Source organism: Lagopus muta, chromosome 1 (assembly GCF_023343835.1).
Source record: "Lagopus muta isolate bLagMut1 chromosome 1, bLagMut1 primary, whole genome shotgun sequence".
Taxonomy (NCBI): domain Eukaryota; kingdom Metazoa; phylum Chordata; class Aves; order Galliformes; family Phasianidae; genus Lagopus; species Lagopus muta.
The window spans coordinates 191,827,864-191,972,042 of NC_064433.1; the positions used below are offsets into that span (position 1 = coordinate 191,827,864).

The 144,179-nt window shown below is 42.1% G+C and overlaps 2 protein-coding genes and 1 long non-coding RNA gene across 11 annotated transcripts; 1 reads left to right on the forward strand and 2 right to left on the reverse strand.

Moving 5' to 3' along the window:
• Nucleotides 1-13,772: 13,772 nt before the first annotated feature.
• EMSY (EMSY transcriptional repressor, BRCA2 interacting) lies at nt 13,773-52,906 on the reverse strand. 8 transcript variants are annotated; one of them, XM_048951426.1, is made up of 19 exons: nt 52,785-52,906; nt 51,819-51,921; nt 48,313-48,412; nt 47,651-47,725; nt 45,179-45,354; nt 40,458-40,717; nt 35,610-35,886; nt 33,054-33,368; nt 30,802-30,951; nt 29,085-29,258; nt 27,288-27,424; nt 25,623-25,796; nt 24,509-24,707; nt 23,432-23,596; nt 23,030-23,185; nt 21,261-21,320; nt 20,063-20,217; nt 18,242-18,805; nt 13,773-15,405 (listed from the first exon to the last, which is right to left on the reverse strand). In XM_048951426.1, the coding sequence occupies exons 2-19, from the start codon at nt 51,886-51,888 to the stop codon at nt 15,211-15,213; spliced, it is 3,402 nt and encodes a 1,133-aa protein (XP_048807383.1). In that variant the 5' UTR covers nt 51,889-51,921; nt 52,785-52,906; the 3' UTR covers nt 13,773-15,210. The 8 variants fall into 8 exon arrangements, with proteins under 8 accessions (XP_048807383.1, XP_048807374.1, XP_048807405.1 ...); XM_048951417.1 differs by having other exon boundaries at nt 23,030-23,188; XM_048951464.1 differs by lacking the exon at nt 13,773-15,405 and adding an exon at nt 17,009-17,940 and having other exon boundaries at nt 23,030-23,188.
• Nucleotides 52,907-60,376: 7,470 nt separating this feature from the next.
• Nucleotides 60,377-68,259, reverse strand: LOC125696383 (uncharacterized). Its single transcript, XR_007378335.1, has 2 exons — nt 62,693-68,259; nt 60,377-61,810 (listed from the first exon to the last, which is right to left on the reverse strand). It is a non-coding gene; the product is annotated as an uncharacterized LOC125696383 (long non-coding RNA).
• On the forward strand, nt 62,584-74,102 carry THAP12 (THAP domain containing 12). 2 transcript variants are annotated; one of them, XM_048951476.1, is made up of 5 exons: nt 62,584-62,727; nt 68,290-68,410; nt 69,873-69,980; nt 70,944-70,980; nt 71,257-74,102. In XM_048951476.1, the coding sequence occupies exons 1-5, from the start codon at nt 62,639-62,641 to the stop codon at nt 73,203-73,205; spliced, it is 2,304 nt and encodes a 767-aa protein (XP_048807433.1). In that variant the 5' UTR covers nt 62,584-62,638; the 3' UTR covers nt 73,206-74,102. The 2 variants fall into 2 exon arrangements, with proteins under 2 accessions (XP_048807433.1, XP_048807443.1); XM_048951486.1 differs by lacking the exons at nt 62,584-62,727; nt 68,290-68,410; nt 69,873-69,980 and adding an exon at nt 70,406-70,807.
• The last annotated feature ends 70,077 nt before the right edge of the window (nt 74,103-144,179 follow it).

Consider the following 144,179-nt stretch of genomic DNA (forward strand, 5'->3'; position numbering starts at 1 on the left):
CTATCAATTTTTTTCTAAAAGTACTGCATACCTAGTTTCTGGCAAATGGGCTTGAAGAGTCCAGGTCATCCTATAGAGCATACAAATGCACAATAAAATCTGAGGGTGGCACAAGTAATTTCCTCTTTATTTGAAATATGAATCTCAACATGTAATTGATTGGAACTGAGGTTCGTGAGCAGATCTGTGAGCTATGAGAGTAGCTCTACTACTCTCTGGTGAGCTGATTGATGAGCCCTCTGTTTGAACCTAGCCAAGTACCCTTCACCAAGCCCTGCAAACCACTTTAACTCATTTTGGAACCACAAAAAACCAAACCAGCCTTGAACATCACTACATATTTATATTTGTACAGAATCATAGAATGGTTTGGGTTGGATCTGGTTCCATGGGCAGAGTTGCCACGTGCTAGATCAGGTTGCCACAACTGTAGCTGCAACTTCTAAGGATGTATAAGGCACGGGTTCTTTCTGAGAGAAACAAAACTTTCACTGAACAAGCTGTGCAGTTCTCAAAAGATAACATTTACAGTATGCGGAGCTGCCTTCACTTCTGAAAGCAGCTGTAAAGATGCTGAGTTGAACAGTACAGTCCAGAATTTGCCCACATACTTTAGGCAGTTAATTTTGGCAGTGCCGCTGATGGAGGGTGTGTAAATTTCTGCAGTCTAACTCATTATCTTGGCATGGAATTAGGTAGTAAAGATCTATGGACATAATAGGTAATAAATATGACATACCTATAATAGACTGAAAGGACTGAAAAAAATAAGTCAGAAAATGTGCGCTGCTGTTCCTTGGTGGCACAGGCTTCCTCTGGGGAGAAGATAATGCAGGGAGGACTGTGGATGAGGAAAGCAGGTGTGTTTTGTTGGTCAAACAACACCTGAGGATGTTACAAGGTAGGGAGGAAGCATGCTGGGTGAAGGTAATTTGTCAATTAAAAGTTGCCAGTTAAGAAAAGAATTTGCAGGAACCTGAGGGAAGTGAGGATACCAGATGAGAAGCAAGATTAGCAGATCAGGATGGCAAACTGGCCCCGAGGAAAGACACAGCAGTTGGTTAATTACATGAGGAGAGGTGGGGACCGGAGGGAAGACTCTAGAAGATGCATTTTTCTCTTTCTTTCTTTTCTTATTTTGCCCTAAGTCCACACGGTATCCAAGCAACCCAGAATCACAAATGGATTTTATCCTCACGCTACCCTGCAAAGTGAGGAGATGGCCAAATGCTTGGGAGCTGAGGCGAAGAGCAGAGCGAGTGATGTATTTGCCTGGGGTCATAGGGACTGTCTAACTCCAGTCTGGCATTTTTACCACAAAGGCATGCTCCCCTTGAAGGGGGGAAGCTGGTCAGCAACTTGCTGGTGTTTATTTGAGAAGAGAGGCCTGAGGGTAAGAAAAGCATTAACCGAGAAGGGACAGAGATTTCTCTCTCACATACACAGATCACCTTGTTGTTATAGAAATTGAGTTACAGAAGTTGAGTTACAGAAGTTTTCCACTGGAAAAAGAATACGTAAGCACTTTTCCCACCTGCGCCCACACACTGGAGCAAAGCTCACCATGCATATTTCTGTTGGGTCAGCTTGTGAAAGAGGGTAGTGAGATGGGGGAATCTTGGTGAAGGGTGATAGAGGTCCTCTAAGGACAACGTCATACTTTTTCCAAAAGTTGCATGAAGACAATTCTTGTATCTTTTCTGACACGGAGGCTTCATGTTTCCTTTTCTACCAGCTGGACAACCTGGTGATGGTATCAGTATGTATGTATCAGATAGTATATGGACTCATGGGATCCTTTGAGTTGGAAGAGACTTTTAAAGGCCATCTGGTCCAACTCTCCTGCACTGAACAGGGAAACCTACAGCTCCATCAGGTGCTCAGAGCCCCCCAAGCCTTACCTGGGTGTCTCCAAGAATGGGAACACGCACCACATCTCTTGACAATCCATGCCAGTGCTTCACTACCCCTATTGTAAATAACTTTTCCATATATCTAATCTAAATCTCCCCAAGATTCTCCAGTTTTGCCCTCTCCAGGAGTCTTCTCCCACCTGTCCCTAGAGACCATTACAGCACAACAGAAAATATCAGGAAGCATTATCTTTGCTTAGTTCCATTTCTCAAAGAAATGCTTGCAGCATTCTCCAGGAGAGTTGCCATCCTAAGCAAAGGTGACTTGCATGAAGGCTGTGAAAAGGCAAAACTTAATTACAATTTCAGAGAGTAAATTACCACTCACGTTCTCTCTGACCCTCATTTGTTGCTCTTACACTTGTTTTCCACACTGCCAGTGGTTAACATAAGCACTTTATTCCATTACAGAAAACAACTATCCATCCTCTTTCTCATAAAGACAAATAACAGAGGACTTCCCACAAATATTTTAACCCATCGCAGTTTCTTCAGTTGTGGGCTTCTGAGAACATTGTGTTCAAGACATTTTCAAATAATGGCTTTTCTATTCCTATGTCACCTATAAAATGTTTCCCCTTTAGAATTGCAGAAAACATATAAAGAACTAAACAGGCCTGCATCTTTTCTTTTTTACTTTTGGGTGTCACTTTGAATGTCAAGGAACGAAGAGCAGAAGAAGAAACTAAATACAAGTTGTTGAATGGCATCATTTCTCTCTTCCAGTTGAGTCTGGAAAAGAAATGAAGAATTCGTGTTTGTAATGTCATGGTACATGGTGTGACGAGATTAAAGGATTTGGGGTTTTTCTGGTAGTAATTTGTTGTGGATTGTTGAGCTATTTTCTTTGTGAAGTGATCACGAAGGAGACCAGCCTGCTACCAAACTCAAACTGCATCATAAAACAGTGATTAAGGATTATTGTTCTTCACAGGAAACAACACATCTCACTGTAAACAGTTTGTGATGTTCTGGTTTGAGTTCCCCATGAAACATCTGCATAGGGTTGTTTATGCTCCTGCAAAACAAGAGGGAGTTTGCACCATGGCTGGAGAAATGTGGCTTCAGTCCTACAGGGATTCATGCAGGTGGTACCTGAAAAGACACCTGAGGCTTTGATTTATCCTTTATGTCAATAAGCGTATCTTATTGGGACAAAAAAAATAAATCATACATTTAAGACAAAACTCATCTGCCAGCTCAGCCCTCCAGCATCCAAACGTGAGGCCATAAAAGAAGAAAAACCAAACACGCAATGTTACGTGCTTGTGTTTGAGAACTGAAGCACCCAATTAAATACATCAATTTTTTTCCCAAGCAGCAATATTTCTCTTTTTCCATTGTAATCAGGATCTGTTATTTTGCTAAAACCTTTGTTTGGTGATACAAACTGCCAGAAGCTGATTCTAAAATCAAACAGAATTGAAGCACAGAAAACCATGTAAATTCAAATGACGATGGTCTTTGGTTCCTCAGCTTGACCCACTCACGCTACACATGAGCTCCTCACTGTCACAGGCATCAGAAATCTCACAGATTTCTTGCTTTTGTATTACCATGGGCCAGCAGTATCCCACACACTTCAGAAGAGAATGGAAGAATAAAACGGTATGATAATATAATGCAATAGGGAGGAAGTGACAGGAGCAAGTCTCAGACCTTTCTTACCGTATTTCATCATTTATGTTGGATATTAGAAAAAATTTCTTCTCGTGAGGAGTGATTGGGCACTAGAACAAGTTGCCCAGGGAAGTGTTGGGGTCACCAGGCCTGGAGGTGTTCAAGAACTGTGGAGATGTGCACTGAGGGACATAGTGGGCATGGTGGGGGGTGGGTTAGGGTTGGACATGGGGATCTTAGAGGTCTTTTCGAGCCTAAGTGATTCTATATTCTATGATTCTATGATTCTACTTCACCCTTCCACACTGTTTCATTAAGATATGGATGAAAAGAAACTGGAGTACTCTTCAATAAACCTTCAGAAGATGCTGATGCTTCATGTTTTTATGAGCCCCCAAGCAATGAGGCCAACATTCCAAGCACTGTGCTTCCCAAAAACAAACTCTTCTTCCAGAAATATCTTTCAGACATCATCTGAGACCTTTGAAATCTGCTCAGCACGAGTTCTCCCCCAAAATTCCTCATCAAGGCGGTGCTCGCTGCAGCTAATTACACAAAGATGTTTTTTCCCTGCAACACAGCCTCTGGCCACTTCTTCAGTCACCTTCTTTGACTCTTTGTCAAACTCTGGACGGTTGCCTGGACCAGCTCCATGTCATTCCCTCAGGTCCTGTCACACAGATCAGAGATCAGTGCTCCCCTTCCGCTTCCTGTAAGGAGCTGCCGGCCATGATGAGCTCCAGGCCACCATGAGGAAGCTGCAGGCTGCCATGAGGCCTCCCCTCAGCCTCCTCTTCTCTGGGCCGAAACAACCCAAAGGACTTCAGCTGCTCTTCACACACCTCTTCCCCTCCAGACCGTTCTCCATTTCTATAGGCCTCCTTTGGACACTCCCTAAGAGCGTTATGACCTCTCTGATTAGGAGGAGATGGATCAGAACCAGGCATGCAGAGATAATTTTCAGAGACTTTTCCAAAATTGATAGTTTGTGGGAGAGCAGGTAGAATTTGTACACACCGTGACAGCAAAGCTCACTGTCACAGTCTCAGAGCAGTAAGGCTGTAGCCAAGCCACTATGCTCAGCACAGATCGTGTTGTGTCAGCACACAGTGAGGCTGGGTTCCTGCCAAGCCAACCAGAAGGTATCCACGCTAAGTCCTCTTGGGTTGGATTATTTACGTTTTGGTGTTAAAATCTGACAAGTAAACCTAGCAATATTTGTGGCAAGGCTCCAACAGCAGCAATAGCAAATGTTATGTTAACACAAGTTACTGCTTGCTGCACTGCGATAACACAACATGTCTGGTCAAGGGAAGCAGAGAAGGCCAACCAGACAGCACAAACTGCAGGAACAGGAATACCTGTATCATTTGGCTTTTTTTTTTTGCCATATTTTGGTGACAATGAGCGAAAAATGCTGAATGTCAAGTATAGGTAAGGAGGTATGAGTACCGAAGAATCATAGAATCCTTAAGGTTGGAAAATACCACTAAGATCACCCAGTCCAACCATCTGCCTATCACCAAGATTAATTAGCAACATGCTAAGTACCACAACTACACATTTCTTGAACATCTTCAGGGACGGTGACTCAACCACTTCGTTGGGCAGCCTGTTCCAGTTCCTAACCACTTTTTCAGAGAAGAATTTTTTCCTGATATCCAATCTGAACTTCCCCTAGCACAACTTGAGGCCATTCCTTCTCATCCTATCCCTGTTACACAGAGAGTAGACCATCTCCCACCATGCCACAACCTCCTTTCAGGTTATTGTAGAGAGCCATAATGTCTCTCCTGAGCCTCCTCTTCTCCAGACCGAACAATCCCTGTAAAGCCACTCCCCATAAAACTGGTGCTCCAGACTCCTCAAAGCTTTGCTACCCTTCTCTGGACACAATCCAGAGCCTCAGTGTCCTCCCCGTAGTGTTGGGTCCAAAGCTGAACACCAGTGCCAAGAGGGACAATCATCTCCTGCTGACTGCACGGTTTCTGGTACAAACCAGGATGCCATCAGTATTCTTTGCCACCTGGAGTGCCAAACAACACCCCCAGATCCTTTTCCTTCAGCTTTCCAGCCACTCTGCCCCAGGCCTGTAGCATTACCTGGGGTTGTTGTGACCAAAGTGATCTGACACTCGGTCTTGCTGAAATTCATCCCATTGGCCTCAACACATTGATCCGTCCTGTCCAGATCCCTCTACAGGGCCTTCCTACACTCAGGAATAATGCTTCCCTCTGATTTGGTGTTATTTGCAAACTTACTGAGGGTACGCTCAATTCCCTCATTCAAATCAAAGAAATTATAAGTATCCAGGAGAAACTATCATCATGTTTTGCAAAAATAAAACCCAGGCTGTTCAGATGCATCCCTACATTCCAATTGCTTATCATCTTCTAGGGCTCACAAGTGATCTCAAAAAACAGTGAAGGAGCTGCCATGACTTTAATGAATATTAACATAGAGCACTGTAACAAAAGAGCAGTGAATGTTTTTGCAAGATGGACTCATTCGTTTGCAGGGAACAGTATAGTGTAATCAAAAAGCCACAAAAATGTGAAACAAAACGCATTGCAATCCTTGCAGGAGACTCCATAAGATCCTGGGGAATTGTATAATATCTATTGTCACTATTGTACCATGAATCATAGAATGGCTTAAGTTGGAGGAGACCTTAAAGCCCATCAAGTTCCAAGCCCCCTGCCATGGATGATTGCCACCCATCAGATTAGGCTGCCCAAGATCCCATCCAATCTGGTCCTGAATGCCTCCAGACATGGGACAACCTCAGCTTCTCTGAGCAGCAGTGTCAGGGCCTCACCTCCCCCGAGTAAGAAATTTCTTCCTAACATCTAGTCTGAATCTCTCCTCTTCTAGTTTAAAGCCATTCCCCCTTGTTCTATCTTTATCTATCCATGTAAAATGTCAGTCTCCCTCCTGCTTATAAGCTCCCTTCAAGTACTGGAAAGTAATAATGAGATATCCCCAGAGCCTTCTCTTCTCCAGGCTGAACAAAACCAACTTTCTCAGCCTTTCCTGATACGAGAGGTGATCCAGCCTCCTGAGCATCTCCACAGCCTCCTCTGAACCTGCTCCAAGAGCTCCACATCCCTGCTGTACTGGGGACCCCAGACTTGAACACAGTACTCCAGATGGGGCATAAATCTCATCACTTCCGGGAGTCTTCACTCATCCCATTTGACAGGAATCATAATTTCATGGTTGAAGTCACACAGCTTTTGATGGCATGATTGACAAGCTGCAATTTTCACATTGTATTTCTTGGTTCATATCTGACCTGTAGAGCTAACCAGTCCTGGGCTGAAAATGAGGTCCTTAGATGGCTTGTCTTTCTCCCTTTCTATTTCACACCAGCCCCATGGGCTCCATCTGCCTGTGGGGCAGTATCTCAAAGACAACAGGGCATCTCTGATATCTGAAGTATGAGAATCCAGATCTTCTACACTTAGTCACAAAGTGGCTTCATGCTTTTCTGCAGTCATCCTAATCATCTGGGAAACTTCATGATTTCCATGGGGAATCTACTCAGATTGGAGCTAATCTCTGTGCTGTAGACATCATTGCAACATGACCATGAAGAGAAGGACAGAGAAAGGAAAAGGTAACCATGAAGCCCCTTAGCAAGCACACAAAGGACATCCTTTCTGCCAGAACCAAGAATGAGGGTGTGATTCATGATGAAAACAAACCTCACCCTCTTAAGAAAGTTGTTGGACAGGAAAAGTGATTTTCAGTGACGCTAAGAACTTTAGAAAAATTATTTTCTAGGGGTGGAAGGTGAGGAGGAATGAGGTAATGGGTCCACCTTGCTCAGGAATTCGATATCTTTGTTTTACTTTGAGAGCCATTGTAAGCTTTGCAAACAAGAGTGCCACCACCAAATCAACCATCTGGGTACAAAATGGGCTAGCCATGTCTCACTGTAATAGGATCTGCAGCTCTTGGGGGGGGAGGGCGGGATTTTGGCCTATTTTATTTCAAGAACAACTGCAAATACTCTTCTATAAAGTGTTCTAACACTTCTGGTAACAGAAGAAACTGAGCATACAGAGCACCAGGGAATTGCTCTATGAATCCATACACTACCATAAGTCTAATCTGATAATTATTTGTAATAATGCCCTGTTCTGAGCTCTTTGTAATCAGACAACTCTGGTTTGCAGTTTCTTTGTCCTGAAAAGTTTCTGCAGATCTTTGGTGTTGTTTTGGTCCATTCAGCCCCATCTAATGCAGGAGAACTTGTTCATCCCTGAGGGCAAGTGCAATCTTAGCCACAAAATGAGTTTGTATGTCCTCAAGGCACGTAGATCAAAATCACAGCTTTACAGGGAAATCAGCCTAAAAACGTCCAATATTTAGTACTATTTTGGACTAGCAAAAGCCTTAAATCAGAATTAAAACCATGCTGTGGTCACCTATGGATCTGTACATGGAAGATGCATGGTGTTCACTAACAACTCCAATTGTAGATGAACGCAATTAAGAAAACATTTCTGAGCATCCCAATCCTTCTCCAGACACTATTTTCAATATTAAGAAATACTAGAAAGTGAGAGATCACCACAATGCTTTCTTAGTTCCCAGTGTCACCGTAGTCCAAATGTAGGGATTATATACAAGTAGAGTCCGGAAAGGAAAACAAATATCCCTATTTCTGGGAACCCTGGAGCTACAAAACTTTGTTCTCACTAAACTCATGCTACTTCCTACTTCTTGTGGTTTGTTCTCATGCTGTTTTTAACCTCTTCTCAATCCAATACAGTATTTCCATTTCATGTCCAAAACAAACCAAGGAAAAAACAGAAGACACAGTGCATATGAAAAACAATTGAACAGAAACCTTTTCATTCCCAGAAGGATTTTAGCCACAATTTAGGTCAGTTCTACTTTTCCTTCTCTTCTCTCCTAATGAGTTCACATGTTACTATTTTAGCTCATTACAAAAGCAGCACTGAAGTGTCTCTAAATGAAACATAGGCTCTGTTTTCCCACTGAATAACAAAAGGTGTAGGTTTGGGAAAAAAAAATAAAAAAATCCAGCTAGACCATTTGGTTTAAAGGTGATTTTTCCTATCTTATTGCTACATCCTCTTATTAAGAAAAATAACTGGGTGGAATGAGAAGGAAATATCTTGGAACCACAGAATTGTTTGAGTTGGAAAGGACTCTTCAAGGTCACCTGGTTCAACTCCCCTACAGGGAATAGGGACATCTACAGCTAGATATACTCTACATGCTTTGAGAACTTGGGAAACCAAGGCATGCAGAAACCAAAGTCTTCTTTAAGAGTTATTGAAGAGCCTTTTCTTGACTTTGAGCACAATCAACCCCAATTAGAACACTGAGCACTCGTATCATCCACAGTCAGATCACCATCCATGCTCCGAAAACCCTGTAGTGTTCAGTCCTTTCTAAGTTGGGATGCCCTTTCATGATCTCTCATTTTTGAAAGCACACTGCTTGCAGGAGGCAAAAGGGTTGGGTAAATAGCAGAGTAGGGATAGCAATGCAGGGTGTTACATCCTATCGTGGTGGCAACTGCTGGGCATTTCCACCCAAAAGCAACACAATGAACTGAGCATCAATCAGTCATATTCCCAGCTGCAAGAGTAAGACATGTCCATGTCTTTGCTGGGATGGTAGAGGGAAAAAAAATGGCTTTGATTTTTCATTTCTCAGCAGATACGGACACAAGAAAGGCTTACAATTGATAAAAGGGGAGGAGGTCCCAAATGTGGAACTGCAGAAGGAAGAACGCTTCTTCATTCACCTGCCAGGACAAATTGAAGTGCAATTACAAGAGAAAAGCTTCAATTTTGGCTCAGGATTAGTGCTACTTTACGCAGTCCCGCTGTCCCAAAAGGCACTCGCTCCCTCACAGTACCCCAAAGGAGCTGTTTATAATAAGGGCTCTGCTTTTATTTCTTATTTCAAAACAAACCTTTGCCATTTCCTGACCAGAAAAGCTGTGCTTTTAATTCTGTGCTAGAGACTTTGAAAGTTGAGAGACTGCTGCTTTCCACTATAAATAGCCTGGGCTCGCTATGACATCTCACTGTGACATTTAGTTCAAACAAAGAAAGAAACCTTGACAGGAAACAAACAAACAAAAAGATAGAAGGGAAAAAAAAAAAAAAAAAAAAAAAAAAAAAAAAAAAAAAAAAAAAAAGCAAACCAAAAACAAAACACACACAAGAAAAGAAAAGGAGTTCTTCCATCTCTGGAAGAAATTTGTTTCTGGATAATGTCATAACCTTGAACAAAGTCCTTGTTTCCAATCCTTGAGACACATCCCCACCCTATAGAAGATGCTTGATCCTCGTTCTGGAGGAGGCAAATCTTCTCCACATGACACACAGTAGGAAAATTCTCTTCCAGCATCTCTCAAAATAGTCTCAAAGAATTTGCTGGTACCATTTTCACACTCCAGAAAGTCCATGGTCACCATAGCTTCAAATTACTGCCTTTATTTCCCAGAGCCCTGAAAGCAGTGGCTGTTGCATCACATGTGTTTGAAACCCTCCCATCAACACGCACATCAACAAGCAAGAAGACATAAGTCCCAAGATGTGCACCTTGCCATAGGCCAGGTAATTGAAAACTTGAAACAGAAGTGATTTCTCCAAGTATTTTACATTGCTAGTTTGGCTTCCATTTAGGTTTCTTGGAGTACAGATGGAAGGTGATATTCTCCATGTGTATAAATACCCAATGTGTGTGTGGAGTGGTTGTAGGATCCCCACCTTGGAGATCTCCAAAAGCTGCTTGGAGGTGATGCTGGGCATTCTGCTCTTAGTGTCCCAGCTGAGGCAGAGGTACCCATGTAGAGGTCACAAACTCAAGACCAGAAAATTCCATATGAGGTTGGTTGAACACTAGAACAGATTGTCAAACTTTCACCCTTGTGTATTTTCAAAACTCATCTGGACATTGTCCAAAGCATCCCCATTTTCCACCTGGAAAGTGGGTTAAGTTTATCTTCTTGTAAAGCAGATAGATCAGATAACAGGTCTGAAATAAACTGATGGGGAAAGCTGATATCCAGGAACAAAGAGAACTGGGAGAACGGAGACCTGAAGAGGTATTGAGCAAAATCTATCTTGCTTGCCTTTCTTTTCAAAAGGGCTGCTGCATCAAACAGCACTTCAACATTTAAGGATTAGTTCATCTGCTGGAAAAGCCCAGCCTGATCCAACATCCATTTCAAAGCGTTTACACTTATGGAGACAGTGGCCAGAACGATGAGAACAGTGGGGCAAGGACTCTCATAACTCACTGTTACAGAGACAACCAGTCTGTTATGTTCTGCATAGGCATTTGAAACAAACAATAAAAAACATTCTTAGCAGCAATCAAAGACTTTGCAAAGAAGCCTTCAGAGCCTTTAGTTGATTTCTGGTAGAGAATGATGTGAAAGAAGTCCCAAAGTCCTGGAGTCCTACAAGCCTCCAGGACAGTTCTGGCCAGCAGCTACGGAAAGCAGTTTGTTAAAATAAATGACATGGAATTGGCTGTAACGAGCAATAAATTAGACATGTTCTCACACTAAGAGTTGTCATAATTTTAGCAAAACCTCCATCAGAGAGGATGCTATATGTATTTTGGGCACTTGACTGACAAGACCTCTTTGGATTCTCATACATCGTTCATGAGAGACATTCCTGCTCCCTCTACGGGTTCCCTGATAACCCAAGAGGCTCAAGTTCTTCAATCCCACCCAAGTTGGGCAACATGAGGTTAAAGAGCCACTGATGTCACATTCCTTCTTGCTTCGGAATCCACAAACACATTTAAAAACAATTTTTTCCTCACTTTCTCTTTGTTAAACTCATCATGGTGACCTCTAAACTTACCCTAAGCTACATTTTACATTGCTGCAGGAGATCAGATTCACAAATTGCAGAATGGCTTCAGGACAGACTTTGGATGGGGGAAAAATTCTTCAGTCCCATAGCACTGAAGGAAACTTCACACGAGTTGTTCGTTACCATTCTTAATGGCTTAAGGGAGTAAGTCCTGAGCCCAGTGTAGCCATAAAGGCACTGAATGGGCTGTATGGCCAACAGAGGAGAGCCTCTAAGCAGTGTGATTTTTCTTGCTCAGTATCTTAATTACGATCAGCCCTTTCTGGATTGAACTTTTGCAGGGTGCCCATGGGGGTTTCATAACCACCTTTGTCTGCAAAACACTTCTTAGTTCTCAGGAAATGTTGATATACCAGGGGAAAAAGCACGCATAGAGTCTCACATTTCCCTGACTTTGATTTTTCGGAGGTCTTAGACTTTCTCTTTTAATCCTATTTAGGCATGTGATCTGTTCAAAGGGTTCTCCCCATGTAAGATGACATTTGTAACTCCAAGCAGTTTCATGCTTTGTATTTTGTCCTCGATTTTCAAAAGCCCATTTTGTCACAGGTAGAAAGACAGAGACTAAGAATGAATTTCTCCTAAGGGTTAAACCTCTCCAGGAAACGTGCTGCCCTCTGAGACTGCAAGCATCCTTAAAAGTATTCCTGACTTCTCCTTTATTTCAGTACTTTCTCCTGACTTTGTATCAGATTTTGAAAATCCATATACACACCAGATGCACCACCAGAGCACATTTACTGAAATGTTGAATTCAAAGCAACTCAAGTCCTTTTTTACTTGCTCTCCAATTCCTCCACATCTTCTCGCTACGTTACAACCCAATTAGCTGCCAACTCCTAAGAGCGTAGATTATCATCATCGTAGCTCACCTTTACTCTGTTCCAAGGGGAATCATCACATTAATTTCAGGAAGGACGATGCAGCTTATGAGTGATAAGGGATATGCAAATGTTAATGTACACGCTGATGGTTTATTTTTAGGAGCTGAGTGATATTTATAAGGCTGCAAGGAATGGGTGCAGGGCTACAGCAGGATTCTCTTCTGTAGGGAAGAAAAGGGAGAGAGGGCCGAGTGGGTTATCTCATCTTGCACATTTCTTATTGCTAAAGGTATTTATGAGGTTTAAGTGCTAGAACAATTAATTAAGTAAGGGAATCTGAAGCAGCTCATTTGGGAAAGAATGGGAAGAGGAGGAGCTTCAAGTTGACCTGACCACATTGATTTCAGCAGTCCTTTTTATCTAAATGTCTTACGTGACCCCAGGTAGCTCCCCATGCGGTCCCATTTGCCAGCCTATAAAACAGCTGCTTCTTAGAGTAGCTCTAAAAGCTTTCATGTTTCTCAAGACACGGCTATCTTCAAGTGACTGTCAAATATGTCACTGCAGATCCGCTCATACCTTTGCTGCAAAGTCATCACTAATGGTGCAGACAAAGTTCTTATATAAAACATCAGATCTAACCAGGACTTAACAACATATGTAATACGTTAGCAGCAGTGAATTCACCTTATGCAGTTTCTTAGTATTCCCTTTTTGATCACAAAAAGCATAGGATCATAGAATCCAATGCTAGGATCCTAATCATAGGATCATTAAGGCTGGAGAAGACCAGTGAGATCCCCAAGTTCAACCCCAACTCACCCTCCTATGCCAATGCCAGTGTCTCTCAATGCCACATCTTCACGGTTCTTGAACACCTCCAGGGATGGTGACTCCACCACCCCACTGGGTGAACCTAAATGTGAAACTAGAATTTATGGCAACATTTTTGCACAAATGTGCTGAAGAAAAACCTCGCTCTGCTTTTTCTTTTTATGGCCTTTCAGATCTTGATATGGCAGGAATGCTGCGAACACAACAAGATTCCAGGAGACAGCAAAAACGTGATCCAAGCCAGAGGAAAATTTGAGGCCTGAGATCATAACTCAAGACACTCTTGTTGGTCAGAACTATTCCTCAAGAGTGACAGCTCCCAGACAACCGGTCAACCTGAACAGCTTAGAATGGCACGCTGGTAAGGTTTTTCTTTTAACTTGACAAACACTATGTTTCACCTCATATAAATTCTTATCCATCCTGAATATTAAGCAGAACAGAAATCTATTCCAACATAAATGTAACGCAAAAAAGAAATGAAATTAAGCTTTTGCATGTTGATAAATTCATCTCTCGACCATAATAAGAATGTGATTCAGAATCAATGGCAATGGAAGAGAACAGAGAAGAAAACGCCTTATGAAAATCATAAGGACTTCCTTTAAAATATAACTGAGGTTAGATGAAGAAGCAACAGCACCATCTAGGGGATTCTGCACGTTCTGACATACATGGATATTCAGGACAAGGAAAAGCAACGTTTTAGGTTTTGTATTTTCCGTTTGAGTCACTCTAGTTTGAATTTAATCGTAACTACAATATCAACAGTAAAATCACAGCTTAAAAAAAAGACTGACGCAAAAAACTGTATTAGACTTTGGATGAAATCTACTTACAGTAGTACTCCAGCACCAAAAAAGTGGGCAGTTAGGCTGATAGATGTATATACAATTAAATGATATGTCAAAGTCTTAAAATGCTTAGTTATTTATAATGAAATCTATACAAAACAGTTAAAAACGTGTTTTTTTTATATACATTTCAAAACAAAAAAGTATTGTCTTCATTAGCAGAACGTATTAAAACTGGTTCTCATATCCCATCCGAACCCACACCCCCCTCTCTGTGGCTTGTAACTATCACAGAAACCCAATGTATTGCTTCAACAAGCCAAGTCATAAGGCTGATTTCAGAGACCCACCACTGTTTACTGATCTCAGCATCGAAACTCCCCAAGTGGTCGCTTTAAAAACAGCATGTCAGAGTAAAATACAGATTTTTTAAAAGCCTTCGCTCACTTCTAAGCTCCGAGGTTCAGCTTTTAAAGACGTGGAACCACTTATCCCCCAGTTTTGAAAAATGGATATATAGCAAAATACATCCCCCACAACCCTTTTGTACTAGAATTTACACACCTGCCTGTTTAACAGGAACTTTTTAAACAACTTGGACTCACTTTAAGTTTTAAATAAATAATCAGAGATCAACTAGAGCCGATGAGCATTTCATGTGCTTATGGCACGAAGAAACAGCTCGTACACCGTTACCCTAATTCCTGTAAAGCATGAAAACAAAAACCCACGAGCAAATCCACACTGCTACCAGTTAGTGATTTTGCTTATTTCCAAACATTCAACAACAAGAATTTTAAAAAAATAAACTATATTTTTCGGCTTATGAAAAAATCTTAACTCTAAGTGAGCACAAGTGCAAGAAAGCTAACCAATTCCAAAACTCCTGGGGCTTTTCCAGCACTGTCAGAGACAGTTTCTCTCACATGCTATTTAAAAATACAAATATTTATTACACATTCTCTTCTTTGATGGTGTTTTGCTCAGCAGCTAACAAAAAGACGCAGCAAATTAAAGATCCCTTTTCAATGAAAGCTCTTTCAGTATCTGGGCAAGGGCTTCAATAGCACGGGCTGTAGAATTCGCTGCAGATTTGCTTGTTATCAGGAGTACATTCCACTGTCACGGGATTACTATATCTCAGTAACTATACCTCTTTTTCTTTTGGAAACAATTCCTAAGATGCAGCTTTTGCAATACTGTCTTGTTAAAACACACTGATGCTTCAAGGGTCCAATGAACAACTCTAATAGGCAAAGTGCTCTAAGACATCACAAAACAAGGGCATCTGGGATACTCAAATCCCCAGATAGGTTAAAGTGCACTCCAGCGTCCCCATTCCTTAGGATTGTTCAGCAGAACTCTGAGAGGGGCTGGGCTCAGTGCCATCCTCGGCGCTACTGTCCACGTCTTGCTCCACTGCAGTCTCCTCATCATCGAGACGCTGACTGGTGAAGTTGTTGAGCTCCAGGAGCCCGCTGGGTTCCACTACCACGTTGGAGCTGGAGTGACAAGGGATGGAATATCGAGGGATAGTCTGAAAAAAAGGAGAAAGATTTAAGTTCTAACATGCACAGCTTTGGCAGGCAAAGGCATCTCAGCAGGCGCAGGAACTCATGGAAAAGGGCTATTCAGTTTTCCAAGAGTAATTTTGCCTAGCTAATGCCTGTTGCAAACATTTGTCAGAGCTTCAAAGGACCCTTTCACAAGATGAGGTTGTGAAAGATGACGTTTGAGTGCTTCGTTAGGGCACTGATTGTGGGCTTGGACCTTCACTAAAGGTCTGTGACAGAATTGCAGCAAAACCACTGATTGCCACCACTCATCACTCTCCAAATGCAAAGCAAGAGAGAATACTCTTCAACATCTTATATTTTTCTCAGCTGAGCATTCAGATCTATGGAATAGCTCTATTTCTTGTATGTGATACAAGCTCTGACCCTGTTCAGTGCTGCAGTAGCACTGCACTAAGGAAACAAAACAGATCCAGGCCGTTCTACTTTTTCTGGTCCTGGAAATTCAGTCTACATCTTTACACAATTCAAGACCTGGGCACTGTTCTGACTTTGAAAAAGTCTGTAGCATGCCATGAAGATAATCAACATCTCAAGGTATAGAAAATAGAAATTTCCTTTGGTCTATTTAAGGAAGTAAGGACTAGGGATTGCACAAAAGCCAAGTTAGCTGCAATGAAGAGTTTACAAAGTGACAAGAAAAATTTGAATGCTCTGTACACAGTTTTCCCCATCAAAAGTATTTCACTGTAACACAATACACAAAACCAATTCAATCCACACTTCATTTCTGTAAACAGATACACTGCCAACTTGTCTGCAACAATTCATATATAACACTAGGAGACCTCAGATGACTGCAATACCTCACCAGTTGACTCTCTGACCACATGCTACATCACAAAACATCATATTTAAGATAGCAAAATCAATTAAAATATCAATCATCAAATAGGCAACGATCCCAAGCATTTAAAGGTTTAAAGTAATTTTATCTTAAAAGTGAAAAGACTATTTATACACAGTTTACAAACTTCCTTGTAAATCCAGACCTCATTTACTGAACTTTCCCATCCAGTCAGCAGAACCCCTCTACTTCATTTTCTGCCCAAATTCATTTTATACTCATTAAATGGCATAAAAAAATCTAGATCATGGATCCATTGTAGGCAGTGATGGTCATGTTTGAAACATTTCAAAGTAAAGCACTTTGGAATAGATGAACTTGCTTTGTTTTCTTAACAGAAAAGCAAAGGAAGACACTGAGAACACCATGAATGACAGTGCTGAAGAAACCTGAGCTCATTTTAACAAGAGCTACATATTTGGAGCAGTAATCCATTGCAAGCCTAAGAGTAGAAAAAGCAAAAACTGAAGAAAAAACAAAAAGTACTTGAACATTGTTCAGCTGCTATCACGACATTAGACAAAGCAAGTTTGCTCTGCTAAATCTTTGCCTTATTTGCTCTGGTCTTCTCTTACCTGGATAACAATTTCTGATGAACTCTCTTCAGCTTTCTTTTGTGATACATTCTGAATGTGTATAAACTGGTTTGTTGTAGGCATTCCTTGTGCATCGAGTTTCCTCTCTGTTATAGTAGGACCAACAGCAGGAGGACTTGAACTGGATTCTTTACATGTCTGTTGCTGGGGGATGGAAGTTGCCGTCATCCCTACTGCAGCCACCCTCGGCACCTGGGTACAAGGTGACGACTCTGCTTCGCTAGCAGGTTTACTACTGGACATGGCCTTGATTTTGCGGATCCACTATCACAGTTTCTACATTTGTATCAATCTGAGCTTCCACCACCATAGACATTCTCAAAATGTCTGCTACTGCTCTCTTCATGGATGCCTGCATGGGAAACTGTAACTGGCAATGCCAGTTTGGGCACACAACTGCCACCTGCTACCTCTGAAACAGGAGGTTGATGCCCCTCAAAAGTTATCTTTGTAACAGTGGATCCTTGAGTTATAATTGGATGCTTGCTGCACCTGAAAATCAAATTTTTGTTGTTCATATTACAGCTAGATTTTTTTTTAATTATTGAAAATCTAATCAATATTTCCAAGGACAGTATTGGCACAAACAACATACTTGCTATTAAGAAGACAGTTGAAACTCAGTGTTTTAACAAAGGAATTAGCAAGGAGATGGCAACAGGTAATTGAAGCCTGGGGAAACGCAGCTCTTTGGGCTGCTAGATAAGGATTGTAGCAGTGTAATACCACAGCAGCCTCGTTTTCCTTTGGGATTTACATCCCCAAGTGACGTTTGTTAACTCTCTTGTTTTCACATGTACTCCTGAAAGGGACAAAGAATTTGTACTTTTCTGGAGTTAAATTATATATGTTTTTCCATGTTCCTTAGTTGTTTCATTTTCCCCTCCCAAGGAAAATGAATTTACTCTTGTACATGAAAGCCACTGAACTTCAGGAAGATGTAAACTACAAAGGAAGATGTACAATGGAGAGCCTTAGGAGACTGCAGTGTATTCATCTTTATTTCCACAGAAATAAAAAGTGCTACGGGAACGGAAATTAATAATGTGTCATATCTAAAAAAAAAAAAAAAAAAAAAAGGAAGAAAATAATTAGGGACAAATTCCATGCACCGGTGGTGGCAGAAATTCATAAAAACTGTCCAACAAAACACGTTTGTGAGCTCTACGGATTTTTCCCCTATAACACATGTGCTTCTCTTTCCTAGTGTCAACCTTCTGATGGGGTAATTAAGATCAGCGGAATGAGGAGTTCTCTCTTGCCAGGACAAAACACTGCTACAGCGACAGGGTTGGTGTTTAGATTTTTTTCCTTGAACAGCGACGTGTATTTTGCATGCTATCAATATTCCGTTACCTGGCTTGCTGGCTGTTTCTCTGAAGAGGCAGGTAGCTGCATTTGACTCTGGGGGGGTTGGGGTTGCATGTAGATTTTTTGTGCCGTTGGTGCCTGTTGCAGTTTGGGCAGCTGCTGCGTGGTTTTTACTGCAAGCACCTGTACTACAGTTTGCTGTGGCTGCGCCACTAAGGTAGGAAGCTGCCTTTCTTTGGCCATCATGTGGTGGGGGGGATGCTGTGCATCTGGTTTGGTCTGTGCTTGCTCTTGCTGCAGGGGGGTTAGCTTTTGATGCCTTATAGAAAGCTGGGGCATTTGTGGGAGTTTGTGCTGGATTTGGTCGGCCTGCAGGTGGATTGTCTGCTTCTGCTTAGTCTGGAAACATTGCAGAGTTTTCACTTGCAGTTGAGTCTGTTCCAGCTGCGGCTGACTCAGTTTTTGTTGTTTTTGTGCCTGTGATTGTGTCAGGGCAGATCTGTAGAATAGGCCAGTCTGAGGATCTAAGGTGTCCATCTCTTCTACTTCTCCCTCCTCGGTTCCAAGCTGTTCACTCTGTTTGGTGAACGCAGTGTGACTGCTTAAGGCCTTAGGAAGAAGAAGTTGGAGCAAGTTAGTAAGGAGCAATCTAATATATTATGCTTTATAAGAAAGCATAATCTAAACATAATTTTTGATGCTTCAATCTTTCTACAGCTGATTTTACTACTGCTGACTCCCATCTCACATATACACTTACACAAAATTCATGATACCTATGTAATTAATATTACTGTTTCCATGTTGAAAGGTAGCAAGCCCCCACACGAGAACATTAACTGCATTAGCTGCTCTTCAGTGGAAAATACACAGCCCTGGCTCACATCACACTAGGGTTCAAACCCATTAAATCAGCATGGCAGATAGATATGAGAGAGTAGCGACAAAGAGGTGGTTCAATCACTAACTTCTCATTAAAACCAGAGCCTATCTACACAACTTCTTACTGTGCCTCTTGAAAATCTAGTCATCCCTTCCATCTTTTCTGCTGCAGCTCCCAAAGATGCCCAGAGAGGTGGTGGTACCCTGTCCCCTGGTGATGCTCAAGGTCAGGCTGGATGAGGCTCTGAACACCTGACGGAGCTGTTAGGTGTCCCTGTTCAGCGCAGGGGATTTGGACTAGATGGCCTTTAATGATCCCTTCCAACTCAAGCAATTCCAAGATTTCTATAATTCTCTATACCTACTACCCATCCCATTTCAGCACAGATTCTCTTTTCCTTCTCCTCAAAATTTTACTACAGCTTTTCTCATGCGTTTCATGGAAGTTGATTGGATTTTTTTGAGGGAGCAAGAGACCTATGTTACTATACTTTCTGTACCATTGCATAAGCATACTATTAAGTGACTTCAGCAGGATGAAGCAGCCTACTCAAACACCAGTGAAAATCTGTTCTTTGAAGAGGATTTATAACCCTAACACAACACTGCCCTGTTCCACAGCTGAGGTTGCTGATTTTTCTACTCTAATGCCGATATAATCTGGAATGCTGACCCCTACAACACAACAATATGGAAAAAAGCACCTGGTTGCTCTCAAGAAGATGACATAGACGGCAAAAACTAATCTGGGAAAGACTTCTCCACAGTGACTGTGAATATCTCTTTTAACACTCTCAAGTCTTCCTTTTTAACCCACCATCCTCCCCCATCAAAGCAGGCAACGCTGAACTCAGTTACTCGTTTGCCCTCACACTTAGCATTTCCAATGACAGCAACACACTCATTCAGAAGAAACCCTGCTCCTGCATCATTCACATAACCTACTGCTGTTTTACAGACTGTTTGCAAAAGAAAGGGTACAACCTGCTGCATGATATGGGTAATTGCGCCTGTGGAGGATGCGGGGATAGATTTCACCACAACAGAAGTCTGCGTTGCTGTCTGTGACTGAGCCACGTGCTGCAGCAGAGTCCTCTGGGGCTGGGATGACTGCTGGTGGGGTTGGGACCGATGACTAACTGAAAGTAAAGAGGTCAGTGGCACTTCTCCAGAACTAACTGCAGTAACTTCAACTATTTGCTTTGTATTTATCCTTCAGCTGAAAGCATGAGTGAAAAAGAGCCGAGTACAAAATATATTTGATTGTATGACAGCTTCAACTTTTAAGTGCAGATCTATTCCGAGAAGCCTCTTAAAATAGCATCTCAGGGACTTTGCTTTTGACTCTGTTTCCTAAGTCATCACAGTTGGTCCAAATCTCCTCTGGACTCATTTTCCCAACACACCAACTTTGCAAACAGAATTTGTACTGTTTTCAGCTGGGTTCTTCTTATATAACCCACACTACACAACACCACAGAGCACAAATTATTCTGTCACCTTTACAGGTGCCAAAAGCACCTGCACAACTGACTGCAAGTAAGAACAGCAACCCCTGCTCACTGAATTTCTATCACGGTTAAATCACAACAAATACTCTCTCAAGTACAAGCTAAATTTGCAAGATTAGCCATTAGAAAATGCTCAGGTATTATTAAGAAAACAAGCAAGTCTGATCAGAAATCACAGACTAAAATTAGAGACCTTGTCAAGGGTCTGTTAAAACAGACACAACCATAAGTTACAGAGCAATGGTTATAGCTCCATAATTAAAGAGTGGATTGACAGAGAAATGATTCCCTTGGCAATTCAAAAAAATAAAACATCAATCATTCCATATTGCAGTCACTGATAAGACGTAAACCCAAATTCCATGCCTATCCATATCAACACGTAAATACTTGCTTTCATTAATGTTTTGGTCATGCAATACTGAATAACTGGAGGAGAAAAAGCAAAGTTTATATTCAGTTATACTATAACTGAAAATGAAAAGACACCAGCGACCTTGCTGAAAGTTAGAAGTCAAATTTTGAATTATTATGACAATTTTACTTTCCCATTCCAGGAAAGGAGTTGGATGATATCGATACCAGCTTGCATGCTGCGCTAGATCCATTATGGATATCCCCCAACAGTTCCTGCCCAATTCAAAGCTTCATTTAAAAGTAAAGTTTCTAACCTATGTGGTTGTGTAGATATTCTTCCGAATGTGAACCAAGACAGTGTTGTCTTCCTGAGTCTGCAGACAGACAGAAAACGGTGACACTAAGATGCATGAACTGCTCCCTTGTCCTCACCAGGAAGTACACTTTGAATCCCAGCTCCCATACAGATAAAGTGCATCTAAATCCTTTGGTCAAAGCGCATGCAGGAGATTCCACAGTCAATTACACCTTGCAGACTATCTTACTACTGAATTTTCTAGCAGAAAATACAACTGTATGGATTATGGTGAATCCTGAGAAGCAGAAATTAAAACAGAAGGAAACTCTGAATTACCTGCATTCCCTGTTTGTGTGCAGTTAAACTGGGTGAAGGGAAAGGGACAAAAATGTAAGAGCAAAGTATCTGGTTTTGTGCCATAGCAGAGACTGCTGACAGTCAGCCCATAGTGGCCTGCATTTCCCTGGCAGATTCCTGTAAATCATCTCAAGCTTTACCAAAAAACACTACTTTAAGCATTAATTGTTCAGGGAAGCTTTCAGCTTTTGTACTCCATATCATGAAGTCTCTACAGAGATACTGACTTTCTCTCCTCCCAGCCCCCAAAGGGTCCTAGTTTACATCAGCTCTTGGAGTAAGACCCAGTAACAAACAGAACTTTGAATACAAACACAATGCATGGCATCTATGTCAGTGAGCATGACTGACTTGGTGACTGGAGAGCAGCTGAACATTATTTATTGTACTTCAGAGCTCGATTGAAAACGGATCCAAGGGAGAATGAGTCAAACATTCAAAACCAAAGCCAGACACATCAAGTATTATTTTAGAGTAACAATAAGCCCCTCCATCCTCAGTTTCACATAACTTAAATTTAGAATACAGAAGGGACGGAAGCAAGGAATGTCGGACAGGAAAATGAAAAATGAAAAGAAATCAGATTGGACATTTAACAGTACAGAAGTTACAGACACATACTTATTTCACTCCCTCAATGCATATTTTCACGTTTTCATTTTCCAAATACAGTAAGTAGACCAACAATGTGGACTTAAGAAATTCAATCAAGTAATTTGATCCTCATGTGTGAAGCTGGCTCATAAGGAGGATTCCTAAGGTAGCAGAGAGCATCCAGAGAAACATGGCATAATTAGAGTTGTCCAATGGAAGGGAGTCATGGGCTAAGACAAAAATGACATCCAGATAGGAGGATTCAAGTGTTAAAAAAATAAAATACAGAAGGTAAGAGTTGTCTCCCAAATATAATTTCAGTTTAAACCATTTCTGTAAGAAGTGCAAATTTAGCAGTTCAAATCATTCCGGCAAATGAAGAAGCTGGGAACTGCATTAGGAAGCCAAAAGCACACCTGGCCAAAACAACATACTTTGTGCTTGTAAGCAAGTAGAATTTTGCCAGTATGGATGAAGTAAAAAATAAGTGTAGTTCCTGTAACTTCATTTTCTACTTCTTTCTTACTAGACGTTTTCCCTAAAGACAAGAAGGGCAGTGTTTCCTCACCATCTAATCAGAGGACAGAATGTCTCGTTAATTATAATGCCTTGAAGCAAGAATCAATTGTTTCAACTAAAAGCATGTTCCAGAAAAGCAGATGCATTTTCTGCCCCTCTCTGCATAGAGTCTTAGTAGTGGAAGATAACACTCGTTTCTTCACTGGAGGATTACAGTAAAATACAAGTGGAAGAAAACTCCACTGTAAGAAAACTCCACAATAAAGTCCCAAGACTTCAATTACAAAATCACAATCAACTGTCTGAGTCACTTACCAGTTGTGATATATTCAGCAACTAATTCTGATTCTACTACAGCAATTGAAGGGCTTTCTGGAGAGTGTCTCTTTTCTTGGGTCATCTGTATTGGGACAGCCATTTGGCTCAAGTCAATCGTAGGCTGCCTTGGCTTTGATTCTAACTTCTCCTTCACTGCTTTCAAAGAAAAGCAAAGCAGGATGCATTAAAATGGATCTCCAGTATAAAAGCAATAGTTTTAATACATTATGCATGTTACATAATTGTTTCAAAAGAGCTTTTATAGTGTAGAAATGAAACAAAACTAGTTGATTTAAGGTAGGTACTTTTCAATTACAAAATTTATAACAAACTGCTGCTTAAACAAATAGCAGCTCAGTGCTCTGAAGTAATCCTAACCAACCACATGCATTTCCACACCTGTTGTCTGCTGAAGTTCTAGCAAAGCTTTTATCGTGGAAGTAGCCGACTGAGATTCACTGGATACATCCTGGTAAATTATTGTAGGGCTGGTGTCCACAGCTATTTCATGTTCTGACCAATCTTGACTTCTGGAAGCAATCACATGGACTACAGGCTGAGAATCTGTTGACAAAAAAAACCCATAAGACACATCATGGAACCAAGTGAGTTGGAGGTCTCTTGTCCAACATCTTGCTTGAAAGAACAGTTGGGCTCAAAATTAAACTACATTAACCATTATTCTTTCGTTCTGAACTTTTAATAGGATGCAAAGTCTCATACTGCAATGCTTTTGTTTAGTTTTAATTACAAGTGACCCAAAGTAAAACACAATTGATGTTATCAAGTTACTAAGATCTTAGTTCTTAGTTCTTCACCAAAGCTTTGATAAATCAAAGTTCAGCATCTCTCTTTGCATGCTGAATTCACCTTGAAGGTTTTCATAGTTCAGTTTATCAACATGCATTCAGCATTTTGAATTTGCACTGCCTGTCTTTTAAGTTTCAGTCTTTTTTTTTAAAAAAACTTTATTGAAAATGACAGTATAAACCAAAAGTTACAGTACTATACACAAAAAGTTACTGATTGATAAATAAGTGTGTTTTACTGAAAGATATTTCCTTTTATTCAGTGTACACTCTACTCATTTCCTTTTATTTAGTTATACATTCTACTGTCACTTCAGACAAAAGGTTGAGTGTTAGTTAATTTATAAATACATTTATTATTTATCCTATTCTTTCACATGAGAAGCTGCACCTGTATCAGAGCTTGAAGGAGGGTGGCTACACTGTCTTCACAACCAAGTATAAGAGCCCAGCAAGTAAATATTATTTCTATTTTTCACAAAGGATAATGATGTATCTATTAAATAGCTCATACAAGAGGAATATATCCATAAGGGAAGTGACAACGACACTCAGCGACAGCAGACTAGATGAAGAACTTTGCTGAAGAGATGCACAGAGTTATGTGAAACTAATCAGCATGCTTGGGAGAAACTCCACTCCTATTTTAGGAAACACTGATGCATACCTTGGGAGCTCTGCGAGGACTCTGTAGAAGAAGAGCTGCTATCAGTGTAGCTTTGTGGTTCTTCTTTCACTTCTGGAAGAGATGAATTTCCTGTCTCCGCTACCCTTGACGCCTGCTGTAATGTTTCAGTTACCAACTGCCTAGTTTGTTCACTCACAACTGTTGCTTGAAATGTCACTGGCTTTGGTTTTATGAGAACCTGGTTAGAAAGACAGATTGCATACAGTAAGAGCACTCATGAAAACAGATCTGAGCAATTAGAGAACAGTGTGCCACTAAAAGAGATCTACGTACAAGACTTAGACAATATTGATAGCTTGCTAAAAGCAGTCTACCTGCAAATTCAGCAACTCTGATTGTTAAACCATGAAGTCCCAGTAAATGGCACTGCACAAGAATGTACTTCTCAGTAATTTTGAGCACTTAATAAAGCACTAAGCAGTCATTCTTCGCAGCTGGACACAGTGATGTGGACAAGAGAAAGCTAGGTAAGTGAGCTGGAACATGCACTGCATCGGTAAGGACAAACACCTCTCTTCCTTAGCCCATGATAGCCTAGAATGCTCAAGACACACAAAATATTACACCTGCTTTTAGCACTTTCATATACAAAAAGCAACCAGAGAAAAAAGTTGAAACTGGGAGCATCCAGACAAAAGCCAGATTCTCTGTCTACAGCCCTGCCAACAATACAAGACTGTAGGGGAAATGTGAAAATACATCAATGATAGAACAGCTTCAATAAAATTCTCTCATTTGACACATGACCTATGTTCAGTCTCCACATCTTTACTTTTAATGATCTAGTCATTAGCTTTAAGACTTAAAAGAGGCCTCCAGAGCCATGACCAGACATCTTAAATTTCAGCTATGTAACAGGCTTAATAATTCTTTTCAACTTATTCTATGCCTCCAAGAATAGCTAACAAATGCCAACACTGTGCTCAAGAAGCCAGAATCAAGGCCACCTCATAACTTTCTTAAGTCTCATTCCCCATAGACACATTCCGCATATATTAATCTCGCAATAGTTGTGGCAACACAGTGAAAAATGATCTATTTCCCATTAAAATTTAGGGGTACATTTCAAAACAGAAATGGGTCCTCACTGTACCTGCGTTTTCCCTTGCTGACCATAAACAATTTTAGTTGGGATGATTTTGGTGGCTGGCTGGACCGTGGACCCTATTCCTTTTGGCTGTGTAACAATCATTTTTGTGATGGGTCTCGTGGCAGTGATGATAGCAGGTTTTGCTCCTGCTGGCACTGCCTGAACAGTTTTCTCCCCCTGTAGAGAAGTCAAAGTTTACAGGTTAACTGAGTGAAGTTCTTCAGAGAGACCCGCTTCTCTAAAAAAATACACAGTTATTGGTGAGTGTGTATACCACAGAATCAACCTACTGCTGTTAGAACTAGATGTATTTAATACAAAGTACATCCAAGACTTAAAAAACCCTACGGTTTTGAATGGAAAAAATACCAAAATCCTCTTTTCCATTACTTTATCTTTAGAACTGCTCTGAAGGGTTGAGCAAAGAGTAACTAAATGACACTGACAAATTTCTTGAAGTTGCTCCAAAGAATTCACCTAAGCTGGAACTTTCCTCAGATCATTTGCAAATGTTTATTTAAAGCCTCTTATTTCTACCAACACTAATTTTGGCACAACATCTATGAAGTCCGAATTGGAAAACTATAAATAAATGACATAAATATAAATCTGCGTTATCCTCCTGCCCAAGATATTAATTATATCTGGGTGGGTTTTTTTTTTTTGGTTTGTTTTTAAACTAAAAGTTCCTTTATTTTAAAGATGCATTTTCACAGCTGTTCCATGGGAAACATTTGATTTTGAAATATTGCTGACGTGTAACTAAACTCCTGATAGCTTAAGAACAGCAAGGAAATTGAACATGCTTTTTTAGTTCTGCACAGTAAGAAACTACATGAGGAACCATGTTAGTTGCCAGTTCTCTCAGTACTTCACATTCCCACCAAGTAGATGGAAACTCCAACAACCATACTTTTTGGTTTTTTTTCTGAAATACCAAAGTCTGGTGTCTCCTATTGTGTAACATCATGAGATTCCTATTTGCATGAAAACATAGCTTTGTTCTTGTTTAAGAACATAGGTTTTGTTCTTGTTTAAGCCAGAAAAGTTGAAATTTTCAAAAAATAGGTCCTGAAAAGTTTCAAAAAGATTCCTGCTCAGCTAGCCAAGTAAACTTTAAAAGATAATGCGATTAAAGCATTCAATCTCACAGTTCTAGCTATGAATGAAAAGCAGGTTCATAATATGTGAAGGAAAATCCAGCTGCATCTGGAAACTTGATTCTGTTTTTACTACACATCATGTTATTCAAGAACTAATAGTACTCAGGAACAGGAAATCAAATGTGGTACCTTTACTGTAAAAGGAACAGCTTATTTCTGCCCAAAAGAGACACAGAAATGAAAGCTTGTAACACGTCTAAGGCTCTCATTAGAGCATTAACAGATTGAGAGTCTACTTCTGCTTAATTCTTCAGGGTTACAAAACAAGTGGAAAAAAGGGTGAATCATTACTTAACTTTGGGAACAAGCCCAGCTTGTTTCAAATATCTTTAATAACCTGCAAAACATATTTTTTTCTTCTAACATCCTTGAAATTAAGGCATGCTGTATCTGCTACGAAGCTCATGCAAATTGGCTTTTAATTGGGACTTTAGCAGAAAGAGCACAGCAGCTAGCACAATCTGTCATTTGGCCATAGATCTTTTAACTCTAAAGTCTTACTTACCCCAGCATTCAGCAATGTTGTGACAACATTTTTGCCAGGAAGCCCTTGAATTGTGGTTCCTTTTCCAGTAGTCTTTTGCACAACAATCACATTGGGTTTGGATGTCATTGGAATTGTAGTGATTTTGGTTGTAGTTCCTAAATTTTAATGAGAAAAGAAGGAATGTGAAGTTTATCCCACATATATTTCCTTTCACTTTAGAAGTTGGCTGCATAGAAATAACTGTATTTAAACCTTACAGCACAACAAAGAAAGCATCTGGAATGGGAATTTATGCCTCCCAATTCCACATATAAAGATCAACTGCTTGCTCTATGAATCTTTCGTCTATAGGCAAAACAGGCATGTGCTGAACAAGAGCAGTTCATTCTGTATTAGAACAGACAGCTTCTTCTCACGAATTACAGAAAAGACTAATGCAAGTTTCCCAGGATAATACATCTAACTTCTCAAAAGCTAGAGTTAGGGGAGATAAGGGCAATACTGATACTCAAGTCAAGGTCCTACATGCACAGATAAGAGTTGACTTAGATGACTTCAGAACTCAAACAGATAACTTAGGCAGAAGAACCTGTGTGTTTCAATAATAGCCATCTCTTTCTAGAACTGAGCTGCTGCAATGTAAGTGACTAATAGTAGATTGAAGGAAAAATGAAAATTAAGAAAAGTATGCTATTGTTTTAAAATTGGTTCTTGAAAGTTGAGTTCCTAACCATTTTTATTTTTATTTATTTCCAAGAGCTGTGTTGGTTATTTCTCTCCCTCTCCCTGTATGTACTAAGATCCATTCCCTACATCAACCTGCACAGCAGGCAATGCTGGACCACCCTCCACAATCTACAATGGTACACACACTGATACTTATGTCATTAATGTTATCAGACTGCCATTTCAAGATCTACTCAGACAGCCTTTTTTTGTTTTTAAACACCCCTACCATTTCCCCTCTGCAGAAAATACTGCTCAGTCATCACAGCTGCAATCCCAAGAATTCCTCTCATTACCTTCTACCCACTCGTCATGCCTGCAGATGCCTCACTATATAGTTCAGATCAATAATTGTACTAATTCGGAGATAGGGAAGATTTGCTGAGACACAACCATTATTTTCTTAGCTTAGGAAGCCTCTAGCTGGCTGCTCCATTAGCAGAAAAGGAAAAGAACATGAAATAAAGTATATATAAAAAGGCAGATATCATTTTTAAACTTGTGTAATATCAGGACAAACTGGTATAATCCTCACCAAGATCAAGTAAGGGCTTCCCTGCATAGTCTGCTGCTCTGGAGAACAATAATACTCTCTTTTGTTTATGAACTCGTTAGTCTATCTAGAAATCTCCTTAAGATGAAATCTCCTTATGATGCATCTCCTGTGCATCATACCTGCAACAGGATAAAGAAGTTACCGTATTAGCCCTAAATAAGATTTTGCAGAAATTAGGATTAAAAAAAATTGAGGCATGTCTACCAGACTACACTCCTGCATGGCTTTACCCCAGCCTCTGCTGTGCCTTTCAGTGCCAGGATCTGGCTGGTGGTACTTTGGGTTTCTGCTAAGAACCAGCAGCATGAGCTGTTGAGTAACCTAGGTACAAAAGAATCCATACCTTCTACCTGCTATTTATATCTTCACTTCCAGCTACTTTTCTTCTGAGTTAACCCCTCCAATAAAAGCCCTATACATTATTTAAGCATGCAATCCACAGAAAAGCCCTGAACAATCTGAGCAAGTATGGACTTGCTTGTGAATTCAGTCCTAATATATTAAAAACAAACAAAACCAACTCATATGCCTACCAGAAACAATATTACTGCTGATAATCTTGCCTCCCAGAGTAGCCAGTGATTTTGGTACTACTGTAATGATGCTACCACTCGTGGTTTTCACATAAGTTGCAGCCCCTGGAGTTCCAGCCATCCGAGCCCCTATAGAGGGGCTGACCGTCGGCCGTGTGTATGTTGCTTGAGTTCCTGTGTTAAAGAACAAAAGACAAAAACAGCAGAAGTTCTCTGTTAAAACATAATTCCCTATTATTTGTAAGGTGGGGGAAAAAAAATATATATATTAGAAGAAAACCACTAGATTGTATTCAGAGAGACCCTGGACTGCAATTTATTGCAACTCCTTGTGAACCTATAGGTAGTTTCTAAACATGCAAAGCGATATATTGGCAACATACATGCCATCTTTAAATCAGCATAAAGAGTTTTGTGAAATACTGCACCACATGCTCTATGACTGACACATTTTGACTCGTGTCCTTGTTCCCAAAATTTTTCTTTTCAATACGTGCACAGGTTCTACCTGAATTTTGCCATTTACTCTGCTAGGCCCCCAAGAATTAGTTCTTTGATAAAACCATGAGAACTGATTCCTGTTCCTCCTGAAGGAGGCCTGAACTCCCATTATGTCCAAGAGACAAATCATTTAAGAACATGAGTAGTTACTTCCCTCAGAGATATATTTAGACCCAAGTGTAATTTACAGTGATAATACAATTGCATAGATTTAGTGTTTAGCTAAATCCTGTTTTCCTCTACCTACTCAGAACAGAATGAGGTGAGAGTGCACAGAAGAACATGCTCAAAATAATAACAGGAGTCAATAGCTAGACTATGAACACAACTCCGTTCTGCTTGTGCTGCTGCCAATAATTTGCTACAGACATTAATTGCTAAACATCATAGAGAAAACCAACTTGCTTTACCAAGAAAGCCATATGTTCAAATCTAAGAGAGCAGAACAAGGTTATACAAATTAAAAGAACTGCAAAACTGTTAATTCTTTTTTATATGCTTGGAAATGTTTGTGTGAAGCAGGAGTTACAGGTTTTTGTTTCTTCTTGAGGTATCATTAACTATCAGCATAAGCTAATAATCCCAGCTCATGCTAAAAATTCAGAAAACTGGGATAGAGCTCCTTTGCACGTTTTCCTCATACAAGAATATAACTTGCACCATCTGCATTATTGTTGATCTTCCATGAATAAGAAAACACAAATACAATTAGATCTCCAGAAAAAAAAAATAAATGGGATTTTAAAATTCAGTTTTTTGGCAAGACTATGAGCAAGATATGTCTTTTAAACGCCATGTGTCTAAAACAGAAATGATGATGACCTACCTACTTGAGACACCTAAAAAAAAAAGAAACACACTAATATAAATTGTCTAATGTAAGGTGCTACAGAAGTGCAAAGTATCAGCATATTGCAAAAAAAAAAAAAAACCAAAACCAAAACAACATATATATACATATAGAAATATATATATATGTATTTAAATCAACTCAATGAGGATGGAATTTTCATTGTTTTCTGCATTAATGCAAAGAGATCACAAGAGGAATGAAAGAGCTAAAATCCTTATCTAGCATAATGATCCAGGTCTGTGAATGTGATGTCGTGCTCACTGTTTACAAGAGAGAAGTGACCTTTTTCCCCCTAGCAAGCCATGTTTTGCTGCCTGCATGCCTGGGTTTACCCTCCCTTCCCTTCTCAGAATCATAACTTACCAGAGGGAGTAGTGACCAGTTTAGTTGTCATGACAGTCCCATTACTGCTAACCACCATAATAGGTGAATTGCTACTGCTGGGCAATGCCGCTGTAACTGGTTTGGGAAGGATTTTACTGAGCTGCACCTGTTGAGTGATTATTTTAACACCTAGGAAAGGAGAAAGGTTACTGTTAAAATACAGGCACGAAAAGTTACTTCCTAAAAATGCTTTCTCAGACTGAGCCCTAGTGGGCAGGTAGCCTCACAAGGCTTCTATTCTGAGCCCATTTATTCTTGATTGTGAAAATACTTTTCTTTTTTTGTTGGGCTGTTTTCTTTAATTGTTTGCTTATTGTTTTGTGATTTTTTTTTTTTGTTGGGTTTGGTTGTTATTATTATTATTATTTTTTAGATTTCTTTGCAAATAAGGTATTCATCATCTTTGCTTTCATGTGCCTGTTTCAATTCCTAGCGACTCCCATTGAGTCACAGGATTACATTCTATCACTGATTTTTTTCATTGATTTTTAATCTTTTCAAGTTCATGACTCAAAAACTAGAACACATTTCCCAGGCCAACAGGTTACAACCAATACCAAATTGTACCGTGAAGCATCTAAATAGGAAGTAGTAATCCATAAATTTCATCTGTTAAGTTTTAATGTCTTAAACAGCCTAGCTGAATTCCACCCTTGTGAACACATAAAAGCTTCCTGCACAATCAGTTCAGCTGGGTGTAAGGAACTAATGTAACATTGGCTATAGAAGGTTGCTTTAAGTAAAGTATCATCTCTCCAGTTATTGGTTATCTTGACATTAAGAGGAACTGGGCTGAAACAAACTTTGAGTAGAAGTAGCAAGGATGGGGACACCTCATTATGGCAATGATTTTGCTCACTTTCACTCAGTTATCAAAGAGGAATGGGAGATGTGTGAGATTCACTTCTCAGTTGCAAACCAAAAGGTCCCTGCTGTCTGCTCAGAAGTTATCCAGGCTGCACGTTTCTCAGGTGGTCAAGTTCTGTGTTGAGATTCCACTGTGTTGGTTAAGCGCTACAAAACACCCAGCCTAAATTAATCCCACCCAAATGTAGGCATTTGTATTTGTACACAAAGGTTTGTAGGTGAGCAATTTTCAGGCCATGAAACATCCTCCAGAGATGTTTGCTTCTTCTGCATTGACTATAAGCACAGTACAGAGTATGTAAGCTCCAAATCAGGAAGGAAAAACTGAAGCCTTTGAATCATCCAGACACAACACTGGATAAAAAGCCAAGCCCTCACGAAAATCAGCTCACATCTGCCAGAGAAAATAGGTTGAGAATCAAGTGGCATTTCCAAAGAAATTTAAACTAAAAAGCACTCTGAGCCCAAAACCACAGTAAAAGGCACAGAGTGAAGCTCTTATTGATGAAGCGCTGTTTAGTAATTGGAGAATGGAGGTGTCGCATTTGTCTTCATTACAGGGCATTTTTTCCTAGGCAGAGGTGGTGTAATCCAAGAAGTTTATTAAAGGACAGGGGTAGGTTTGTTTGTTTCTTCATTCCGTAGCCTGTTTTAATTTTTTTTTTTTTTTTAACTAAACAGTACAAACAAAATAATAATTTTACCAATCACATTATTAATATAAAACATGGATTTAAAAATACTTTGCACTTTTATAGCACTTTTTGTTTTAGAATTTGGTAACTTTGCAAGCATTACTTCTTATTTTACAGTAAGGTGAAGCCAAGGAAGAAAGATTATGCAACTTGCCAAAGTCAACTGAACGAGTCAACATTACAAAAAGAATTAAGATCAATTCCCAGACTCAGATCTAATTGTATTTTTGCTGTGACAAGTACCTCAAAAATAGATCTCAATTTCTGGACCACAAAAAAGAATTGAAACAAGGATTAATTTTTTTTTCCTTCAGTTGATACAGCTGAACAGCTCCTGGATCTTCAGAAAATCGGTGTCTTCGTGTTTCAACTAAGTTACTTTTCAAGATATTTACAGACCTTTCAATGTCTAATGATAAAATACTTACTCCTAAAGTATGGTCTGCAATACCTGAACCAAACAAGAATGGCAGAACCAAATTCTTCAATTATTGTTAGCTGACAACATAATATCATTCTTCTCTATTATTTAATTTTGAAACACTGTCCTTAAGCAGCTACGCCTTCACAGCTCCCTCTCTATGTTTGCGATAGAATCCGGCCCCTACTTTCTTGAGGTTTGGGGGTAGATCACAGTTGGCAATATAACTCAAGATTAACTCCAACTACCTGATTCCTGTTTGATCTGAATGGTGGGCTTGATGCCAGGTGGAAACTGAGATTGCTGGGGCTGCTGTTGAGCTACAGAAGACTGTGCCACCTGTTGTTGCTGTGGCTGCTGCTGTTGTTGCTGCTGTGGCTGCTGCTGCTGTTGCTGCTGCTGTGGCTGCTGCTGCTGGGCCTGTTGCATTTGGTGCAGTTGCTGCTTGGGGGACTGCTGATGCTGCTTGGGGAACTGTGCTAAGATCTGCGTTGGATTCCCAACCAAACCTTTTGGGGATGGAAGTCTGGTAGAGGCTACTTTGATCGCCGATGTGGATACACCTGCAAAAGAGCAAATGGTTTGGGATTTAACAGGGCAATGTGAAAGAAAAGTATGATTTCTTTATACATATACTCTTTCATTTAAACTGCCTTTACTACTGAAGAATGCCAATAAATACAGAATGGTTAAAAAAAAAAATAGTACTTGTGCCAGAAATGCCCTGTTCAGTGTCAAGGGAGCTTTATACAGGCTTTCAATGTGACAGTAGGATATCTTCAGGCAACTAACACGAAGACCACAATTCTAGCCTATTTCCTGCACCTTCTGTAGTACAAATAACTTCATGAATCTTTTCAAAGCCAGATCTTCAATCTTCAATAAAGCAAAATGTTTACAGTGAATAAAAATCAAGACTGCAACAAGCTAGAACGCAGGAATGACAAATGTCAAATCCATCATTATAAGGAAGTATCCATTAGTGAACAAAAAATTGTCTTACAAAAATGAATCAAGTAATGGTATGAGATTTAGAAAAGTATGGAACATACTTTTTTTCTGATGAAAGGTTAAACAATCTTACAAGTAATAAAGTGGTGCAGTCAGATGAAAAAAATCTCCTGAATGCATAAGCATTTAGGTTATTTCCTTGCACAGCTGGCAGAGCTGTCAGAACATTTCCAGCAAATTTGGGCTTTACCTCAAATTCTGCACTGTACATCCGCAAGCCCCAAAAAAGAATCACAGAATGGCCAGGGTTGGAAAGGACCTCAAGGATCATGAAATCTCCAACTTCCCCACCACAGGCAGGGCCACCAACCTCCACATTTCATACCAGACCAGGCTGCCCAGGGCCCCATCCAACCTGGCCTTGAACACCTCCAGGGATGGACGGGGCATCCACAACCCCAGCACCTCACCACTCTATAATCCAACATCCAACCTCTGACATCCAACCTAAGTCTTCCCTCCTTCAACTTCAAACCATTTCCCCTTGTCCTGCTGTTATCCACCCTTCAAAAAGAGTTGAGAAAGACAAAGTTCATGTCTTACGTTGGCACTTTTCAATCAAGTCCGTGCTAAAGCAGAAGGCTTTAATCTCCTCTCTTACTTTTCCACTACAGTTATAGACAGCTATAATACTAACAGAGCAACCTAGAATTCTGACAATCTAAATAAACAACCCTTTTCTCACTGCATGACCTATCAGCCTCTCCCTTTCTCGGTCAGTCGATCTTGTTTACTGATTTCATTTCTCCATGGTGGGAGCCATTATCAGTTTGTCACAACGTTTCATCAACGTTTTATCTTTCGTAATTACATTGAATCTTTAACCTGCATCAGTCACTTCTGAATTGTAGCTGCCACTTCCAAGATCAAATCCAATTAAAAATTCATGGTTCAATACGAAATGCTGCTGTAAGCTCTTGTGTGCTGTATATTACTGACACACCTTAAGGATTTGATTAACGCATGCAATATGGACTGCAGAATACCTCCTGAGCCTTGATTTGGCTCAGCAACTTTTTGTGGACTGAAAAATGGAATGGAAAATATAGACCAAGAGAAACGCTAGGCAACAATTGTCACTGTCAGGAACAGCAAGTGGTGGTCACTGAGGTCCTCTCAGTCACTCACACCTCCCCACCCAAAGAGACAGCCAACAGGCACAGAGTTGAATCAATCATGCTAGCAGGCATAGATGGAAAGAGAAACCAGCAACTCAGGTGTTTTAAATTCAGGCTCACTCAGATCTTACAATTAAGGACCTGAAAGTCAATAAAATATGAAGATAAAATGTATAAGCCTTTTTTAGAATATTTTTATCCTAAAATACTTCATGAGTATTACAATACTGAGTATGTCAAGCATAAGCTTAATTTACTCGGTGTGAACTTTACATGTTTCTGTGAAGGCATTAAGAGAAGCAATCAACACGGTATTCAAATGATACTGGAAATACCCATTCTTTGTGAATCAGACAGAGCTCTCTGAAAACACTCATTCTGGGGCAATGTTTTAATGCCCAAAGAAATTTTTTTTACCTCAGAACTAAAAGCTTTGCCACACTGCCTCATCAGATTCTCCTTAATAACTGAATTTACACATCAGTGGTTGAAGAAGGAAAAGAGCTGTGTCCAGCAAGAACTCCTCTGTAGTACCTTGGATTAATTTCATCAGTGGAGTGTTTGTTTTTTAACAACTCCTCTTTTGAACTCAGCATATGTAAACATAAACCTCATCTCCATGCTGTTCTCAAAGCAATCAGCAAAAAAGCTCTTAAACATACGTTTTCATCATACCTTGTGCTACCGTTGACATGACCACAGATGGCGTTGATGATACCACAGCAGTCACAGCAATTGTACTTGCAGTACAGGAAGGAGTGGAACAGCTACTGCTGCTGGTGCTACTGCTGACCAGAGAGGACTGAGAAGCAGTGATAACCACCGGTTGTTTCTGAGTAGTTGAGGCGATGACTGATGTTGGAACAAGTTTTGTAACTGCTGCATAGTTGTGAGACTTGGAAAGGATGTTGGGTACAAAAGTTGAGCTTGGAGATGTGGTTACTATAATCACCTGAAAGGAGGGGAAAAAAAAAAAAAAGAAAGAAGAAATTCATGTGTTCTTTGCACTTACAAAAAGCACAAAACTTCAGTAACATATTGGTGTATGAGCATTTAGTTCTGGGATACACGTTTATCAAGACCATTTAAAAGTGTGAATCATGTTTGCTGGCAATTAAAAGTTTCCCTTAGTTTGAAAAGACGGTTATAAACATTTCCTTAGAAGGTTTTTGTTTTGTTTTGTTTTTTTAGAGATAATTCTATTTTAATTAGATAGCAATTGCTTGTTTGAAGGCAAACAGACAGGAGGAATTAAGAACTCAGTTCTGTTAACCAAGCCAGGAAGCCTGAAGCCCATTTTGAACAAAACAGCAGGGAGTTCAAGTAAGTTTTAAACACCATTTTCTCTAATCTAGCACAAATATCAAGAAATGGCAATAAAGAGAATAAAGAAATGTCTTTTTCTCTTCAACAACTAACAGCTGCTGAGTCAGTAATGGGAAATTACTGGGAACAAATAGGAAAGTATTTTTGATCCACAAGGATGTAAGCAATCAATATTTCATCAGTGAAAAATCTGTTGTAGGTTCAGAAACAATTTGTTTTAATTAGAGTCCTCAGTAACAATAAATTTGTTCATATCTGCCTGAAAACCATTTGTCTGAAGACAATAAGCATTACTCCTAGTATGATCTTCACTTACAAGGCCATGCTCTGGTTTGACATTGACATACACAGAAAGAGGTCTGTCCTTATGCAACTGACCTAGAAAACTGCCCATCTCTTACGTTTTTAAGATGGGAACTACTTATGTAAGGAGGTTTGTGTTATTCTGTTTACTCCTACCTCCTTGCATTTACAAACACACCGTTGAAATAGAAACACACAGGACAGAAATACAATGCAGTTTGCCATGCAGGAACTTCAAGAAACGGTTTCAATAATCCAATCACCCCCACATCATTTATTACAAATCTATAAGTTTAAAACTTAGTCATGATTTCACAGAACAAAATCAAATAGAAAAGAGGTACATAAGGAGGAAATGAAATCTTGGCCAGAATAATTTGAAGGTCTTATACTACTTCCCAACGCTACTGATATCTTGCTCTGAATTGATGGAATGGATGGAATCAAGACAGCAAATTTCACTACTGTGGTTGCCTCTGCCTCTCCTTTCTCCCCACTACTTTTATGATCCCTGCTACTTAACTGAGTTTTTAAACATTTTGACATGAGGAAAAACAAAACTTTACTACCTCCACCAACGACAGCACATTTACCACACCTCACCATCACCCAAAGCATAAATTTTCCATACCCACTACTTCGCCTCCTCATTTCTTACTCCAGGAAGAATGTTTTTGCTGTGCCACCCTTATTTTCGCCTTCTGTCTAACCACAATTTAATCAAAATACTCTTCTGAAACTGCTCCTGGGCTGTGGCCAAATACACATGCTGAATGCTGCATAAGCTCAATTTTGGTACTAATCTTGCATGTGGAAAAGACCCTAAGGTGTGATCAGAATTTAATTTTGTTTCTTCAATAGTCAGATGGCACTAGAAATAATAGTTTTTGAATATTAGGGCCAGCTCCATCCCATATAGGATAACTAATTTAGGAGCACCACGACAAGTTGCAGGTTATGAAGGAAGATTATTCATATTAATCTTCCTAAGTAATTCCTAGTGCAACAGGGCATTAAACATCTCAGCTAAGTACAAACATGCAGGATGCATCTGGATATAATCACAACTCCTGAACAGTGTTGTTCTTCAATCAAAGCAAGAGATAAAACCATCAGTTAGAGGTTATTACATAATATGATTTTGTTTAATCACGCAAGGGGAAAAGTCTTGTCACGTATTACAGCTCAAAATCAACTGCTGTCCTGTGACTAAGCAGATTTGGATCTCTATGTTCTGCTGTGTTAATTCTGGGAGAAGAAATGCAATGATGATTAGTGACCTTCCCGCATTAAATATAACAAGCAGAATCTTCTGATCTAAAAAAAAAAAAAATTTCAAAGTTTTGAAACTTAAATCACAACGATTATGTCTTTGAAATATTATATTTTAACATGTCCAAACATTCAATGGCATGGAGATGTGCCAGGGAAGGATCAGGCTGAGTGTGGGGAAAAAGTTCTGCACCAGAGGGTGGTAGGCATGGGACAGGCTGCCCAGGACAGTGGCCATGGCCTCGAGCTGCCAGAGCTCAGGGACACAGGGTTTGGGTTTTGGGTGGAGCCAGGAGCTGGACTCAGTGATCCTCAGTCTCTTCTAACTCAGGATATCCTGTGATTACATGTTAACTTGTCACCAGAACTGCATATCTTTCCACAGCAGAAAGACTGACTAGTGACCAAGAGCAAGTTGCTTTTTTTTTTTTTGCTTTTGTTATAGTAAGATATAAATTCATTACATTTACTGTATTTAGTCCTATCAGCCCTATTTTGAGAAACATCAAAACCCAGCTCCTGAAGAAATAAATGAACCAAACCACCAGAAGCTGAGCTAGATTCCTTCTGTGTCCTACACAGAGGATTTTATTTACAGGAAGAGAAGCCAGAAATCGGAGCTGTGACATTATTAGTTGTTACGGCAAGTCTTTCTCCAACCCACTGAGATGTCAAAACAATTCTGAAAACTGGCGTGTAGAAACTAAAAATTTCATTCATACCCAACAACTTCACTCATAACCAGCTGCACTTGTTTAAAATGGTGCAGTTCCAATTTGAGTCTAACAAGTCTGTCATTTAATTTAAAACTGCACAGTGGGATTTCTCCCACCAAATTTATCCAGTGATGTATCTTAGTATACCTAAATCCAACGAAAGAGGGCAGTGTGACAAGCTCAGACACAAACACTACTATGGCTCTCTGATGAAACAAATGATTTTCCCATAGCTGCAGACTAGCAAGAGTCACAATGTGCAAACTAAGACCTAAAATTTCCAAATCTGAATGAAGCCAAAGCACATCTGCAGAAAAGATTCTGCTGACAGTCCTTTCTCTTCCTTCTGCAGGTTTAGTACACTCCAGTTTTAACTACCAAGCATATGTAACACCATAGGTAGTTAGGGCGAAGAAAAATCTTCCTGCACAAAAGGTGAGCTTAGAAAGAGCAGCAGGCTAGGTAGGTTAATCAGGCTCTAAACAAGTTGTGTGTTTGCTGCAGTGAATGCAGGATGTTCTGTTTAATGATGTATGCTCACAGATTTCTATGCATGTCTTTCCGAGGTGAAGACTGATTAAGAACACTGTCAAAGAACAGTAAATCAAATGAAAATAAAGACCTTGGAAATGGAAAAAGGCCAGAAAGCAAGTTCTTTATTGCATGTTACTTCAGTTATATTGTCCTTGTTATTAAAGTTTCCAAACCCAGGACATGGGAACTCTGCTAACCCAGAGTAATAAAACAATTAACAAGACTATCCCATGTGAAGGTTTGAGTTCAAGTGTCAAACTCTCATAGTCGGGAAAAAAACAAATGCTTGTCAGTAGCCAGCCTACAACCAGCCTGTCAGTATCAAGGCCAAATTCTTTTTTCTTTTTGCCTCTCTCACAAGTCTGCCTTAATTAATAACTGCGCCAAGAGTTAACTTGGTCTGAAGCATTAATCTTTTTTCAACCTTAAGGACAAAAAAGCAGACAGATCTGAAATGCACTGTTAAGCATGGGAAAGTAGTCATGCAGTAGAACAGCCACATAAAATCTGAGTCCAATAAAAAGTTTCAAAATGGGTAAGCCTCCACATGCTGCATTCTCACAGAACCCGGGCATACTCAGCTGAGATGATGAAACTGATCTGATCACCACAATGCTGTTCATGTAGAATGAGAAACTGCACGCTAGAACTAAAAGGAAAACAAAGCCCTCCCCAGTCTTCCATCAGCTCCAGTGGCAAGCCTTATAGACCCCCGGAATGTAGTCTCTAGACAAAAGGCATGCCAAGGGAAAGTCCATGCCACCTCTCCTGGAAATCTACTACTGCAAAGAATAATTATAAGTAAGGAAAATAGAAATAAGAAAGATTACCTTTGACCAATAGTTGTTACCATCTGAAGGCTGTTCAGTGGCCTATGTGATCCAGTTCTCAGTGGATCAGTGTCCATATCACAAAACCCAACACCACAAATGGTACTAACTGGCAACCTTGTTGGCAGTCTCACCAGAGAGGCCAAGAATTGAATGAGCATGGAGACTGAATCCCCTCTCATCCCTAGAAGTGGTCCCTTCAGGTCAGGGTTGAGGCACATTGGTGGGGCAGTCTGGGGGAAGCTTGCACTCCCGCTGCCTGTGCTGTACCTGTTCTGTGGATAAAAAGAGGGCTTCAGTCTCCACAGCCGTCAATCCAGGTCCTTTCACACACAGCTGAACTAAATTCATACACGAGTTTGGTTTTCTCTTTGTTTTAAAGAGGGATTACCTTATCCCAAGCATAATCCTTTAAAAAAAAAAAAACAAAAAAAAAAACAACCAAACAGCTAGACAGTTCACAGAAAGGAAGAGTCAAACATCACATCTTATTCACTGATAAAACCAAAATAAAGTAACATTTGGCAGCTTCCCCCACATACCTTCTGTGTTGTTGTGTTTGTTGTCTGTGTTGAGGGCTTAGTGAAGGTTATTTTCACTGGCGACATGTGTGGCGGTAAGGAGTTGGCAATGCTCTGCATTATATTACTCATCTTGGGGCTGCCACTTACAGGCACTGTGATAGTTTTAGTGACAGGAGTCACTGCCTTCGGGACTTCTTTCAGGAGAACAGGGGAAGAACTGGAAGAATTAGTTCGCCGTCTTTTGCGGGGCTTTTCATCATCATCCGAGCAGCTGACACCTGGAAGAGAAGTGCTTTTCTAAATTTATGTTTTCCCCTACTTGTGGCTCTCAGTGCTTTCCAGAACACTTCAAACTTACTGAGTCTTGCACACATTTCCAAATAAAAGAAAAAGAAACAGAGAATAAATTATATCTTATGGTCACAACCAACCCACAACACATCATAGATGTGTTATGTCCTTAATGAAGACCCCACTTACAGTGCCAGAAAACAAAGAAACATAACCCCCAAAACCTTGCTTGGCTGCTTCACTCCATTTAAAAGACAGAAAGAATGCAGAGCCAGTGCTGGAGTTTCATTCTATCTCTAGAAGTTTGTCCAATGTGACTGCACATACACGGGAGTTAGGATAGCATCAGCCTAAAACTTCATACTACACTGCTGTTGTTGGTTGTTTACTGGAAAGCTGAAGTTTATCCTCCTGTAGTCCTTCCTGATTTCAACCTCTGCACATTCTTTTTGTTACAACATGCTTTTTGTTACAGTACCTTTCTCCTTTTCACATCAATATAGCATCTCATGTTCCACTTTCATTCATAACATACTTAAACCTCACTTTGCAAGTTTAGTCTGGTGCATTTTGTGCAATAGCAAGGCATCACCTTGCATGCAATTACAGAAAACAAGTCTAGCCTCAAAGAATTTCATTCATCCCCACAACTGCCGACTGCACAAGTAGAAACAAATTACTGCAACATTCAACTGAGCAAGAAATATTTCATTCTACAGCATGATCAAGGGACCATAAATACATATGAAACTTTCCTAAGTAGGCAAAAGGTGCATAAACTGATATGCATTGCAGAAAGACACAGTTTAACTACCTCGTAAATTCTTAGTTACTAGGTAACGTGCATGTTTACCAAAATAGCCAGGGATAAACAAATTCAGTAAAAATATACACAGGAAGGACTTGATGCTCCTCTACAGAATAAGATTGAAGATCTTGTATTATATGCCTGTGGCTTACAGACAGCAAACAGAGCCATAGCAAAAAGCATTCTTGCTGGTAACACAAAGAAACATGGTTGGCAGACAATATCTAATTAGGGTCAGGATCTAACTACACTCAATCTAACAACTAAACATTCAGGCATTCAAAAAGTAAAGATGCAGGAATGAACATGGACAAGTGGCATAGCAAATGGTGTCCAAAAGATGGCATTCTGTATTAGCCCATAACCAATTCATTGGCAGGTACACATCAGAGTCATGCAGAAGGCTGATGGCTGCCCCCACACACAGATGGGAAACTGACCAAGAGAAAAGCTTGCAGCTTCAAAGATTAGTCTTAGCACACTGAAACACCATGATTAAGCATGGATCTGCAAGTCAAGGCTCAAAACAATTTCCTTTATGGACCAGAACAAGCCTAAAGGTGAACCCCATCCCTAGAATACTATGAATATCTTTTAGCAACAGGCTTTAAGTACTACACAAAGTACACTTCGTAAACTTGCAATGAATGCAAAGTCATCGATCACACTGAAAGTGGGCAGGAGTTTCAGAAGGAGATGAGAGAAGTATTCATCTCAATTAAAAAACAAAACACACGCAGCCTGCACGTTAGGACACAGTTGTTACCTTTGTGCATTACAAAGAAATACTGAAGATAAAAATGTATTTTTATCCACCCTCTTCCACAAAACAATAACAAAAGACTAAACAGATTGAACCAGCTGAATATTATCTCCTCTTCTTATGTACAGCTCATTTCATTTCTCATTTTCACTGCTGGAGTTTTGTAAGAACGTTATTCCTGTAATTTCATGCTAGAAGCTGTACTTCTGCCAAGTGCTCCAGAAGCACTTAACTCAGAAGTAATGCAATTCGACTGTAACTCACACATGACAAGCAAGGCAGCAGAGAACAGAGGAGTTAATGGCTCAATCAGGCTGTGACTTGGGTGAGGTCACAACAGATCGGCGACAAAGGCAGGACTATAACTCAGCCCGTCCAAGTTTACTCTTATTCAGGTTTGTTAAAACTGCTGTGACTGATGCAACACGTTCTGAAAGATGGACAATTCTTTTAAAAGACAGAAGAAAATAAAGCAAGTGGCAAGGGAGGAAAAAAAAAAACAACTAAGAATGGCTGGAATAAAAATGAGAACCTATCATCTCTCTATTGTGTGTCTAGACTGGTTTTATACTCATTATCATGTAATAATTCAGTAAGTCTAAACTACATTTTTAAGAGGTTAAAAACATTTTCCCCTTCAATCATTAAACTAAAACTGAGTGATGAGCACAATGAATCAGAAAAATTGAAAAAAAAACCTTAATGGGTTTTGTAGGTTGATACAATCAATACAGATGATTGTTTGCAGGTAACATTGCAGTCATGTACAGTTTGTTGCTTTTGGCTAGCAGATGTTACACAAACACGTACACACTGCATTAAGATCAATTTTCAAAATGTTAGTTATCCATAACAACAATACAAATAGCAAACAGCACTTCTGAACTACTTCTTTATTAATCTCGATTTGTCATCACCCTTTTGATAGGCATCAAAATTCAAATAAAATCAGAATAAAGCACTTTTAATTTCACATAGAAACCAGCTCAGATGATTTGGACGTATTTATGAGGACTTACTCTGCTTTTGGAACTAGCTCATTTATTAAACAAAAACAAAATAACACACCAAAACAACATGAAGAATGACTGCTTCTATTCATCATGTGCTGCATTTCCAACCTAAACACATCAAGATGGATATTTGTTGAGGTCTCATATCCAATCGGATTTCCAAAGTTGCTTAGGTACTTCACAAAAAATTTGCTACCAAATGAACCACAGAATTACTAGATGTAGTAAACACTGTAATTTGTTCAACCATTGAGTTACACCTTAGAAATCTTTGCATTCTCTCAAGCTGCTACTATTTGAACATAGTATGCCAAAAGCCAAATTCTTAAGCAATGCAAGGCTAGTTTAGAGCAAGTGGGGACAAGCACAACAGCTCTCTAACTGAAACCATAGAATCACAGAATGGTTTGGGTTGGAAAAGACCTTTAAGATCATCTAGCTCCAACCCCCGAGCAGGGACACCTCTCACTAGATCAGGTTGCTCACAGCCCTGTCCAGCCTGGTTTTGAAATAAGGGCACAAAAATATTTCCAAAATAATGCATAGATCAGCTGTGGAAGTGGGAAGGAGAGATCTTCCTAACTCAAATAAGAGACTATTTGCAATGCTTAAGCAGGACAAGGAAGAGGGAAGTCCTCTGCTGAAGCAACCTGCAGGGCCACCTTAAAGATAACTGCTGAATAAGCTGGATTAGAAATCCACTGATATAAAGCAATGCCTATACTTCACTTTGAAAATATTTTACAGTCTTGTTGTTACTGCTCCCTGCAGTAATTACCTTGGAAAAGGGAAGCAATACGCTCATTCTTTAGACTAAACTAAGGCATAAAGGCATTAAATGACTTGCCCAAGGCTAGAGTGTCTATTTCAGTCCACACTTCAGCCACAAGATAGGCCTTTTTTTTGCCTTTTGTTAATCAGTTACTATCATCACTTACTTTTGACATAAACAGTACTTCCACTAGGCAAGAATATACTGGAGACTGATCAGGTGGGTCTAAGGGACTTCACTGTTGCTACATTGCAACTTGGAACAAGGGTAGATGTTGAGGTTGAAGAGGTACTTGTGCAGGAATAGCAAACCACCACTGAAGAAGAGAAAAGACACCTTCCATACAAGTGAAGCACAGAAAATCTATTATTCTACCACTATCTCAGCAATTGAAATGCAAGCTAAAGACTTATTGTGGGGCATATACTTGCTTCTGCAATCCTGTTATTGTTGAATACTCCCAAGTTTGATTTCAGCATGGCCATGGAATGAACTGCCTTCAGAGGAGAAATCTAACCTCCCCTCCCCTCCTCCCATACCCAGAAACTTGTGCTGCCATTTCTAGGGTTTGTCTTTTCATCCTCCTTTACAATACTCAGATGTTTTACATTACAGTTCATTCATTTATCTTTAATTTTAGTGTTCGTTCAGTATAATGATCTCTTTCATTTCTGTAAATTTTTATCTAGATAGGTAAGTGACAGAAGACAGTTTCTGCCTCCCCTCAAATGTACATCACTTGAAGAAATCAAAACATTCCTTGAGTAATGAGCAAATATTTTTGGTAATGGCTATTTTCAACTTTACTTTCAAGTCACAAAACAATGCTCCAACAGTTCTTAGAAAACCAGAAAAAAAAAAAAGCCTCTTTGAAGAAGTGCTACACATCCTGTAGTTGTATGAAGCATAACTGAAGGTCATCCAGCGAAGTTACACATAATATGTGATAGCACTGTTTAAAAGAAAAGTAGAAATCAATCTTGTAACTTGGTACATTTTCAAAAAAGAAAGATTTGGATTTTTAAGGCATCTAGCACTAAGAAAACAATTTAAACCATGAATAGCTTGTGTAGAACCTCAGCATTCTCTCACCTTCCTTGTTTCCAGTTTCTGCAGGGACTGGAAGAGACGCGTTGTGCTGAACAGCTGCGTTGGCAACTGCATTAGCTGTAACAGTGAAAGCTGTTTGTGGAACAAGCCGTGGCATCAGCGGCACCAGCCGACGACCTTCTATAGACCATTCCGAAGAGCTGTTTGGCCCAGACATACTAAACAGAAAGGAAAACCTTTTAACTTCTCTGCTGACTTTCCTACACACTCAGCATTCTTACTTAAGTTCCTCTTTTCAACAGTGAAAATTTAAGTCTGTTTCTAAAGACACACTAGAGAAATATCTCCAGTCTTCTTCCTTTCATGACAGCCCTTACATTTTTCCCAACTGATGCAGAAATCCTCCCATATCTAAGAGTTGCTGCTTCTTTTAACGTGATGTTTTACAAAGCCCTTACAGGGCTGGGGATGTCATGTTCAACTCCCCCATATTAGATTATCTACTATTCAGGTAGAGTTAGTTTACCCTCCATTTCTGGATGACAAAAATACCTAGAGATCACATAGATTTCATGAAAGATTACCAAAACTTATTATCTTGCAAGAGAAAAATCTCAGCTTCTAATGCAACTCTTGTTTTACCTCAGCAGAAATTTCTCAGACTGATTGAAGTAGTCCCAAACAAAGTAATAGCACGTGAAAAGATTCAAGCACATCTTTCTCTACAGAATCCAGCCTGCTCCTCCCTGATCTGCTGTAGGGAGCCTGCTTTGCAGGGGGCTTGGACTCAATGATCTCTAAAGGTCCCTTTCAACCCCTACAATCCTGTGATTCCTCTCATTTTCTCTCAACCATAGTACTTACACACAAACCAGAATGCTTCAAAAAATGCTTGCCTAGATAGAAAGCTGTTCCTGCTTATAACTGTTTTACAGCACTCATTTGAGAAATCAGTAAAATCAGAATGACAGATTATTTTTCAATGCTGTTATGTTGCTCTTAAACAAACCAACCCATTTAATGTATTAATATATTCCGAAAAACAACTTCCCACATGAACTACTGCAAGCAAGTTGCAGCAAAAGCTACAACAAATTAGTTCATAAAATGCAGAGGATCTGCTCTGCTGTTAAATCTTGATATGCTTCAGCATTCTTCATACATATTCACATAGTACAAGCAGAGCTGCACCAGCTGAGGTAAAAACACATTTTTAAAATCAAATACAAGACTACAAATGTTGCGCCAAGCAAAGCTAGCAAAGTCTGCTTTCCTAACGAGTTAGATTATTTAAGTCAAATACTACATTACCAACCATCACTTACAAAGAATTTACCAGAGGGAAAAAAACAAAGAGATGCAGCACTTTACAGTTGCACCTTGCCTGGATTATAATATCTCGTCCGTTTGAAGTTCGCTACTTCGGGACAAACTGTACTCTTGCTCTGGAAAATGCTAAAAACAGAACTACTGCTTAAAAAGGATACTTTATTCAAGGAAATAAGCCAGACTTGACAATACAATGCTTATTTTTCTTTTATTATCTGTTCTCTTTCTCTAAAGAAGTGCGAAGAAGTTCGTGGGTTTTTGTTTGGTAAACAGCACATTTCTAATTCTTTAAACATGAGCATTAAACCACTAAAATGTTAAATATCCTGCAGCACTAGCACAGTATGCTAATCTTGGCAAGTCCACGTTCAGACAATTGCTAACTCCAAGAAGCTTGTTAGTTGCATGATTTCCATTCTTTTTTCCTCATTATAACACCTAGGTTACATGAGGCAAACTAAAAATCAGTGGTTATAACACAAAAGAAAATAGGGAATCATCACAGTCCACCCCTCTTTTCAGCACACTTCTTAAGACTATTAACTATCAGAGACACGTAAGCGCTTGTCCTCTTGCTCCTCTCTACCTCTCAAAGTCACATGGAGCCTGGGAAAGCAAATGCAAGGAGAAACCAGCCCAACTGATGCCAGCACAGCAGCTGCATCAAGCAGGGAACAGTGGACACTGATGTCATCAGACAGCTTGCTGCAGTTCTTTTTTTTTCCACCTCACTGCTGATGCATTGTTTTCCACTAGTGTCTCTCATCTCTTTCCTTCCTTTTGTATTTCTAGTTGGACAAGTATCTCTTAATATGACCTTCACAAATGCATTTAAACACAATTCAACTCAGAAACAATTATAAAACAAAGATGAAAAACTGTGCAAGCTGCTCATCAAGTTTACATTTTATCTCTTTTCTCTATTTTGTTTCTTCTGGTCTATTTTACAGAAAGCTCCTCTTGACTCTTCCCTATGCTGTGCCATACTGTGAACAGGATGCCCTGAGATCCAAAAGGTTAAAACCGTTCTGGCACTCTGACTTAAATCTGATACGGTAATTCTTTCAGTCAAACACTGCTCTTTAAATCACCATCAATCTTGAAAGTTCTATCGTTCAGTTAAGGCATAATGGATTTTCCAAAAGGCACCTTTGGAAATCGTGGAGGAAATGACCTATAACTTACTTGTGTGCAATAGTCGTTAGCCGTTCATCATTTACTGCTCTTCGAACTTCAGCACGATGTCTCTCTGTTGAAATACTATTAAAAAAATACCAATATATTTTAGTCAAAGGGAGACATGAACATTTATCTACAATTTTCAGCTAAAACGAAACCTATGAATAATCCACTCAGGAGACAAAGGGGGACAGGTATTTAGGTTTCAGAGATTGTCACTTAATTTTTGCTATCACAGTGAGAAAGTATGAACATATCATTGCACAACAAGTGCTACTGAAGAATGAGGAGAACATTACTGTTCGCTGGGTACCACTGCAAAACAGCTGATTTTCAAATCAAAGATGGAAATATCAAAGTAGAAAAACTTATACAGAACATACAGCGTTCTTCTTTGCTGTACCGTGGTCCCTAAGACCTCAAAATCCTACCCTGACAGAACTTGGAACTAGCAAGCATTCATGAGATAGCTGCAATCACTAGATAACTCAAAAGCCACCAGCAAAACAGTAAATCTTCACCCACAGAAACTCAAAACAAACCAGAATCAAGCGCCCATAAGATGGAGAATCAAGATTTGTTTTACAATGGTTAGTGATAGAAAAAACACGTTAGGTTCTTAAAAGAAAAGAGGCCACCAGCTCTTAGTTTATAAAGGTCAGGGTTACCTAAGCACTTTAGAGAGTTCTCCAAGAAGATCCTTCTTCTCTTTCGTAAGATCTCCCTGTGCACGTAAGGCACTGATGACACCTGCATATGCCTCCAGTTCTGAGGAATTAGAGCAAACAGTAGTTCTATTTAATGCTCACAGCAAAAGGAAAAAATGTTATTTTCAGTATTGCTGACAGTACTCTATTAATTTCCAAAATCATTACAAGGAACGTGTCTTTCAATTATTTAGCGCTTTTCAGGAGAGATTGATGGTTTAGAACTCTCTCAGTCAATTATTCTGCAGCCTACAGCTTTTCTATGAAACAACTGTATCATCACAGAGGATTATCTAGTTGTATAAACCCAAGCACTCCCCGAGCTGACAGTTCAACATAGAAACCTTGAAAAAAAGAGTCCAGAAATTTGAGTAGTAGCTTAGAACTCTCTAGAAGCAGAAGAAAATATTTAATACGTATCACTATTAAAAGTTGCAAGGCTTGGAGAAGAAATACTGTCAAAAGAGTAATGGACTTGTTTTCCTAACACTGCTCTTTAATTAGCATGGAGAGCATGAGCTCCATTTTGTTAAACACGATCATCATTATCTTTTCATGCCCATTCACCTGATATGTACAACTGCTCGAATCTGAAAACAATGCACTGCAGTGAATTAAAGCCATACAGTACACCAAACAATCCAGCCAGTCTTAAATGTAGGGCCATCATGAAGATTAGCATGCAAAAATGTAACTCTGATGTAACATAAACATGTAATACCAGGTGACTCATAAGAACACCATCAGTGCTTTCAAAATAACATAATAGCTAAAGGCTACTGAAATACTGGATGCTGTCCTACTAAACAGGGTAAAAAACACCTAATGCATGTACAGTTGGAGTCTGCTAGCTTGCTATTCTAAGCATAGCACTATGTGTTAAAGAAAACATTACTAAGGGCCATGCTTTGAACCAACAATACCAATTATTTTGCTATTTCTGCAGATTACTTTCATTCAGAGCTCCATTTCAACAACCAGTTATCCCACCCCCACAACAGATCCCAGTTAGTCAGAAGCATAAATAAAAGGGGCAGGCCAAAACTTAACAAGAGCCCCAAAACACATCTGAATTTTCCTGCAATTAAAGAAGACTGATGCTGCTCGGACTGGGATTCCAAAAAGCCAATTAACAAATCAAATCAAGGAGTTGGGCTGAAAAGAAGCCCTGCTCTGCTGCCCTGATTAAGTAGGAAAGACACAAAGCAGAGTCGCCTTGGTTAACTCCACAGCCTGCACAGGGATGCTGGGAGACCTACAGAAGCATTTGCAGCTTCGGTTATAAAACATTTGCTAATTAATGCAATGGTGATTAGTAATATCAACATTTATTTAGACAACCATGTTACAATATTTAAGATACTAATTATTTTCCTCTGTTAACAACATAAAATAATCCTCAGATACAATTGTATAATTACTTAGCAAAGAGATTCTTCTTTTCATTTTCAATACAGATGCTCTATACTAAGACTAACAAATGCACACCCTGGCTTTTTGAGAGTTAGAAAAGATTACATAGAAGCTGTAACTAGCTTCCTCACCTTCCTGTCTACACAGCATTACTAACTGACGTGCTCTCTTTTCAAGTTGAAACCACCAAGCAAGTCAATAAATGCTTCAAAAACCAGGTTTCACAAATAAATACCGTTATTTCAAGTGCAAGGTGATTCAGTTATAAGCCACGAATGCTGCAGGGCAACACAAGGCATTGTACACCTCAGGATACATTTCAGCTTTCCCTGCACCACTGTATTTTGCCTTGAATGAGCAACCACACGAGATGTTGCACTGAGAGCTCAACTGATTTGCTTTGTGGCTTGCAGACTAGCTGTGCCCCTTCTCCCTCCAGCCTTCTGGTGTGTCTGTATAAATGGAGAGCTCCTCTACTCTAGAAGAGACGCGGCAGCTACAAGCTCTTATCTCTGTTATGCTGGCAGGGCCCTCTGGCGGGGACACAGCTCATGCCAGCAAAAAAGATTTTTATTTCTTCTGTTTTTTTCCTGTCGGCCTAGGTTATGTCACTGGAGGAGGTGTAGCTGCAGTTCTGTTTGGCTCAGCTACACCAGCAGGGTTCTGCCAGCACACCGCCGTCGGCTGGAAGTTTTTTTTTCCACCCTTCCAGCCAGCAAGAGCTACGTTAGCATAATTTAGTAGCAGAGATCCGGTCCATATTTTTTGGCATTCTGCACTTTCTCCTAGTTTTGTGCCCCTTGAGACTCTCTTCAGACCTAGAGCTATCACTTTAATGGATGCACGGCTTCGTTTTGACGCTGTGTGCAACAACTGCGTCACCGCTCCAACAGAATGCAAATCCCAGATTCTCAAGAAGCAAAGTGAAAAAAAGAGCAAGGTAAAACAAATTCACATCTCTCAGAAAACAGTGGCGATGGCTTCACAGTATATGAGAACGTTCACATAACTAAGGAATACAACACACAGTCTTTTAGCTTTCAAAACGTGAACAAGAAAAGCTGAGTGATTAACATGACTGTCACAGGAAGTTTGTGGCAGGCTCAGCTTTCCTCCTGACATCACCTCCTAGAAAAAGCTCCTCAGAGGACAGCCTGAAAAGAAATCTACTTCTCTTTTCCTCTAATGCTATGCATCATTTAATTCAGAAAAAGCCCTTAACTTAAAACAAAACAAGTTTCTTAGGAACGCAAGAACCACAGCATAGGATCAGATGAAAGGATTCTCTCTCTCCTATGGTAGCCAAAAGCTTGCATGAGAGGAAAGAATAAATATTTTTATTTGCTTCCAAAACACAATGTCTCCTTACACATCTGCAATTACAGAGCACGAAAAATCTCAATACACACACATTTGTTGGGCAAGGTACACAGACATTAAGCTAGAATTGAAACAGCACAAAAAGCTCCTGCTGTAAAGTTAGGACTTTCCACATCTCTCTGACAACTCACGTAAGTGAAGGCAGAAAGTTACAAGATATCATAGAATATTTTTTGTTACATTTCAAGACTGTGCAGTGCTAGAAGTAGAACTCCATGATTCTCACAGGTCCCTTCCAGCTTGGTATATTCTATGAATCTGTAAGTCTTTACTACAGAAACACCACAGTATCCATCAAATCAAAATCCTATGCATTTTTGGTACAAATAGGTGCCTTAGCACAGAACTGAAGAACAAATTAAGATTCTCTTCTTGCCCAGATATGATATCACACGTTCATAGCCATAAACACTGCCACATCAAAGCAAAGATGGACAAGGATATCTATGAGAGATTTAATCAAACGAAAACAATTCTGTTCTACCTCGATTGCTCAGGCAGAGCATCTGCCCAACATCATTTTAAGCCACAGCTGTCAGCCTAATGACACACGGAAGAAGCAGGAAATCACTTGTAAGTTGCCTGTAGACGTAATAAAGTATTTCATGGAAGCAGCAGGCAGGCAAGTCTTAAAAGGGCAAACATACAGACCCACAAATTGCATCTTACTGTACCCAGTTTGCGAAGGATCCTCTTGCACTCATCTCTGCTGAGATCCAGAAGCGTTGGCCACACCACAGGCATCTTCTCCCTGTGCTCCCGCAGAGCTCAGCCTCCCTGCAAAGGAACACAGCCGCAGTAAGCGTGAGCCCACCATCTATCCACTTCCCAATGCAAAGTCCCCAGGCTGCTCTCAACACCACATTCCCTCCCATCCCTGCCCCAACCTAATGGCATGGATTACCATGCAGGAATTCAGCAGTTTCACAAAGGCGTGGGGCTTCCTATGCTCTCTCCCACCAGTCAAAGCCTTTCTCCTGAGTTTCCTACCTCCTGCCCCAGTCTTTTCTTTTTCATGCTGAAACACTCTCCGAATAGATGCTCGAGTCTCCTCCTTCTCTTTATGCACAGAGCACCTATTATAAGAACTCTTCCAGCAATCCACACGGCCCCCCCCCCACACAACGCATTTAGCACCGATCTATAACAGAACGGCAGCAAAACAAAAAATAACGCAGAAATCTGCTTTCCGCGTCCCCTAAAATAAAAAGAATAAAGTAAAAATTAAAAAAAAAATTCAAATATGGGGAAAAAGCCTTACGAGGAGAAGATATGGGGGATGGGAGGGGAGGGAGGGAGCATCTCCCCCGAGGAGGAGAAGGAAGAAGGGCCTGAGGGGAGCACAGGGAACAAAAGCCCCGGCCCCATCCCCAGGCTCGGAGCTTCCCGGGAGGGAGCCTTCAGACTACAGCTACCCGGGGCTCACGCCCGCCCTTCGCGGGGTTCCTCCGGTACCTCAAGCGAGGAAGAAAGGCCCTGAAGGCAGAAAGGAGGTGAAGGCCTCGCAGACAGGGAGCAGGCGCCGGGCCCGTGAGGGGGCGGCGGGTCCCCGGCGCCCCGGGGAAGGAGAGCAGCCCCGTTCCTCATAGGGAAGAGCCTCGGAGAAGGCAGGGAGGTGCTACTTTGGGAGCGAAACTCACCTGGCCGGCCGTGCCCGGCACATCGAAAGACTCCTCGGCAACTCGACCCCTCCTCCCCCCGCGGTGCCGCTCTCGGGTTTGTTTGGCGGCGGTGGCGGCAGCGCTTCCCCGGCCAAGATGGCGGCGGGGCGCACTGCCCATGCGCCAACTCCGCAAGGCACGACGGGAGTTGTAGTCCGCGCGCCCTCATCCCTTCATTCAGCCACTCAGTGAGCGAGGAGATGGAAGAAGCGGGAGCCAAGATGGCGCGGGGAAAGTGCGCCGCGCATGCGCGGCGCCGCGGGGCACTCCTAGGAGATGTAGTCCGCTGTGCGTTTGTCTACGAGGTGGGAAGTGGCGCCGACTGTCCCGCCATAGCCCTGCAGGCGGATACGGGAATCGAGAGGGGACAAAAAGCCGCGCGCGTTGCTCTCTAAGGCTGGGGTAGTAGAGGGGTGCGTAGCACCCCATAGCTACACCGTGAAACAGCCATTAGCGTAACGATGCGATTTTTACGCCCGTCACACTTCTCAAAGTTTGGTCGTTAACCGTCGAGCGCAGTTTCTGAAAGGAAATCCGGGGCGTTATTTGCCCGTTTCCAGCTTTCTGACTCAAAATCGTGTGCGGTGACGGCAGCCAGCCCTCCTCAGAGCAGACAATGCGGTGGTTCAACCTGCAGCCGGCAACCGCACCGGGACGGCTACATCCTGCGAGCCCGGCGGCTGCCTCAGATCTAATAGCCGTATTGGCTTTTTTTTTTTTTGGTATGTGTGTGTGCGTGTATTTTGTGGTTTTCGTAGCAGTGCAGTCGATCATAGCCTCTAGAAAGTCCTCAGATGGGATTAGAAGTGAAAAAATAAACCATCTTTGGCGTGCAGCTGAAGCCCGAAGGAGACACGGCGGTTTGTGGCTGTGGTGTGACAGAGAGAAAGGAGAGCAAAAAGAAAAAGAAAAAAAAAATCAAAACAAGCAACAACAACAACAACAAAGACAGAAAACCGTAGATACAGGATGAGCTCTGGGCAGTAGGCCTTCGTGGGGCTTTAGTTTTGCCTCATGACTTTTTTTTTCTGCGCTTCATTGTGTGTGTTTCCCAATTTTGCAAATATATATATATGTGTGTATATATATATCTATATTAGTGCCTGAGAACTGAGGACAAGGATGAGAAGTGTCCCCTCTATCATAGTTGTCCCCCTTCATCCTGCAGATCATAAATCATTAAGACTGGAAAAGACCATTAAGGTCCCCAAGTCCAACCCCAACCCATTCCATCATAACCACTGGCCACGTCCCCCAGGGCCACTTCTCCACGGTTCTTGAACACATCCAGGGATGCTGTCTCCACCAGCAGCCTGTGCCTATGCATCACCACTCTTCCTGAGAAGAAATAGTTCCTCATATCCAACCTGAACCTCCCCTGGTGCAATTTAAGGTGATTCCCTCTTGTCCTGTAATGAGTGTTTTCAGGTTGTGAGGAACTGGTGGTTTAGGGCCCACACCTGTGCTAGAGAAACCCATTTTTTGCAGAAATTTGTTACTGTCTGCAACCCACAGCGGGTCTTTTCACAGAAAATCATATATAATGAAAAGAATTGAGACTTTTTTTTTTTTTTTTTTCCTCCCTACATAATTTAAAAGCTCCAGCCTGCAGAGGCTTTTGCTGGAAATGCTGGCAGGAAAAACTCCCTCTGTTCCTGTCTAGACGTTTTACTGGGAAGTGTGTGGTGCGATCCTGGGAAAGGTGGTGGCTTGCTTGTGTGCAAGGAGCAGTTCTCCTTGTCAGCGGCCAAAAGGAAAAGGCTGGTTTGGTTACCTTCAATAGTTCTCTAGGAAACAATAAAATCTTAGAAATGAGCAATCTCTCTGCTGAGCCCAAATTTCTATTCTGCCTGTATTTTTTTTTACCAAGAAAATCATAAATTCAGAGAATATCCCAAGCTGGAAGGGACCCACAAGGGTCACCGAGTCCCAACTCCTTAAAATCTTATCTTATAGCTTGCTTGCAGAGGAGCAGATGCAGCTGGAAGGTTTTTGAGGTGAAGACAAAGTTGATGGTACTCTTTGAAAGGCAATGCCTATTTCTAGATCTGCAAGTGCTTTTGTTTCCACCTAACTACAGAAAAATGTTTATTCCTTGTGATTGCTGATGAACATTTTCTCACATGCAATTTCCTATTGTTCTCCACAGCAGTATAAATCTCCAGCACTTGAAAATGATTATGCTGAACAGTACAGGAGAGCTCAAACAATTCTCCTTTTTTTTTAATGCCTTCTTAAACAAGAACCAGCTGAAGGAAAATAGCATCATCTTTGCATAACATGCCCTAACAAAACCAAATGCCCTAAGCTTTGCAGAAAGCTAAGGAAGATGTAGACAAGGATGGTGCTAAAAGTTGCAGCTTTTCTTTGTAGCTCAGAGGTTCCATTGCAAACCCAGCTTGAAATGTGACTTTTAGTTCAGTTAGGCAGCTCAGTAGGAATGCCACTTACCAGAATAATACAGCCCTTTTGAGATTTATTCATCAACAGCAACTGTGATGCTCTAGGAGAGAATCATTTTTATTGCATGAGGTAAGTAAATCATGCCCTGAGCAAGAAACTACTCCATTTTTAAAAACATATTTTATCTAATAAGGTGTAGATGTTAGCTGAACATTTTCTTGAAGTTTTTTTTGTGCTTATTTATGTATGCTCTCCATCCTCATGCAGTGAATTCTCTGCTACTTGCTAACAATGCAGCTCATGCTGGTACCTCTTCTCAGAGAAAGCATGAATAATATGTTTTCTCAGCCTGGCTCAGCAGGCTCAGTAAACTTAATGAGACGGGTTAGTTTTTTTTATTTGTTTGTTTGTTTGTTTGAAGATCTTTAATTTTCTTCCAAAATTGACAACAGGGTCAAGTTATTACAAGCAAAGCAGACAGACACACACTAACTCTCATGAGCACATATGTATGTGCTCAAGCAAATCATATACACTGCATTTCTTTCTGCACACAGAATGAAAAAAGAGATGTAAGACATGAAGCAGTTATGTATGAACTGTCTGAAGCTGCGACTTTCTGCAGATGTCCCAAGTTGTTTTCCAAGAATACTTCTTATTTTCATTAAGGATGAAAACCCAGACTTGGAAATATGTGGGAGAAGGTCCAGAAGGCCTGAAGGCCAAATTCTGCCTGTAGTTACAACAGCACAGTTGTTCAGAGCCACCTACTTAGCTACAATCAATTCTCTATTACCCGTACCAATGGGATGGCTGAGATACTGCAGACAAAGAAGAAAAGAAGACACAACAAAATCACACAAAAAGAATGAATCCTAAAAAGCATAAGTTATCTGGACTCAGAATGATTGCATAGAGCCTGCTTAGATAATTTAGGGTAATCCTGGCAGGCCACCCAAGGGAGACCAAGACTTGACAACATTTCTTTATGTGTGATGAAGAGAATGTCAGGAGCATTCCGGTTATATGCTAAAAAAATGAAAAGAAGAGCAGCGTGGTTTAGACTTCATTAATAAGGAATCGTAGCTAAACAGCCCATGGGTGACATTTTCTCAGTGCAGTCATATAAGATAGACTGATTCATTGTGGGTTCCAGAAGAAAATGCAGAATGTGAAAATGCCAGCTTTTTCTTTTATATATTCTTAGTTGCCTTCAACCTTCTTAGTTCTCATTACCTACATCCTCAGTTTCTGACTGAGTCATCTGTTACAGAGGCCCAAAATTACAGAGCACTCTGACTATTCTAAAAGTAAAACCATAAAGAAAATTGTTGAGAGCGGCTTGGTTTCAGGATTCCTAAGGATGCAAGGCTCATGCCACCATGCTGTCAGCCAGTTCTGTCTCATGATAACCAGTAAATCTATTGAACATTCAACTGATGTCAACAAGTGATTCACAAATTGGTCTTATAAGACTGTAACCTTAGGTCTAAAAGTGTTAGCAATGCATTACAGCCAGCAGACACAGATGAAATGAGATCTCATTAGTCCTGCAGTACTCTTCATCTGCTGATAACCCAGTGAGCAGCCCTGGGCAAGTTGTTTCACTTTTCTTGTACCTCCATCTCCATTTTTTAATAAAGAATTTAGGAAATGAATGGCAGATTGATATACAAAAGCCATGCGTAATCATTTATAACAGCATATTGCAAGGCTTATAAAGAAATGGCTCAATTACATGCATTTAAGCAAAATCCATTCCCACTTACATTAAGAAATACAGTGGCCATCAAGGACTCAAACACTGTTTCACATTCTCTAGGACCGGATGTAATAATTCAATTCGCATCAATTACAGGCACTGGATTAATTAATTACAAGTTTTCTGGGAGCGTATAGAATAATATGTGTCTCACTGCACCTCCCTGTACCGCATGAGCCAATGGAAGGGAGAAGACAACACGCTGTAGTTTTGAGGCACCAGCAGTGAGATGGCACAGCACAGGGGAGAAGTGATTTTCACTTGGAAAAAGTGATTTGTATGCAGCCCAGCTCACCAGCAACAAAGCCATTCCTCGCAGCTCTTTAGGGGCTCATACAAAACGAGCACAGCAAGCTCTCTGCTCTTCTTGCTGGATTATTAAGTGCATCTCCACTCACGCCGCTACAAACTCCATTCTCATTGTGGCACACGGCTGACAGACCTGCATTCATCCAAGCTACAGCTGGATTGATACAAACTCTGAAATGCCCTTTTCCTTCAGAGCAGCCTTTTGAAGGTAGAATTGAGGCACATCAACTTGGCACTACATGAGAAACATGCACAACTACTTCCTTTCTGTAAACGGTGAAGTTTCAGTATTCAGAGTTTTCTGCTGATAATTTGAAAAGTAGAATTGGAAAATCAAGAAAATATTTTATCAGCAGTCAAGAAAGCCACGACACTCTTATACTAAGACAAATGAAACTTTGTAGATAATGTAAAATTTTTTTGAATTTAAAGATGCTTTAAAATACGTTCCATGTTTTGCACAGGGAAGAGATAGCTGAGATTCTAACACAAATTAAATCCTTTCTTGGTCTCTTTTATTGTTGTTGTTTCCATGTTAAATGGCCTAACCAACAGTTTCCACTTCTCTTCAGAGATCATTCAGTGACTCGCTACATTTTCCTGACATAAGCATCTCTGTTTTAATTTTATTCCATCACCCTCAGACGACTCCTAAACTCTCCCCCTCCTCAAACCCTTTCCCATCACATTTTCCTCGCGGCTGAGATAGGAACAGAAGCCTCAGCAACATTCAGGCAATGGCAGCTTGCCAGGGGAGCCTTTTATGCACAGCCTTGTCAGAAGCAGGGATTGTCACAGTGGGCTCAGAACTATTTGTACTCGAATCCACAACAATATTTCAACTTATTTCACTGGAGCGAGCTTTGCATTGCCAATTATTTTTTCCCCCCGTTTTAAGTAATACATGTATATTTAAAACCTCTATCTATTTTGCAAATGGAAAGAAATTCAGTGCTGAAAGTAGCTAAATTCAGCAAAATCTAATGCTTGGAAACACCGCTGGAGTCAAGCATCTATTTAAACACTACAGGGAGGCAAAAGCTTGATTATATAACCTGAAACAATATTTAAAAAAAACCCACTCCATTGTGTCATTCTGAGGCATGTCAAAGAGCAGCTTAAAGTCAGAGGCTTCTGTGATTCAGGGAGACAGATGCATACCTCTGTTCTCTTTGTAATGTATAATATTGGTTAACAATGCACTGAGAAGGAAGCAAAGGCATTTCCCAAAACAGAAAGCATGGGAAAAGGATCAAAGATGTCATTACACTTTAACTTGCTAAAAGTGCTAAAAATGCATACTGGGGCAGCAATGGATTGCATAGCTGTGATCACTATACAGGGACCAAACAACAAAAGCAGCTAAGGTGATAATAGGAAAAATAATTAAAGATTTTAACACCTAGTTGGCCGATGAAAGCAGGCATCTCCTCATCTTATTTTTCTGAACACTTACTGTATTTTTGCAGGATAAAAGTGTGCCAATGGAAAAGCAAGCTGGTGCTGTGTCTGCAAACTGGAGTAATGAGTAACATCTCTGTCACTGTGCAGTCGTCCCTGAAATTTTGGGAAAAGCATGTACTTTTCAAGAGGATTCTCTTTAACATGACCGGATACCAAGCACACAGACTGCCTGCTGCTCCTGGGTTGTGGCACGCACACAGGAAGAATAAAAGATGTCTTGTGTTCTCCAGCTCTACGCTGGTATAAATGACGATCGTATAAGTGAAAAAAAAATGTATACAGAAAGTCTTTTATGGTGATATTGAAGAAAAAGAACATGATGAAATGGGAATATAGCTTACTGTACACATATTAAATATTCGACTGGCAGTGCCTGATTAGCTAACGTCTATATTTTGAAAGGCTTTTCTCTCTGAATGCTCATATCAATATATTGTATAACCAAGGCAATGGATTGAGGAAACAAGGACTGTAAATTAAGGTTAGCATCACCAACTACAAATGAATGCCTCCAAATGGGCAGATGGACAGGAGTTTGTTAGGTTGCTGCTTTGTGAATTTGTGCCAGAGCTAGAGATGGCTCTGCTAGCATGTGCTGCCCACAGAGCAGCACAGGAGGTAATCGTCTGCTTTGGCTGGAGGAACTTTTCACAAACTGCAACAACTGCTTATAATTAAGAAAGCTGCTTCCCACGAAGGGAGGAATAGCAGTAATCCAGAAGGCAGACAGTTTTTAACTTAGGATAGGTCATTTGGAAAGCCATGCCAGTGCATAAATAACATTGTTTGGGCCGACCTTGACTGACACAGATTGTACCCCTGCATAAAAGCTGAGTGGCACAAAGCCAATCGTCCTGCTTTCTCTCAGTGCAGACTTGATACAAAACCTGCAAGAACCAGCATTCTTTGAATCAGCCATGATTTCTGTGAAATAAAAGATCCCAGTAAAACGGGGACAACACAATGGGAGTTCGCCTGATGATCCTCAAAGGTTTTCACTAGCTTTCATTTGCAAAAAGTTAACCACCAGGATGGAGCCAGAATGCAGCATTACTTAGAGTCACAATTCAGCTGCACATTGGTCACCAGCACTGCATACTTCAAAATGCATTTGCAGAGGTCCTCTCATGTAGTGTACGTTATTCCCCACCTTTGCCTTTCAATCCTCCAGAACTATAGGCAAGCTCTTAACATGAGCACTGCTTTTTTCATCCTGTCATTGCAAATTTAATCACGTTTCAGCAGGGACGCAGATACAAATATATACAGACATCCATGGGATTAAACTGACATTTTTAGTTCTGACAGTTATCCCAACAACAATATATTGCAAGCCATATGACTTGCAACAGACCACGTAACAGAAATTCATTAAAGGATATTAGACTTTAAATACTGTCTTGCAAATAAAATTTTGGTAACAGGAAACCTACAGAACACCACAATCATATTTGAATGCTATTAGAAAATAAAGGCATACTAAGATGCAGCCTGTGAAAGAGACATCCCATTCATTCCAGGAGCACATTAAAGAGATTATTTTGCAACCACTACAATGCTACGTAAAGTGCTAGAGTTCATCTGACCTCAGCAGTGGTGAAATAAAGCACTTAAAAATCCACATGCACACATATGAACAGACAGAATTCCTTTAATAACTTATTTGGATGATACAGATTACCTGCATAACACATTTAACACAGCACATGATCTCTATTCAGTTATACAAATAAGGTTGGAAATACGTTGTGAACAACATTTGAATAACCCAGAGGATAGTTTAAAAAAATAAAAATACAGTAACAGCTATAACATTCTTGTATGGTGATACTTCAATCAGAAGTTGCCATTGGGAAATATATACCACAGTTAGTTTATTTTTAATATCACTGTAGTCTTCTGGTTTGGCTTTTCGGAGTCTTAATTTCTGCACGCAATTCCCTTTTCTGATGGATCAGTATTGAAGGGAAAAAGGGCCCTTCAATCCTTGGCAAAATATATGAGCACTGCCATTACTAGTTAAGGGAAAAGAGGCATTTTTTTCATACTGAAACAGGTTTAAAAGTGTTTTAAATTAGGAAGCTTCAAGCTAATATAACACAGTCATGCTGCTAAACCACTACTGTGATTGAAAATGATCCTGCTCTCTTGTGTATTTCCCTACATCAGCATGAGCATTTATGCAATCTGCAAAGCAAATCAAACAAATTAACCTGAATTAAAACTAATCTGAGATAAATTTGTGTATTTAAGAATCAAAAAAAGCTATTTCTGATCTGATTAATTCCCTTAAACAGTTCACTGGATATAAATGTTGATGATTGTCTAGACAATGAGAGCAATTAGGTACAGCTAAACACATCTTCAGCCTCAGCTGAAACTACTCAAAAAGTATGAATAGAGCTAAATGGCATAGCCAAAATTCTGGTAAGGAATTAACATCACATAAACTCATGCTATTTTATCAATCCAAATGAGATGTACTTTGAGATTTGCAGTTTGAAGGGCACTTGTTAATAAGGCTTCCTTATTTAACAAACAATTCTTCTCACACCAAATAAAAAAAAAAGCTGGATAAAAAATAAAAAAGTTTTAAGGCCATCCAAAAGGAACCAAATGATTTAAAAAAAAAAAAAAAAATTAATAAACTGGTTTGAAATACTTTGCTTATTTCGTTTCTTTAGCTTACGCTTCCAAAATCCCATCACATTTATCTGTCAGAATGCTGTGTGTCTTCAAAACTCTATAAGAGATGTCCATAGCAAAGGAGAACTACTGCATTTTAACAACTCTTGCTGGACATCATATATGCTTTTCAGAATGGCTGTGCTTTCTCTCACTATGAGCAGAACATATTTCATGTCTGAGCCTTTCCTCTATCCTCTTAACTTTTCAGATTTTTACTCTGTTGTTTTTTTTTTTTTTTTTCCAAACTCAATTCTGTTTTTGCCAATGAGAGAGATGAAGTCTTCAGAGCAGGTACGCTCCTTGTTTCGATTACTTTCCAACACTCAATGCCCAGCTCTTGGTTTGTCTTAATATCCATTCAGTCCATGCTACTGCCTTCCTGAAGAGCCAAACAGAATACACAAAAGAAAAAGGTTATGGCTTTATTCTGTAACTGAGGCTTGTTTTCAGGTTAAATATACTCAGTATCACACAAATGTTATTTAAATGGGCTGTACAATTCATACTATCACTTTAGTGATCTTAATAAGATCTTAAAGTTGTGTCTATGAGGTAAATGCTTCTCCTCAATGCACAACTCTTTCTACCATGAAATAAAGGATCTTAGCCCTTTGTTCTTCTGCTTCACGTACTTTCTCCTTTGCTCACGCACTCTCACAACGGAAACTGTGGAGATTCGGGTTCCTGGCACTACTAATTTGAACACTAATGAACAATTTATTAATGGTTTATTTCCTCCCTGCATACTGCCAACCTCACATACCCTCGGGAGAAAAGGCGGGAAACACTATGCCCCCTCACCCCACTCCCAGCTCTGCGCATGCGCCACGCTCCCTGCGGCTGCCTCACTACGCAGGCGCGCCGCCCTCCCGCGCTCTCCCTACGACGGGAAGCCAGAGGGGCCCGCCGGCAGCCCGCATGCGCACCGCTCATCCGGGCTCCACATGGCGCATGCACACTGCGAGCGGCCGGGCCCGGTGCACTGTGGGAAGGAGGCGGCCCTTGCTCCCGGCGGAGGGTGGCGGTGAATCCTCCCGGCCGCTCACAGCAGTGTGGAGCCGCTTCCCCCCCCCCCTACCCCTCCTCCCTCCCTCCCCCCCGGCCGCCTCCTCCTCCTCCTCCTCCTCCTCCTCCCCACATCCCCCCCCTCCCCCCCCCCCCGCGGCTCGGCGGATTTAAAGGGGCAGCCCCACCGATCCGGGGGGCCATGCCGAACTTCTGCGCGGCCCCCAACTGCACCCGCAAGAGCACGCAGTCTGACCTGGCCTTCTTCCGCTTTCCCCGGGACCCGGTCAGGTGAGAGCCCAGATCGGGAAAAACAACCGGGGAGCGGCGGGGAGGAGGGAGCGGGCACCGTGCCTCGCTTCTCCCCTCGCATCCCGGCCTGACACCCCGGCTGGGAGGCGGCTCGCTCCCTCCCTCCTCCTTTTTTCCGTGCTCCTCCTCACCTAGGCGGGAAGACTTCACTGTCAGGAGCCGCCCGCTTCTCCTCCTGGCGGCGGCCGCCCGCTCTGTGGTGCCCGAGGGGCGGGGCTCTGCGGGACCCTCCGGCCCGCGGCGGGAGGCGGGAGCGCTGCTGCGCATGCGTCGAGGCGGCCGTTCGCTGCTCCCGCTGCACCCCTGCATGTGGGGGTTGTGTTTGTGAGGAGTGGGGGGAGGTTGGATGTAAGAGGAATGTGAGGGAGGGCGTGCCTGCCTCTAAACGGCACTGTGAGAGGGTGCTAGGGTGTGAGGGAGTGAAGGGTTGCTTGACTCTGAGGATGCCTTGCTTTGACAGGTGTCCCGTGCTCATCAATAGCCCATTCCATGCCAAGTGGTGCTTAGAGAGGTTTTGAAGTGCCCTCCCTCAAAACCCCTCTGGATGCCATGCTGTAGGGGGCTCTGCTGGGGCAGGGTTGGGTTCGGAGGACCCTGGAGTGTCTCCAGTCTCAGTCATTTCATAAATGGCAGAATGGCTCAATGCCCAGACAATTGAATGGATAAAGAATTGGTTGGATGGTCGCAATCAGCCCTGCAGAGAAATACCTGGGGGTCCTGATGGATGAAAAACATAACATGAGCTAGCAGTGTGCTCTTGCACATTGGAAAGCAAATGGAACCCTGAGCTCCATCAGAAGAGGGGTGGCCAGCAGGGACAGGGAGGTGATTGTCCCCCTCTACTCTGCTTTTGTGGAGCCCCATTTGCTGTACTGTGTCCAAGTCTGGAGCTCCCAGTACAAGAAAGACAGGGAGCTGTTGGAGAGGGTCCAGAGGAGCCACAAAGACGATCAGGGGACTGGAGCATCTCCCCTATGAAGACAGGCTGAGGGAGCTGGGCTCGTTCAGTCTGGAGAAAAGAAGGTTGAGTAGTGACCTCATTGCAGCCTTTCAGTACCTAAAGAGAGACTACAAACAGGAGGGGAATCAATTCTTTGAAAGGGTAGATAACTGCAGGACAAGGGGAAATGTTTTGAAGATGAGGGAGGGAGGATTTAGGTTGGATGTCAGGGCAAAATTCTTTACAGAGAGAGTGGTGAGGTGCTGGAACAGCTGCCCAGAGAGGCTGTGATACCCTGTCCATCCCTGGAGATGTTCAAGGCCGGATTGGATGGGGCCCTGGGCAGCTTGGTCTAGTATTAAATGGGGAGGTTGGTGGCAGGGGGGTTGCAGCTTCATGATCCTTGAGGTCCCTTACAACTCTGGCCATTCTGTGATTCTGTGAAGTGAAAGGTTTTGAATGGCTCTATGTCCCAATTGAAGTTGGTCATGGAGTGGTGTCCTCCAAGGGTCTGACTTGGGACCAGTGACGTTCAACATCTTTGTCAGTGACATAGGTGATGGGTTTGAGTGCACCCTCAGAATGTTTGCTGATGACACCAAGCTGAGTGGTGCAGTTGACACAACAGAAAGAAAGGACTTGGATGGACGTAAAAAGTAGGCCCACATGAACCAAGCAAGGTTCAGCAATGCGAACTGCAAGGTGTTGCACTTGAGTCTGGGCAGTCCTGTATAGGCATACAGGCTAGGAGAAGAACTCATTGAGAGTAGCCCTGCAGAGAACATAGGAATCCTGGTGGATGACAGGTCGTCCATGAGCCAGCAGTGTACTCTTGTGGCCAAGAGGGCTAACAGTACCCCGGGTCACATTAAACTGAATGTGATTTGCAGCCCTGGAGGCCAACCATACCCAGGGCTGAATCAAAAGAGGACTGGCAGCAGAGCAAGGGAGGTCATTGTCTCTCTTGACTCTGCACTCATGAGGCCCCATCTGGAGTACTGCATCCATTGACTTGCAACCTTTGTGATGAGCAGCTGTCAGTGAGTTGGTGATCAATGGTAGAGCATCCTAAGCAGAAGTGGTGAGGTATTCAAGTTCCAAATTCCAAGCAGAATCTGTGTGCTGGTAAAGCAATAGTTGCATGAGTTGATTTAGGCCGTGGAAAGTGCAGTGAGAAGTAAGACGTATTTAGATGTAGAAATCAACCTGTCAGTTTCACTTCTGTTCCACTGTAGATCATGGTGCAGATTCTCCTGGAAGCTGTGCTAAGGCACGTGGAAGGCTGGGAGGTGATACAGGATAACTGGCTTGGCTTCTCTAAGGGCAGATCCTGCCTGACCGACTTTGTGGCCTTCTATGATGGCCTAGCTGTGACAATGGACAAGGGAAGAGCCACTGATGTCATCTATCTGGACTTCAGTAAGGCCTTTGACACAGTCCCCCATAACATCTTTCTCTCCAAGTTGGAAAGATATGGATCTGATACATGGACTGTTTGATGGACAAGGAACTGGTTGCAAGATCAGTGGTGGTCAGTGGCTTAAAATGGTGGTGAGAACCAGTGCTTTTTAACATTTCCATCACTGACATCAACAGTGGGATCGAGTGCACCCTCAGCAGTTGGCGGATGACACCAAGCTGTGTGGTGCAGTCAACGTGTCCAAGGGATGGGATGCCATCCAGAGAGATCTGGACAGGCTAAGCAATGAGCCCAGGAGAACCTCATGAGGTTCAATAAGTCCAATTTCCAATCTGCACGTGGTTCGTGGCAACCCTTGCTATCTGTACAAGCTGGGAAATGTAAGGATGGAGCACAGCCCTGCTGAAAAGACCTAGGAATACTGGTGGCTGGTAGCTGGACGTGAGCCAGTGTGTCCTCACAACCCAGAAAGCCTACTGTATCCTGGGTTGCATCTAATGCAGTGTCAGCAGGGCAAGGGGGTGATCCTGTGCCTTTGCTCTGTGCTGTAAGACCTCACCTGGAGTACTGTGACCTGATGTGGAGTCCTCAGTACAGGAGGGACATGGAGCTGGTAGAGCATATCCAGAGGAGGGCCACAAAAATGATCCAAGGAATGGAACACCTCTCCCGTGAGGACAGGCTGAGAGAGCTGGGGCTGTGCAGCCTGAAGGCTCCAGGGAGAGCAGCCTGTCGGTGTCTAAAGGGGGGCTGTAAGAAAGAAGGGAACAGGCTCTTTCACAGGAGTAGGACAAAGGGAGATGATTTTGTATTAAAGAAGGGCAGATTAAGGTTGGATATAAGAAAGAAGTGTTTTCTGCAAAATTGGGTTTTGGTGCTGTCTGAGCTTCAGGCATAATTTGTAAGGAATCCTTGCTGGAAAATCTGAATGTTGTCAAGTTACTCAAAACTGGTCAATACATGATAGTTTAATACATGATAAAGCTACGAGATATGGTTTAGTAGCTTGTGGTACTAATAGGAATGAGAGGGTGGTTGGACTAGATGATCTTGCAGGTTGTTTCCAACCTTTTGATTCTGAGATTCTGTGTGATTCTGTTTATTGTGTAAAGAAAATACCTTTCTCAGTTCATAAGTTCTGTATTGAAAGGAGCTTTGGTTTAACGTTTGCCGTTGTAGCATGTCGGAAAGAAGTCCAGAAATGTGCAGTTACTGGAATTATAAACTAAAACTGAAATACTTACAACTTCTTAATGTATTTACTATCAGCCATCGTTTGTGGAAGCTTAAAGGTCTTTTGGAAAAAATGTGTGTCAGCTACAGTGAGTTGAACAGCATAAATTAATGTTTGCAAAAAGAGGGGTGCCCATGGAATTGAATCTCAGTTATGGTTGTAGGAATGGCTTACTTGTGAGTCAGTAACTGATGACAGTCAGTTATTACTCTTAACATTTACCATCTCCCTTTAGTTGTGTGGCCACCTGACAAAATACCAACACTCCAGTCTTTGCCACTGAAGTTCCATAGATGCCTAGGGCTCCAGTTACAGATCTTATGCTCCAGTGGGTGAAGAGCTTGGTGCCACAAACTCAGGCTCTTTGTGCCAAGATCATTTATTCAGGAGTTGATTTCAGCACAGAAGGTGGCAGCCACAGCTGCCTTTATGTAACCAGGGGAGAAAACAAGAAAGGAGAGGAGCTTTTGGTAATTTTATCTTTGTGCAACTCTTTTTCCCAGTATGGCTCTTCTGAGAAGCTTGTGGTACCTTTTGATGTTGCTGAAGAGTCTGATATGGTGCCTACCTTCTACTAGTATGTACTTAACTTGTTTTCTGGATGGCAGCAACGTTGGAGATAGAGGGGTTTGGGCTGACTTTGCTTTGACAACTGTATGCCAGCTCTGATGTATGTGCTGTATATATGTGCTGTATATGTGCCATTGCTGCCACCAGTTTGTTCCTGTGTTTGCTAGGAGGTGATTCAGAGGAGCTATCATAAAGCAGGAGGCTTTGACTTTGCTCTGTGGTGGTCTTCCTCAGCCACCCTGAGTCAGTGGAGAAAAGCATGTAAGGTCAGGCTCTTGTTCTGACCACCCCTCTGGACTGAAGCATTCTCCATTCACTATCAGGAGTCTCATCAGCCTTTGTGACAGCCAGTATGATTGCCCTTAATTGTTTGGTAATTGGAGCACCTGCTTAGGAAGTATTAGAGCTGGACTAAATATGGTCTGCATGTTAAAGTTCTCCAATGTAAAAAAGCCTATTTATGCTGTGTGGTTAAAGGAAGAGCGTTCTGCTGTGCTGCCAAAAGGCTGAGCAGGAGAAGTGTTTTTATTTTAATAAAAGATGTTATCTGTGAATCTATGAGAATAATCTATTAGAAATGATTCCTGTTTTATGGTTCTTGTTGCTGCTGTTATTTTTTTGTTCCAAGTGCCAATTAAAAAAACAAGGAGAGAGAAATCTAAGTTGAAAAGCTGAGAAGCATGTAGCAAAGTGTTGTGTTGTAAAAGAAGTCGTTGAGAATGAAAGTTCCTTCTCATTTTTACTGTAGGATTACTGTGATAGCATTGTGATTCTTGGTAATGTAGCTGTTTCTGGCTTTCTTCAGTTAGTTTGGGGAGGGTTTTGGCCTAGGAGAGGTAGGAGCTTGTGTAACCTCATTACACGGATAGAATTATCAATAATAAACCGTCTATCAGATTACAGTAATGTTTGTGTTACTGTATGTGGTGAGTCTGTGGTGCCTCAAGGTGCACGTCCATTACAGCAGTGTTCCTTTGGAGAATTGTCTTTGTGGGACTTGTTCTTATTTTGAACTTCTAAATACTGAGATATTAATGACTGCTGGAATCTTCTTAACTTACACATGTAATTTACTGAGCAAATGAAATAGTAGGTGAGTTTTACTGGATGCTCTATGCTGCTCAAATGCGGTTGCATCGACCCCATTGGGGGAAGTACAAGCTGACTAAGTTACATCAGTTATTGGCAGTAGTGACTGCCTGGGTGATACTGAATGGTAAGCAAATGGATAAAAGCAGATTTTTGAAAGATCTTTTGATTCTTTACGGCCTTACATGAAGGGCAGGGCTCACTGCAAACTGGTTATGAGCCAAGCTTGAAACTGTAGGGCATTTGGTTTAAACTTAAAACTAGCTAACATTTTCTGCTTACGTGCAGGTGTCAAAGATGGGTAGAGAACTGTCGAAGGGCAGATTTAGAAGATAAAACTCCAGATCAACTCAACAAGCACTACAGACTGTGCGCTAAGCATTTTGAGACCTCGATGATATGTAGAAGTGTGAGTAAAACCAAGTATTTGTTTATTGCACCTTGCAGAACGTGATTAAGATTCTTTTTAATCAGATTGCTGCATTTGATCTTTGATCTCCTGGGTCTCTGGGAAAATAAATCTTAGTTCTAATTGACCTTGTTGTTGTGGCCCGGGGTACTGTACAGACTTGCAGATGTCTGTACTGGCAAAGGATGAGGTGGAAGCAAGCAGTTTGGGATAAGAAATGCAGAACTGCTTCTGCTGGCTTAATGATTGTCTAGCTCTGGTCTTCATTGCAATTCTTTCCTCGTGCAAAACTGTTCATTTTGTTTACTGTCACTATGTATTACAACATTATTTATGTTTACTGGGTGTAAGAATATATGTTTGCATACCTCTAATTATTGAAGATCATTAGTGTGCTGTTAGTGAAGTGTGTACATCGTGCAGTTCAATTCAGTTGCCCTCAGCTGTGGCCAAGAGGTTTAAACGTTCTGTGTATCTATCAGGCTTTTGGTTCCTGCTATTTTTTATCCAGCGAAAATCATGGTACTGTTTCCTGTTAGCATGAAGAATTGAAGGCTATTACTTCATTAAGATGATGCTGATTTTTTTTAACAGCTTACTTAGCAGTAGGAAATGATAGATTTGTGGCTTTGTACCAAATTTTGGTTTCTAGACTGAAATAGTCGGAGTTGATCTTCTCATTATATAGAATAATTAAAACATGCAGGTCAGACTGAGTTCCTAGTGGTTGTACACAGGACAGGGTCTTTGTTTAGCCAGCATCCCAGAAACAAACCAAAAAATGCCCACTGGAAGTAATTCTGGATCTGCAATGAAGCTTCATGAAACTGTTTGAAATCTTTGGTCCAGTGACATGTCCAAGCATGGTCAGTTAAAGGTCTGTTCTTGATGGAAACAGTTCAATTTAGACAATGTATATTTGCATATACTGTGAACTTAAATTTCTATTTAAAACATTTTAACTGCTGGAAACATTTATATGATCATCCAGAAGCCTTCCTCTTCTTCATCTGACAGATGTGCTTTCCTTCAGGATGATCAAAGTGTTTTCTTTCTGATGCATCAGTGTCTGTAACATCCAGAAAATTTATTAAAAAATAATCATAATATTCAAATAACTTTAAATTGCTGCACCAAGGATCTGTGATATGAAGATAAAGGGGTGGAAAAAGTGGTTATACTTATTTTCTTAAACATCTCTTCTCGTTTTCAGTCTTCTTGAAAATGGGTGTTGCATAGTAGAACTATATGTCTGTTTTGATGCATCAGAAAGTGAACATAATTAACTGGAAAAAAAATCTTTCTACAAAACCAACAGAAATTCATAGGTGATGCTCACTGTACACACAACACAAAACCCACAACATTTCAGAGGCTGTGCTTTTTTTCCTCCCCAAAAACACAGAATTTCAGAGACTATGCTTGCTTCCCAGAGACAACACTAATCTGGATGTCTTTACAGAGCCCTTACAGAACAGTTTTAAGAGATAATGCTGTGCCAACTATATTTGATCTTACAAGTCATCTGAACAATCCCCACAGCAGACATAGAAAACGGATAAAAGAGCTGGTAAGTTTGTAAAGTAAGTTTGATTTGGCTTTGCTTTAATGTTAGAACTATGAAAACAAGTAAGTTCATGTGAAATTTTAAATGAAACGTCTAATGATTAGCACTTTGGTGTTTTCAGTTTCCATACTGCTATTTGAGTATAATGTTATTGATTGTAAGTTAAAATCTAAATGTTACACTGAAGTTTTATCTACCAGAAGTTTAATGGGATAATCTGGAAAACAAGAGCTGATTGTGTCTTGCAGGGGAAGTGTATTGCTTCCTCTTACTTGTCATTGCAGTCCTAACTGGAAAACACCTTACAGCTGCAACCCTGCAAATCTTGCTCTGTGTTGACTGTTTCTGTTTATCTGAGTCACTTCTGCAATTCAGACATCCTTCAGAGCTCTACAAATACAATCTAGGTGTAAAAGCAAGGTCAGGCAATTTCTTGTGGAGCTGTAACTTGTCAATGGCTGTTTTGGGACACTTTGTGTCTTTAGGTCCCTGTGGATTTCAGTATACTGAAAATTAAGATGAATTTAACTCTTAAACTGTGTTTATACATCAGAACCACAGACAGATGCATTTGATAAGTGTTTATTAACTGAAACGTAGAAAATAATTGAAGGCTACTGCTATCAGTACGTGTTTGTAGTAGAATGGAATTCTTTGATGTAATTGATTTACTCATAATTGTAAAATGCAGATTGAACAATCTCCTGATGTATGTATGGGAACCTTAGCAGTAGTAGCAAACCATTCTTCTGCACTTAATAGATATGTGTTGTGACAGCAATAAACTACCTGAAGAACCTCCTTCTCTTAGACCTTCTAGCATGTTTTTGGTAGGTATTAACACTCTAAAAATGGTCTCATCTGCAATATTTGCATCTGACCTTGATATATTTCAGTATTTTAAAGGGGTCATGTGGTAGACAATAACATCAGTATATCTTTTTTTTTTTTTTTTTTTTTTTTAAGAGTGAAGATGAAATAAGAACACTGAAGCAGCAAAAGAGTAAGTGGACAAAATAATGAGTTCATAAAAACTTTGTTTACTAAGGCTGATAAGGAACTGCAGGGCACATAAGTGTAAATTTATTTATTTGCTCAGGAGGGTAATTTAGTTGCTGCTTGATTCAGATAGTTCAGCTCATTGCAATGTAGTCAGTCACTTTAAAACTGGAAAGATTCTTCTCTGGGTTCCAGTAACTTAAAGGTCATACGGATAGTAGGGGAAAGCAAATGTTATGTTTTAGTTGTCTTAACACTTACAATATTTTGTATTTTGTAGTTAATGAAGCTTTTGAACGAGAACAGGCAACTCAAGAACTGAATGAAAGCAGTGCACAAAACGCTGTCTCAGAGGAAGGTGGGGAGCAGCAAGAGGAGAAATCTGTTCCTTTAACTCTAGAAGAAAGGGAAAACAAGGATTACCTTAAGTCATTGTTTGAAATTCTGATCCTCATGGGTAAACAAAATATTCCCTTGGATAGCCATAATGCGGATGAGCTTCCAGAAGGTATTTTTACTTCAGATAACTTTCAGGCTCTGCTGGAATATAGAATCAATGCTGGAGATGAAGTTCTGAGGAAACGATTTGAGATGACTGCGGTCAATCTTGAGTATTGTTCTAAAACACAGCAGAAACAAATGCTTGAGATCTGTGAGAGCTGCATTAGAGAAGAAACATTGAGGGAAGTAAGAGACTCGCACTTCTTTTCTATTGTCACTGATGAGGTAGTAGACATAGCAGGAGAGGAACATTTGCCAGTCTTGGTGAGATTTGTTGATGATTCTCATAATCTGAGAGAAGAATTCATAGGATTTTTACCTTATGAGGCTGACCCTGAAATATTAGCTGTTAAGTTCCATACGACTATTACTGAAAAATGGGGTCTGAACATGGAATACTGTCGGGGTCAAGCCTACATCGTCTCCAGTGGATTTGCTTCTAAAATGAAAGTTGTGGCTACAAGACTCTTGGAGAAGTATCCACAAGCTGTGTATACTCTGTGTTCCTCTTGTGCCTTAAATGTATGGTTGGCAAAGTCGGTTCCTGTTGTTGGTGTTTCCACGGCCCTAGGAACAATCGAAGAAGTTCGCTGTCTTTTTAGTCGATGTCCACAGTTACTGGTGGAACTGGACAATACAATTTCTGCTCTTTTTCAGAACAACGAGGAGAAAGGTAATGAGCTGAAGGAGATCTGCCGTTCTCAGTGGACAGGCAGGCATGATACTTTTGAGGTTTTGGTGGATCTCATGCAAGCTTTGGTGCTGTGTTTGGACGCAGTAAGCAATGATTCCACTGTCAGGTGGAACAACTTCATTGCTGGTCGAGCATTTGTACTTTCAAGTGCATTAACAGATTTTGACTTCATTGTCACTATTGTAATTCTGAAAAACGTTCTGTCTTTTACGAGAGCATTTGGAAAAAACCTCCAGGGACAAACATCAGATGTATTCTTTGCAGCTAGCAGCTTAACGGCGGTGTTGCATTCTCTGAACGAAGTGATGGAGAATATTGAAGTTTATCATGAATTTTGGTTTGAGGAAGCAACAAACTTGGCTGCAAAACTGGATGTACAAATTAAACTCCCTGGAAAATTCCGCAGGTCTCAACAGGGTAACTTGGACGCTGAGTTAACGTCGGAAAATTACTACAAGGAAATTCTTAGTGTCCCTACAGTGGAACATATAATTCAAGAATTAAAAGATATATTCTCAGAACAGCATTTAAAAGCTCTGAAGTGTTTATCTTTAGTGCCCTCAGTCATGGGTCAGCTCAAATTCAATACGTCTGAGGAGCATCATGCTGACATGTACAAAAATGACTTACCTAATCCGGACACGCTTTCTGCTGAGCTTCATTGTTGGAGAATCAAGTGGAAGCACAGAGGAAAGGATATTGAACTTCCAGCTACTATTTATGAAGCACTTCACTTGCCAGACATAAAGTATTTCCCTAATGTATATGCATTGCTTAAAGTCTTGTGCATTCTTCCAGTGATGAAAGTGGAGAATGAAAAATACGAAATAGGACGAAAGCGCTTAAAGGCATACCTGAAAAACACCGTGACAGAGCAAAGGTCAAGCAACCTAGCTTTGCTGAACATAAACATTGATATAAAACATGACTTAGACTTAATGGTGGACACCTACATTAAACTCTATCCAGGTAAAGTGGAATTTCAAGCAGACTTTCTTCCCTCGAACAACTCTGAAGTAACAGAGAGCGCTTAATTTTTTTTTAAGACTGATTAAACAGCTTTTTGCTATTTAACTTGTAATGAGGAGGGGGGGAAAGACTTGGAAATCTGAAATAAATAATCACCACAATTGTATTTCCATTTTAGGTCTCAGATTTAAGAAGCTGTGGTCAATAACCCACGTTATGTTTTGTTAGTCTGTATTAAATATACTATGTGAACAAAGTCTGAAAATAAGCCCATGTTCTTTGCAGAGGTGCTTTCTGTATCTGATTGACTTAACTGGGTGCTTGCTTGCTGCATCTTGAAAAAAGTACGTTGTGATGATTGTAGATCTGATGGGGCTGTTACAATATTTGCTCATGAAATAGGTTAAGACAAAACTGAAAGTGTTAAAAAGGGTATAATCCATTTCTGTTCTGTTACTTAGAATTTGACTTCATGCTTTTTGAATTTGTCTTTGGCTGATGCCCATTCAGTTGGTATTTTGGAGAATGAATTCAGCAGTTGCACAGGCCTCATGGTGTGGACTGTTCTTGGTGTGAAGTGAATGTTGGTGGTACAGAGATACGTTTAAGGTTTCACTGGAAGAGTCAACCTCTTTAATCTCCTGACTGTTTACATTCCTTTGTGTGAGACACACAACTTTAGGCTTTTAACAAGCATGGTAGGAGTACTGAAATTCCCTAAGGACTCTAAAAAAATTAACATTTATTCCAGTACAATGTAAGTCTGTTTGACAAAAAAAAAAGAAAAAAAAAAAAGTGAGTCTTATTGTCTGTTTACTTGTGAACTCACCCAGGAAGAATTAAAATAAGAGTTCGTTGTTTGTCTAGAAGTAAGATTGAAAATATTGCTGTTATTTTTGGCAAGAATGAAACATTTTTGTACAGTTTATTGCAATTTAAAATAAAATGTGAATTGCTTTTTACACAGTATTGAATTTATTGGTAAAGCGGTGCCTCTTTGAGAATGTGTATGCTTTTGTAAGGTACCTTTTAGTTTGGTCGTGTTTGTTTTGTTTTGTGATCCTAGTGAGTAACCTTGTCTTAAGACACAGAAAGAACTCTGTAGTAACGTGTGATCTGTATGTTCTGCTGGAGCTTTTCTAAAGCGTTTTGAAACAGTTTTAACACAGCGTTCTTAATTGTGGAAGTTCTCTCTAACTGAAGCAGCAGCAGGTGGAAATAGCTTTAACTTGAATGACTGAAAAGTTCTGTAGCTATCCCGATGCACGCCAGTTGTTTAACTTAGAATTGTGCTTCTATGTATTTTCTTTCCAGTGGAGGAAAACCCCCGCAACAGAAAATTGAATGACTGTAGAGACAGTGATAAATACAACTCCCATTGTGACCACAGGCAAGCAACAAATTTGGAAAAAAACAAACCCTACAACACTTTAGTTCTAGTAAACCTAGTTATTAAAATGGTTATGTATGTCTTCAATGTTTCAGGAGCTTTTATTTACATTCGTGTAGCTAAGAATTACTTTTAAAAGTGTTATCATTTCTTTTGCTGCTATTTCTATCTGATATCTGGCATGCTTTCCTGTTCATGCAGTTGTCTCAGCCAGAAAATGTAATAACCAGTAATAGCTTGTTCTTTTTCTGAAAAGGATATATGAAAAAAAAAAAAAGTTAGGATTAGACAGAAAATCTTTGTTTAAGAGCATCTGAATTACAATCTTAATAATGGGGGCGGAAGAAAGGACGAGGGTTAGGGGGAAAATGCTTTTCTATCCTGGGAATGTTTGTCTCTTCTAGTAAACAAGGTGATGTGAGGTGAGCCTTGTACCAGTCCTCTATCAGGAATGCTTTAAGAAGGAATAAAAAAAGGTGCAGCAAAGTGACTTACTCCAATTGTTGGAATCCTCACTGCACAGCAGACTGGTTGAGCTCCCTGAGTCTTGACAGCAGGCAAGGTTTAATGCATTGTGAAGCAAGTTGGTTCCACCTAACTTCTGTTTCTGAGCTGTAATAACAACTGCAGGCTCATTTGCTATCTAAAGAAGCTGTCTAGGTACATCAGAGGGCTGCTACTGTTTGTCTTTTCATTTCTGATGAGACAGAGACCACAAAAATTGCACTTCAGCTAGTAAGATCTGTTGCTTGAGTATAGGCATGTGCATAGTTAGCCACGGAAAACTGATCCCTAGTTTCATGTGATTGACCAAAAGTGCCGAAGATTCTTTCTGATTATGTAAATGGGATCTTTTTGACTGATGTACAGAGACAAATGGAAGAAGAGAAATGCAGTAAAACACCCATTAGCTACTGAAATGTCTTCTGGAGCCAAACTGTGATTAGCTTTGCTAATTAGTTGGCTCCAAGTGCTTTGATTGGTTGCTGTGCTTGATTATCACACTGCCTTTCACAGCAATGCCCGGATTGTAATCAATCAAAAGCTCCCTACTAAGGCTATTTGAATTGTTTCTTTGCTGCAGAATACCTTGCTTCTTTTTGATGTCATCACTTGAGAACCTGTAGCAGGAGGTCTGAACGGTGGCTTTGCAGTATATGTAGGAGCAGAGAAATAGCAGGTGGCAATGGTAGGTAGCCCTCTGATGTAAGAGGACTGTGTGGAAGAAACCATTTCCTGAAAATACAGTGGCTTCCATCTGCTGGAGGTGCAGATTGGAGACAGCTGAAGGAGAATCCAATGATACAATATCAAAGAGAATATTGCTGCTAGAGCAGGCCAGAGATTGATAGAGAAGTAACTGAAACTGAGAGGAATACTGAGGATAAGCTTTGGTTCCATTTTTTAACAGACTTTTGAGACGGAGGGAATTGTCATCTTAAATAACAGATCAGTACAGGACAGTATGTGTTTCCAAGGTGCAACTGAGGTATTTGCCTGGCTTTGACCTGCCTTTTTGGAATACTCTATGTAACAAAGCAGTATGTTTTCCTCAATTGATGGTATTTTGTGTAAATAGTGCTTGTCTTAAGCATATACAAACTCTTTCCTTTTCCCATGCACAAAGTTTTTTTTAGAATGTTCTGTTGCTCCTTTCAAAAGTAGCATGTAGCTTCCTATCTCCTGTAGTGCTTTTTCTGTCTGGCTATAGAAATGTTTTAACGGCTTGTCTGGCTGCCAAAGTTCTGCTGTAAAGAAGGAAAGGACCAGAACCACTTAATGATTCTGGGTGCAGCTATCATGTTCCCCATGCACTCCGTTTATGTGAAACACTGCAAATCTCAGAGTTGCCAGAAACATCCAAATTAATCTGAAAGGATGAAAATAAATCTCTTTACTGGATCTGTTCCAGGCAGCAGTTCCTAATATAGAATAACAATAGGTGTTATCCCAAAGTAGGCTTAATATTCAATAATTTCCAGACCTCTAATGCTCTCCTGTTTCCCTAAGGGGAAAAAAAAAAGTCTTACGAAGAATCATTTCTACGTATGTGTAAGCAGTGAGGCATCAGCAAAAAATAGAATTGGGAATTGTAGATAGTTCTACAGCAGTTTCAAAATATGTGTGTGCTTGTTATATGCTGCCCTTACTTTGCAAAATTTTGTTAATTGTGTTCCATAACACTGTAATTGTACACTTTGTTATTGCCATAGGTTTTGTTTTTTTTTTTTTCCTATTTATTTTCATGTAGCAAAGCAATCTTTTCATAAAACCTTAGTTCTGTGTCTTTTCTGTTTTAGCTTGCATTATAGTTACCTCTGGGAGTGTCTTTGAAGGCAAGGCAGGTACTTGTACAATTGCGTAGAGGAAATGGACCTGGGGGTATTGATTGATGCTCGGCTGAACATGAGCCCACAGTGTGCCCAGGTGGCCAAGAAGGCCAATGGCATCCTGGCTTGCATCAGAAACAGTGTTGCAAGCAGGAGCAGAGAGGTGATGGTTCCCCTGTATTCAGCACTGGTGAGGCTGCACCTCGAGTACTGTGTCCAGTTTTGGGCCCCTCACTGCAAGAAAGACATTGAGGCCCTGGAACGTGTTCAAAGAAGGGCAACAAAGCTGGTGAGGGGTCTGGAACACAGGGCTGATGAGGAGAGGCTGAAGGAGCTGGGAATGTTCAGCCTGGAGAAGAGGAGCTCAGGGGAGACCTCATTGCTCTCTATAACTTCCTGAAGGGAGGTTGTAGTGAGCTGGGGGTCGGCCTCTTCTCTCGTGTCATCAGTGATAGGACCAGAGGGAATGGTTTCAAGCTACGGCAGGGGAGATTCAGGCTGGACATGAGGAAGTATTACTTTTCAGAAAGGGTGGTCAGGCACTGGAATGGATGCCCAGGGAGGTGGTGGAGTCACCGAGCCTGGGGGTGTTCAAGGAAAGACTGGATGTTGTGTTGAGGGATATGGTTTAGTGGGAGCTATTGGGAATAGGTGAACGGTTGGACTGGATGAGCTTTTAGGTCTTTTCCAACCTTGGTGATTCTATGATTCTATGATTCTATGAATTTATTCAGTAATACTGAGGATCAGGAGCAGTGCCCTGGTGACAGAACAGGACCTTTGCAGTTCCCTACTCCTTTTTTGCAGTGTCCTAAAGTTAGACATCATCAAGCAAACAGTCTTTGTGACTACCCAGGTAATCTTACTTTAAATGTTGATGCTTTTGTGTTGCAGTTTTGGCTGAAATTTTGCTGAAGATTCCCAGCCACTCTGTGTAAGTGTTAACTGGCATCAAAATCTTAGGAAAAACAACTTAGTTTCCCAATTGTAGATCTTGAGGTACAGGCAAAAGATGGCCAAGTCATCATGTCCTCCAGCTTCACCTGCACACTGTCTACTTCAAGCATTCACGACCACATCTTCCACCAGCAGGAACTCTGTAACAAAGCGTCTGTAGGCACAGCAAAGATTCCTTATTTCATGTTGTGGGCCTGCAAGCATCCCTTACAGGCAATGGTTAGGAAGTAGAGGCATATGACAACTCTAGCTCTACTAAAAGATAATGAGCAACAGTGATTTACATTTTGAAATTTGAGATCCCCATGAATGCCCAGAATCTGCTAATAGTTGCAGGTATTCTGTGGCATTTTTCAGTGTGAGGTGGCTACTGAGTCTCCAGTCATCTGTGACAATTGACAGTTGAAGCTTGAACTGGAAAAGTGCCTTTATTTTCTTACTGTTGGAAGAGCATCTAGATGGTCTACTCAGCAAGATGATAACTCTGACATGGCTCAAGAACTGCAGTGGGATTTTCTTGTAGGTGAATTCTGGCAACTAAAAGACTTCAGTTTTCTACCGTCAACAGGATGTGGTGTTTGAGGGGAAGAACTGAATGCCAGAGCCTTGCTGTTTTGTCTCCTTTTATCCCTTTCATTTCTAGCACTGAGGAATTTCAAGCTTTGTGGCTGTTTCCTAGTGAAGCAGCAAGATGCTTCTGTACAATGTATAGAAATGTCTGGTATTTATTGTGCCAATTCTGAAGAAGCAGGTGGAAATTTCTTGACTATTCCTTCATTCAGTCCTCAGATTCACTAAAGTAGAGGGCATCCTTAGTGTCCACCACCACAGGAAATGCCTGCTCCTCCTGAATGCAGTGCTGCCAGGTGTGGAAAAAGCTGTGAATAACCTGCAGCAGTGATGCTGGTCATCCCAACAAAAGCTGAGGAAGACTCCTAAGCTCTTTCCTGAAGTTTGGGAGATGGAGATTGTCTGCTTCTTGTTGTATAGTTGAACAAGAACAATGTACCAGTAATGTAGATGGAGAACTTGTTTTGCTCATGTCTTAAGGATCCTTGGAACAGTTGCTTACCACCTGCTTGATATCAGCCTTTGGATTTGAAGTATTTAGTGAAGTATCTTTCATGGCAGGTCCAGCAAGCACTGGATAAGTGAGAGTAGATAGTAATGATGAGTGTATCATACCTGTGTTCCTATGAAAGTACTACAAAGTGAAAATAAGAGGATATCATACACAAGCTGCACTGCATGGTAGCTGGGACTCCACCTGCCATCTCAGGTCCTCAGTCCACCTCCAAGGGAATGTAATCATTATCCTTAGAGCAGGCTACAAAGGGATGGTACATGCAAGTGCATGGTGCTTCTCACAGAAGCAGGCCAGTTCCTTACTCTTGACTTGTGCATACTGCACTTTTTGTGTGTGTGGTTTTTGTTTTTTTTACAGATAAGAATGGGTGGCACCAATACAAGGTCAGCTATATTTCACTGTGAGTCTTAATCTCCGCTTTTCCACAGCACAACTTCATTGCCTGGTGAAGACATGTTTAGTAGAATATGCTCCTTGTAATGCATGACTCTGTGTAAATTTTTATACTGCATCTCTCAATTCTAGCATCCAGATGCTTGTAGATTAGGTTGTGTCCAGGAACTATCAGCACCTCTTTAGATCAATTGTCTGAAGGTATATTTCTTCTGCTTACCTTCTGTTGTGTTGGCTGTGTCTCTTTGGGAAGGGCTGGTTCCCATTTACGGGTCTCATCAATCGCTAGAACTCTTCTCCAAGTGATCAGCATTGACCAATGGATTGGCCTACGTGGTAGGATGCTGAATTTAGCAATGGGGAGTGAGAAGGAAGCCAGGTTTGGGGAACAGGACAGTATGCAACTTGCCTTAAGGTTCCAGGCAGAACTGATTAATTAGCTTTTCTTTCACAGTCACATTTGGTGGAAAAAGGCTGGCTTTGGCTGCTTGGAGCCTGTTTGCAGTGTTCATCAGATCCTGAAGCAGATGATTGCCTAGCAAAGCTCTATTGAGAAGAATTAAGGAAGAGCTCTTGGATGAAGTGGGCAGGCCTGTAGGACTTCCTTAGGGAGACCTGGGAATAGAAAAGATTGGAGTATGAGTTGGCTGAACCTCTTCTTTGGTGGTTATTTGGTCAAACTTCCAATCTTGAGCCTCTCAGACAGCAACCGAGGCAATGATTAACATAGTGATGAATGGGAACAAATCACAAGGATGAAAAGAGAGAAGCCACATTTGCAAGATCCTCTTGCATCCTGCCAGGCTTGGTACATCCTTAGTGCTTTCATTTTTCTTTATGCCATCTTTACATTTATCACATTTGGGAGACAGAGATGGCAAATAGTAACTACTTGCTGAGAGCTCTGTTTTGTGTCTTCAAAGATTTGGTTGTTTGTTGTTTGTTTGTTTGTTTGTTTTATGGTTTTTACAGCTTTCTCTCTTCTCTCCCTATACCTGGAAGAACAGCAAGGCACAATTCCCCCTGACCCAGGATGCCTGAAGAGCAGTAGCACGAGCAACCACATAAGACTGTGTCTTCAGGGAATAAAGAATGAGAAAGGGGCCACAGCTAAACAGGCAGCACCTTCAGGAAAGAGAAGCTGCTTGGGAAACAATCTGCAGTCCTTATAGAAAGAAAATTCCCTGGCATAAAGGGAGATGGACTGGTGATGCTGGTGGTGGTGATGCTGGTGATGGAGGAAGGATGTTGGTGAGCTACTGGGAAGGAGGGAGAATTGGTTTGGAGAGTGTGGAGAACACAAGATTTGTGAAGTTCTTGAGAGAGGGCACAGGTTGTTTGATGTGCGTTGCTGTGAGCCTGTGTGCATCTTAGAAGTAAGCACAGATGGTTTCTTGGAGTTCTCTATCCCCATCCACCAGCCTGCAGATCAGAGCTGTGCTGGAGAGCTTTGTACTGCTGACACAAAGTGTGTTGGAGGCAGGATGATGCTTCTGGAGAAGTTAAACCCATGTCTGTTCCTGTGGACCCACCATTGTGCAGCCAGCTGAAGTTACCTTTGACCTAAACTGAGAGACTTAACAAATAGAAGGTGAATCATCTGTTTCATTAAATCAGAGGCTGCTTTAAGCACTGCAGCCCAATTATGCCACGCGTTGCACATAGCCTGAAAAGTATTGGTGCAGAAATAGGATCCATATGGGCAGATCCTTAATGGGGAACACGTCTTGCTGAAGAATGGCCTCAGGTATCTGCCTGCACAGATCAGGTTAGCAGGATTCAAGCCTCAACTCTTAATTTATAGTGTTGAGCAGCCCTCAAGAGGAGGGAACAATCTGTAAGAGGTACAGCATGAAGTGGACAGTACAGTGACATGCATTTCCCCTCCAACAAGCAAGGCTTGCTGTTGGTGTAAGGCTGTGTGCACCAGGAATAAGCAAGAATATCAAGGTCTGGCCTGGATTCCTCTCTTGAGGAAAGAGACAGATGATATCATTGTTGGAGTTGTTTGGACATCACAAAGGTACTTACTGAAATGAGAAAAATATGGTTTCAATTCGTTTTGTAATAATAAAAACATAACAGAATGCTATGAGGGCCAGGAACCTCACTGAGAAAAGAACCTTTGCATCCTGAAGAACTTTGCCAAATGAATAAGCATTTCTAAGTCACTTTTTAATTCATTTTTTGTATGTATACGTATGTATATAACATATGCAAAGCCAGATGTAAAGAAGTTCCTTGCTTGTCTTGCTGACATCAGCCTTATTGTCCAGCTATGATGAAGAAGCAATCCCATGGTGAAGTGCACACAGCTCATTCCTGCAAGACTTTGCACTGCTCACAGCTCCTCCTGAACCCTGCACCCTAAGATCCAAGCAGAAAATAACGAGCAAAATATTAGCAAAGTCCATGAGTCTGTATGACCAGTTTAGTCTTCATTCTGACTGAAGAGATGAAGTGAACATTGGCTTTAAATTTTCAAGTACAGCCAGCTAAGCTAACACCTTCCAAACACTGTGCATAAGGCAGGGGGTATTCTGTTCAATGTCAGAAGAGATGAGATGGCAGAAAGCTTGGAGGAATTACTGCTTGGCAGGTGAGCTAAGCTCTCTGCATTTTGCTGTTATAAACTTTAACCCCCTAAGTGTCTCATCATTGCAGAAGATGTGTTTATTGAGAAACCTGTGGCTTCAATGTGGTTTGTTAGCCTATGTAAAAGCACCCTTCTGCATTACTATAAAAGCTGGATTTGGAAAGTGCTGGTTATATATATATACAAACTGAGTTCAGGTATTCCTGTATTTTCTAGACTTTCTCATTGTAACAGAGGGACAAATGAACAGATTCACAACTCTAATCCTGTGTCTTTGCACATTTCAGGCAAGACAAAAGAACGAGAGTCCAAATGCAGCCGGCCAGCTGGGAGCACACTGCTGCTCCTGCAAAGTCCTTCAAGGAGAAATGCTGACACAGCCATTTCCAGCACTATTTGCTGCTGCAAGGAATACTTAAGGTACTGCATGCCTTGCTGCTTCGTGGTTCTTCGTGTTTCACTGCTGTTCTTTTCTCCCAGCACTGATCTCTGAATAATTGTAAAGGGGACAGGTCTCTCTAGGGCCAGGTGCAAATTTCTACCCTGGTATGATGTGTGGTTTTACACCTAAAGGCTTTCTTGAGTGTTGCTGCATGCCTCTACTTAAGATTTCTCAATTGGATATGCATTGAAAGGCTACTGTTTTTAGACAGCGTTCAACACCCTCTGTGGAAATGAGCTTGAAAACGGTGTCAGGGTGGGCATTCCCAGTTCAAGGCACTGAAAAGCAAAGGTTTCAGAAATCTTACTCTAGGAAGAAAGTTCAGCATCTGGGTAGATTGCTGGGTCTGTGTTTGTTTTGCTGCCTTGGTATTGTAATGCATTCCCCAGGTGGCTTTCAGGAGATACTGTAACAAAATCTTTCCAACCAATTCTAAAGTCTGCATTTTTTGATATGTCCTCCCACCTTTTTAATTACGGTTTTGAGAACCCCACTGGATTCCATTCCATGAACTAGTACATATAAATATTACTTTTCTACTTCACTCCATTTATTTTCCCCTTCCCAAATGTAGCCCAACAGTCCTTCATACTTTTTGTCTGCAAAGTTGCATGCTTCTTCCAGTTTGCGCTGGTCATCGCTTCTATCTTTACTGAATTCTTTTATTCTAACTATGATATATTTGCAAGCGATATATTTTGGTGCAAAGGTGTTTTCCTTCATAGAAGATCTATTTATTATTTCTTTATGGTCAGTAGAAGCAATGTTAAGAACTGATGATACATAGACACACTTCTTGGATCTACTGGGATGTGGCTTGTTAGTAGGAACAGAGATGAAAAAGCAGTTGAGTCTCCAACAAACAGTATCCTAAGAAAAAAAAAAAAGGATTTGGGACATTGATAGGAAGTGAACCAAAAACTGCAACAAAACTCCCTTGTTCAGGTGCTGTTGTGTCTCTCTCCACAGCAACAACATTCAGCCCTGTCAGAGCAAGTCTGGCAGTTGACTGTAGTTGTTGTGTAGCTGGGAATTGTGCTGCTGTTGAAAACTGTGTATTCTAGTGCTGGCTTTCAGTGTGTGCTATTAACTCCTTTCACCTTGGCTCTGTGAGATGCTATAAGCTTCCTGAAAGAGGCAGACATTGAATTCTGCTCGTTTTCAGCACTTGGATGTACTCTCATCGCTTCCCAGTTCCTGCAAATTCCAGTTAGATTTACCCTCTGCTGTGAATACAGAAATCAGCCCTTTCTGTAGGATTATCAATACAATCCTAAATAGCATAAACCCCCAAGGGATGCTTTACACACTGACTGTAGCAACTTGTACATTCCAGATTCACTTGGAACAGTTAATTATCTTGCTCTGCTTTTTCTTGTGTTGACCACTTTGTTGTTTGTAACAGTAACTAACTGCTGTTTAACTTGAAGAGATAGCAAGCCTTCACGAAACATTGCTACATTTCTCTGTTTCTTTGCTCAAAGATCAAGGACACTAGGAGATGTTGAAGAATACTGACCACTGTAGTCAACTGCAGAGCACACTTAGAGGAGGGTGTTCCAGCAATGAGGGTTGGTAATTGGATCACGTGGATCCACACACTTTGCTGCTTGCACTTCTTTATTTTCTCCACACCGACTCTCAACTTTGAAAGTATTGATTTGTGTCATGTTCCACTGTGCCTAAATCACAACTTGCACTACATGTGTCCTGCTGTGCTGTGCAGGTCTCTGGTTGCTGTGGGCACAATTTGCCCTGTTCTCTGCCCTGCTGCAAGCATGGGAAGCAGGAAGCTGCAAGTGGTGCCAGCGCTGCTGATTAGCTGGGGACTCAGGTGAACTCATTTTCTATACAAAAAGCCATGTAGATATATCCATGGGTAGTCATATGACTTCAGTGCCTAGAGTATTTTCTGTGTCATTCACCTAATTTAGAATCCCTGTTATATAAGGCCCAATCATGAGATATGTTGTTATGACCTGCATCTAGCTACACAAAATATTTTCAGTGCATTTCCCAAAGCTCTGACAACAAAGGCTCTTGTCCAGTAGGCTTATAGTTATGGCACAATGAGAGACAGTGGAAAGAAGACAAATGAAACATCAACAGGACAAGAGGTAGTGGCCTCAAGTTGTGCCAGGAGAGGGTGAGATTGGATATTAGAAAAATTTGTTTTCTGAGAGAGAGGTAATGCATTGGCACAGGCTGCCCAGGGAGGTGGTGAAGTCACCTTCCATGGAAGTGTTCAAGAAAAGGGCTGATATCACACTGGGTGACATGGTCTAGAGCAATCACAGGCATTGACTGATGGTTGGGACTTGATGTTCATATTGGTTTTTCCAACTGTAATGATTCTATGATTCTAAATAGAAAGCACAGCAGTGGTGAGTTAGTTTGGGATAAATGAACATGCAGTTGATGGTGTTCGTGAAAGCTAAATGACAACCTCTCCTAATAACAGTATGATTTTGAATTCACTCTCAACACTGGATGAGGAAGGATCACCAATAGAGGAAGAATCCTAGAAGCTCACGCCCTGTGGTTTTAGTTATAGGCATCTTCTCCTTTTACATCATCTCCTTTTACAGCAGTGACAGCAGTTTGCAAATGGTCCCACTTCTCCTCTTCCTCATTCCATTGGCATTTGCACTGTAAGACAGAGTATCTCTGCAAAAAAGGTTAGAGATAGGAGCACAGAAAGAGCAAGGGTTGTTAACATCCACTTGAAATATCAAATATCCACAGCTGACTCAGAAACCTACCTCCTGTGTTTATCTAATTACAAAAAAATTAGTATAGACATTTCTTCATTTTCAACAAATTGGCATTTCCTGAAGTATTGTGATACTTTCCCTGAGCTAAGTACGGCTCCACTAGGATTTTCATTTCCATTCTGGTAATATCTTATTACTTGTAACAATGGTGCTAGGTCAGATAAAAACATGTCTTGCATTCTTTGTCGTCCCAGAGCTGCTGCACAGTAGATGTTTCAATGTGCTAAATGCACAAAGAGTTACAAGTATGCAAGTCTTTTCCCTTCCCCTCTTTCTCTTTCTTTTCATCTGACTATCTCAGAGCCAATACAGAGTAAGAACTTCTGGACTGGGAGGGAATTCAGGAACAGAGCCATAAAATAATTGGTGTTTTATATTCAACAATAATCTTGAATAATTTTAAAAATTGTTTTTTAAATAGATGAATCTGGTGGGAAGCATCATTTTATATATGACTAAAGTCATAGTAGAACAAGCTTGTATGTGGTTGGACATATTCAAAATGATTCAGCTTAAAAAACATTGAGTTTAATTTATACACAAACCATTCAGGAAGACAGCACAGTTCACAGATAGTTTTCCAAGTTTACAGAAGGCTGAAAACTTTGGATGAATGCTGTTTAAACCACACAGCTGTGCTGACCAAATCCACCTCATTTCCATCATATGCACTGATAGAAACAGCCTTTCTGCGTTGTTTTGTTTTTCAGTTTATTGGATTGCTCATCTCATTACAGTGCTGAGCATCACAGCTGAGCAGTGATCAAACCCTTTGTCTTAGGCTGGGTTTTTCTTTTTGTTTTGGGGCAGTTTACCTATAAATAAGTTGCAAGTGTTACCACAGAAAGGGAAGGGGAAGAATATTTTTGGTATTAGGACAGCTTGGCATTGCTTTTCCAATTGGAATAAAAGTATACGTTGTGCTACAGAGAGTCGCCTTAGATCTTAACGTTCTTAAGGTTTTCTTCTTTATTAGAGAAGCAAAGGACAAGAAGAAAAATGATATATTAAGGATTAAGATGGCAGTAAAAGCTTCTCAGTAGGAATGCATTGGGCACGTTAGTTTTGCTTCCCATACAGGTGAGATCCAAGGTAGACATGAAAAGTGACTGTGTGTGCAGATCTCCTGGAGTCTTTGAAATGAGTGCATTTCAGAGCAGGCTTTCCAGATGCTGCAATTAAATCTTGAAAGGTTCTCTAAAGCACTGATGAATCTTTACAAGGAAATGCAGATCAGCACAGCTAAGTGGGAAAGTGGAACTTTTTTAATGCTCTCAGCACTTTGCTGTGCTTGTTTCTAATACATAAGAGCAATGTTCGTGTTGATCGTGTGATATTATTTCACTGCCACTTCTTAATACATGATACATGATTCAGCTCAAACATTTGTCTGTTCCTGACCACACAAACTCATGTTGCAGTGGAGGGAGTTATTAAAATGAAGCCCTCACTGTGTTATATAAGACACTTTAACCATTGCTTCTACAAATTTCTCAGAAGGACACCTCTTTTGCAGTAAGCTTAAAAGTACTCCCAAGTATTGAAGGCAAAGGAGGCAGTGCTGTGTTCAGCAGGCACCTTTCTGGCTCTATATTGGATATGTTTGCAGACTTTATGGAATGAATTATGCCCTTCTTTCATCATGGATGAAGAGCTACTGGTGCATCCAGTTTTCTTCACAGTGTGTCATTCCATTACTGTCATCACACCAGATCAGGACAAGAAATGGGAGCAGAGGCACAGGACTGCTGATGTGGCATCATTAACTTCCTAGAGCTGCTGTAGCTTGCAGAGCTTGGCTCCTGCTCCCTTGTTGCTTTAGCAGAGCCCTTCCCTGTTGTTTTTTTTTGTTTGTTTGTTTGCTTTTTTAACCCCCAGGATCCCTTTTTATGGGATGTGTGACTTTTTCCATAACGCACTCCAACAGAGCTGCTTTGATCCTGCCTACCAGAAAGATGACCCACAGATCTTAAAAGCTGTTTGCTCAGGTGTGTCCCCTTTTGATTCCATAAAACGCTTCATTTCTCAGTCTTTCTTCTTTATTTAAGGAGAGAGGTTATTCAAGTGAATTTCCACAATGGGTTTTATTTGGCTCTGAGTCCTTTACTGACTTGATTGCGGTGCTGCTGATACTTTTCCTTCAACGGGGCAGTTGTGACAGGTTGGAGCACCTAATTTGTGCTAACAGACTGCCCAGAAAACGAGGAAAATGAAACAGCTGGAGAAATCCAGCTCCTTCCAGGCTGAATGGTTTCCTTCTGCAGATTTCTCCAAGTCACAGCCCCTTCTTATGGGACACAGCTCGCTGAGAAAATGTGTGCCCTGTAAAATAAAAGGATTAGGAAACCACTTTACGGCTTGTGTGATTTATGGGTTCAGAACAAATGCCTGTCATTCACTTGGCCTGCAGCTCTTTTGGAAGCCAAAACAAACCACTTTAAAGATTTGGTTCAGAAGGAAGACTCTGATCTCCCCTTAGGAGAATCTTTGTAAATGATGAAAACTCTGGAAAAAAGTCTGGTGTGTCCTGCAGCAGCTCTAGGCTTCCACTTCATGTTGTCAGAATGCAGCAATATTGAAAGGTAAAGCTTGTTCCAAATGTCCTAACACAGTGATAATGTCAACCCGGAAAGCCAGTGATGATGCAAATTTGAATGTAAATATACCAGGGGAGAGAACAAAGAGAAAATGTGTTATGTGAGCTTTATTTTCTCTCTTAGAAACATCAGCACAAGCCATGGCATTGCTTTGCTCAGCTGAAAAGATGAACTGAAGTTCTTCTGGGATTAGCAGAGCCAAAGAAGTTTCACCTTAACTTGTGGAACCTAAGTGGATCCACAAGTGATCTGATCACAAGTGATCTCTGATGTCTGATAAAGGATGAGGTCCTATTCAGCTGTTTCCTATAACGAAGGGATCTTGAGGGCCCCTGTTCTATTTCTTGGCTTTGTAGGGCCTGTCTTTCACTTTTCTATGTGAAATTGGCAATTTTTTGCAATAAGCAGCTCAATTTCTAAAGGATTTGCTCTTCCAACCCACTTGCATGAGGACAGGTATAGCAATGTGATGGGGCTGTAGGTGTCCCTGTTCACTGCAGGCGAGTTGGACCGGATGGCCTTTAAAGGTCTCTTCTAACTCAGGCAATGCTGTGATTCCGTATTGTGCTCTAGGCTGTAGTTGTCCTGGTACAGGGTTGTTCTCCCTGCTTGCTTCAACTTCATTCTTGGTCTGGGAGCCCAGAAGGACTCCTGAGCTGCTGGCATCATTTATCCAGCCCAGCTGCCAAGGAAGGACGCTGATTGTAGGCAGCTCATAGCATGTCATGGGGAAAACATTTCTTTCTTTTCCACTTTCCGAGTCACTGAGGGCTTTTTGTGCAAACAGAGACAACTCTAAATTCCTCCTTGGCAGCCTTCAGCATGGCTCCATGGAGCTGTCTGCCTACCACAGAGGGCCACCTGCATTTAAATGTACTCACCTTCTTTGCATTAATCAAAATGCACTTAGGAGCAGTAGGGATGCATTGGGAAAGCCAGGCAGGGTAGCATCTGTCATGGGCAAAAGCATCCAGGTTTTCTAATGAGGCTGGTGATCACAGGATTAAGCTGGTTATGTTGCAGTCCCTGCTGAAACTCTTTCAGTCAGTATGTTCATGGCCAGTGCATTTGAAATTAGATGTTATCAAAATGCTTCCTTTTGTGTATTTTCAGATTTCTGAGTACTTCATCCATTCTGAGAAGCTGTGGCTTTGGGAGACCACCAAAGGGACTTAGAGGTTGTAATAATGGGATTTAGTGTATTAGAAACTAAAATAAAAATCATACCTGCTCACCTTTTGGTGAGTGTTTGTACGTTCTGGTACTCATATCTAAATAGAAAAATGACCTGATGTAAGAATGCTCACAGAGCCTGTCAGCTCTCCCTCTGCCTGTCTTTTTGGATCAAGTGTTAAAACTTGTTCCAGATTTATTGAATTTCCCTAAATTTGTACTTGAATGGTAATTTTACTGCTCAGCCTGAGTTTAAGCATTAGGAAGTATTGTGACACCAGTTCCTTATTTACGTTTTGGGTAAATGCCTAACCCAAAGGTAGCATAGAAAAAAGAAAAGCAAAATAACAACCTTTGGCTTTGCTTTATGCTTATAAAAATACATCAAGCTGCGTTTAAGTTCTTTTTTTGCCTCAGTCTTCTCTGATAACTGCTCATCACGCAGCCCTCAAACATTTGGTTTGGTAGGAGGGCAGCTGGGGAAGCAACATCCCTCTTACTGCAAGCGGATCAGGTTTGTGACCACGTGAGAAACCTGAACATCCACAAGTCTGTGGATCCCAATGAAATGCATACCAGAATGCTGAGTGGGGAGGTGATATGAGAGAACCAGCATGGCTTCAGCAAGAACAAATCCTGCTTGACCAACCTAGTGGCCTTTTATGACTGTGTCACTGCATCAGTGGACAGGGAAGGAGCCACTGGTGTCATCTCTCTCTACTTCAGAAGGGCCTTTAACATGGGACCCCGCAAAATCCTTCTCTTCGAATTGCATAGATATGGATTTGATGGGTGGAGTGTTTGATGGATGAGAAATTGGCTTCTGGATCCAGTCCAGAGAGTGGTGGTCAATGGCTCCATGTCTGGATGGAGATTGGTGATGACTGGTGTCCTCCAGGGGTCAGTGCTGGAGCTGATACTCTTCAATATCTTCATCAGTGACATCAATAGTGGAATCATGTGCAGTCTCGTCAAGTTTAGATAACTATCCTTACAGTAAAAAACATCAGTATTCATGTTGGAAAAAGGATATTTGCAGTGGATGAGTAATTACAATACAGTGAATCACTACAAGGCAGACTCATTTCAGATAATGTCCCCTTGTCTCTCACGGGGACACAATCCTCTTCTGCTGGTACAGCAATTGTGGTGTTTTATTTTATGTGTCTCCTCTTCCACAGCTGTGCTTGAAGGTGGAAGAGACTTTCTCTGCTGTGTGACGTGACAAGTCAGAGGGATAGGATTAACAGGGAGGGACTGGAATGTTTGGTAGAGTACCTATGAGCACAGCTGAAAGGCTTCAAATGGTTTAAGAATTGCCTTCATCACTTGCTTAGTGTATTAGATGTGGATTCTACTCGTAAAACTGATGCTTTTCTTTGCAACTTAATGTGTCCAGGAATCATTGCCAAGAAGAAAAACCAACCCTACAAAAAGTTGTCACCAAAGTTGAAATGGTAACTCAAAAAAAACCCCCTCATTTTTGCTTTCATTTTCCACTGATTTTCCACTGAATTAGCTTCTTAAAATTTTAATGTGCCACAGCTGCTATGGAATCAAATCAAATATCTGATCACAACTGCTTTGGAGATCCCTCACTTTCTCTTTGGCCCAACCAACAAGTGATTAGGTGTTTCACTGTTTGACTTTGCAATGCCTAACAGACTTCAGAGCCCAAGTTTGGTTTTCAACATTCATTTGCTCGCTTAAGAGCCTGTGGTTTACTGGCATTCCTTGAGTTAAAATATGTGATTTTGTGTGTGGTAGAGGTAGGACCACACGTGTTGCTGTGTGCTGCAGCCTGGGTGATGGACACTGATTAAGCTCTTGATTGCTTATTATCAATCCTCACTCCCTGACATTCCTAAGTCCTTTTGGCACTGCAATACAGAAAGGATTTCCCATCATTACCCAAATGTTTTTCAGGAGATGTACATGAAATATGCAAATTCGTGAGAAAAGTTAAAATTTATACCTAGACTGCCAGGCTGGGTTCACAACTTTTATCTTTATTTGCAGCCTTCTTTTAATCCACTGTCCATGACCATGGAATAAATTCAGAATCACTAAGGTTGGAAAAGACCTCTTCGAGTCCAACCCCAACTCATCTCTACCACTAAACCATGTCTCCCAGTGCCACATCCCCATAGTTCTTGAACACCTCCAGGGACAGTTATTCCACCACTTCCCTGGGCAGCCTGTGCCACTGTATTACCACTCTAATAGAGTAGAAATTTCTCCTAATATCCAACCTGAACCTCCTCTAGCATAACTTGAGGCTCTCACTCTCATCCTAACCCAGGAGAAGAGGCCAACCCCAACAATGGAGTTGGATAGAATAAGGATTAGAATACAGGCTTAGACCAGATTTTCCCTGCAGGTAAACTGGCTCTATTGCCTGCTCCACTAAGAAATTTAATTTTGCCATTGCTTTGTTAGGTACTTAATGGATTTTTTTAAAACAGTTGCCAGAGCTGGATAGTGGCTGGTTTGTGTCCAGTGAAGTCTGGGAGTAAATGGAACAGCTGCACAAAGATGTCCAACGTAATAGGTAATGCAGGTCTTCAAATAAAATCCAGTGCCATCAAAGCCAAAATCTGTAAAGCTCTTAACAAAAAACATATTTGTAAAGAACAGATGGGAAAAAAATTGTTCTGAGCTGTATAACAAGAGCACATCAATCAGCCCAGCAGCGATGGCATACAGAAACCTTCACACAAGACCAAAGAACATAACCAGAACCAGACACAATTCCAACACCTCCACACTCCTCAGAAAGCAAGAACGAGGGTGAACCATGTCCTAGGGGACTGAGGATAGACAGGAAGCACAGTAGTTTGGGGAGGTATTTTATCTCCATAAAGTTGGGGCTTGGGAGAATTAGGAAAGCATCATTCCAATACGTTTCAACAGATCAGTTAAAAATACAGCCTTGAGCTCTCAACCGGTCTTTTTTATCTGTGCTAGAAAGCCAGTGATGGTCGAGCTGTCTGTAAGGAGCAGCAAGCACTCCAGTGTGTACATATTCCCCTGCGTATTTTTACCACTAGATGTCTCTGCTGACTTCACAGTGCATCGCATGAGCTGCTTTACCTGGTGAACAGGAGATATGAAGGTGGAAACCAAGCTGTGACAAAACCTGCTTCTCACTGTATTTACTAGTGTTTTGTTTCTCATTAATTAATATCATCTGTTGGAGATGGCCCTTGAGTTATGAGTCTGTGCGAATTTCTCAGCTTCCTCCCTTTCTTTCAACTGGGAAGGGAAAAAAACAGTTGCTTTCATCCACCATTACTCCTATTTTGGAACACTTGTTGCCTCCTCTGCCACTTTGATTCTCATCCTCTTCCTATCTCCCTGGTAATCTCTTTGCTTATGATGGGCATTGCGGGGATCTGTGTGCTGTTATGAGTGAATCATAGAAAATCCTGAGTTGGAAGGAACCCACAAGGATCATCAAGTCCAACTCCTGGCTCTGCAGAGGACAACCTGAACCCTACTAAGAGCATCCTAAACCATGCCAAAACTAAGAGCATCAATTCCTTTAAATCATCCTGTGAACAGCACAAAGAGGTCTATGGGATGTCATGTAGAGCTCAAGGTGTTTGAGGAAGGCATGGTTTCGATAGGTGCTAACATGGGAACAAGAAATCATAGACCAGCCTGCATGATCAGGTGCAGATGCTGACTCTAAGCTCCTATGCTCAAAATGTGAAGTGGCTTGAGGCTGGAATCTAGATGGTTCTGAGCTTTGCTTTTGGCCAGGAATGGATGAAATTATGACAGCACTGGCTGTGTGTCCTCTAAAAGAGATCAGGTTGCCTAGTGCTAGCTCACAACAAGGTGTGTAGGCTTGATTCATAGAATCATGGAATGGCCAGGGTTGGAAGAGACCTTAAAGATCATCTGTTTCCAACCTCCCTGCAGTGGGCTGATTGCCACCCACCATCTCAGGCTGCCCAGGACTCCATCCAGCCTGGCCTTGGGCACCTCCAGAATTGGGGTATCCACAGCTTCCCTGGGCAGCTGTGCCAGGTCCTTACTTACTGTACCCTTACAAACAGGGACCCATCAGTTATGGTGAAAGTTAGGGAAAAGTCACAACGTGCTTTTGAGGTGCTGCAGACTATAGAAACTTTGGTAATGTAGAGTTGCAGTTGGTAAATGTCATTTGCCTGAGGTTTAAAACCTGACTCAGAATGGCTTTATTCCATTGATATCACTTCTAGCCCCTACCCTAAGGGACCTTGAGGACAGGCGTGAGCTTGCCCCAGAAGGGCTTTGTAGGAGAACTTGAAGTCTCAGGGTTATAATTTCTTCACCAGTACCCTAAGCTCCACAAAGAACTTCAGAAAAAAAAAAAAATATATATATATATATTATATATATATATATATAATATATATATATATATATATATATTTGTGTGTGTGTGTGTGTTGCAGCTCAGTGCTCTATGCTTCCGTTAGAACCAAACTGGGAAGATTTCAACACCAAATGACACCTACCCAACTCCACTGTCTTCCCACGACAGTCGAGGGCAGTGGCCAAGTGTAAGGAAATTCCAGGACTGCTCAGAGGCGTATCTCAGAGAGCTTATGTTTTAACAGCCTGCCCTTGAGATAATGGTGAGAATTAGCAAGTTTTGTCCTCTCTCCTTTATTTTGCTCTGTATATCTGTAGCAATTATCAAAAAGGAAGCACTGCATGGGATAGGTGGGACTTTGAGAAACAACTGTGTGATATACGTTCTGGGACTGGCAAATGTGGTCAATGTATCTCTGAACTCACATGACAGCACTTTCAGTCTGTATTTAAAACCAGTAACTGCAGGAAGAGAAGGTGGAAACCAGAGCTTGGGCTGGTCCCTGGGTCTGACATCACATCTTCAAACAATGACCTGAATGCAGGAGGTTTTATAGATTTCTCATCTGTTTACCTATTTTCATTAACAGAAAAGTTGCATCTAAAGCAAACGTGTGTTGGAGTAGAAATTCTCTTCTTTCCCCTTTTATTCTGTTTGCTTTCCTTGTTAGAATGACAGAATGGTTTGAGTTGGAAGGGACCATCAAAGGTCACCTGGTCCAATTCCCATGCAGTGAAACATCCACAGCTCCATCAGGAGCTGAGCCCCATCCAATCTGCTCTTGAATGTCTTTAAGGATGGAGTATCCACCAACACTGTGGGCAACCTGTGCCAGTGCCTTAGCACCCTTATTGTACTATTTAGCATAGTACTGAGTGTTCTGAAGTGCAAAGGGATTCACTCCCCTTCTGTCATGTGATGCAGAGATCCCACTTATAGCATCCCTGTTCCTCGGTCTGACCACCTGAAACAAGGAAAAGCAATATGGACTGAAAGGAATATAAATGCTTTAGAAGCCCTGGGGTCAGGATACTGAAACGTGTGAGCTCCTGTGACACAGTGAAAAAGAAGAAAATGAATGAGTTGATGGTTGGACTGGATGATCTTCATGGTTGCTTCCAACCTTAATGATTATTTGATTCTGTGAATGAAGTTATAGGTGTAAACCATGCTCTGGCACGGAGACCATTGCCAGGAATTACATAGTCAATCCCAGATTCCATAGGGGGAAATTAAAAAAAAAGCTAACTTAAGCTTGTGGTTACATTAACTGGGATTTATCAGAGAGAGGTGATAAAGACCATAGCAATTAAAAGGTGTTACATGGGGACTTATTTCCTTTGAAGACTGGATGAGCCTCACTTAATTATCTAATCTGATCTAATTAATCATGCAGATCGCTGACTTTTGTTCTGTGGATTTTAGAACAAGCTCCAAAACTGCAGTGCCTGGCTGCTTGGGTCATGGATGGATCCATAGTGTTACAGCCACAGGTTTGAAGAAGCCTAGTTGGCCAATTACTTCATTAGATTAGAGCAGAGAGAAGTTCAAAATGGTTGAATTTGGAAGGGAAAGGATTTTTGTGTCCATCTGGCTATGCTCTAGCAGAAACACCCAGAGTAGGGTACCCATGTCTAGGCCACAAAGGATCATGTCCAGATAACCTTCCTCGAGACCAGAATGGGTACGACCAGCCAGTTCTGGAAAGCAGTGGAAATCAATGATGAAGATACAGACTTTTCCCTCTCATCTAGCCACTGAGCCAGAACAGGCTTTGTCCTTTATAGGACAGTAGGTAATGGCTTTAAGTTGTGCCAGGGGAGAGTCAGGTTGGATATTAGGAAAAAAAATATTCTCCAAAAGAGTGGTAATGCATTGGAACAGGCTGCCCACAGAGGTGGTGAATTCACCATCCCTGAAGATGTTCAAGAAAAGGGTAGATGTCCCATTGAGTGACATAGTTTAGTGGGATGGTGGTAATGCGTTGGGGTTGGACTTGGTGATCTTTCTTGGTGTTCTTTCTTACCTTAATGATTCTATAAACCTTCACTTTGCTGGCATAGAGACAACTGAGATACTGAAGTATCTGCTTTAGAAGGTGTTCTGGTAAGTTGAGTCACATAGGTCGCAAAATTTCAGCTTTCTATGGATTTGTTCAGCTCTGACCATTGTCACATATAAAGTGCATTTGGGAGCTTAATGCTAGAGCCAGCAGGGGAAGAGATGGGGAGGGAACAGAGCAGGTTTTATTGATAATTTTTCACCTCCAGGCTGCTGTTTCCAGCTTTTTGAGGACACCTTGCAGCTCACAGCTCTGCTGAAGCACCAAGTTAAGCAGCTTGGCAGCAGCAATCACTCACTCCTATGCTTTAAAACCTTCCCTAATGCTTTGTTTCAATAAGAACCACTGAACTCAAAGTGGGAGATCGTATCCAAGGTGGATGCTGAAGGTTCAGTGATGGGCAGCTACTCAAAAAATAAACAGCCATCTTTATTGTCTTGCTGCCAGTGAGGACTGGTACAGGGTCGGTTGGGCAAATGGAAATCATTGATGGAAATGCAGTCTGAAGGGCAGAAGGTGGGTAAGTGAGAGACAACAGGAGTGGTGGACAGGACTGACTGCATCACCAATTCGATCCAAGGGGAAGAAACCACTGAGTTTTTCAGGCAGTCTCCCCTTGTAAAGTTAAAATAATGTTACACCCAATGACCTGCCCACCCTGGTTGGTTGCAGAAGCACCAGGAAAAAATGAAGAGCAAGTTGGAAAAGGTGCAGGTACTCATTGCTGAGGACACCAGGGTGTAAACAGGTCACCTGAAGGCTTGGATTCAAGTCAACTTTAGGAGTCTAAGAGTTTCAGATAGGCATGGTGGCCTGGACCCTCACCATCGTGCTAGAACAGGCAATCTGGAGAAGTTGTGGTTGCCCAAGGGGTTCAAGGCCAGGATGCATAGAACTCTAGGCAGCCTGATCTGGAGCCTGATCTAGTGATTGGCAACCCTGCCTGTGACAGGGGGATTGGAACTTGTAATTCTTGAGGTCCATTCCAACCCAAGTCATTCTGTGATGCTGTAGTGCATGGAAAAGTGAACTGATGGGGTGAACTTGCTTTGCCTCACTAATTCCCTGCTCTCTCTTTTCATTGCTTGACAGCACTAGCTGACTATCTTGTGCTTGGCTTAACTCACTGAAAAAAACCCAACCCTCATCAGAGGAAAAAAAACAGGAAAATCTAGGCATGAATACCCAAGTGACATTTTGTGAGAGACACGGCCCACAATCAGCTGTGAGAAGGGTGAGAACAGGAGGCTGAAAGGAGGGCTTCCTTGGGTGCCGAGCAAGAGAGATTACTTGGAGTGGATCAAAGGAAAGGGAAGCAGGAGGTGATAATGTGGGACAGCCCTTCCCCAGGGTAGGATCTGCAGGGAAGCAGCAGGAGCCCCAGAGACCAGGGCTCTTACAGCAGGAACAGGGAAGAAGCAATGCATAACCTCTAAGGAACAGTCCCAGAGCAAGCAGGGGTTTGAATGACACCTCTAGCTCTTATTTCTTGTCATTGCTTTAGAAAGAATAGTGGTTCATTTGGAGACTGTAGGGATTATTGTCAAAATATTTGACTCCAACACAAGAAGGATGTGGAGCTGTTGGGGAGGGTCCAGAGAAGGCCACAAAGATGCTCAGCACCTCTTGTATGGAATGTCCTTCCAGTGCCTAAAGAGTGTGCAGGAGAGCTGGAAAGGGGTTCTTTATCAGGGGGTGTAGAACAGGGAAAGGTGTAATGACTTTAAACTAAAAGAGACAATATTTAGATGGGATATAATGAGGAAATTCTTAACCATGAGGCGTTGAAATTGTATGGCTTTTAAGGTCCCTTCCAAGCCATTCTGATTGTAGTCTATGATTCTATGACTCTGGGGACCATGAGATGGCGCAGTTCCCCCGGACATCATGTCCACCCCAGGCATCCTCCCCAAAACCATCTCCCCAGCTGAGTGTTGCGTTAAGGAGCTGCTGCTTTATACACTACAAAACTACATCACCTAACCCCCTTCCTCTTATCCATTCCTAGGGAATAAGTGAGGTTCTGTGGGACAAGAAAGAGCAATCCAGCACAGTGTGCTCTGCTATTAGCAAGTGCAAGCCTTGCAGAGATCCCTTTCCTAAATGGGGCTTAAAAAAAGGGTAAACTGATGGCAAATGCATTTAATTTTTTTTTCCCCTGGAAAGCACTACAAGGACATTTTACTAGCTGATAAAGAATGGATGCAGAACATATGGTAGAGGGTGTTGGACTTCTGTGTCACATACTCTTATCTGCAGGAGTGGGAAGAAAAGGTCTGAGGGCATTAGGTCCTGGTTGCAGATAGTGTCCAGTGCTGTTTTAGGGTCTTTTTTGGGCTGGTGGAGGGGTAGCAGCCCCAGTGTCCTGGCTGATTTCCAGGTAGGGCTGTGTTGACCCTCCCTTATGTTCTCCATCCATTTGAACAGGATCCGGGTATTTTTTTTTCTCCTGCTTCCCTTTCCAAGCAGCTGGGTTATCTTGCTGTGTGTTCAGGTTGCCCCCCAAATGGTTGAGTGGTTGTGTTTTGGTGAAAAATCTGTGTTGGCTCATGAATTGAAATATTTATCTCCATTGCAGAGACGACCTGTGTCCTGTGGGCTCCATCCCATGGATAAATGTGATTTGGGATATGAAGAGGATTTCATCCCTTGGAGATTGTATTTCATAGGATCATAGAATCATTTGAGTTGGAAGGGACCTTTAAATGCCACTTGATCCCACTCCCCTGCAATGAACAGAGACACAGCTGCATCAGGTGGTCAGAGCTCTGTCCATCCTGATCAACTGGTCACACAGTGGTTGCAGCTAGCCTAGAGCTTGCCTTCCTTGGACATAATTTGCACGCGGAGTCACACGCATAGGCTCATTATGGTGCTGCCTCTGGCAGTGTATGGGAACACTCCCTGTCAGGAGGGTTTGGTATTCATTCCCTTGAGCATCACTGATTCCCAGTGTGATACAGCCTGAGTTCACCCTCCTGTTGCACCAGCACATTTCTCTGTCCTGAAATATGTCTATAAATGTCCTCCGGCGCGTCAGGCCCTGATCCTTATCACCCATACACTTGAGAGATCAAAACAGCTACTGGAAGCCTTCTCCAGTCTGTGCTGCAAGTGCCCCCTCAGCCACATTCCTGTGCAGGATTGGAGGTTTGTGTTGCTTTGTGCCAACACGAGCTCCTGCCTTGGCCATGTGTGCAGGCATCTGGGGATGCTTGAAGACCCTGATGGGTGAAGGTGCTGCCACTGCCCCCAAGGAGAGAGGAGATAAGTGTTCCTGCAAGGCACGTCCACCCCTTCTGGAATGGTTTTGTCGTTGTTTTCCAAGTTCAGCACAGCTCCTGCCACATCCCATCAGTATTCCTGGAGGTGTCCAAGAACAGTGAAGTTGTGGCACTGAAGGACATGGTCAGTGGGCATGGTAGGGGAGGGTTGGAGTTGGACGTGGAGATCTTAGTGATCTTTTCCAAACTTAATGATTGTATGATCCTACCTCCAACCGGACAAACATTTCATCAAGGAAAGCAGCACAGGAAGCACAGGAAAGCAGCACAGCTTCACATGCAAACACAGTGCTGAAGTCTAAGCCAGGAGCCTGGCTTTTCTCATTAGTTGCCTGCCTAAGCCTCCATGAGATCCAATTCTCCCCTCAGGGGTGCCCTTCTCCATCTACCAGGTGCCCAGGACACCTGACCAAACACTCTTTAGTGTGTAATTCCTTATATTTGATGTCTTCAGCACCCTGTGTTGCCATCCAGCTTCCCCTACCAGTTTTCACAATGCTAATTCCCAGTCCATGTAACATAAATCTGCTGGGTGCTGAGACCAGGAAACAAATGGGATCCTCCATTGGGATACAGGATAGGACAAGTGCAGTAGGAAGGATGTGGCTACCCTTAGCATCTCCAGTTGGATTACTCATGAGTTTCTCCCTGCGCTTTTTCTCCACTGCCCAATGAAGCATCCTGATTCCTGGTTGTGAGCTGAACTCTGCAAACCTCTAAATTCCTCCTTGCTTACACACTACAATCTTTATTTGTTTAATCAAAGGGGCCCCTGATAATTATTAACATATTTAATTATTTTTATTCTGAGTCACTCTGCTTGGGCGTGGAGTGATCACAAAGATCTCCACTACAAAGCCCAGAGCCTGGAGCATTTTCAACACCAAAGAATCAACCCATCACACATGGAGCTCCCATTTTATTTCTCTGGGAAGTCCTGACTCACAAGAGAGCAAAATAAGGCACATTCAGACAAACGGTTTCAAACTAGAGCAAGAGATTTAGATTGGATAAAGGGTTTTTACAGTAAAGGAAGTGAAGCACTGGCGCAAGTTACCCAGAGAAGTGGTGGGTGCCCTGTCCTTGCAGACATCCAAAGTCAGCCTGGACAGGGCTCTGAGCAACTGATGGAGCTGTGGCTCTCCCTGTTTACCTCCCTGCAGGGGAGGTGAACTAGATAGCCTTCTAAGATCCCTTCCAAAGCAAATGATTCTATGGTTCTATGATTCAACAGCCAAAGTAGGGAGGAGCTGACCTCGGAGCAGAGCTGGCAGTGATGCTCATCTGAGTTGTGCTCTGTTCATTCCAGCTCCTAGCTGTCTGTCCCCACTAATATCACACCCCTCCACCCCCAGCCCTAGCTTGGCAGAGGCAATCAGAGCACGCTGCAATTAGCACCGTTTGATGAGGATACTCCAAATTCTGCACTTCGACATAATTTATGAGCTTCCCAGGCTGCAGTCATTCCTATTTCTGTCAGTTCATGGTGAGGCTGCCTGGATTTTCCTTCCCTGCTATCCATCAGAGCTTTGCAGGGAATCACTGCTCTTATTGAACACCCCTTTGAGACACCAGGGTCACTTTGTGCTCCCCACCCCGTCACTGCAATGTCCTTGTGCACCCCAAACCTGGGGAGAAAAAGCAGAGAGAAGCATCCTTGTTGGGCTTGGTCCATCCTGGCACCAATCTGGGTGGGCTTGGCTCCTCCTCTGGGCTCTCTTCTCTGTGCCCAGAAGGGTTCCCCAAAATTGGAGAGCAGGATCGTGATTCCTATACGACTGTCTTGTCCTGAGCCTTCAACATCCAAAGAATCATCATCACTGGCAAACAGAAATTATTTTAAATCCCTGTCCTGACAATGGAGCAAGGTTGCATTAGGCAGATCTATGGAGCTGAGGGTGAGAATTGCAAGGATAAAAAAAAAAAAAAGGGGAACTGAGCAAAAAATCACATTAAGAAAATTTAGGTGCTTGTTGAAATCTTTATTTGAGAATAAGGTTTTGGTTAAGTGCATCTATAAATGTTTATGCAGAAAGAGAGTGAAAGAGGCAGAAAGAAAGAAGTTTCACACAAATAAATAAATAAATAAATAAATAAATAAAGCAAATCTTTTAGTAAAAGCCAGAACACTGATGCTACTTAAAAAAGAACATAAGATAAAGGCTGGCCTCTCCTTTCCTGGAGGGAAAATGTTGGAAAATAGCGATCAGGCTCTTCCTTCCAAGATCGGGCTCTTGCTCAGAAAGCCTTCTTTTTTGTTTCATTTGCTCTGAAGCATTTTATCAGCATTTTCACTCATTCTAATAATATCAGCACTTCTTTTGTCTTGGCTGTTTTCACTGCAGACTCCAGGAAGCACAAATGGTGTTCTGGAAAGGCTTCTCTCCAGCAAAACCTGTTTGCAGTCCCACTGTGGACCCCAGAGGCCTTGCAGTGTTGGTGTTGCCTTATCCCTCTGAAGTCCAGAGAAGCTTTGGGTGCCCCATCCCTGGAGGTGTTCAAGGCAGACTGATCTAGTGATTGATTTAGTGGTTGGCATCCCTGTCAATGGCAGGAGATTGGAAATATGTTATCTTTGGGATCCTTACCAATCCAAGCCATTTGATTATCCTTTGAAGTCTTTGTGTGTGTCCATGCAACCCCAAGGACAGGGGAGAGTGTGGGCTTTGGGAACAAAATAACAACTCCTCTTGCTTAGAGATACTGAGATTAATGCTGAAAGAGAGAGTGGTGCCAAGCCCTGTATGCAGACTGTCCCAAAGCCAGACCCTATAACTTGCCATAGGATGCTACAGAAACCCTTGGGATTAGTGGCCAGGGGACAGAAGTGCAGGAGGTGGGATGGAGCATTGCTTCTGCTTGCTCCATCAGACAAACTCCCATTGGAATATAAATGTTTGGAAAGTCTCGGCAGCTGAGCATCTTCTCAGGGCATCTCAGGATCTTGAAACCTCTGTGTTATTTGAGCCTGGGCTATTTTTGATCCACTTGGGCTGTCTGAGTTAATTCTTAGCTTGCACAAGCAGCTGTCCTGGGAAAACAGGGAGGTTGAGATGAAAGACTTGAGGCTGTGGCTTCCTCATTGCTGGGAACAGCTCTGTGCCATCACAGCCTCCTCTGCTCCCACCACTCCCAGCCCCTCCGCAAGCCTCCAGACAAAGCTCCTTTATTGCAAGGCCAGAGCAGGGAGGGGAAACACAGGACCATGAAAGCTGTGGCTATATTAAGCCATGGAAAACCACAAGAATAAGTGCCTGCAATCCCAGCCACACTGAACCTGTCTGCAGACTTCCTCTCCAAAGCCAATCTCAAACCTGACCCAGGTGGGAAAATGCCTGTGGTCGTGACCATCCCCCTCCGAAAACACAAAGCCAGGCATTTATCTGAGCAGTTGATTGCAAAGCTCTGCACTGCAATTTGCTCCACTCTGCAAAATAACAAAGCCAAGACACTGCAGGTAACAGCCAGGCCAAGAAGTCTGCGAGTTTCATTCCCTACAAGTGAGTTTTGGCACAGTAGCTACTTCACACCCAATTAATTACTTCAGCACCAGATTATACTTGCAGGCTCCAATAGGAGTGATAATAGGAACCAATTAAATTAATTTATATTTACTTTGTAAGCATATTTTCCTTTGGTAAATCTTTGCTTTAATTTGACAGATTGGACTCCAGTATTTTGTTTTTGTTATGAGATATGGTCCTAAATCCAGAGGAACAAATCCAAACCTGTAAAGCCAAGAAGTCTTTCCCTTTCAGGTTTAAAAACATGTAGGGCAGGGATTTAAAAAATAAAAATAAAAAATGTATACACGTGCCCAGACTAATAAAACATACTGTGAAATGTATGGGGAGGTACTGGCACAAGTGTCTTCCTAGAAGAACAAAATCATCATTAAATCAGTGCAGATGAGGGATGAGGAGCCCGGGTGATGCAAAGTACCCAGGATGCACCAGGTTGGTCCTTGTGCTGTCACCTTACTCAGAAGTGAACAATTTACAAAGCATTGCAATCTCTCATCCACGTCTCAGGCTACAACCCTAAAAAAGCATGTTCTTTCCTTCCTTTTCCAGTGTGTGGTTCCTTTTCCTTCAGTGGTTCATAAAGTGAAGTTCTTTTCACCCCGTGAAACCTCTCCTGAAATTAAGGCACCATCTATCCTTGGATGGTATCTCAGCTGTGATTCCTCTCCTCTCCTCTCCTCTCCTCTCCTCTCCTCTCCTCTCCTCTCCTCTCCTCTCCTCTCCTCTCCTCTCCTCTCCTCTCCTCTCCTCTCCTCTCCTCTCCTCTCCTCTCCTCTCCTCTCCTCTCCTCTCCTCTCCTCTCCTCTCCTCTCCTCTCCTCTCCTCTCCTCTCCCAGCCCCCGTGAAAGCTAGAAACAGCCAAGCCAAGAGCATGATCCTGTGGCTAAGAAATGAGGAGATAAACCTCTGAATAAGGGGAAGATCTGGGCTGAAGCCTCTTCCCTCCTCTGTGCTTGCAGCAATAGGGACGTAGTGGGGAAAACCTGAAGGACAAAAGTCAGGTGGCTCACCAAATTGTCCAAAGAGGCTTTGGGGACACTTTAATGCCTTTGGAAAGCAATTGAGCTCCTCTGGGGCTCTGGAAATTTGCTACCTACAATGTTGCTGCTTCCTCAGCCTAGCATAGCACATAGATTTTGTAGCCATAGAGTTGCTACTCATTTTTCACCTTCTGGATGGTGATTTATGGCTTCTGGAACAAAGGTTAAACCCTCTTCCTCTCCTTGTTAGTGCTATTTCACACACTTCACACAGCTGAGGGCTGTTGTACTCAGAAGTGTTCCTTGGCTGAAATCCCATAAAATCCAATTTACCCTTCATTTTGGATCTCTCATGTTTTAATTCTGGGAGATGAGTGGGTATCTCATCTCAGCAGACCCTTCACCACTAAGTCTCATGTGCAGTGCAGTGGAGAAAGATCCAAAAAATAACAGCATCTACTGGACAACACAAGTACTCCTACCTCCTCCGGCATGTGCTAGTGAGGCAATATCACCAAGCTGCCACAGAGTGCTGAACAGATCCCTGCTTTCTCTGCACATGCAAAGGTCCAGGTCCCATCCACTGCAACCCATGAAGATGGGCAGCTGGGGGTGGTCAGTGTCCTGAGCCCACAGGAAGGTACAGTTCTCCATCCACAGTGAGACACTTCACTGCATTACCACCACACCCCATGAGCTGTTGTTATACTTGGCTTGCTCTTTTGCCAGATGCAGGTTTTCTGTTTTACAGGAAAACTCAAAAATGAAAGCCATGTAAGCAGAGATCTGTGGGCTGAGTTACCATTGGGCGATGAGAGCTGAAATAAGTCTGCACAAACATGCAGGTTCTGCATTTCATCCTCCCTGAACTCCGTTAGATTGACTGAGGACATCTTCCATGGTCATAGAATCACAGAATCACCAAGATTGGAAAAGATCTCTAAGACCTTCCAGTCCAACCGTCCACCTATCACCAATATTTCCCACTAAACTGTGTACCTCAGTACAACATCTAAACATCTCTTGAACACCTCCAGGGTTGGTGACCCCACCACCTCCCTTGGCAGCCTGTTCCAGTGCCTGACCACTCTCTTGGAGAAGAAGGTTTTCCTAATAATGAACCTGAATCTCCCCTGGAGCAATTTGAGGTCATTCCCACTCATCCTATTGCTAGTTACATGTGAAAAGAGGCCAACCCCCACTTCATCACAGCCTCCCTTCAGGTAGACTCTCATCTGATAACTGCAGTTGTATTTGGATATGCTTTAACACAAGAGATGAGAACTAGCCAGATTGTGGCAGAAGAACCCTTCAGTATCTAAAGAGGAACTGAAAGGGGGTTTGCCTCTTTTTTCAGGTAGTAGTTATAGGGTGAGACGTGATGGCCTTAAGCTGCACCAGGGGAGGCTCGGGTAGATATTAGGAAAAAATTTTCTCTGAAAGAGTGGTGATGCATTGGCACAGGCTACCCAGGGAGGTGGTGAATTCACCATCCATGGAGGTGTTCAAGAAATGGTAAACATCACGCTGAGTGACATGGTCTATTACAGTCACAAACATAGCTTGATGGTTGGACTAGATGATCTTAGTGGTCTTTCCAGCCTTCATGATTCTATGATTCTATGATCCCGTTGATGATCCTCCTCTCCCCAACCCCATCCATGACCTTGTAAGAGAAATGTTCACACTCCCAAGACCCGAAAGCTAGTCCAGCACTGAAGTCTTGTTGCCTGCTTGGTCTTTGCAGTGTCACTTATGAGGTGGCTCTGGAAATGCACAGCAAGCAGTGAGGATATCGGCTTTCTCCGCTCTACATCTTCACCAGCCTTTCCCCCTCCTCTTTGGAAGCCTCTTATGAGCCCTGAATGTTTCCCTGTTTTTTCCTCTTAGTTCATTTGCAAAGCTGGTTTCTGCCTTAACAGTTCTGGGAGATGAGACACATCTCACACAGGGACACAAGGGTCCACATCAGCCTGAGAAACAAGGCCGTTGTTTCAAGGGTTGTTTGAATTCTTGCCTCTTCACCTTTCACCCCTCTCCCTGCTTAGATCCCCTTTACGTGCATTAACTGTACCAATAAAAATCTGTTTTGTCTGTTGCCCATGCTATTGCTATGTCACCATTATTTTGAAAAGCTCCCTCCCAAGAAAGGTGAAAAGTCACAAAAAAAGTGTAAAAGGCTCAGAAAAACATGTCTTGTTCTAGATCTCCACTTGCTTGCCCTACTAGGGGAAGGTCAAAGGGAAGCTCAAGAGGGATAGAAGTTCGTCCTCAGGAGAAAACACCCAGAGGCAACAGAGCCTTGTAGTCTACCAGAGGTCCAAGGCTGGAACCAAAAAGCAGACATATTTCATTTCAAAATGGGGCCCAGAGCTTTAACAATGGGAATGATTAACTGTTGAGACAAAATACCAATTGAAAGTAGTAGATTCTTCCTCTTCAGATATTTTCAAATTGTGAGCAGATGCTTGCTGGAAACTGAGGTTTTAGCCAAGCACAAGTTATTGGGTTCCTTATTGGAGTATGCAATTTTATGGTCCATATTATATGGAGCTCAGAATAGATGATCTTACGGCCCTCTGTGAATTTTAAAATCTATGAAACAGGTAGTTCTGGATCGAAAGGAGCCAGATTTCCTCTGGATTTGTGTCTTGAGGCTAACTGACTTGTGTGCCTAAGAAGACACACAAAATATGTTTGAAGCTTTTCTCCTTTAACAGACGTGCCGTTAAAAATGCAGACTTCCAAGTTGAATTTGTCTGGCCTCAGTGTGATTATTTATGGGTCTGCCTCTCTTTGCTTGACTGGCTAGCAGGTCTTGCTCTCAGAAGGATCCCAAGCAAAGGCTCTTTGGCTTCTGCTTTCTATCCAGTGTGGTTGAACTGGGACAACGCAGTCAGGTGCTGTTATGGAGGGGACAGACAGATATGAGCATACAGACACACCTACGGTCTGGCAGAGAGGAGGCTGCAATAGCTTCATTTCTTCAGGCTGAAAATAGAGGATAATAGAAGTTAAAATTGGATGAAATGAAAATTTATTTCTTAAAACAGAAATGGATAAGTTGGAGAACATCCTTAGTCAAAGCCATTGCCTCTGGTAGTGGGGGATGACTCTAAAGATCCTGTCATGTCTTTTGGTCTTACAGAACAAATATTTCTGTCAGGCTGACTTTATGTATTCTTGGGTTTGTAAAAATGTGAGAGCCATTCAGTGCAGAAATCTGGTCCCTACTCAGTTTTCATGAGGGACTGGCAGCTCACCTTCTAAAAATAAAAGCTCAGTAGGTATTCACTGTCCACACTGTCTGAGCCAGTTAGGATTCAATTAAGAGCATTTCTAAGCTTTATTTTAGGAGTCAGTTTGTCAAGATTTTACCTTGGGGTTCTTGGGTTAAACCTTCCTGTCTCGGTGTCGTGCTGGGTGGAATAGCTTTGCTCTCTGAAGGGATCCATCTCCCTGTCTTCTTGCCCCCACCCTCCCACAGACACAAGGACTAGCTGATTTTTGGTATGTAGCAATAACAATTTGTCAGGATGCCAAGTTCAAAGCCTCTAACCTGCTGCCAGCAAGGAGCCCAAGAGTGAGGTCACAGCTCATCTCAGACTTCTGACCTCCCAGTCATACCCACCATTACTGGATCAGAGGAGAGAAGTGGAAGGGCTTATTTTGAAAGGTTTTAGGTTTCAGGTGAGGTCAAGAAAAGATTTGCCCAGATGGAAGAAATCAAGGTGACAATATGGAGCATATTAGGGAAGATGAAAGGCATTGTGTAAAGCAATCTCCTCCTTAGCCTAGAAAAGAAAGTCTAACTACCAGTTTAACCTTCCTGTAACGACAAAGAAGTCTGAGCCATCAGAAAATGTAGGAGAAACCAGGCATTGTCCTGCAGAAGGTACAGAATCATAGCATATCCCGAGTTGGAAGGGGCCCATAAGGATCACTGAGTCCAACTCAAGCATAGAGAACCAGAGCGATGTTGCTGAGATTTTCAGAGGCTCCTAGAGTACTCCCCACCCTCTTAAGCCAATGGGATTTGCACTTTTGCATGAGGATCTTTACACTTTGAGGATGGTGAACTCATGCTGTGGGCTCAATGTCTACTACTCTGTACTCAAAATTTTTGTAAAATGTGAGCCACTTGGAAATGAAACGTTTGCAGGAGGTGGGGAATCCTAACAGAGATAGAACTGTGCTCCTAGGATATGAGCAGAGTCCTCCTCTCCCCCAGGCTTTTCCTTCTGCTCTTTACCTCCATGTGCTTTTCTGCAGCTTGCTTACACCTGAATTTGCCTTAATCCTCATGTCCTAGCAGTGCTGGAGCGTTGGTGAATCCAGCACTGGGGACATGCCACTTGTATTAGAAGCAAATTATGTTGGTGGTCATATCTATGTATCATCTGCTAACAAGGTTACACTAATAGATGATTACTTCCTGGGCTAATAAGATAAATTGCATGGGGGAAAAAAAAAAAGCAAGAACACATTAATGCTTTTGGAGGTCGTGGAGTCTCCTTCTATGGAGATGAAGGTCTATTTAGAATCCTATCTGTGCAACTTGTTGTAGGGTATCTGCTTTAACAGGGGGTGTTGGGCTCTATGATCTCTTGAGGTCCCTTCCATTCCCTACAATTCTGTGATTCTGCAATTATAAGAATGAGACAGAAATTTTATTAATTTAAGATAGGTAAGATGTGAGTACTGGTCAACATACAGATCTCAGGGCCATTGGAAGGGACACCAGCCCTGAACTTCATTTGCTGCTATGTATGCAACATGCTCTGAAAGGACATGTACCATAGGTCCACTTTCCCTGGCCTCTGTGCACCTGATCAAACTGTAGGTGTCCCTGTTCATTGCAGGAGAGTTGAACTAGAAGACCTTTCAGAGTCCCCCCCAACTCAATTCTATGATTCTATGACTATGACAATTTTGGTAGTGTTTTGGACATAGGCAAAAAAGGGGGGATGTGCTGTCATGTTCTCTGAACATGGTCTTTTCTGAGGTTTTCTAGGCCATTTTCAGTGTAGAGGCAGTAACTGCTCTTTATGGGACTCTCATATATGTGTTGCCTTTATCAGTATAAATGCAAACATTGTTACAGGCATAAATCAAATTAAAGTTTTGACTTTTCCAAGCAAGTTCAAACGTGTATCACAGCCAGCCTCATAGCTAGTTCTGCTGTATCTTGGAGTTTTCACAGGTCTGGACAAGAAAATAAATCAAATCTTGTAACAGACAAAATGTGATACGCATGAAAACAATCCTTCATCTGCAAGGAGCATCGCAAGTGGTTTGTGCTCAACTCCTACACTGAAAAATGCCTCCCCCAATCCCACCACATCTCAGGCAGACGACCACTGGACTTACACCAGCAAGATAAGCATGTTTGCTATTGCAATCCAAAGAACCTTCAAGCTGCTGTAGAAATAAGACTATAAATTATCACAATGACGAGTTTCAGCAGGAAATGTGGGTTGCCCTATCCAACAATAACAGCAATAGCACAGTGAAAACAGAGCATAGGAGGGGAATATTATTCGAGATGTGGATTTTTTAATCCCTTTTTACTCATTTTATTGGATTTCAGGGGGAATATTAGCAGCATGAGGCACAGTTTTTCTTCAGGAGCTGTCTGAAGAGCCATCTGAATCTCAAAGATTTTCCCAGCCAGCGGCATGCTGCTGTCTTTCTTACATATCTTGCATTAGCAATGAGAAAGGCACATATTTTTATATTTGATTATATTTGATTATTTGATTTCAAGTGCTTTATCTGAGTGTCCAGTGCATTTCTCAGGAAGGAATCGTGTCCTGCTCTTTCCATGAATGCAACAAAAGGAAAGTCCCTTCTGTCACTAACTCATGGCATTCTGTTGCACTTAAATTCACTTCTTCCTTAAGGCAACAAAAGCTGTTCTTCACTCTCTCCCCATTGCCAAACAGCTGTTTACTAAAACACTGACGACCACTGCAATGGTGATTGTGATATAAGAGATGGTGGAATAAATCCAATCACAGACCATGATTCAGCTGAAATCCCAGAGCAGAGAAAGAAAAAGAGTGGCAGCTGATATTCCCCTGAAATTACAGCCCTGGAGGTGTTCAAGAACCGTGGAGAAGTGGCACTGAAGGACATGGGCAGTGGGCATGGTGTGGTTGGGTTGGTTTGGGTTGGGCTTGGGGATTTTAGAGGTCTTTTCCAACCTTAATGATTCTATGATTGTATGACTCTAAATCTTCATCGATCCTTCTCCCTCCCCTACTGCACTGATCTATGAAACTATTCACAATATTGATATTTCTCGTTTTCCTTCATATCTCTTAAGATGAAGAGGTAAAAATGGGGTTTTCTCCATTCCAGCTGTGTATTCCTGTGTTGGTTTTGCTCAGGAAATAATTTTCACTTTTTATAGAATGGCAAGCAGGGAAAGATTTGTGTTTCCCCATTAAGAAGATACAAGCAAGTTACTGAGTTTTTCTGAATCAGCCTAATTTGAGTTTTAAGAAAAACAAAGCAGAAATTAGGAACTCACAATTTTCTTCTCGATCAGGTTTGATGGAAGATGGTAATGACAAAATAAAAAAGAGATCCAATATGATATAATAGCAATACTGACAAAACTCATCTTTATCATGCTGGTTACTTTGCAAACATCTTTTTTTTTTTTTTTTTTTTTTTTTTTTTTTCCCTAACTCATTTTTCAAGTTTCACAATGTTAATTAAAAAAAAAGTAAACCATAAATGCCATTCCTCAACCAGTTTATCTCCATGGGAAACCTTGAGCAATTCAATTGATTTTGTTGGGCGCAGCTTTTGAGTCTTGTAAAATCACATTTCTCCTCCTCAGAGCGAAGAGTTGGGCTTAAAAAAAGCCCCACCCCTACCTCAGAAAAACACAGTTTGGGGGTAATTTGGAATCCAAGTACGTGTTTAAAATTAAAGTGTTTTTTAGCAATATTACTGAACACAGATGGCTCTAAAGATACCGCAGTGGGAAGAACGGTGAGAAGTGTGCTCAGTTCTGCGTTACCATCTGTCTGCCCCCACTGACAGCTCAATTTATAAAGGTAAAATTACTCATCCAGTAGCAATATGTTTGGCACGAACAGGAGAAACTCACGCTTCTGTAACCAAACGCCCTGGCAGGCAGCAAAGGCATTGGGAAGGCTCGGCTGAGTGATTTTTGCTTGGCTTCACTTTGGCACCCATCTCCAGCTCACGCTGAGCCCGCATTAAATGGAGCAAAAAATCCAACTGTTTTGTACCCGGAGCGTGTTTCAAAGGAGGCAAGTGTTCACACTCCCGGGTCATTTCCAACAAGCTGCGCTTACAGTTAGGTCCCTTCTGATTCTGGCACAATTGCCTGTCAGCTCCTCCACCAAAATCCAGTAGCCCATGACTGATGGTGTATAAAAAGAAAGGTTGCTCGCCCTTTTTCTTCGTGTTCCTTGCTGAGCGCAAGGCCAGCTGTAGGTCCTTTTGTTCTGGGATTAATCATTTCCAAAAATGAAAGGCAGAATTTGGAAGTCACCCTTGGAGATAGCGAAGGTGGTTGTGGGATGGGCTGCAGGAGCAGTGGGCAAGCAGTTAGATTTTTTTCTTTTTGTCATAGCTCTTTGCTTTTACTGTACAAAGCAGACACTAGGGACTGTACGTGGCAAATCACAGCCAGGCTAAAATAAAAGTGGTTTCACGAACAGAAAATCAAGTTGTGTCTCCTGAGGATGAGTGCTTAGCAGTGCCACCGTGCATTTCAAGGCACAGCAATTAATCCAGAGATCTAATCAATACATCCCTCTGTCCTGGCAGTGCTGCAGTACCACTCTGCCCATCTGAACCTGAACTTTCCAGAATGAACTACACAATCCTTTAGCTCCTTGCATCATGCCAGGCTTTCCAGCAGGTGCTTGTGCTTCAACAAATGCAGCAATTCATTCTGGATAGTAGGAAAAATTTATTCTCCAGGAGAGTGGTGATGCAGTGGCACAGATTGCCCAGGGAGGTGGTGGAGTCACCATCCCTGGAGGTGTTCAAGAACCATGGGGATGTGGCACTGAGGGATGTGGTCACTGGGGATGGTGGGGATGGGTTGGGGTTGGATTTGGTGAACATAGTGGTCTTTTCCCACCTTAGTTATTCTATCATTCTATGAATTTGATTTACTGCCAGTCTTCACACCTGCTGTTGCCTGCATGGCCATAACTGCAACCCTTGGATAGAGCATCCAGCAGTGTGTCCCTAAGTGGTGGAAGATATTACCTGTCCCCTCTGTGCATCTATATTACCTCGGGTTAATACCACAAGATCAAATCCTTCCTTTCTTTTTGCTTTATCCTAACAGGGAGCGGATGGACTGATGTGGGTCAACCACCTAGTGATATTACCATCACAATCTTGTTATTTTTTCTTGGCCTGCAGTTAATGGGAGGAAAAAGCTCCAATAAACAAAATTTGATTCTCCTCCTGCTCATCTTTGGGATTTTTCATGCACTGGGTTCCTTCCCTTGCTGGGATGGGACCAATTCGTGGGAAGATTTGGACTTCACCCCAAAAAGTGATTCAGCCTTTCCAGTCCCAGACCAAGCAGCTGCAACCTTCTGTGCCAGTAGTGTTAGCTCACCTAAACCAACCTCCCACCCCCAATAACCAGCAAATGCAAAGCAGTGGAAGTTCCTGATTAAAAAAATAGCATTGAAACACATCTCAAAACTATGAAGCACTGCATTATCGTCCTTTAATTGCAGTAACAGGAGTTCCAAATGTTTTAAACACTTTCCCATCCACAAAGTCAAAATCTTTCACAGCCTACAGCTACTGCAAAAGCCAAATATTGAAAAGGCAAGCTGTACAAACTGTGTCATTTAAATCAAAATTTAAGATACTCCTAGACTTCAGTATTGTGGTGGTGATGTCAAGGCATCCATATTGGCCATGGCTGCATTTGTACCAACCATGGGTGTTCTTTCCATGGTGAGCTCAGAGGTTGATGACACAGAGACAAGGCACAGAGTTCTGTGGGAACACAGCGAAATTTGAAAGCTATTCCACATATTTGGGCTCTATATCTTGTTTGGCCACACACAGGCCTATTTAATGCCTTTGTGGGCCAGAATCTGCAGTGGGGACAGCCCCACTGAGACAGCCAGTGACTCAGGGTTTGCAGTTACACAACCAAGATTCAAGGCTGAAGGCAGAGATCTAATCTTTCACATTTTGGGTGTAAAATCCTTGAGAAATGCAAAATAATGGCTAATAGTGGATACTGGAAATTTTTATGTTAAAATGTAGGGGGAAAAAAAAAGGTATGCAAAGAGTAAAGTTATTGCTCCAATATGGACTACCTCAGGTATTGGCTGATCATAAGCATCCATACTCTGCAGTGACAACTCCATCTCTTCATGCAGGTGCTTTTCCCTTTGGCCTTGTTCCCCAGTGTAAATCAGACCACAGTTTGGCTCAGCTGTGGTGTCAGGTATCTGCCCAGTACTTGGTTTCATCCCAGCTCCTGGAAGTTAACCATAAATAAAGATAGACTGTCATGAGAAGCAGCAGGTAGACTGTATTTTTCCCCCAGACCCTTGTGGCTTGTGTCATAAGTCCGTCAAATACAAATGTTTGAAAAAATCCCTTCTGACTACATTAATTTTAATTAAGTATCAAGCTGGGAGACTATCAGAAGGCAAAGAACTGAGATAGCAATGCATAAAGACAATTTAACACCCAATTAAAATGCATTTAAGTTTCTGTGTTCTGACTGTTGTTTTGATCTGCACCAGTGTGAGGTGGGTTGGGAGGCTTCTTTCAGAGAGGGAATTTTTGACTCAAATCAGGGAGGATGAGTTTCTCTTCTCTGACATCTCTTTTTCACTGTGTTTTTTCAGTAAGAGACATAGAATTGCTTGAGGAACCACAGAATCACAGAACTGTAGCGGCTGGAAAGGACCTCTAGAGATCATCTAGTCCAAATCCTATACTAAAGCATGTTCCTCACAATAGGTTGCAGGTTCCCTAGTGTAGGTTGCAGACCTATAACCACAGCTCTCTTCCTTTCTCAACAAACCATCACACTCTTTGTGCCCCATAGGTAATGAACTTGCTCTATCTTCCCCATAGGAAATATCATTTGATCAGCCCTTCCTTTCCTTACTAAACAGCTAGCACATTTTTTTCCCCCTTTCAGATAATTAACACATCTAGTTCAACCCCAAACACTTGCTAGTGAAGTGTAACCATCACATGGTTATCTTGCTTCTACTAGACCAGGGGCAGTCTGGTTGAAGGTTCATGATCCTTGGGGTCCCTTCCAACCCAGGCCATTCTATGATTCTGTGATTCTATGTTTTCAGAAGACCTGCTTTCATGGAAACGTTTTCTACTGCCATCTGCTTTGATGATAGCCAACGTTTGGGTGCCATGCTTATGCTGTTACATCACACTGTGTGCCCTGTCTGATGGAAGATTGCCAGCTTTGCAGTTGCAATTCAATAGCCCATAAGCACACTTGCAGAAGGATTTGTGTAGAGCTGGAAGCGAATCTATAAGGGGTCTACTACACAAAGGGAGTTGAGGCTTGGGCAGTACCACCCAAAAAATACCTTAAATTGGGCTTTCTGGATCTGGGATCTTTGATCTTCACAGAGTGAAGAGGAAAACCTACTGCACTGAGAAGGTAGGATTCTGGAAAAGATGACCAAAACCAGTGCCAAACTTATCTGGGATCGAAGGTACTAATCCACATTTGAGATATCATCTTTAACAGTGGTCACCATTGACTACTCCCAAGGAATTTGTGAGAAACTCCATAGTCGTGGGAATCGCTCACTTGACAAAGATACAAGTCTGAGATGGTTTGTAGCTCCTAGGCAAGAAGAGCTCTATCTGATCCAAAACTTTGATGATCTCTTTGAGGAGACACTCACTCACCTCTAAACTTTGCTGAGATCTTGGAATTAAATGATTGGAATGGGAAAAAAATGTGGAATTTAAACGTTTGAAATATCTTTGCAAATTCCTGCCCCCAGGCTGGTGCTCAGAGACAGGTCTCTGTTTCTACTTGTCAATTAGATTCTTACTTGAATTATTTACTATATCATTACTGAAGATCAATTCCTAAGGCTAAATCCTCTCAAGGCTATTAGTGACTATTGAAGATAGGAGAAAGGAGAATGGTTTCAAACTAAAAGAGGGAAGATATAGATTGTATATAAGGAAAAGTGTTTTATGGTAAGGGTGGTGAGGCACTGGCACAGTTGCCCAGAGAGATGGTGGTGTCCCATCTCTGTAGACACCCAAGGTCAGGGTGGATGGGGCTCTGAGCACCGATGGAGCTGTGGGTGTCCCTGTGCACTGCAGGGGTGTTGGACCAGATGACCTTTAAAAAGTCTCTTTCAACTCAAACAATTCTACGATTCCATGAAAATGGAGTCCCATTCAAACAGCCTAAGCTGGTAAGGAAGAGAATGAGGCTGCAAGCAAAGAGGAAGTGACAAGCAGGACTGATGTGAGGAAAGCAGAAAAGGAGAAGGAGCAGATGTCTTGAACTGGAACAGGTTGAGACACTGAGGTTTCATAAATAACCTGTCTGAGTTTGTTAAAAGAGTCCCAAGTCCCTTCAGGGAGGTACTGAGAAAGCCTAGGGCTGTGTTGTTTGCTGTGACTGGTGGACATTTAATAAGAGAAACTGAACACTGCAGGAGTTGGGGTCAGGAGCTGCTTCCTCATAGGGGTTTCCTGGAATCCAAGTCCTGTGTCACCTAAATCTGCACCCAGTGCAGAGGCCACAGCAGCAGAGCAGGAATGGTGGGAGAAGATGGCACAACACCTGCATGGTGCCGAGAGCAAGTGGTAGATGCAGGAAAGTTAAATACCAGGCAACACTCATTTCCTAGCAGTAGCCCAGGGATAGAACTGAATAGCCGTGAGATAGATGATGGCTTTGCCAGCCACCACTTTGCACTGCTGTAATGTTTTTGCAGTTGAACCATCTGGTATTACGGGTAGTTGTCACAGATGTAAAAGTTATTGGTTGAAGCCTCCTCATGGCCTCTCTCTCTCTTTTAGTCTTATCCTTGTTGCCCTGCAATAGAATCACAGAATGGCCAGGGTTGGAAGTGACCTCAAGGATCATCAAGCTTCAACTCCCCTGCCACATGCAGGGCCACCAACCTCCACATTTAATATCAGACCAGGCTGCTCAGGGTGTCATCCAGCCTGGCCTTGAACACCAAGGATGGACAAGGCATCCACAGCCTCTCTGGGCAGCTGTTCCAGCACCTCACCACTCTCATAGCAAAGAACTTCCCCCTGACATCCAACCTCAATCTGCCCTCCTTCAACTTCAAACCATTTCCCCTTGTCCTGCAGTTATCTACTCTTCCAAAGAGTTGATTCCCCTCCTGCTCATAGGCTCCCTTTATGTACTGAAAGACTCAGGAAGAATACTTATTGGCCTCATGAAGAAATAAAACACATTGTAATCATGGCCATGGCTCTGGTGCATTCTTAGAATGGCAGTAAATATTTATGTAGATAATGAAAGCATCAAGAATTGAAATAATTGTTTTCACGTAACAAAGAAAATAAGAATTTCTTATAAGGGAGGTAAATCTTCTTTCTCTGGTACAAATCTGATGTAAAACTCCAATTGTGCTTCTGCAGGGGATGTTGATTTCCTTTTAATAATTCATGGTGTTTTTGTCTTAGAGGGCAGTGATAGTATTTCTGAACACATAGTCCAAAAAAAATTAAAATACTTGAGTTTTCTTTTCAGAAGAAGAAGGGGAAAAAAAAGCAGAACATTCAAAAAGAAAACCAAACAAAAACAGATTTATTTATTTTTTTTCCATTGAAAGGACACTTTTAATGTCCCCAGAGGGATTGATGAGACAATATTTGTCCACGTCTGCACGGGGGCTTTAAATCAATATTTGCTGGAGGTTAGAAAGAGATTCCTGCTATTCCTGCTATCCTGCTATTAATCCACATTTGCTTATTCTGGATTTTCTTGCAATTCTTCTGACACATTTATTCCTTGCCAGAACCTGAGATGGGACATGAGATTGCTCAGGGGTCTGTTCCCAACTGGCAGTCCCCCTTTCTTAAGCACATTTTGCACAGCCAGGAGGCCAAAACAGGGTTCTGCTAGGGTGAGGTGGATAGAAATTCGGAAAACTGTGGTTCAGCTGAGAGTAGAGCTCAGTTCATACTGCTTGTGGGGGAATTGCAAAGCATTATTCCATTTGCTTCATGCCAGACCACCTGGCTGGTCCCAATGGCTGGACTGGGCACTGCCCCACTCCACCTGCATACTCTCAAGTCTACAAACCATAACATTGAGGCAATAATTTATAGATGGTTGCCAGGAAGGAGTTCCACATTTCTTAACATCCTTGTCCGTGGACTATTGCTTTCACCTGCCACATGTTTCAGCACCATCCTCTTCCATTGTGTTGGTGGTTAGAGCCTCCCGAGAAGAAACGTGTAATTGCAAGAGTTGGAAGAGAATTGGACTGGACACAATAAGAGCTCACTGCAGAGGATGTACTTGAGAAACCCACCCTGAAAATCTTCTAAGAAAAATATCTACTGCCTATGCCCCTTGCTTAATGTTCTTCATCTGGAGAAAGTTAAAGAAATCCCAGACCTCTCTTAATAATTTAGCAAAAGGTCAACATTGATTTATTTGTGAGAAAATAGCATGTCCCTCACATAGGAGTGATTTTCTTCCCATCATTTGAATGCTGGTTGGACTGTGCTTAGCTGTGAGCTGCAGCTTGTTCCCATGTTTATGCACAGCAAATATGGACAGACACATGCTAGACATATTCATGGAGCTGATCTGTTTCCCTTGACCAAGACATGAGAAAAGTCTCAGCTCCCCAAACCAAGAAGAAAGTTAATTTGTATAGAGCAGCTGTGGGAGGTGGAATGCAGCCTTGGTGTGGAGAGATGAACATACACCAAATTTTGAGTCCATATATATATACAAGACAGTGTATCCCCTACACTGAAATATGGGGTTTTAGTTAGGGTCATACAGTTAGTCAAACAACTGTAACTTTTAGCATCCCTGTGCCCTGCAGTAACAAAATACACACTTTAACCTGGTGACCCAGAGAAAACTGGTTTTGAGGACCTTGATAAGAAATGAATGCTCCACCTGGCATGGGTAGGGGCAGGCAAGAGTAGTTCAGATGTCACAGAGCTCCTTGAGGTGGGGTCTCAGACTACACTGTGGTATCTCAAACAAAAGTGTCAGCACACGGTGAGTCCCTTCCCCTTCTTTGGCTGCATTCAGGATAGCTCCGTGCCATTCAAATCCAACCAAATGCTCTCTTTGATACAATCACCATAAATTTTTGATTGATTTGGACTGTCAAGTTTGATCTGTGCCTCGGAAGACCCAGCTAATAATCTTCATCTCTGTGTCTCTCAACAATCCCTGTATAAAGCAAGCTGGAGCACCTTGTCTGTGGATGTACCTCTGGAATACTTCCATTAGACAAGCATGAGAGAACCTCCTTTGTTGCTGTCACTGTCTTGAAGAAGGTCTTCAGTCTTGGTTCAGTGACTGCATCAGGAGGTAACACTTAGGGTTTGTCAATGAAATCCCCACTGAAGGTGACTGCATAACATGCAATATCCTTGCTGCTTCTGTGTGTTGTGGTACTGGTATATGCATCATCAACATATTGCAAGAAGCAAATAGAACTCAGATTTTACTGAGGACTGTAAGTGTCTGGTGGAGATGGACATAGGCTGCCTTTGATCCCCGACTGTGCTCTGCTCACAAGTTGTGAGCTGCTTTAGGAAAGGAAACATAAGCTGAATGGGCCTGAAACAATTCTCTTTTATGAGGCACATCAAAATTAGCTCAGGCTCAGCTTCATATTTGTACAGAAGCTAATTAGATGAAGAGAGACACAAGTCTGCAGTGTCATTTTTGAATCAAGATGCTTCTTGATCCCAAGCTGAACTGGAGCTGAGGGCAGTGGAAGTCATCCAGGACACGATCCATAAAGGTCAAGGTACAGGTTTGTTGGCTTTTGGCTCCATACCTCATGTGCTATTTACTCTCCTCCTGGTTCACGTGAGTGAAACACAGAAGCAATGAGTTCACACTAAACTCCACACAAATAAATGCAATAAGTTGTCTGCAAGGAGCTGCCCTTGCTCTTCTCCAGCTCCAGCTGGAGGCCCAAGTCTTCAGCCAAGGCAGATCAATGCGACTCCATGGCATGGAAGGCATTGAGAGCTATAAAGCATCTGTGGTCTAGGCTCAAGTTTCTCAGCAGTGAGGGCTGAAAAGGACTTATAAGAATTTCAATCCATTTATCTTGATGAGGCAGGATTGTTCTTTACAATATATTTTTTCTTTCCCTGCCTTGTCTTCTTTTAAAAACAATGGGACATTCCCCAAGGTGCTTTTGGGGGATTTTTTTTCAGCTTCTGAAACCGATGAACGCAGCAGTGTCAGTGGCTGGGAAACCAATCAGGTGGTGTGGAAAGAAACACAAAGTTTCTGATCCCATCCAAACCCATCAGAAATACCAAGCCTTCCTCGTTGAGATAGGCTAGGATAGATATTGGGAACAGTCTCTCAGTGTGCAATATGGTGGTGAGGCTGCCAGCTGATGTTTGTGCAATATGCTTCCTAAAGTGGTGAAATGGCAGTGCTCTGCAGGAGACAGCATCCCACGAGTGACTGAGACCTTTTAGGGAGCAGTGCTTTACCACAGGAGAAAACTGCATTCTCTCCCTGCTGCTGGGTTGATTTTCCCCAGTGTTTTGGGCATAGTCCAGCTTTCCCACATCCCCTGCCTGCTTCCTCCTGTTATATGGCTTGGTGTTGAGTGCCTCAGGGTCAAGGCTGCTATAGGAAAGACAGATTTTATTATTTTTTTAGCATTAACAAGATCAGTATGGGCACTACTGCTGCTAACCCTGGATTAAGCAGTGACCATGAAAAGCCTTTGTAGTCAATGGAGAAAGAAGCCTTCTTTCTTCTCTGTATAAAAATCTATGGCACAGATCTATGGATTCTTGTAAAACTCTGTGCCAAGCTCTGTTAGCTTTGGGGTGATGGGGATTTAAGCCCTCACTCTTTCTTGTTTGTGCTGTTTGTACCCAGACAACTGGATACAGCTCTCATTTGGGAAGAGGAGGGTGAACGTGTGTTGTTCGCATTGATAGAAAAAGCATTGAGCCAGAAAAGATTTGGGGAATATGGGGAAAAAAAGGGAAATGAATTTATCTTAGAACGTCTGTAAGCTAAAGTATGATGAGGGGGAACAATGGCTATCCAGAGGGCTATAATAAACCAAGAAAGGAAAACAAGAAGGATATGAAAAGACCATGGGTGTGCTCCATCATATTCATCAATAGCTGATTTTGCCATCCTGCAGCCTCCTTGACTCTGCAACATCCCACATTTCTTTCTCATGCTCAAACGCCACTTTGTTCATCAGTCAAAGGCAACTTTCTTGTGACCCTGTTGTATGCTGCCCAGCAAATCTGGAGGGCAGGATGAAATATGAAACAAAGAAAACGTGACAGCAGGAAATGGAGGAGGAAAAAATCTATTCGCCTTGAAATGGGCTGAAGGACAAGTCTTAGAGTGACTTTTCAAAGGGCCACATGAGATGACAGCTTGCAATGGGGCTGCTTTTCAAACATTACAAGAGAATGTTCCAAAACTGTCAGAGGGTAAGTACTGCATGGGAAATTATGGCACAACTCTTGCTGAAATACCCTATTTTTTAATTTTTTTTTTTTTTTTCCCAGACCAACTAGGTTGAATCATTTGGAGAGGCAGATGCATTTTTGGATACTTGTCAGCTCTTGAAAGACTTCTTATGGTTCTCTGCAGTCCAGATTTCTTTCAAAGGCTTGCATGGAAAAGTTATAACGGAAGGCAAAATTTCAGATCAGTGAATTTTTGCTGCTCATGTGAATATATAACTTTGTGTATCCTCTAACAGTGTGGATATACAATGCTTTTTTATGTTACTTTGGAACCGGTTTGTGCTGAAATTGTCTGAAATGATTTTTGGGGACCAAAGTATCTTGGGTTAAAATCCCTCCCTGCAGGAACAACAAGTGGCTGTGCTGGTGATTGACTGCGTAGCACATGGGGATGCTTATTTCTAGCCTGGAGTCTTCGCTGCATCAGCTAAATGCTGTCCCATTGACGTGATTCAAAGTCTTGGCTCCCAACAGCCACAGCAGGGCCCTGGTGAAACACAAAACTGGGTAATGAGAATGCTGCTAGTCACAGAATATGATTCCTGCAGACCCAGCTGAGTCTGGGCCATTGCAGGAAGCACTGTGACCGCACTGCGCAGGAGCAACTGGTGCTTTCTGAGCACTGGTGTGCAAGTACATGTCACCACTGTGGGGCGCAATCCTCTGCACCATGCAGGTGTGCATTAGGTCCCAGCTCAGCATCCCACTGGCAGGACAAAAAACTCTGGCTGTGATTACAATGGTACATCACCGTACCATGATAAAAGTGCAATTGTAATTAGGTCTCCTGCTCAGTTCCTGATTTGTGCAAGAATTCAGAAAGGGTATTTATCCCAACCCTTTCTATGCTCTCCAACTCAGCTCCTCTTCAATTCTCTGGTCCCTTGGGTTCTTTGTCCCACTCCCTCCACATAAGTCTTTACTTATGTCTCCATGAGCCCAGGGAGGCATCACCACCCAGGTGAGCACATGATGTGTCCCTAGGGTATAACTGGCACCTTCTAATGGTAAAATTTTTCCTTCATTCCCTTTGTTTCCAGCTGAGAGATTAACTTGATTTCAGGACATGGTTCTAATGTGGTGCATGAAGTAGCCGGAGGTCAGTGTTTGTGGCTTGCATGTTTTAGCAATTTTATTCAGTGATCAAAGCACAAGGAGCCAGGAATGCTGGGATTTATATACATTGTGTTCGTTGCTGGGTTCTCCAAACCATACCATATACATACTCAGCTATATCATGCTTCTAGTACCCTTCCCTTCCCTTCCCTTCCCTTCCCTTCCCTTCCCTTCCCTTCCCTTCCCTTCCCTTCCCTTCCCTTCCCTTCCCTTCCCTTCCCTTCCCTTCCCTTCCCTTCCCTTCCCTTCCCTTCCCTTCCCTTCCCTTCCCTTCCCTTCCCTTCCCTTCCCTTCCCTTCCCTTCCCTTCCCTTCCCTTCCCTTCCCTTCCCTTCCCTTCCCCTTCCCTTGCCTTTCTCCTGCCCTTTCTCTACCCTTTTCCTGCTCTTCTTTCCTTTCTTCCTTTTTCCCTTTTCCCTTTTCCTTTTCTTTTTTCCTCTCCTCCCCTCCCCTTCTTTCCTTTTCCCCTTTCCTTTCCCCCTTTCCCCATTTATAAGAAAAGGTACTTAAACAAATAGCAAATGTAGACAACTGGACAGAAATGCTCTGCTTAAACTCAATCCTGAGTGCAAGTATTGTTTTGGATGGAGGCAGCCCAATTGGGCACTCCTCATTTTTACTAGCACAAGAAAACAGATCCTGGGCTGAGTATGCTCTAGCCACATTATGAGCGAAATTAAGCTAAATTAGTTCATGACAAAGCCTTGAGGTATGGATAGTCTGGTGCTGGGAAGGAGAGGAAGTGTGTCAGGCTCCATCCATCCATGTTTTTTGTGTGTTCCTTAGAGCTCCTTCAGCTTTATAAAATCTGTTGCTCTGGGTGGGTGTTGTGTTGGGAGGAGAGATTTCTGGCTTATGTGGCTCTTCAAGTGGAAGAGGATGACTTGTCAAATACTTCAAGACATGATGGCTGATTTTGTGCCTGAGGTGGAAGGAAAAGGGCAGGAAAATGTGGATCGTCAACCTTCACAACCTCTCCATCCATTTCTTTGCTTTCTTATCAGAAAACATGGATCGGCTCTGAATTAAGAGAACCAAAGGGTGTTGGGGCCGGTTTTAAAATTAGAGCTTTAAGGAGTCCTTATCTCTAGCTAGGCCTTATCAGACGGGTAGGCAAGCCTTATCCCATCCTGTAATCCCCTCTTCTGGAGGCCCTTGAACCCCAGTGACAGCAAAACTATGCTGTGTTGAAATCGCCGCCTGAAGAAACGTGAAATACCACATGAGGAGGGACGGGTGGAAAATGTGGCAGTGCACTCACCCCCCGTCCTCAGCTGTGGTCATATTTCAACAGCAGAAAGTTGCTGCGAGATCGGAGTGACTTGCTTTGCTGTAGCTGTGTTGGGGGAAACCAAAGCATCTTCCCACTCTGGCTGCCTTGCTGTCTGCAATGCGTGTAAGGATTATCTTGCTGGTTGCCCCCTTCAAAGAGCTCATTAATATCACCAGGGAGTTTTTTGGGGTTTGTTTGTTTGTTTTGTTTTTGTTTTTGTTTTTTTTGCTATAATAATGCTGGTGTTGTTTCAAGCCCAGTTGTATCTGATTCTTAATGTTTTACTTCAGATCAGGTGCTGGAAGTGTTTGATGTGGTGCTAGCCACAAACCAAAATGTTTTCTGCAGAGGAAAGCCTGGAAGGGATAAATCCTACCTTCAGACAAAGATCCTGCATGGAAACCTCAAACACAAATGGTCTGGAAAAAAGGTGTATTTAAATCTTATGCATAGCCCTGAGGCCACAAACCCTGAAAGCAAATCCCATACCCAGGATCACAATATGGGTTAGATTGGAAGGGACCTCTGGGTCCATTTGGCCCAACCCTGCTGGAGAAGGGTGCACCATGCACCTTTGCAGTAACAGCAAAGGGACAAGAAGGTTGTGACTCCTATCTCAGGAGCATGATGAGGACCACAGCCCTTCCTGATTATAGCAAGGCCATCTTCTGCCCTTTCCTGCTTGAGTCACAGAAGGCTGATCTTTGGAGATGGCCCTGGTGTCCTTCCGGGATTTATCCTAGCTGAGGTAATATACCCTCCAGGTTTTCTCCAGCTTGAAGCTGGTGACTGAAGACGAAAATCAACCAGTTGATGAGCTTAGCTGAGGTTTTGGAGCTTAACTATCTCTTACAAGCTTTGTCCTCTTTCAGATAGGTCGCCTCAACTTCTCAGAGCTGACAGACTTGATGACGGGAAGGTTTCCTCCTCTCTCCACTGAAACATGGGTTATGAAGCAGTTGTTTGCTTACAGAGCAGCTCTTGGATTCAGTAATTTGAACTAAAGTGCTTTCTACAGGCTGTTTGCATTCACACTCCCTCAGCTTCTATATTTTTAATGAGCTCTTGACATTTTTACTCTTTCCCTCTTTGCTGCAGGGATGAGTCTGTGATCTGCAGCCCACACACTCTGCATCTAATGGGACCAATTTCCAGGTGTCCCACAGATAAAGTAGTGTAAGAGCAGTAGGACACACATCCATACACCTCCCCCCCAGCCCAGAGCCTTCAACACATGTATCTTGTAAAGCACGCTGTACATTTCTAGGGCTTCATAAACAGCAGCCATTGACTGCCAAAGAAGCCAAGCTGAGTAATCTCTCTCCCCTTCTGCTGCCCTCCCCCTCCATGTTGTGATCTGATTGATAAACCAGCAATGTACAAGGATAAGCATTTACTCTGTAATTTCTCTTAATCAACTCAGGTAAAGGATGGTGTTGGCTTGGTTCTTTTTTTTTTTTTTTTTTTTTTTTTTTCCTGAAGAAGATGTTATTCTGTTTACTCTGTTCTACTTCTCCCCCACTGTTTACAGCATGGCTTTTGCCAACAAGATTCAGAAATGCTTCTTCCAGGCTCCATGAGTAATCATCTTATCAAAACCCCAAGGAGATGAGGGAGAAGGGAAAGGGAACTATCCCACTTTGGCTACTGTACATAGTTCCATCAGCATCCATCATTCAAGGACCTACTGTGGTCTCATCCAGACTTTGAAGACCTAATGTGGTCTTCTCAAGTTCCCTCTGCAGTCAGCAGATTCCTCCAGCAGCTGAAACTTTTAGGAGGAAGTTTTTCACCCAGAGGGTGGTGAGGCACTGGAACAGGTTGCCCAAGAACATTGTGGATGCCCCATCCCTGGAGGCTTTCAAGACCAGGCTGGATGTGGCTCTGGGCAGCCTTGTCTGGTGGTTGGTGACCCTGCACATAGCAGGGGGGTTGAAATGAGATGATCGTTGTGATCCTTTTCAACTCAGGCCATTTCATCTCAGTGTTGCACCTATACACCTTTGTCAGCAGATGGTATTTTGGGACATTCTGCCAAACATGGGCCAAATAGCTCCATCTGTGGTACTGCCAAGGAAGTCAGTCCTTGGGACTCTGCTTGATCATCCATTAACACAGATTGAAACCTCTCTGCACCCTCTGTGCCAGTCCCAAAGAGGAAGAGTAGTGGGAAGGATGTCAGAGAAATATTTTATGTGTAATTTCAGCAGTATGGATTTAATGAGGACATGAAAAGGGCTCCTGCACTTGTACAAGTTTCCCAGAAAGTTTGTGGAGTCTCCATCCTTGGAGATCTCCAGAAGACACCTGGACATAGTGCTGGATACCCTGCTCTGTGTGGCCCTGCTCAAGCAGATGACATACAGATGCCTCCAACTTCAGCCATTCTGTGATCCTATGATTCTAATTTCCTATAGGCACAGATCTGGTTGAGGTGGGAGGTCTGCTGCCAGCTCCTGAGAGCCTTCCACCTCCACCTCTGCAGGATAGACAAGGATGCTGGTGGATGCAGGCTGAAAGGAGAGGTTAGACCATTCACAGAGGCTTTTGGGGCCTTCTACTGGAAGAAAGACCAGCAAATACCTACAAAGACAAAATGCCAGGCTTTTCTAAAGGTACTCAAAATGGATGAGACCTAAACTGAGGTTCAGTGGTAGCAGGGAGAGAAGGAGGGTTTTCCTGTGCTCAGAGATGCAATGGGAAGGTGCCTTGATTGATCCAGCCACAGATTGGGGAGGGTAATCTGTGTCCACCACCTGTTTTATCTGAATATCTGTATTAGCTCTGATGCCAGCTGCAATGTTTATGTGGCAGGGATGAATGCCTGTTAGTCTGAATTGCTCTAGCAGCGGGAAGCCACTCGGCACCGCGGGCACATACTTGCAGCAAAGAGGTCACCGCAGAGATTGGAGAGAAACACAATTTGAATGCCAGTTCCTTGCAGTAGATGAGGCTTTGTTTTCCTCCTAGAATCTGTATGAAAGATCCCCTTGAGCACGCAGGAAGAGTCTGGCTCACCCCACTCAATAGGAGCCGTAAGATGGAGGTCTTTGTGGGAGCCTGTTTGCAGAGGGGCACAACATTGGCATCTCCTTCAAACAGATTCCACTCACTCCAGCCTCCTTTTTAATGCCCACTTTGAGCTGTAAAGAAGTTAAAAACCTTTGTCACTGTTTCTGGAAGGGCACACTGAGCAGAGTGGGCTTCCACTTCCCTCCAAGAATGAAGGGACCCACAGACAGTATGGGTTTGTTTTGTTTCAAGGTTATGTGCCTGGATCAAACCCAAGCAAGACAAAGACAAATATGCAAAGTGCACCAGGACAGAAATGAAAGCAGCAGTGGGTCATGGCCTTCCCCACTCTGGCTGATCTAAAGCATCCCTCAGATTAGTTTGCAAGGAGCACCACAGTCCATGAAACAAACTCCAGCCTGAGTATTTGTTGACACTGGCTGTCTTAAGCTATCTCATTCACACATTGCCAGCTAGTTTGGACAAATGACTCCATGAATTTTCAAAAGAACAAAAGATCTGCAGTCCTTGTGCTTTCTAACCAGAGTCTTTAAAATCTCAAGAGTGACAGTCAGGGTTAGGTCCACTTGTCATGTCTCTTGAGAAGGAGATGAGAGGGACAGGGTATCAGGGGTAACAGGGTGAACAAGGAAGAGTAGTAGATGTTGTCCAGCACCTGAAATAGGCTGTTCTTTTTGCTTTGCTTTCAATATCCTATTAGCTCTTTAGCAGGAAGGAGTGTGTGAAAGGCATTGCACAAGGCAGGAATCTTTCCAATATCACCAAGTCTTGCTCCCCTTCACTCTCTGCTAGAAAGAATAACCTAAATGTGATGCAGGTGGAACCTGGATTTAGAATGTGCTAATGATTTTGTGGTGTCCTATACAAGTTCAGAAGCATCAGATTTCATATATAGAAATCTGCATGGGCTGTAAATGGAAATTTGCTGAAAATGTTAGCTAGAAGGGAAAGACTGCCTGCAAAGCTGATAAATATACCACCTGAAAGGGTGTAAATTGTGCCTCCAAGGCATAACTCTGTAGAAAGCTCATAACACTTTCAAATGCATGTACCAGTTGTCTTTTCCTAAAAGTATACTGGTTAATCATAGAATCACAGAACAGCTTAGGTTAGAAGGGACCTTAAAGCTAATCCAGTTTCAACCTCTGCCAAGGACAGGGTCACCTCCCATAGATGAGGTGCCCAAACCTCTATAGCACCAGAGGACTGTCTGAGAATGGAACAGAGGGGACAGTCCTCACCCTGACCTGGTCCTGGGGTGGAGAATCAACTTCATTTCTGATGACACTTCCCCAGATCTTATCCTATTCCTTTAATCCTTTAGATATGATCATCAGTGGAACTTGTGTGTGAGGAGAGGAGAGAGTTCCTGTGTAGTACAGAAAAAAAGGGTTGATTGCTTTTCTATGTTGCTGAGCTTTGATGTTGGACCTGGGCAACCAGAGGCTGTCTCATAGTTGGAACCACCAGGTATGATGACCACATTGATGGGATGCTTCTGGGGCAAAGACAAGCTACACAACTGGAGGCACATGTATACTGAGAGTGGCTGCTCTTGTCAAAGACTGCAGTAGATATTCGCCTTCCAGTTGTGGATGGAACATTTCAAACCTTAGACAGAATCCCATCCCCTCATCACCCCTGCACAAAATCTCATCTTCCCATGAGAAGCATGCAAGATGTCCTGGCAGCTCCTGGATGCTTCCTCATGGCAGCCAACTAGTAGCCTAAGCCATAGCCTGAACCCTTTCATTTCTTGTTAGCCAGGCATATTAATCCCTAAAACAACTCCCCTCCACTCGCTCACCTTGAACTACAAGAACTCATTTCTCATTCATGCACACAGCATCATAAACAGAGCCACAGTGGCATGAGGGAACAGCAGTATGGTAGAAAATGGCTCTCTTTAATGAAAGACAGGATGCATCCCTCTCTTGCATCCCCCTCCATGTGCCCCACTGCCTCCCTCACCCTCTGCTAGGTCTGGATTAGAAGCAGAGCACGTCTCCCCATTCCTTTCCAAGAGACGGACCCCTGCAGAGGCAAGGAGATTAACACTGCTGGGCTGTGCCAAACGGCAGGCTGATTCCTCAGTGTGGGTCATATCCCATGGGACTGGAGCCAAAAGCAAACCAGTCTGTCATTGCAGAGTATTTATAGGAGGGCTGAACCCACCCCGCAGCCCATGCGTGGCTTCCCCACCCTTCTCATCCGCTTGCTGAATGCTTAAATTTGAAACAGTTGTTGCATGTTGTTTTATGGCTGCAGGGGTATGGCTGGCTGTCTCCCTTATCGGTGTAAAACGGGGAGCTGTCAAGTGGGAGGGAATGCATGAGTGGTTTGGTTGAAGTTTTTCTTTTCTTCCGTGCTTCTGATTCCCCCCAAGCTGGCTTGGTTTGCAAGTGGAGACACCAGGAATGGGTTGTAGCGGGATGCTATCGGCGTTGATCCAGGGAGGACTTTCTGGTCCGGTGAGCCTGGTAAGCAATGACATCATTCCCATTAATGTTGGCTCTGTGGAGCTGCAATTCATCAGGCACCTCACTGGAAAGGTTTTGGGGTCCTTTACAAAATAGAGCCAAAGGAAATGTCTGAGCTTTAACTGTAAACAATATAAATTACTGCGAGTGTATCCTTATCATCTATATCTAATGCAAATGCTGTCTCCAAGGCAGTAAAACATGACCCCCAGAGGAAACAGTAACAGTTACCTTATATTACCTGCAGCCAATGTTTCTGTTAAGGTTTAATGTTTAAGATACTACATAAAATAGGTGTGCATTTTTAAACCAGAATTTTAGCACCTATTGAAAATAGCTCTAAGATCAAACCAGTCAATCCTCCATACTCCAAAAATGTTTTAACTGAATGGAAAATATGGAGAATTATGTTCATACCTCTGATAATGTCCACAGAGGTACTGATTTTTGTTGGCAAAGGAGTTGGAATTTGGGGCTCAATGCTCTCGTCTTGAAATATCAACACACAGTCCTGGGCTCAGCAGGTGTAGGTAGATGTATATGCACCTATGTTTAGTGTAAGGAAGGTACTAATGGAGGGAAACTATGATGTGCAGATATAGATCTGAGGTGAAGAAGCAACAAAAGTTTCAACAAATTGATGATCTCCAGACATGCATATGTGTTCACATCTGTATGCTGATGGTAAGAAATTGGAGATAACCCTTATTTTCCACATCCCGTTAGGGAAGCCTGAAATGACTCTTCATAAACAGGTCTGTAAAGTTCAGGAGAAAAATGGACTTTCCCCTGCATCAGAAGCTTGGATGTAAGGTCAGAGCCATGACTGCAATGAAGATGCAGAAATGAACCTGACTCAGGAAAAGAAGCAAATGCAACTGATTTGGAGTCCTTGAGTCAGGTTAATTTGATGTGCAATTCTCTTGAAAATAACCAATAACTCACAGCTGTTCTGCTTGTAACAGATGTTGGGATCTCTATCAGTAGCACCACCAGCATCAAATCTCTCTGATCTGAGTGTACCTAACCCACTGGTTTTGTGCCATGGCTCACGGTCTTCTGTCATTCATGGCTGAGGAAAGGGAAAAGCAACTGAGATCAGGGATGGTCTGGAAACAAAGCCTGCTGTCACTCTATGTTACTTTTCTTTTTAATGGGTTTTACTTTTTTTTAAAGGACATTGAAATCCTCTGACAAAGAGACAGAGATACTTCAGGAGAAGAGAGGGGTTATCTGAAGAAGAGAAGGCTCAGGAGAGACCTAATCACTCTTTACAACTGCCTGAAAGGAGGCTGTGGTGAGGTGGGGGTTGGCCTCTTATAACTAGTGATAGGATGAGGGGAAATGGCCTCAAGTTGCACCAGGGGAGGTTCAGGTTGGGTGTTAGGAAACATTTCTTCTCTAAAAGAATTGTCAGGCACTGAAACTGGCTGCCCAGCTAAAGGAGGGCTGCCCAAGGAGGTGGTTGAGTTGCCATCCCAAGAGGTGTTCAAGAAACATCTAGATGTTGTACTGAGAGACATGGTTTAGTGGGGAAATAATGGTGGTGTGTTGAACTAGATGATCTTCGAGGTCTTTTCCAACCTTGGTGATTGTATGATTCTGCTTTGCTCTGAGGTGTTCTGTCAGCAGAGCCTTCCTGCCTCTCCTCCAGTGAGTTTGGAGAGGGAGAAGTATTTAGACACTTCTGGAAAAAAAAACTGGAGAGAGAAGTCTGATGGGGATAGTCAGGTGGAGACAGACCAAAGCCGGCTTGAGCACAGCCAGATTTTGGCTTTTGGAGGCAAAAGACCCCAGAGTTCAACATTCTCCATTCTGCATCCAAAGAGGAAAAGAAATCCATCTTCATGTGCAGGAGAACATGGACACCGCATCAGTGGACTGGAATAAGTACCAACATAATCTCTGTGGTGATCTCAAAGCTCACATGGTCTCTTTTTCTCTTATTCCACCAACTCACTACAAATGCTCAATACAAATGCTTATTAAGGTCATAGTTTCAACCTGGGAGGAAGTGTCTAGGGTCTGAAACCTACTGGGAGATGTAGAGGATCAATGTTGGTAAGTTTATCCTTGTCTGCAGAGAGGGAGAAATGTCTAAACTGAGACAGGTAAGAACTGGAAATTGATGGAGGATAGGGAAGAGAGGGGAACAAGAAAACTGGAAAAAGAAGAGAACTTCTACCCTATAATCACGTTGTCCATGCTGGTTGAAATCCAGATATAAACACCCATTTCCCTACATTTTACTTTTCAGAACATGTTTTGAAGACAGAAACAGGGGGTTAGAAGAGCAGATTTTACTCTTATGATTAAGATTTGCACAATCTGACTTTGGGTTAAAAAGAAAAAGAGCTAAAAATAAAACAAGGGGAAAAAAAGAGAGTAATTCTTTACTAATTAAAGCAAAATTGAAAATGATTGATGTGCACTGGCAAGCTGCTTCTCTCAGGAAGAACTGGACTGACATCTCTACAATCACTCAATGAGTAAGCACTGCGAAAACACTGTTTGGCCTGGAAGGAGCTAATAAGTGCATAGATAAAATCTTATTTTGAAAGCAACAACAAAGGGCATGTGATTTATATCTTAGTTGGTGACTTCATATGTTTTGCAGAGTTTCTCCAAAATATATCGGAATTCATAATTCATTTTTATAACGCATTACATTAAAATAATAAATGTCAGGAAGTTTTTCGGGAGACTGAAAATTCTGTAAGCAGTGCTGAGTGATCAAAGGAGAATTTTGACAGGGAGAGACTCCCGTTGACTTTGAACGTTTTTGACGTTGAACCTGCTTTGGCAGGGGGGTTGGACTCGATGATCTCTGGAGGTCCCTTCCAGCCCCTACAATTCTGTGATTCTGTGATTCTGTGACTTGGGCCTTTGGATCAGACCTGACACAGGCAACAAAATGGACAACAGTTAATAGAAGTGAGCCTGTTAGAATTTGGGTAAGTTGGAGCAGCTAATTGCAGCATCTCAACACAAGCTGGGGAAGATGCACTCTGTCTGGATCCTCACCACTGCACGTGATGGGATGCTGTTGCTCATCTACATGGCAGCAACCACAGATGAGCCAAGACAAAGGGAGTGATAGAGGAGGAGGAGAGAGCAGGGATTAGAAGACTGGAGGAAAAACAACTTTCAGGGGGAGAAACCATTCCAAAACATACATTTCTGCAAGGAAGAAGACTGCTGAGTTAAAAGTAGTATGTCATTTCTGGATTTTTTCATTTCCCACATGTTGGAGGAGTTATCTCTGTGTGTTTCCATTCTTTTTCTTAATGGAGGCATATATGACGTGTCTCTCACGCATTGTAGTATTTCATGTTTTCATGAGTGTTAACAAAAGCATGGGACAAAGTCAAAGAGGTAACTACCCACCATACCCGAGTGCAGCTGCTTCATATGTTTGTAAAACTCACGTATCGCCATGCAGAATTGGTCAATGTTTTGCCTGTCTGTACCTGCAGGGATGTATTTTGCTGCAAAATGCTGGTCAGGTTTGTGAACCATTAATGCTTCTGTCACACCAGTGCTGGTGGGCACTTGCATTATCAAGCAATCAATGAACTTCCCTTCTTTGCAGTCTAACCTCTATGAGGTGCCACCTGTCCTACAGAAGTTCCGTCTGTTTTGCTTTATAACCAAGAAATAAAGCCTGTATTTTGGTGCTATTTAGGCAAAATAAAGTCTACAGGTTGCCTTGGAAAGGGTTTGTGGCTGGATCCTAGTTTGTACAGCATGAAAATCAAAATTCAGGTTTGAGGAGTCACAGAACAGGTTGAAGGGAAGATCTTGGAGGGGATCTCTCATCCAAGCCCTTCTCAAAGCAGATCCAGAACAGTTGATTGTCTAGGGCTATCTCCAGAGAACATCAGAATATAAATGGAGATGGAGATCCCACAGCTTCAGCTGTAGAGCAACCGAAACTCATTCTCTCCTCACACATCTAGAGCTTCACTCCCAACTATGCTGGTGGCCTTGCTGGGCTTTTTCCTAGCTCCTGGTGCTAGGGAGCTCAAGTCCAGTGCCCAGATGTGATCTCAGTTTTGAGTAGAGGGGAAGAATTATATCCCTCAGCTTGCAGCTACCCCTTTGCAAATCTACCTCTGGATGTGATCATCCTGTGCTGCAAGTGTGGAGACATTGTAGTGAGGACCTCACAGTCCACCAGGATGCCCCTGGTCTATCCAGATGGTCCTGGCTTGTGCTGCCACATGGGTTATTCCTCCTTATATACTGAACTCTACATTTCTCTGTGGTAAACTTCTTGAGATTCCTGCTAATCCTTTTCTCCACCTCATTTCTTTGAATAGCATCGTTCTTCTGCACTGCATCAACCACCCCTTGTTTGTGTGTCCTCTGCAGGCTTGCTGGGAGGGCAGCCCGTTCACTGCCTGAGAGCTGCTTGAACTGCCAGGTAGCTCCATAATGACATCCTTTGGAAATGTTCACCACCTCCTACTTGATCAGCTGGGCTGCACAACATTAATGGTATAGAAGATTCCATGCAGTTTCAAGTCGTCATCCAACCTTTAGATGCAAGATCTAAAGGCCCATGTGGTACTTTAATATCTTGATGATTTACAGCTGGGATTGAGACTTTGTCCAAACTTTTACTCTATTTGTATAAACCTTTCATGCTGATTGAGAACTCTGCAAATGAAGTCTCTGACTTTTATTTACACTTTATGAAAATTGAGTTGTTCTCAAGTGACCCTACATCTCACCTCAGAGTGGTGAAAATTCACAGCCATGGAGTGTGGATTCATGCAGACTGAAGGCTCAGTTTGTAGATCTGTATCTACAGATATTCAAAGAGATTTTTCCCAGGGGAAAACAGTCAAATGTGGATGATAAAAGTGAGTGAGTAATGTACTGAGAGCATATCTTCTTACTGCATTTGCCCAGAGTGTCTGTTTATGATGAATGTAAAGCAGACCCAACAGCAGAGTTCAGTTAGGGGTGTGCGTTTATGTGCTGGATTTTATGTCTAACATGGCCTGTTAGGCTTTTGAAAAGGAAAAACATAAAACCTTGCTTGTTTTTTTCAAAAATGCATTACTGCAGTGCTCTTCATGTTTTAAAGCACTAAAAAAAAAAAAAAAAAAAAAAAAAAAAAAGGGAAATTGTTTATATTATTTGTATTATCTTAAGCCCTAGGAAGAACAGATGCAACTCCATCTATGCTGACTGCTTTGCAAGCAAATACAGCTTGCGTTGGACTGAATAGCCCAAGAAGGTGTCATTATTTGTTTCTCAAAATGCGTCAGCTAAACATCTTGCTGAGGTTCACATACAAACCCTACAGCAAAGCTGGAGCTGTGAGCAGAACTGCTCCTGCCAAGAAAACAAAGACTGTATCAGCTGGATGGTAGGTGCCTGTGATGTGTGAGGGATAAGCAGAGAGCTGTGAAAAGATTTCTGAGAAGAAACCACATCAGTGTGTTGGGCCAACATCCCTTGGTGCCTGAAACCTCCAGCTGCTGATGTTCTGGAGTGAGAAAATGGGCAGAGACATTGTTTTTGAATTTTTGAGGGCTGGCTTTGCATCTTGGCCCATCTTTTTCTGGAAACGGTTGGTATTGTAACTGACTCCCAGATGTATGGCTAAAATAATTTGCTTTTATTAATATTCAGATATAAGAATCCAGAAATAAACTGGGGAAAGATGTTAAGGGCAGACTATTGCAAGCTTTCTTGCCTTTTCCTTTGAAAATAGTTGTGCAGGTCCTACCTGCAGGTAGGAGGCAGGTTGCAGAATCACAGAATCAATAAGACTGCAAAAGACATCTAAGATCACCAAGTCCAAATGTCAACCCACCCCCACCATCCTCACTAAATCAGCCCCTCAAAACATCTCCATGGTTCTTGAGCACCTCCAGGGACTGTGAATGCACCACTTCCCTGAGCTTCCAGTTCCAAAGCATTGCCATGAACGCCATTTTGGGTTGGGATGGTTCTTCTTAACTTTGCCTGGGCTAAAGCCTGCACTACTGGCCTGTGAACATCTCATCAGCTTTAACACATCCCTCCATTGCCTTGCAAGACTGGACAGTGCCATATATCCTTTTGACTTGGTCTAGAGGGAGGTGTTCCTGCCTATAGCAGGAAGGTTGGAAATAGATGGTCTTAAAGATCCCTTCTGAACCAACCCATTATATGATTCTGATCCTGTGACAGGAGACAGAGAGGCTACAGTCACACTAAAGTGACCAACTCACAGTGATGATTTAGAGAAATTGGTAGAGCTCCCGAATTGGAGATTGATTTTATGAAAGCTTGCCAAAGTTTGCATTTCATGCCTCATGGAAGCACTCCAAAGAGTGCAGAACGAGAGCTCCAGATGAGCTCATGTGTCCTGGGCAGCATGAAAGGACAACATTCTCCCTGGTGGGCTGCACTACAGGACATGATTCCTTCCAGATGAGGCAAAATTTCCTTTGCAACACGGCAGAAAGAGACAGCACCACAGAGGGCATGGAGGAAGCTTCAGGGCATACAGATGTGAGATGGCAGAGCCAAATACATCCTTCAAGGTAGCAGGAAGCCAAAGGGGAGCCTTTCTCAGCTCAGACCCTCCATGTGTTCTCATTCAAACTGCTAAGCTTTGCTAGGGGAGTTTATATTTCACCAGTAGAAGGGGTGTTTTCTCTATGTCATTTCACTTGCTGAAGACTCTTCTGTCTTAGGTCTGTGAGCTGGTATTATTATTAATAACAATTTATTGCATAGTTCCCTCTTATTTTAAACAAGGCCTTTTACTATCTCTTTCACCTTTTCAGCCCATGGAGCAATTTGCCATTTGTCAGGAAGAAATAAGAGATGAAGCTGCTCTTCCTCACACTGCAATTGCTGGGGAATTCCGGAGATGGATGGAAACAGGACAGGAACTGAAATAAATCTCTCCCATCCAAAGCTCTGAATCCTGTTCTCTCCTTAATAATGAAGAGATTTACTTCAAGCCTTTCCCAATAAAACTCTGAGCGTGTGTTTGTACTGTAGGTTGAAGGAAAACATATTTGAAACCTAAAAGCAGAGAAGTAAAACCTTGTAAATTTGCCTCAGATAACTTGTAATCTCATCCTCAGCTGTCTTACCTCACTAATTTATTATGTCTTGCACCAATCACTTTTGGGATTGGGGGTATATTTTCTTCCAAGCTAAAGCAAAAGGTTTTCACTGTGCTTGTGTGAAGAGATGACCCCACGTAGATCAGGTCCATGTTTATATATTAAGGACAATAGCCTGGGTGTAATCTCAAGCTGAGAAAGCAGGCAAGCACTGCTAGGAGAAGGACCTCTGATTTCTAATACCCTTTTCCTCAGCATGGGCCAATGTCAGAGGTGAATTATGGAAACAGATGGTCCCTTTTATCTATCCTAGTAAGGTCATTTCTAAATTTGCATTCTCATCTGTGTTCATTGCAAATTATACCACATCCTGGGTGCTTCACAGTTGTAAAGTTAGGATCTGGGAAGTGCCACTCTAACAAATGTTCATTTTATAATTTAATTTCTCTTGAAGAAGCTTTAGATGATATAATAGCCAGGGGCTCAACTTCCACACAGACAGTTTTAACCACATTAATTAAAGATGAAATTATGGAATCATAGAATATTATGAGTTGGACCCATAATGATCGTCAAGTCCAACTCCTAATGAACTTTGCTAGAAAACGTTTTTAGGAATATACAGCAGCAGAATAGAAATGAAGTGCAGCAGTAATGAGCATGCTCTGGACTTAATTTTTAACCTGATTTCCAAAGGAAACAACATTTACTGATCCCACAGTTTGTGGGTGTACTTATTCCAACTGCAGAGTTTTGATAACTCTTGTCATTTTATCCAGCAGAGCAAAAGAGGGCTCAGGGGCGTACAGTTTGTGCACATTCTACAGCAACTGATAAAAAAAGGGATAATCCACCAATTCCTACAGAGAGAGAAAGACAAATTCAACTGTATCTCTAAACACCAGAGAATCCACATTTAAAATACCATTTTGGATATGCCTTTGAAGGGTGTACCTTCAACCAGAGCTTGGAGCTTATGAGATGCAAAATAGCACCAGCTTCCATGTGTGCTACAAATTGTGGAATGGCTTCTTTTATGAAGGCAGCAGCTCCAACAAACAAGATTTCCACCATGCCCCTCTGCAGCTGCATTTGGGTGAACCTGGGCCAGACCCAGCTTCCCAGCCATGGGAGTGATTTGCAGTAGCAGCTGTTGGAAATCGCACTGTCTGCCAGCATTCCTTTATCCATTGAGCCTCCCACATGGAGAGGTTTGGGAGGACTCAGTGAGCCCCTTGCTTCTGCCCGCTCTCTCCACCAATGGGTATGGATGCAGTTGTGGTATTGAGAGCTTGGTTCCTCTTCCCTTTTGGGATCACACGGCTTTTGATCTCATACCCAAGCATCCATTGCAGCAGCATCTGAGTGAGCAGCATCATTGTGAGCTGGGGGTCGGCCTCTGCTCTCGTGTCATCAGTGATAGGAGCAGAGGGAATGGTTTCAAGCTACGGCAGGGGAGATTCAGGCTGGACATGAGGAAGTATTACTTTTCAGAAAGGGTGGTCAGCACTGCAATGGATGCCCAGGGAGGTGGTGGAGTCACCGAGCCTGGGGGTGTTCAAGGAAAGGCTGGATATTGTGTTGAGGGACATGGTTTAGTGGGAGCTATTGGGAATAGGTGAACGGTTGGACTGGATGATCTTTTAGGTCTGTTCCAACCTTGGTTATTCTATGATTCTATGATTCTATGATCTATCTCATGCTCCAGTTTCTTATTTACACACATCATAATCACAGGAGTGAGCTGAAGATTAGATATCCAGTGAACTCAGCAGGACTCTGCAGGTAGCACTTGGCCCATTCTTCTACTGAGACTTCTCTTTCCCCAAAAACATCCTTCTGGGTGCCATGATGAAGAGTCATCCTCTGTGGCGAGCCTGCAAGGGCTGAGCTCTTTACAGGAACAGCCAGAGAGTGGACAAGCAAAAAGAATATCTCAGCATCACAGTCCTCATGGCACTAACTGAGACTAGAAAGCCCTGGGAGAAAAAGGAACACAAGAGAAGAAGGAGTCTGGCACCAGCCTGCTCTCAATTTACTCTTGAGGAGTCCTCTAATAACATCAGTGGAGGCCATGCATGCTTTACTGGGAGCTTCAAAGGTGTTTATGGGATGATCTTTGTGGAATGATTATACTGGAAGCAGTTACGTTTATGCTGTTATAGAAGGATGGTGGTTTTTTTTTTCAGCTCCATTTGGACATTTCTTATCATTACATATCAGCAAGGAATGAGGCACAGCAGCTGTTTGCTATTTATTGAAGTCTATGGCAGAGTAATGAGGAGGAGTAGGCAGCAGTAGGGGTTCAGCAGGTTGGAGTGGCAGGCCAAATCTTGCCCTCTTCCTTCTCGTTTTCCATGGGTGTTCCACAGGGCTCTGTTGTATCCTCATCACTTTTCACCCTATAGATGAAGAACAAAGTCCTGGAGAGCACCCATGGATTCAATACCCACATGTGAGCTGATGTGCCTCAAACCCAATGCCTCAGGCTACTTGTAAACTCAGGAAGACTTCTTTGTATTCTCATGCTCATCTTCCCTTATGAGGGAAGCCTTGAATTCTTTGTTATTGGAGTTTTCAGTATTTCCATCTGTGACACCAGATTTATTTCTGGGTTGATATCATGGAGATAATATCTATCAGCTCCCTTGCTTGGATTATCTGGCAGCATATAAGGAGGAAGATGACACCCCAACCATTGTCCTTTTTTGACCAGAAAGCAGTGAGTGGAAACATTGGAGGAGCTTGAACAAATTCCAGCGTTAAACTCATCACCTGTGCCTCATTTTCCCATTCAAAATGGGAAAATATAAGGACTCACATCTTGCTCCAGCAAAAATAATAATAATAATAAAATGGCCCAGTTGAAGTAGCCAGTGAATGAATTCTGAGATTTTTCACGTCAGCTAGATGTGCCTGTAGCCCTTCCAAAACTTTTCTCCTGTCAGCACTGAGGAGAAGGGCCCAGAGGCTCAAATACACATCAGGAAACAGGCTGCAGACTTCGAGTGGGTAAGACATGTAAATGTGGAGCACTGCCGTTACTTTGCTCTTTTCAGAGAGATGGAGGTACCTTAGGGAAGTGGATCTTCTGGAGATTTTTTTCTGAGCAGAAGGACATTTGCTTGGTGCAGTCCAGCTAGGATAGGGGAAATCTGACCAATGGGTCTGGGTGTTTTAGGGATCTCAGAATCCTGGATGAAGATTTGGAGTCCTCCTGATCAAGTGGGCAATCTTTCCAGAGGAAAGATGAAGGAAATTCCTGGAAAACTCCATCTGCCTGGAAAACTCCATCTGCCTGGTCCTTCTTTGTGGACCTGGAGCATCTCATGTTCTCCCTTTGCCCCAGGAGCAACTTTTCTCAGTGAACTGCCAAGTTCAAACACTGCATGAGCACCCAACTGGGATGAGGGAAAGCCTTAAAAGTGAGATCTACTTTGTTGCTTCCAGGAAAGCTGTGACCTTTTTATCCCAGTCAGTCCCAGTGCCATAATTTCACTTCCAGACTACTAGAAGCAATAATTATGAGAAAATCCCAGCTTTCTTTCTTTTATTTACTTACCTCAAACTAAGTTTCTATCCCTCCTGAAAATATAAAGTGGCCATACTCTAAAACTCTTAAAAACCCAACATGCAGGTTCTATCTTAAATCTCCTGAATTTTTAAGCCAGACACATTATTTTTAGTCTCAGCTTTCTGCAGAAACCTTTCTAGTCCCTCATGTTTCATGAGGCAGTGAAAGTTTCTGCTGAGGTTTGAGTGGGCAGAAGAGGTTAACATCACCTTTCTTGAAGACAAATCAAGCTGCAAAACCTAACATCTCCCTTGTTTCTTTTATTTGTTGAATACATCTCAACATCAGGCACACTTGGAGGTAGGTTCTCCCCTGAGGGGATGTTCTGGAAAACTTCATCCTTTAGCCATTGGAGGGATATCCTTGGTGATTTTCCACGTCAGCTTTTTTCCTTGTGACATTGGGTAAGTCTGAGCCATCTCCTATATGGGAAATGGAGAAATCAGAAAGATTTATGCCAATTAGAGGCAGTCATTTCATATAATCACAGCATGGTTTAGGTTGGAAGAGACCTTAAATCTCATCCAGTTCCAACACTGCCATGGACAAGGACATCTCCCATCAGACCAGGCTGCCCAAAGCCCTCTGCACCACTCAGACTCAATCTGATTCCCAAAAAAACCCCCTTTCTTCTGCTCCATGTGCATCTCCATGCAGAGCTTTCCAAGCACATCTATGAGTCTAACTCTGGCCATGCCTTGTGTTCAAATCACAGGGTGTAAAATTACATGGTCGAGAGCTGGAATGGGCTACCCAGGGAGGTGGTTGAGTCACCAGTCCTGGAGATGTTCAACAAATGTGTGGATGGGTACTATAGGACATGGTTTAGTGGGGAAATATTGGTTGTAGGAGGACAGATGGACTGGATGATCTTGGAGGTGTTTTTCCAACCTTGGTTATTCCTATGACTGGCAAGACTAGTAAGACAAGAGGTTTCATCAGTGGAGGATCTTTTGAGTTCTTGAGCTGTTGCTATGTGCACTGTGAAACAAAACTGAGGAAAGTGAATCCATCATCAGTTAAATGCAATTTGCTGCAGGGGGACCCACACATGAGCTGGGTCCATTTTCAGTGCAGGGAGAAAGCAGGGTTGGGAAGGTCAACCTTGGAGTCTGCTACGTCGCAGCAGTCCTGCAAAGCCTCACTCAGCAGAGGCAGCTTGTAAAATCCCTCCTCCTTTCTGATGAAAGATTCTGCAGTGCCTCTCAATGAAGCATTTGAAATCTCACTCATCTCTCTCTTGTTTTCTCCCTTGATGATCCCTCACTCGAACCCTCACGGTTTTCCTGCCCTGTGCTGCTACATTATCAACATGTACAGTAATTCGCAGGCAACCTTTGCCCTTTCTAACACTGTAGAACCAGGAAAGCTGCAGGGAAAAGGAACAGGATCTTGTTCTGGTTCATGCATCAGCCACAAAACCATCTGCTGAGTGTGGAGCATGGGAGTTTTATTAGCCGTGTGATATAGCAAGCAGAAAAAGATCTGCTACGTTGCCACATGCCTGGGAACAGGAAAAACTCTTTCCTTCCCTTGGAGGAATTCAAGCAAGCCCCATCAAACTCCCTGTACTGAATTCCATTCCTCTTCTTCCTTGTGCTGCAGGACCACTGACAAGCTCTTTCACCCCCGCAGATCTGAATGCCAAGGGAAATCAGTGGGAACCATATGCTAAACCTCAATGAAAAGCATTAGGCAATGTCCTGGCCCCACCAAAGGCAACAAGATTTTCACCACTGCTTCCTGCGGAGCCGTGATTTCCCTTTTTTGCTGCAGTATGCCCTGCTGCTTTAGTGCTCAAGCAGGGCTTTTATTTTCCCTGGAGCCTTTATCCTCCATGCAGATGGAGAACAGAGCTGCAGAAGGACTGCCAAGCTGAGAAGCAGGTATTCTGTGGTTTCAAATCCCCAGTGCTGCGTATTTCATAAATCCCCTTACCTTATTTTTATTACTAAGGAGGCTGATTGCAGTGCCAGCTAGGGCACAAATGAGTGTGAAGAGCAGTGTTGTTGGACCAAATAAAACCCCTCCCAGGAGGATTCACATCGGGATAGCCAACAGACAAGTAGAAGAAAGGGAGAGCACTTGAATAGCAGGAATAATTATGAGTTGACCTCCCATATGTTTTGCTCCCACACTTGTAGTTCTTGATGATGTTTTCAGGGACTTCATTTTGTGACTGGCTCCTTTCTCTGCTCCTTCCTCTGTTGCCATATTTCTGGTGGCACATCAGTACAGACTCACCTCCTGGAGCACTGGAGTGGGCCTTGTGCTGAGATGCCCAAGCACTGATTGGGACTGGCAGAAACAAGAAAAGGTGAATAAATGACAAGCATCATTTTGAAGGAGCCTAATTCAGAAAGAAAGGTAGGCATAAAACTGTGAGCTTGTGGTAAGGCTGGTGAGAAATTCTCCCCCTACAAGCAAAGCATCTTTTAAATCTAAAGCGATTGACGCTTTATCACCACATTTTCCAATTTTTATCACAGAATCATAGAATTATTTGAATTGGAAGGGACCTTCATCAGCTCCAACTCCCTGCAATGAACAGGGACGCCCATAGCACCATCAGAGTGCTCAGAGCTGCACCCAGCCTGGCCTTGAGTGTCTCCAGGGACGGGGCATCCACCACCTTTAAGGACATTAATTTATCCTTCTATTAAACCTTAGAACTGCAACCCCTGCTTTGACTACTTCCACCATTTATCCACTTCTAATTGTAATTCAAGACTTACAGAATTACTAAGATTTGCACTCTAAACCGATATCCACCATCACCTCCCAGTCCCTGCTGAAACTACTGCCTTCCAGAGAGTGCAATCATGTCCCCCAACCCCACGTGGTAGATCAGGTCCATATATACAATTTCTAAGCACATAATCTTATATTTCACCATGTGGAAATATAGCAGTTTCTGTATGCTTAGCTTGCCAATCCCAGAATCTGCAATCTGTCTTCATGTTTATCTTTCTTGCTGGTCCCAGTGTCATTTACAATGTAGAGTTGGATTTGGACTCAGTGGTCCTTCTGGGTCCTTTCTAACTTGGGATATTCTATGATTATGTGTTTATCCATAGCAATTTCCATGTTTTTTTCATTGCCATTGGTACACATATTAAACAAAGTAAGTCTACAGACAAATCCATATAGAGTACAGCTATGAAATGTATTGGGTCAAAAATGTACATAAACATTTATAGAACCATTTTCCTCCTATCTGGCATTTCTATCACTTTCAATGTATATCGTGTTGATTAGCCAGAGGTACCAATTCCATAAGAGAAACTTTGTGCTGTAATTCACAGGATTCCTGTGGAAATATTCAACAACAGTGCTGTCATTTTTTTGCCTATCAAAACTCGTGTGAGATCGGCTTGATGAGAATTATTTCCTATGCTGATAGGTGTTAATGTTTTTCAGTGGAGTCCCATGTGGGTGACTCCATTCTTCTGTCTGTGACTGTGTCAGGCTGAGAGCCCAGAGCCACCCACTTTATTTTGTTGGCTTGTTCTAGGACTGTTTCCATTCCCAGGATGCAAGTTATAGCTCAGCTCAACATCACTTATTGATCTTTGGTTTTGTAACTCTGCTATACCAGTTATACAGACATCTAAACCCCTGATTTTACAATTATTTTACATGACTTCTACTGTAATGGAAAGTCATCACCATGTACCCTCTCTGTAATCTATATTTCTCCCCAGGCTGTAATGCAATTGTTTCCTGAAGATACTTACTACTGCTGAATTATTATTTACAGGTCTGTCTCGTCCTTTCCCATTCATCAATATCCATCCAGAAGCCAAAATAGTATTATTCTTCATCATGCTAGTGCATCAAACATTCCTACTTATTGTCCCAGCTTTGCCATCCTCCTGTTCCCCTGCAGTGTCTTTCTCTCCCCCAGCAATCTCTACAGTTGCTAGTTTGTAATTTTTGCCTTTAAACTTCCTTACTTTCTACATATTGGAGTTTTATTATTCTTTTCATAGCTGCATTCACTTCCCTTGTAAAGCAGCTTTTAAAAAACCTGATTTAGTCTTTCACTCTTTCAGCTGTGGGCTTATGTTTTTCTGGATGAATAGTAAGATATTTTTTAACAGTTTCCAATTTTCATCTACGTTTTTAAATTCTCCTTACCAGCCAGTTTTTCATCTGCTTTTTGAATCAAAAGAATATACCTACAAGAAGTTTTCAAACCTCCTTTCCTTCCCTTTATTAAAAGAAAAAACAAAGAAGAGAAACCTAAGATTTGTATCTAATCCCATGACTCCAAAGTCTGAGGTTTTGAAAACATGTAATAAAGGTCCAGATAAAATCACAAGGATTGGCAACACTCTCGTATTGTATTTGTCTGACTGCATTCCCTGGCCGGTACCTAATAACACATTATCATAATTTTTTTAATAGATGAAAATAATGATTTCACCACAATTTTGAAATGTGAAATCCGGAAAAAGCAGGTATCTGTTATTTGAGCACTTAGAGTCATAGTGAGGATGATTTCCTAGCTTGCAGTGATGTCTCTAGGAGCCAGTGCTGACACTCATCACCTGTGAAAACCAAGCAGCTTACACTCAGGACAAATTAAAAGTACTGGCTTTACATTTTCCTTGGCCAGTGACTCACCATCCACGGCATCCTCATCGAAGCAGAGTACATGATTTAGTCCATGAGTGAGTGAAATTCATCCCGTGGATGAGATATGTGCAGAGACTGATGGGTTTTATCCTTCCCATCAAGAAACGTGGGGTTTGAATAGAAGTTTAACAGGATGTAGTTCTGATGCTGAGAGCAATATCTCTGTGGTATGTCATGATCAAGCTATTAATTTTGTGCTTAATTACAATAATCTACTTGCCCTTCTAGTGTCTCCATTCCATATGTGACATCTATTTTCCAAATCCTTTATGTTCCTTATGAAAGACTGAAATTTTTATGACCTTTCTGTGGAGAACAGAAAAAAAAAACCAAAAAACAAAAAGGAAATGAAAAAGCGAAAAAGAAAAAGGGGAAAAGAGGAAAAGAAAGAAGAGAAAAAAAGGAAAAGGAAAAAGGAAAAGAAAAAGGAAAAAAAGAAAAAGGGGAGAGGAGAGGAGAGGAGAGGAGAGGAGAGGAGAGGAGAGGAGAGGAGAGGAGAGGAGAGGAGAGGAGAGGAGAGGAGAGGAGAGGAGAGGAGAGGAGAGGAGAGGAGAGGAGAGAAACTTTATTGAATGGAAAAAACATAGGATCTAATTGCTGTCTCCTTGTGCTTGAATTGATTTCTCATGGAGAATATTTCTGTTCTCTTGGGCATTTCAGAATACAGATTCAACTTCAAAGCAGTGTTCTTCCACTGCGCCTTTATCTCCTGCCCTGATCTCAAGTGACAAAAGCAAGGCACAAATTCTGCAATATGGGATGGATAGCTGCAATCTACCAGCTGGGCCCCAAGGCACAAATCACCAGGCCTGCAGTTAACACCACTCAAAAGATGCATTGTGTTCTCTGGCACATGGATGATCCCAGCACAGGCAAAAGTAATCTCCCATTGGGTCTAGGGAAGGAGAAGAGGAAAGATGAGAGTGATACACGTGTCTAATTTACCTTCAGCAGCAGTATTTTGGGGGTCATTGTTTTATAGTGCTTGGGAAAGCATGGTGCATTGCTAAGAGCATGTCTGGAATATCTCCTCCAGGCTTGGTCAGCCGTATCCATCAATGAGTCACTGAGACCAAGCAGGTGCAGGGAAGTGGCAAGACATGGTCAAGAGGATGGAGAGCTTGTCACCGGGGGGGAGGCTGC

Coding starts and splice junctions, on each gene's coding strand:
- EMSY (XM_048951417.1), bottom strand. CDS start 51,888: ATGCCTGTGGTGTGGCCAACGCTTCTGGATCTCAGCAGAGATGAGTGC. Junction 47,726..48,312: donor GAACTCTCTAAAGTGCTTAG/GTAACCCTGACC, acceptor TTTTTTTAATAG/TATTTCAACAGAGAGACATC. Junction 24,708..25,622: donor GTCAGCAAGGGAAAACGCAG/GTACAGTGAGGA, acceptor CTTTCTAACCAG/GTTCTCATAAAACCAAAGCC.
- THAP12 (XM_048951476.1), top strand. CDS start 62,639: ATGCCGAACTTCTGCGCGGCCCCCAACTGCACCCGCAAGAGCACGCAG. Junction 62,728..68,289: donor TTTCCCCGGGACCCGGTCAG/GTGAGAGCCCAG, acceptor GCTTACGTGCAG/GTGTCAAAGATGGGTAGAGA. Junction 68,411..69,872: donor CCTCGATGATATGTAGAAGT/GTGAGTAAAACC, acceptor ATGTCTTTACAG/AGCCCTTACAGAACAGTTTT.